This window comes from Rhinolophus sinicus, linkage group LG13 (genome assembly GCF_036562045.2).
Source record: "Rhinolophus sinicus isolate RSC01 linkage group LG13, ASM3656204v1, whole genome shotgun sequence".
Classification (NCBI taxonomy): Eukaryota; Metazoa; Chordata; class Mammalia; order Chiroptera; family Rhinolophidae; genus Rhinolophus; species Rhinolophus sinicus.
In genome coordinates, this window is record NC_133762.1 from 15,841,965 (window position 1) to 15,975,163 (window position 133,199).

Consider the following 133,199-nt stretch of genomic DNA (forward strand, 5'->3'; position numbering starts at 1 on the left):
CGCTTGGCTGCCTGAGCCTCAGCCACCCCCTTCCAGCGTGTGCGCCTACACTGGCCCAGGTCCCACAACTAAATGACAGCTTGCCCACTCCTTCCCATCTCTGACTATAGAATCTGGTTTTCATTCCCCTCATCTTCCAGGGCCTCCGAGCGAGTTCCGGTGCCCTGTTTCTCTCAACAAAGATAACTACTTCCACCTGCCTCTGTAACTCGTTCATGGGACAAGGAAAGCCTCCTGACAGCTGGCTGCCTCGCATGTGTTGGGTGAGCGCTTGAAACACGGACGTCTCCCCTTGCCCCCGTCCCCAGGGGCGGGGCTGGATGCTCCACGTGCTGCTGAATTCCGAATTCCAAGAGGGCTGTGCTGTCACTCTGATGCTCACCCCTCTGGTGAACAGTGAAGGATTGGGGTCTAGACCATGTTGGCCTGTTTCCTGCGCCATCTCCCCTCCCAGGCCATGGAGGTCGGAGACTCCACCCACTCATCACACCGAGGCCTGAGGGGAGGGGTTCACACTGTCCCATAGCGGCCATGGCAGAGCTGGGATGCAAGTCCTGCATGAAAGTCTGACCCCATGTCCCACAAGTGGGAGCAAGGGGTCCAAGGACAATGGGCTGTGGACTCACACCCAGCACTGCCCTGGCTGTGCGTCTCCTCTGCTTCTCGTCCCTGCGATGGGGACAATAACAGTCTTTCCTTCCAACCAGGAAAGACCCAAGTGACCGCTGCCGGGGCTTTGCTGACGGGGGGTGGCGTTCAAGCCCGTGCAGATGGGGACTAGTGTAAGGTCACACACCGAGCGGGCAGGACTCTTTCTACTTGAGGGACCTGAGACTCTTCCCACCCTGACGCACAGGAAGAGGTGGAGCCCCCCTTGTTAAACGGGGTTGTCTGAATCAGAACTGCCCTGGGGGTGACAAGTAAACGATCCCTGACAGTGGTAAAGATCACAAATTCTGCTCACAAATATATGCGACCAATCAAAACTGTATAAATTATTGTAAAAGAAACATCCTGCTACCAGATGGGTGTGGGGCACGTGGGGGCACGTGGGGGCCTCCGGTGCTGCAGCCTCTCAGAGGGTGAGCTGACAAGACTGATCGAAAGGGACAGTTGCACCGTGGTGGCAGCTGTGGGCTGTGGCCTTTGAGAGTCCAGTCAGCTGGGCCGGGAGGGCGGTCCTGCAGGTAAAAGGAGCCTCGCCCACCAGAGGGTGGGGTTCACATAGAATGGATGGGGGTGTGGGTGAGGGGACCTGATGAGTATTCTGAGGGGAAGCAGTTCTGTGTGTGACAATCAAGGAGGGGCTGGGGGAGCAGCTCCTGACCGGCCCCAGCCTCCTCTCTGCTGAGGTTTTGGTTCGGCTCCTGCTCTGGTGCTGGCCTCCTCTTCCTGCCTGTGCAGGCTCCCCCATGACACATCTCTGGAGAGGAGGTGGGAATCCAGACACTCCGCTGGCCATATCAACACCAATGCACTTTTTAAAGAAAAACCTTTTCTTTTAAAATAATTATAGACACTGAAACTTGCAAAACTAATGCAGCTGGGGAGAGGGTCCTTTGGACCCTCCTGTGGTGAAATTTTAAACGTGTGCTTGGTACTTGTAAACAAGTGGGCCAGGGTCTAGTACAAGGAGATTTTGAGGTTCGCTCCATGTCTTTGCAAACCTGCTGCTCCATCCGTCCCTGAACGACCTGGTCTTTCTTCCTCCAGAAGTCTTCGTCAGCCAAGGCCTCGGGTTAGCCCTCGCTACATGGAATTTACTGGAAAGGAAGAGAGCTGCACCCGCATGCGTGTGTGTGTGTGTGTGGGAAGGCTGAGCAGCAGAGCCAGAGCCCAACAAAGACAGCATGTGGAACTCCTGGCCAGGCCCTCAGGGTGCTGCCATGGTAAGGAACCGTGGCTTCTCTGTTTCATTTTTCCTGTCCTTTGTCATCTCCTTGCGAAACTTTTCCACATCGTCCAGCCAGAGTGGCTTTATCTTCTGGCCCACACAGACAGCCCTTCCCAGCTGGGCAATTTGTTTCTTGGGGGGTCAAGTTCTCAGCCTCTGTAGAGTCCATAATATTTACTCAGCATAGGAAACCAAGAAGTACTGTGAATAAATAAATTCTGGCCCAGAGGCAGTTCACTTGCTTTACCAAATTCTTTGACGTTTGTTCATGCATCACCAAAATGAGGGGGAAACTGCCTCTTTCAATCTTTGAGTCCTCTTCTTAGTGGGGGTGTCAGAGCAGTCCATGAGTGCACGAGGCTTTTAAAATCACCAACAAAGCTTTTAAAGGCCGGGGAACTTGCAAACCACAGCTCCAAAAGGTTGTAATTAGCGTGATGTGAAAAAATGTCACTTGACCTCTAGGCCCCCTTCTTTAAAAAGTGGGTCCGTGAGAGTGGCCCCCTGCTGTTCATGAATGAAAACTGGTGGTCAGGGGGCTGGAGCACTTTGGACTTGGACGTGGGGAGCAGTCTCCCCAGCAAGCCCTCCGCAGGGGCCCAGCCCAAGACCGTGTGTATCTGCACTCCCTCTGGGGCCGGTTTCGCAGACCGTGCCCGATCTGCTGTGAATGAGTTTCTTCCTCAGCCTCTCAGAAGCAGAGAGTTGCCCGATGGCCGTGGTTTTGCGTTTGCTATGACACCGTGAACACGTTCTCCTCTCGGTGGGACAGCTGGTTGCCCTGCCCAGTCTCCATCTCTGCCCTCACTCCAGTGCGTGGCTCTCTGCAGCCCTTTTTCAGCGGAGCGCCAGCGTTTTGCTCAGCACCATGTGGGTAACGTCACTGTCACCGTCCTTAGATCCCTGAGGGCAGGGGAAAGGACACAGGAGCCGACTCCTCTAGGCCCCAGTCAGCACAGCTGGGACTGGTCTCAGCACAGGTTTCAGCTCAGCATCCAGGAGCACTTTTCCCTCGTGTGACTGGAGCACGTCACATGGCGTGTCCTGGAGGTCGTGCCGCCCCCGCCGGCCACCAGAGCAGAGCCGGTTGTGGGCAGGGTTGGTTCTCTATGATGTCCGAATGTACCCTGGACATTCAGTGACAGTGGACCCCACCTCCTCCCCGTGCTCCTTCCTCTGCGTCAGCTGGGAAGCGGAAGTCTTTCCCGGACAGGTGCCCTAGTAGCAGGGGTTCAGATAGGCTTGCACAGAGGTGAAGGTGACGGGAGCCACAGCTCTGCTGCCTGTGCTGACTGCCTGGTGGCCCGTGTGGGACCCCAGCATCCAGTCACTGGCCTTGTGAGGACAGGGAGCAGAGTGTGTGGCACCACTGCTGTGGCCTGCAGCGGGCCCCGTGTGACCCTGGAGCTGCGGCTGTGCTGGCTGTGCTGACCATGGAGGTGTCCTGCTGGTGACAGCTGAGAATCACTGAGACCCCTGGGGTGTAGAGCGTGCTGCACAGCTGGAGACACTGGCCGCCTGGTCACACACAGGTAACCCCCTGGGGCCTCTGGCAGTCCTTCCTGCAGCCTCAGCCTGGACACTGTGTGTTCAGGTCTCCCGTTAACTTCCTCGCACCTGTAGAGGCTCATTTTCTGCGAACTGGACTGCCAAGGGTGATAATCGCGAGGCTGTCACCACCCGATCGGTGCCAGCAGATAGATGGCCATGCTCCGCGCCTTTCTCCGCACAGCTCACCTCTGAACCCGGGTCCCACACAAGTGCGTTTCGCCAGCAGAATATAAGCCACACCCCGACCTGCAAGGGGTCTTGGAAGTGTTGTCTTTTGGGGTCCAGCCCCTGCAGGTCAGAAAGGACCAGTGCGCAGTCCTGAGCAGGGGATGGCCGGAACGGGCTTCCATGTCTGATGGAGGAGACCCCTCTAGGTGCTGTGCTGACACCAGCCCCAAAGCTGCTGTAACCAAGTGCTGCATCAGCCCGGGGTCGTGTGTCTTACCTCGGGGAGGAGTGGGACTTTGGAGAAGGCCCGGGGCACCTGTAATGTGGGGAGGGAAGGTCAGATTTCCACATCATGACCTTTAGAAGAACAGCCCCCTTAGCTCATCCTGAAGGCCCTTCTGAGTGCGGGGTGTCTGTGGTGTCCTGAGTGGGGCCACCTCATGGGACAGATGGAGCTGGCAGGATGGCGGCTTTGAAAGGGCCACCTGGGTGTCTTAATCCGTTCTTATTGCTTGTTCGAGGGTACAGTTGGGCACTACATTCCGTTATTGTCCCTCCGTGTTTCATTAACCTCTGGCGCCCAGGCTGCACATTCAGTCCACAGCGACTGTGTCACTGGGAAGGACAATGCCTCGTGCTGCTGCCCCCTAGAGGCGCCTCGCCTGATAGCAGCCCAAGCTGTGCGCCCCAACATCCCTGTGAAAATTCTGGGCACAAACCAGGGGCTCAGCTGCGGAACAGCCTGGAAGAGCTGAGAACGGAGGAGTGGTTCTAAGAGGGTTCCGCTCACACCAACCTGGGGCCGCTGGCCTGTGTTCCCTGAAGGGGCGAGGGACCCCCGGCCGGAATCTGGTTTCCCATTCCTGCTGTGTTGTCATCTCACCTGTAACCCACCACAGAACCTCGGCGAGACCCAGGCCCATCTAGAAAGCCCCTGAACCAGATGACTTCTTGTGTTCCCTCCTTGCTCTGACATTTTAAAGAGTTTATTAAGTGCAATGTGCTTTCAATACCATCCCAAATTCCTTTCAGGTCCCCTGCAACTTTCCCTCTCGCTCTCCCCAGATACCCTTCCTGGCCCCCCGGGCACCTGGTACCTGGGCGCTGTCTTCTGCCATCTGCACAGAGCCCCTCCTGGGCCTACCTTTCCCAGGAGGTAGGTACCTTTCCCTGCCGGTGCCCCGTGTTTTCTGGACCTTTTTGCATCTTTTGCTGTCATCAAAACCAATCTCTGTAGTTCCATTAAGCAGTGAGTGCTAATGAGGGATCACATCTTTCACATCCCTGAACCTCAGTTTTTAAATCTACGCAACACGGCTACTAATAATATTGATCCTCAGTGTTATTATGAAGGTGACAAATAGGTCATGCACCCATCTGGCACCATGTCTGAAGTATTCGATAGGTGGAAGGCATTGTTTCTAAGTGGACTCAACACACACATCGTTTTCTCTAAAACCCTTTGATGCCCGTGTGGGCTTCTGCTCTTCCTCTGTGCTTCAGAGCCCATGGGAGTAATTCACGGAGTCCTGCATATACGTCCACACTGGATAGACTCTGGTGGTCGGCAGGATCGCCCCCGCCATCTGCGGAGATGCCCCCGCCCTGACGCCGGCACCTGCTGTAGGCTCTGTCTCTCGGCAGGAGGGAATGAAGGCTGCAGATCGTGGGACTGTGAGATGGGAGATGAGCCTGCATCACCCACTTGGCCCAGAGTCGTCCCCGCCTCCTTAGATGTGAGACGGGGAGGTGGGAAAGTCAGAAAGAGATGTGATGCCAGCAACAGAGGCCAGACGGTACCGCTGCTGCTCTCACGAGCCAAGGAGTGAGTGAGGGCAGCCTCAAGAAGCTGGAAGAGGCCCGGAACTGGCCCCCCCAACAGCCTTCAGCGCAGTGTGGCCCGCTGGCACCTCATAGCCCAGTGAGACCCATTTCTGGTCTCTGGAACTGTAAGATAATAAAATTGTGTTGTTTTAAGCCACTAGGTTAGCGGTAATTTGTTACAGCCACTTCTGGAGACTGTACAATCTCTCACATACACAGTCATTTAAGTAATCCTTGCCATTTCTGACCACTTTACAACTGAGGAACCTGCAGCTCAGAGAAGTTAAGTAATTTGCCCCAAACTGCACAGCTAGGAAATAGCCATCAGATCTTTTGACGTAAGTTACAAAACACAAACAAACAAAAGTACAAATTGGCTTAAACTGTAAAGGGGGTTATTTGCTCACACAACTAAAAACGTTTCCAGAGGAAGTTCTTGTGGAGAACAGGCAAGGCTTGGTCCACAGCTGCATGATGACACCAGGGACCCATCATTCCTTTCCCTCCAGCCTCTGTTTCCACAGTCTTGGGTTTATTCTCAGGTTGCACACAGTGGACCTTACAGCTCCAAGCTCACCACTGTGGTGGTAAAAATGACTGTAATTCCAGGTGTTACAACCTCACTCTCCACAACTCCTAGAGGGAAAAAGAAGGCCTCCCTTTCTCAGGAGGCCCAGCTAACATCTTACAGTGATTTGTTGCTTCTAATTAAGTTACCCCCAATCCTGAGCCACATGCTGCGTCCAATGCTGGGTTTATGAAGGGGAGCGGGGGACAGTTGAATTGTCAGAAAGAAAATCCAAGTCGTTTGGGCAGGAGAAACAGGAAGTGCCACAAAGCTTCTGGGTTGCAACACTCCTGTCTCCCGATAAGATCGTTTTCTGATTCTTTGGACACGTGGTCGTTGTCTTTTTACCTCTCAGCTCCTACCTCCACCGCCCAACTAAGGGACAAACCTAGACGCATCCTAATCTCTGTGTCCCCAGCCCCTAGCAGGGCCTGGCTGAGGTCAGCTGTCAGAGAAATGAGGTGGCCAATTGGGGGGGGTTCTGGGGGAGGGCACAATAACTCCTGCCAGTACTTGGAAAGTTATGTTCCTCTATCGTTGTATTGATGGCAGTGCTTTTTCCCGTAGGAATGGAAACACGGGCCTGAGGAGGAGGTCTTTTCCATCATACCACATTTCCAAGGATTGTGTTCTGAACTGCAAACCTGCACTGACCTTAACCACCTCCTAGCAACAGACTGGGGTTTCAGTGAGTTTCTAAAAACTTCTAAAGTGTGGTGTATTCTTACCAGCGAAAAGGAAAGACTCTTACCTGCATTCCACTTGACCAGGTGGGCAGAACACGCAGTTACCTGCTTGGAGTGCACAATGGATCCCTTTGACTTCCTGTACCGAGGGCTGGCAGCCAACAGCTCTCACTTCACCTACGCCAGTGGCTTCCATGGAGTGGCAGGTCTCCTTGTTTATCATGGTTCTGATTTTTGAAGATAGGCATTTCTTTGGGAACTATCAATAACCAAATACGCTTGTCTTGTGTCGAATTAAAACTAGACTGGAAGGACAGGGCAGCACTCAGGGCTTAGCTGTTGAGAGGCCACACTGAGATTTAGAAAGGTGAGGGTGCCTCCATCCCACCCCTCGTAACAACTTAGACCACGTCCAACCACAAAGCTGTGGAGGGTAAGAACGTGAACTCTCCAGTCCCACAGACTTGGCTTGAAACCCCGCTCTGATTTTAGATTAAGAGATAGCTCAGTTACCAGAAAGGTAACTTAGTGAAATCTGGGGTTTCTCTAAAAAGGAACACCAATTATGTAGCATTCCTGCCAGGAGTGCACAGTCTAAATGTAACCACGACGGCACAGGTCTGCCCAAATGAAAGGACATGCTTCAAACCAGTGGGTCAGTATTCTTCAAAAATGCCGATGTGAAAGACAACGAAGGGCAGTGCGTTGTTCCAGTTAATAGGAGACGGGAGACGTGACAGCTAAGGCAGTGCTTGCTCCTAGATCCGATTCTGGACTGAGGAAAAAGTTTCCAGAAGGGACAATATTGGGACAATTGACAAAATTTGAATATGGGTTATAAATTAGATAATTGTACTGTAGCAAAGTTAGGTCTCCTGACTTGGATCATCGCAGTGTGATGACGTGAGAGATTTCCCTGTTCTGAGGAGATCATGACGGTGAGTTTAGGGCTGAAGGGGCCTAATCTCTGTAACTGACGCTTAAGTCATTCAAGAAGAAAACTAGAATAAGAAATGATGAGGATTGGTGACTAGACTTGACGATACTGTATTGGTACGTCAAGTCAATCTTAGACGTTCTCTCCACATACACACGAAAAGGTAACTATGTGAATAGATAACTAATTCTATCGTAGTAATCATTTCACAATGTTTATCAAGTCATCACGTTGTCCACCTTAAACTTACACAATGTTATATGTCAATTATATCTCAACTAAGCTGAAAAATATGTGGAAACATGAGGATCTTACTATGTAATAGGTAAATATATAGAGATAAAGCAAGTGTGGCAAAATGTTAATCCTAAATAAACCTAGGTGAAGTATATAAGACAGTTTATTGTAATTTTCTCACAATTTTTCTGAATCCTTGAATTTTTTTTTCCAAAATAAAAAACGTAATCACAAAGGAAGAGATGAACCTGCCTGGACATTGCCCAGGACACGGCTGTAGGGGTGCTGACGTGTCGCTGGGGTGCTGAAACTCTCTCCAGACATGTAACCCGAAAACAAAGTATTGGGAAAACTTCCCTTTGGAGAATACCAATGTGGTTGGAAAAACAATACTCAGACCACTTATGATAGGGAGACGAAGTTCCCAAGGGCAAACTGAAGCATCAGTAGACAGTTCTGTCACTTTTTGGCCTCTTAGGGAAGGTCTTCTTTCTCTGCCCTTCCCCTGTGAAGTTCTCGGTCTCGCTTCTAAAAAAACCTGAATATATATATTTAAAAAACTTTTTAAAAATTTTTTTCAGTCACATGTGCCATACAATATTGTATTCGTTTCAGGTGTACAATAGTGGTTAGATATTTATATACCTTACAAACTGATCACCCACTTAAATCAAGGAATACGTAGTTTTTAAATGTTTAAAAGAGAACCAAATTGTTAGCCCTTCTTTTTAATCTCGTACTGCCAGTTGTACAATCTTGAACAAATCACTTCATTCATTCATGCCACAAATGTTTATTTAGTACCTATTCTGTGCCAGGCACTGTTTTAGATACCGGGGACATAGCAAGGAGTAACAACACACGTATGGCACCTGCCCTCTTGGAGTTTATGGTCTAGTGACACGTGGCAGACATTGGAGATTGCCAGCCTTACAGGAATTAACTCTTCCTTACTAGACCGAATTCTTAATTTTGTCTGAAAAGCAGTGTGTGAGGGGGAGAAAGTAATGTATGCTACAGGCTGGGTGAAAATATTTGCAAAGCACGTATCTGACCAATCCTAGTGTCCAGCTTTGGAGATTTTGAATGTGAGGTGGCCGTGGGATGTGAAGGTGTCCAGTAGGCGTAACACCTCTGGGTTTAGGAGATGGTTCTGGGTTACAGGTGGACTGGGAAGCATCAGCATATGACAGATAACTGAAGCCACAGGAGAGCGTGAGACAGGTCAGGGAAAACGGGGAGAGGCGCGGGGCCAGAGCTGGGGGGTATATTCAGTACCCAGTGCATTTTAGCTGCGCAGAGGAAGAGGCCTGCAGAGGGGACTGAGTGGGGCGCCCTTAAGAGGCAGGTAGGAGAAAAAAGTAGTCTGAGGTCACACACAAAAATACTTAAGACAAATAAATCACTGATGTAAGAGTCACCGATGTAAGAGCACCTCTCCTCTCAACAAGGGAAAGCGCAAGGACTGAGCAGAGTGGCGTGTGGCAGACCTGGAGCGCTGGCATTTCTGGAAGGCGGACTGGACAGGATAAGGATGGGAGGGGAAGGGCGAGCACAGCCGCTCTGCAGAGCGGGCTGCCCGCGGCAGATAAGGCGGTGGGGACGCAGGGGCGAGCGATGGAGACGGAAGCGTCATGACCTCCAAGTGGGGAGGAGCAGCAAACGGGCGACTGAAGTCCAGGAGCACAAGGACGCCGCATTCCGCCCACTGGGGCCGGAGCGCCCCCCGCGCGCCCACCAGCCGGCCGCCCCGCCCGAGCTCGCGCGTGGAGGTCACGCAGCACCGGGACCGAGGGGCATCACCACGGGAAGCGGTTCTCGCGCTGCTCTTCCGACGAGCGCCCCGCCCCACGCACAACTGGACACGCGAGGCCACACTAAGTAACGGACCAGGGACGGTCACGCGCCTGCCGCCCAGCGTGGCGACTGCGCGACGCGCGAGGACGCGCCTCCCCGCTAGCTCCGCCCTGGCTCTTTCTTTGTTTCACGTCCGGAGATTCGCGAGAGCTTGTCGGCAAATATCGCGAGCGCGCTGCGGCTCTCGCGGTGTTTGCGTGCGACTGCGCTCTTCCTTCCTCCCCGGCCCCCCGGCCGCCTTCCTTCCATTCCCGTCCCGGCCTCCCCTCTTTCCCCGTGGTCCCCTCCTCGCGGGCTAATATGGTCTCCAGCGATGGACGCCCCAAGTGCAGGTCAGTTTGCGCCCGTCGCCTGGGGTCTGGAAGCCGCAGACGCGCGCTGTTCGGCGCGGTGTCCCTGCGTCTGTCGCGCGGAGTCGCTCGGCGGGCGCCCGGGCCTTGGGCTCGGGTCGCTTCCCCGGACCTCCGCGCCCGGGCCGCGAGAGCCCCGGGCTCGACCCTCTGCGCAGTCCGCCCACCTCCGCCCGGGGCTCCGCCGGCTCCGTAGCTGCGCTGGGGTCGGGGTGGCCCACCTCCCCGCCCTGCCCCATTCATAAGCGGTCGGGGCGGGGGCAGGGTCTCCACAGCCTGTTGTTTGTTCCGCTGTCCGGCCTCCAGCCGCTGCCTCGCTTTGCTTCTGAAAGCGGGTGGGAAGCGGTCAAGGCCGGACGCTGCTCCGACAGGTCCCGGGCCACGTATTGCAGCGCTGAGCCTCCTCCCCTGTCCCCCGCTCTCTCTTCTCCACAAAGAAGAGAGAAAACTGTAGACGCTGGAAGTGGGCTGTGCTCTTCTCTGCTCTGGTCGGGCCCAAGGCCTGACAGTGGTGAGGGTCCTGCTCACCCACCGCAATGAGTCTGCACAAAAGATGCGAAGGTGTTTTCCCTCGGGGCTGCCTCCCCGCCACTTCCCCGAGAGGTAGGAGCCGGGGCACATTCACATGCGACCCCTAGGTCTTGACTCTGTAGTTTAGCTTCAACCAGAGACATCTCTTTTAGGGAGAATCTGCTCATTTACCCAAACCATTAAGGTTTTTTTTCGTTTGTTTTTTGGGGGAGGGTTGGTTTTGGTTTTGTCTATGTTGTTGAATGCTCTGTCAGAATCTTGTCTTTTGATTTTTTTTTTTCCTGTTTTAAATGCCTCCAACATCACTGGGTCATTCTCAAATTCTTTTGTTTGTACTTATGAAATATCCAGGACAGATCTTCCCCAAACATGCCTACAAAACATTTATATCATTCTTGTTGTTCTTTTCCAGGTATTGTTTATCACATCTCGGTAGTTAATTATGTTACCAGTTTTTAACTTGATAATATCGAGTCATGGTTTAGAGCCGTACTGTCCAATTCAGTGGACACTAGTCATATATGACGACTTAAACTAAAATTATTTAAAATTAAGTAAAATTAAAAATTCAGTCGCTGTAGCCACATTTCAAATGCTCAGTATCCCCATGTGGCTAATGGCTAACTTATTGGACAGTGTAAACAGAGACTATTTTCACCATTGCAGGAAATTCTATTTGAGAAAGCTGATTTCCAGGTATTTTTACTTAAAATAAGATACTTTGTAACTTTTTAAATGAAAATATTTTCTTTTTTCCCCAGGAGACACCTTTGAGTACCTTATTGAAACATTAAATGACAGTTCACATAAGAAGTTCTTCAATGTACCGAAACTTGGAGGCGCCAAGTATGGTAATGTTGCTTAAATTTTCTTGGTTTTTTTTAGTTTTTTTTTTTTTTTTTCAGTTTCTAACAGTAAAAATGCATTGGTGAAACTGAGCAGAAGAAATTTTAAATCTATTCCCACCATGTCGTAACAGGTACACCTACCGGTATCTCTCACATTTTAAAAACTCCTCTTGGGACAACTTGTGTTTGAGAAAGATGTAAGCCCATATCTTAACTTCTCATTTAAAAATCTTAACTAAGCAATGATTTTTTTCCCCCCCAAAAAAACTACTACGATTTGGAAAAAAAACAAAACCAAAAAAGCCTGATGATATTCTACGGCTGTTAAATGTACCTTTTAATTTTTCAAGTGAACAGTGCCCACAGTTCGTTATCTGCCATCCTTTGAACAGGAATCACCAAGAGGGCCTGCTGATTTGATTTCTTCTCCAGCACTGGGCATGGCTGGCTCGGGCCTGTACACCAACACCTTTGGCAGACCTTTGCAGGCACCTGATCAGGGTCCAACTTTCACTGACGTCTCAGAAGAGTGAACTTGGCTGAACCCCTGGGTATTGGGTGGAAGTTTCAACTTTATTGACCAAGTTGAGTGACTTTGTCATGCAGGCCAATGAAGGGAAGACCTGTTTGGAAGAGTGATTTATTATTTTCAGACTTTTTAGTAAAAACTACTTCAAAAGATAAATGCCAAATATATTGGAGTCAGTTTTGGAGGGAGCTTTTCTTTATCTTGGTTTTTTTCCCCTTCTTGCATTATTTAGTTTAATTAAGATTGCTTTTGTGATTTTCCTGAAGATTTTGATGGATTTGAATATTCTGGACTGCCACTACCATGTTTCCCCAAAAATAAGATCTAGCCAGACCATCAGCCCTAATGCGTCTTTTGGAGCAAAAATTAATAAAAGATCCGATCTTATTTTACTATAAGACACTTCTTATATAATATCATATAATACTGGGTCTTTAGAGTATAATATAATGTAATTTAATGTGATATAATACCGGGTCTTATATTAATTTTTGCTCCAAAAGACACATTAGAGCTGATTGTCCGGCTAGGTCTTATTTTCGGGGAAGCAGGGTAGCAGTATTTTCTCATACATGGTGAGGAGGGTTAGGTATTTTGGAGTGTCTCAGACGATCCCCATCTTAGAATTATGTTGCCATTTAAAAACAAACAGCTCCCCAAATGAGAGTAGTTTCCTTTACCTGCCTGTGTAACCGCAGTGATTTGTATTAGTGCTGATGTCCTCGTTCACGTTTATTTTATCCCTTCACTGATGATCAGTTTGTATGAACTTTAAAAGGAGAAAAGCTGAACTGATTTTACACAAGAAGGGTTTTTTATTTCCCCTTGCTTCTCCCAAATATCTAGTGACTGACCTGGAACTTTCTTGACCCACATTCCATAGCTTAATAAAGTAAAAGAGCATATATAAGGTTGATTTCTAAATTGAGTACGAAAGTTCTTTCTGTGGGTAACTTGTGGAAACGTGCCTGCTTGAAGATGGTTTCCCAAGTACAGGAAATCAGTCGGAAACCATCGAAACAACTGAGAAACGCGTTGAAAGAGGACAATAAATAATGTAAAAGCTAAATTATCTCTGGCCAATAACCTGTCATGGGCATCTGAACGTGACTGGCTTCCAGGATACCAGGTCTTTATCACCGTGATGTATACAGTAAAGAGCACCTGTGAGTATCCGTGCCTGCAGAACAGAAATCTGGTTTTTATTTCTGTGGGCTTAAAAGCCTGCTCATTACTGCCTTCTCTCTATTTGTAAATAAAGCTGCTGCGTGTATGTAATATTTAACGTTAGATGCAGGCTTATCATTGCATAGAATTGTTGGATTGAAAGTGTGCCCTCCACCCTTTATAGACGCTTTTCTTTTTATACTTTCATTGTATAGTCTCTGTTCCAGTCCTTACTCTTTAAGTCAGGGGTGTCCAAATTGCGGCCTGCGGGCCAACTGCGGCCCAAGATCCATTGTTAATTGGCCCGCAGCAAATTCCAAAAATATATTTAGTTTACTTAAATAAACCAGGTGAGGCAATACGTACTTCAGCTCGAGTGAGTGGCCCGGCTGTTTGTGTATTTTACCGCATATGGCCCTTTGTGAAAAATGTTGAAAAAAGTTTGGACACCCCTGCTTTAAGTATAAGAAACAAAGACTCACTTAACTCAGCACTCAAGTAGAGAAGATGTCCCAGTTTCCAGACATCCAAAGACAAAGGAAGAAAGCACAATCAAGCCTCATGGGAACCAGAATTTCTGAGCCAAAGGCTGTTCTGTTGTCACTTGAAGGCTGCCTGGTCTCTCTACCCTGTTACTTTTTGAATATCTACTCCAGTCTTCTGTCTCCAGCCCATTTTACTTATTTTGGGTAATGCCCAACGTAGCCACTGCTGGCCATTCTTTTTGTGTTACAATTAGCTTACCAGCCAGTTCAGGCTGTACCTCTAGATGAATCTGTTTGGCTGGGCTTGTCAGGCGTCTCTTGCTGGTCTAGTTATCTTGCTGGAACATGGACACGAGTCCCAGTTTTCTAATCTTATTTCTTCCTTGGACTCTGGAAAGGGCTGTGAGTTGGGCAAGCAGTGAAGCAGTATGCTTGTAATGTTTGCACACAGTACGTCACTTTGTAAGGATTACCTTTCCGTGACGCTATTCCATGTGCTCCATGAGCTCACCACCCTCCACATTTGGTCCAAGGGTCTGTTGGTTTTAACTCTGTTTTTGTTGACAAACTCTGTTCCAGATTAGGGCCTTTGGGTAGCAAAGAACAGACACCCACTAGCTCAAGTGAAGAAAGATTTGTTGTTTGACACAAAGCTTCCAGGCCAATGAAATGTAGCTGTATCTTAAGAAATTGGGCAGTGGACCCAAATAGAGGAAGCTCTTTATTTTCTCTCTCTGGGCTTCAGATTTCTGCCCCCCTCCTCCATTCTTCTCCCTCTACTTCATTGCAGACCAGCCTCCTCTGCCCGCTCACGTCATATGTGACCCCTGATGGCAGCCTCAGCCCCTGGCTTCGCCTGAACACCTCTCTGCTTCGGGCTGTGTCCTGACTGCAGATTCCTAAGTGACGAAGCTAATTGTCCCAGGGTGTTTTTTCTCACCAAGCTGTTGCTCATTGACCTGCCAGGGGACTGAGTGGCTCTTGCTTCAGGGGTATGGCCAGGGGGGTAATGGGACACCGAGGATTGCACAGGCCATGGCCATGGCAGCAAACAGCCGGTCCCAGGCTCACCAGGACTGGACGGGAAAAGGGTTTCTGCAGCTTCATCCACGACAGGTACTCTTCTCCTTTGCTGTGTTTGTCAGTGAGTGGAAAAACATCTCAGCAGGAATCTCTTTTCTCCTCTTCTGCCTTCTTCGACTCTCTCTGTGGCATTTTCAAAAGCAAAGGTCAGAGCTCCTAGCTGGAGATGAGTCCGTCCATCCTGATGCTGGTTGGAGACAGAAGCAGTCGGGTCCGGTGGGTGACAGGGCTTTCTAGGACAGACAGTATCTTGTCTTTTCTCCAGGCTCCTGGCCGTGAGCAGGGTTCTTGGGTTTACAGGGTAGCTGCTGCAGCTGGGGCCGGCCCAGTCCCCCAGTCCCGCCCGTTTCTGAGTCTGGAATAGAAAGGTGCCCTGGGACTTGAGGCCAGTCTGCAGCTCTGAGTGTCCCCTCCTCAGTCTCGTGTGTTTCTGTCCGACTTAGTTCGTCTAAAGACAGTTGTTAATGCCGATTTCACCTGTGGGCCGTTTCTTCATTGACTCTAAACCTGGAATTTCCACTTTTTATCAGTGACAGTTTGTCTTCACTGCATTGCTTTGTGATAAGCAGGGAGATAGTCTTACCCGCCCTTTATAGAGATGAGGAAATGAGTGTAAGAATCTAAGTAATTTGCCAAAAGTCCCATCTCTTCTAAGTGAGGAATTTGGCCTTAGACGCGTATCTTCTGATTTCAGACCAATACTTTTGCCTCCTTAATGCCATTCTGTTTCCCAGCTTAATAATGGCAGTAATAAAACACTAGTGTTTATTGAGTACCTACTGTATCCATTTTGTGAGATAAGTTCTGTTACTGTCCACCTGGCCAAGGTCCCACTACCAAGTCCCATGGCCTGCTGAGTGGTGGAGGAGAAACGCACAGAAATCTGTGCTTGTGAAGCCTCTGCTTGTAAATCCTGCAATACGGGGGGGCTGCAAGCTCATGTGTACAAGGACCATCTGGGCAGCACAGACATGGGAAGGGGCCCTGGTTGGAATTGTGGGAAACACAAAGGAGTACGTGGTGCTCAGTCGAGCAGAAATGGGACCTCGGTGCTGTAAAATTCTCTGATATTTATCTTAAGCCAAACATTTGGATTTTCATGTGAAAATTTCCTGTTTTTCCGATGTTGGCAATTAAATCTTAAAATGTTCAAACTCTCTGCAGAACAAACACAACACATCAGCTGGCCAACCATTCGTGACCTGTGCACCGAGAGGCGCCACGATGCCCAGTCTCGGTGGCAGCCTCAGGCCTGTGATCGGGGCTCGGCCTGCCTCTCACCGGTGCCCCGTGGGAAGTAGCACACCGCAGTGTCTTTCCAGGGCCCGAGCCACGTGTTGTATCTTCCACTGAGTGGTTGACCCAGAGGTTATTACCAGCTCACTTCAGAAGTGTGATAACAAGTGGTCGGACTTTCCAGGTTCAGATTACCAGCCTGCCCTGGTTCCCACGTGGCCTTCTGATTACCTCTCCTTAGAAGATTAGCTTTCCAGACTCATAGAATCCTAGGAATTCCTGGGAGGAGAGGCGGAATGAATCCAGCCCAGTTTCCTGCGTGGTGCATAGGAATCTCTCAGCAATACTCATTCATTTATTCATTCAGTTAACATCTATTCAGTACTCACATGTTTCTGGCAAATGAAGGATGGCTAAGATAGCATCTTGCTGCTAAAGAAAGCATTTTGTTGGGGTGGTGGGTTAGCTCAGTTGGTTGGAGCGCGATGCTCACTCGGATCGCCGGTTCGATCCCCGCGTGGGCCACTGAGCTGCGCCCTCCACAACTAGATTGAAACAACTACTTCACTTGGAGCTGATGGGTCTTGGAAAACCACACTTAAAAATAAATACAATTTTAAAAAACAAAAAACAAACATTGTGTTTAGTAACGGGGACATAAACAGAATATGTAAGGACAGTGTTTTAGTATGTGTAGCAGTCTCAGTTCAGTCAGAAGGTAGAACGGGAAGTTTACTATAAATAAGTGTTGACTGATGCGAGTACAGCAGTTCCCCCTTATACATCGTTTCTCTTTCCACGGTTTCAGTTACCTATGGTCAGTTGCAGCTCAAAAAAATTAAATGGAAAATTCCAGAAATAAGCAATTCATAAATTTTAAGTTGCAAGCCATTCTGAGTAGCGTGATGAAATGTTGTGCCCTCCCGCTCATTCCTTCCGGGACGGGAATCACCCTTTGTCCGATGTCTCCTCGCTGTAGCTGCTCCCTGCCCGTTGGTCACGTGGTAGCCTTCTCGGTCATACCCCGATGTTACAATGGTCTCAGAGCACGAGAGGAGTGATGCTGGCGATTCGGACATGCTGAAGAGAAGCTGTAAAGTGCCTCCTTTATGTGAAAAGCTGAAAGTTTTCAATTTAGTAAGGAAAGGAGAAGATTCATTTGCTGAGGTTGCTAAGATGCAGGATGAAAGTGAATCGTCTATGCATGAAACTGCCTAATTTACAAATTCGGCTTTCTCGTGGAATGTGTCTGTGTGGGAGAACACTATACATAAGGTCCGGTGCTGACCGCAGTTTCAGGCGTCCACACGGCGCCCCGGCACGTCACTGTCACAGATAAGGGGGGTGTGACTAAGACGTACGGGAACCACATGGCGCTGTCGGGCTGCAGGAGGCCGAGAAGCTCCGGCGGAAGGGCCAGACCTCCCTGCAGCAGCTGTGGCTCAGCCCGCCTGCTCACTAGATAGCAGACAAGTTTGCTGCTTTGACCAGATGAGCTGGTCTGCAGTGCAGGCCTGGGGCTGGCGGCCGGCAGTTGGTGAGGCGGGAAGGCCCTGAGAGAACGCATTGGGGCCGGGTGGGGGCCCAGGTGGGCGCTCGCAGCAGGAGCCCTGGGTAATGACTGCAGGTGGTGGAGAAGGGGAGGAAGAGAACTGTCTCGGTTTTCTATCACTGCGTAACAGGTGAAACCAAAGGCTGTGGCTTGCATCCGTAGTACCCCCTGTTCCTGCTCCCAGATCGGGGTCAGGAACTCGAGAAGGGCTGAGTTGAGAAGCTGTGGTGCAGGGTCTCCCGAGGTCATGGCTGGGTGTTGGGCTGCAGTCATCTGAAGGCCTGACCGGGGTGGAGGGCCCGCCTCCATGGCTGCATGGCTGGCAGTGCTTGCTCTCCGCCCAGAGGCCTTCATGACAATAGGCTGCTGGCCTCCCAGAGGGAGGCGTCCAGGGAGGAGGCAGCTGCAAAATGCTTTCATGTCCCGGCCTTGGCAGCCACACACCCCAGTGGCCACAGACAGCTGATCTTCAGGGTAGGAAGTCACGTGAGAGCCAGGAGGTGAGGGTCACTGCCGTCAGCCTGGAAGCTGGCTCCCACAGAGAGAAAGAAGTCAGCTGTTGTGGGGGAGAGGGTATTTGCCTCTTTCCTTGCAGTAGGCCTCTAGTAGTTACCAACTGAGACAAATTTGTAAGTTAGTGCTTCTTAAGGACAAAAGGTTCACACTCTTTTCTTATAGCACTCTTATGTGATAATTGCTTTTTAATTTAACAACTTGCACATGACAGAGTTAAAATTAAAAGCCTGTAAGACCACCAAGATTACACCAATGACAAGCCCCCTGCCCCGACTTCTCTGCAGAGAACGCTGTTCTCAGTTCTCCTGGCCATTTCTTTCGGTCATTTCCTCGATACAGTTAATAGACTTGCTTATACAGCTCTTTCTTGATTTTTCTATTTTAGACTTGACTTTCTTCTATGGAAAATGAGAATTTGGTGCTTTTCTTCTCTCCTACATACATCCCATGTACTTCTTCCTAGTATAGTTAACATAGTTTTTGGTTAAGTCAGAATTCAGTGTTTATGTTGTTATGACTGTAAATGCTCTCAGACAATCTGTGCAGTAGATGGTTGCATCTCATTTCTCTTACAACTTCGTATTGTTTCCTGAAATAAATAATTGTCTTTTTTTGTTGGCTTAGTTTTGTATGCCCTTACCGGTAATTCATCTCCAAACTCTCCTAAAGAACGGAACTCCTCCTGGTATAAGCAGGTAGTCTGTCCATTCCTCCCCCTCTTGGCAGCGCGCCCTGGACTTGGCCCTCTGCCCACCTGACACTGCTCGCGCTGCTGTCGGCGCAGCCCTCGTCCTGCGAGGGCCTCTGCCTCTCCCGGCTGAGGCTTGGCCCAGGTTTCCTCATTTTCTACTCCATTTACCTTCTTGTTTTATAGAACATACCTTCCAGTAGCTTCCTCAGAAAGGGTGCCTGGAAAGTGAATTTTGGGGCCTCGCGTGGTGAATTGCCAGTGTGCCTGTGTCCGGTTTCTAGGTCGGCAGTTATTCTCCCTGGAACTCGGAAGGCACTGTTCCCTTGCTGTCTCACTCCTCTCACCCCTCTGTGAAATCCCAGGCACCCCGATTCCTAGTCTTTGTCTCCGATGGCCTTGCTCTGTGTAGATGCCTAGTGCCACATTCTCTATTCTGCTCAGTCTGTTATTAATTCTCCGTGCACTGTCTTCCAGATTTTTGTTAGTTTTGCTTCTCCCCATCTGTTCCTGTGGGTTTATAACTCAATTTTATTTCTTTGCTATTATCTTAGTGGTTTCAGGAGGAAGTGGAGATAGTTGCTGGTGTTTATATTATCCTGTTTTTCTAGAAATCTGATGAAATGCTTTTTATGAAGATACTCTTAACAAAAATTAATCCTCAGATGGTTTTTCCAGAATAATTAAAATAAAAACTTAATCTCGTATGTTTGCTTCTGTGACATTTTCCTTCTCATTATTTCCAAATGTTCCATTTAAAAATATCCCCTGTAATTCCTCTTAGATTGGGGGACTTCATTATGTTTCTGGTTGAGGTAAGAGTGGAAACTCACATTCCCTGATACCGCCTGTTTGTCATAATGTCTGAGGGTTTTGCATGTAGACAGGTGATGAGGTAAAGTGTGCACACCCCTCCCATAAAACCCAGCCCATATTCACATTTCTCTGGTTGTCTCAAAAATACCTTCCTGCAGTTGGTTTGTTCAAATAGGATCACACGTAGCATTTGCTTGGTGTGTCTCTGAAGTCTCTTGTAAAAATCAGTAATACCCTCTTCTCTCCTTTTTCCATGGCATTCAGGTCGAAGAAACCAGCTTTTTTATTCTGGTTTGGCTGATTGCTTCTTCATGATTTCACTTGACTGTCCCCTGTATTTCCTGTTAACGGGAAGTTAGGCTAGGTGTTTGATTAGATTCAGCTTTACTTACGCTTGTATGTATTTTTGCAAGAACACCTCGTGCTTGGTGCTTATATATCCGGTGCCATCGTGAGGCAAATAATGTCTACACGTCCCACTGTCGGTGATGCTACATGGGTGTAGTTCTCAGCTTGGTCCCTCAGTCAGAAGTTCCCGTTTCCCACATCGCCTAACGATTTCAGCGTCCACTTACGATCATTGTCACCATCCATCATTTCATTACATGTTGGTGATTTTTAAGTATGTTGTTTTTTTCTATATTTATTAGTTGTAATTCTGTTACAATGAGGGACTTTCTCTTAACTATTTCCTTACTTGAAATCAGGAATGACAGGATTAATGATTGACTTCTCTCTTTGTCAGTTTTCAGGGTAATGAGTTGCTCTAGCAACTTCCATTGGTGATCGATGAAGGTTGTTTTTTTTAAGAGTCATTATGAACTGGGGGCTATTTATATCCTCAATATATTTCAGTGAATTACAGTCATTATTCATTTTGATGCTCGGGTTGATCCATTAGTGTCCCTGTTAGTCTTTGATAACTTCTTCGGTTTCTGACACAAGATGGTCCAGGATTTTGTGTGCATACCCTTTCCTAAGCATGGAGCCAGCCATTGCTTCAAGGAGCAGGCTTTCTACAAATGGGGAATAGTATTTAGCGACAGCAGGCTGAGTTGTTAGGGTTATTACTGTTGGACTGTCATTGTCTTGGGCATTTTCACTGAACACAGCAGGAAATATTTTTAAGAAAGAGAAAAATAAATCGTTGGTATGTGTGATTGTAACTGAAATATAAGAGTTTTTTTGTAACTTCACTACTCTGATGTTGTACTCGTACATTGTTCCTGGTGGAAATCTTGGTTCCAGCCCCAGTAACAGAAGTACTTTTTGCTTTTTTCTCATTATATATATGACAGTTTCAAAATTAGAAAATCAGTATTAATGCCTGAATCTTTTGGCCCTTAGTAGACGTCCTGCCAGGGAGGTGCGGCCACAACGCTGTGTGGGGTATAGACTACGATTTTCAGTTTATGCTCTCATTGTTCTTTCTGTGGGGAAAAGTGTGTATCATTCACATATTTGATATTTGAAATATGTGTCATACATTTTTTACTCCCTTCCTCGCTGGATGGGTTGCACTGTAAGCGCTTTGCACTGCTCTTGCTCTCAGGCCTTCTGGAGATCTTCGTCCCCGGGGACAGCTGCGTGGGAGCCAGTGTGTGGGTTCCCATGGTTTGCCCAACCTTCCCTTTAAGTCCCAAGGAAGCACTTTTATGTGGCAATATCTGCTGTGAGAATTTAATATGATGGAAAAATTTAAAATACTCAAGTCTGTTTCTCTGTGGCATTCTAAAAACTAGTCCTCTAGAGTGAATGACAGTTTTCATGAAATGAGTTTTACCCACCGAAGCACCCTGATTTACTTTTAAATTTGAACCATTTTTTGATGGAAATTTTTAAAGTCTATTACAAGCTTTTACATAGTTGAACCATTTTTTGCCACAATAGGGATGTCTTCGTTACTGTATTTAATTCTGACTTGCGGTGCTTTTCAATTTTTCTGTCTTCCTGAATGTTAATTTGTATTTGTCAGTGTCACGTGCCCAGGTCAGCGCAGCTCTTGTGTGAAGGTTTGATCTGCTTTTCCAGGCCTGGCTTGCATGCAGGCACGCCGGATTTGTGGAAGCCCAGTGTCGGCAGGAATGATGTTTTACTCCATGTTTCCTAGATGAAAATGTTCTTAAATGGAGAGAACAGTGCATCTCTGTCTTCATCTAACTTTCTGCTACTGTAATCTTTCCATTGTTACGACTGTTCCTTATTAATAGTGATATTTTCTCTTGATTCAGATTCTCTGCCTTACTCAATACGGGTCCTGTTGGAAGCTGCTGTGCGAAATTGTGATGGCTTTTTCATGAAAAAGGAAGATGTCATGAACATTTTAGACTGGAAAACCAAACAAAGAAATGTCGAAGTGCCCTTTTTCCCTGCCCGTGTTCTTCTTCAAGATTTTACGTGAGTGACAGGTTTCTTTTTCATGAATGAATTTCAGGGTATTCCCTTCTTAAAATTCAGACTCCCCGATAGTTGGCTCCATTGTTTTTTAATTTTGAAGATTAGCTTACGAATTTTTTTAAATTGCCCTTTCTAACTGAAGTAATTCTTTAAAACTTAGGCGCTTGTTTCTCGTGCCATTTATTCAAAAACGACTTTTGCCTGACCTCCTCCTGTGGTCTCCACCTAGCTGACAGTCCTGTCAGACCTCAGAGACCCAGACCTCAATTGCCCTGTTTACCTCACCGTTCCTCCGCGTCTTTCCCGTCCTGGTCAGTGGCACGATAGGCTCCTGTTGGTGCAGGACAACAGCTGGGACTTCACCTGAGCCCTCCCTCCCGCATACAGACGCCAGTGTCTCAGCAGGTACTTTATCACCTGCATCACTGTCGCACTGGTTCAGCCCGTTCTCTTACCTGGACCGCAGCTGTAATCGTGCCCTGACTGACGTCCCTGCTTCCGCACTGGCAACCTATAGTCTTTTCTCAGTAGATAAAAATGGTAATCAGGGTTACACCACTCCCTCAGGCCAGGTGGCTTCCATCATATTGAGAATAAAACCCACAGTCTCTACCACCTGAAAGGCTCTGCCGACCCAGGTGTCCAGGGAGAGGTCACCCAAAAAGTTAACCTGTAGCTGAGTTTTGAAGGAGGCTGAGGAGTTAGCTAGACAAGCGGGAGTGTCCCCTTCAGCCCCATGCGGTCTGGTTTGTGTGCCACTGCTCCATGGGCCCTGTGTGTACTGCTGCCATTGGATTTGCAGTGTCACCCTAATTACTGCTTTGTCCCCTACAAATCCCTGGAGAGCAGGCACTCTCTTATTTGGCCTGTGCCCTTGGTGCTTAGCACACTGAAGGCATTTGGGAAATGCCTGCCCCATGCTTGGCTGGAGACAAATATATACCTACTGTGTTTCCCCGAAAATCAGACCTTTCTGGACCATCAGCTCTAATGCGTCTTTGGGAGTGAAAATGAATATAAGCTCCGGTCTTATTTTACTACAATGTAAGACTGGGTCTTGTATAACATAACATATCATAACCCTGGTCTTATTTTAATATAAGACCTGGTATAATGTAATATAATACCAGGTCTTATATTAATTTTTGTTCCAAAAGACACATTAGAGCTGATGGTCCAGCTAAGTCTGATATTCAGGGAAACACAGTACACTTTAACAGATAACTTTGGAGTAACAGGAAGGCACTGGATGGAAAGGGCTGGAGCTAGGGAAAAGGGAGAGGGGATATCATAAAATTGAAAGCAGGAGAAAGAATTCCATAGACAGTTCCCCTGAAGTTCTCTTATGCCTCTGAAAATTGTGCTGTGTGACTTTTGGCACATCTACCCCTGAGCGCTCAAGTTATCATAATGTTTAATGTAATTCTCATACCAGGATACACCAAACAATGGATAACAAGTACATTATCCAACACCAATGCAAACTCAAAAGGGATACTTTTAAAATCTAAAAATGAAGAAATGCATATTAATCATTTTAGCATAGTAAAAGAACATTTAGAACTATAATTTGATCATGTGCTGTTTTTCAGTGGAATACCGGCAATGGTGGATTTTGCTGCTATGAGGGAGGCAGTGAAAACTCTTGGCGGCGATCCTAAGAAAGTCCATCCTGCCTGTCCGACTGATCTCACGGTTGACCATTCTTTACAGATTGACTTCAATAAATGGTACTTTAATACAGATATTAGTAAAGACAGCCACAAGTTGACAGCTGACAACCAACCCACTGGGAGTGGATGGTAGAGAAAAGGAAGTAGAGCTAATTGATGCCACAGCAAAGTATTCCTCATGTAGTATTAACTAACATGGAAAAAGAAAAACTGCTGGAAAGTTTATGTATTGCAAACTTTTTTTTTTTAATACTTAGTCTGAATTTCATTTCATGTTTGTATATTTCTGCTGGCATTTTCCATAGAAATGTATAAGCCTAGAACCAGCTTTGTGGAGTGACTATCTGAATTCAGTCTTCATTTCCTTTTTATTTATTAACCTCCTTCCCATCCAGAGACTCTAAACATGTGAGCCATGAACGTCTTTAATTAATCGGTGATTGAAAACACTGAGCTCAAAATAAATAAGACAACAAATAACAACAAAAAGAAAACACTGAGCTCACTAAAGCTGTTTTCTTCCCACTGAAGTAAATTTCTTAGATTTAGAAGATCCCTTTGACCAAGATCAAACCAGAGAAGACATGATTCTGTTGTCATGCTCCCACTTTTTTTTATGTTCCCTGGAGTGTTGGGATGAGGCTGCGATTCATCACAACCTTTGAGGGTGTTTACCCTCCAGATTAAAACTATGGCTCTGAGCTTCTTTTAAGTTGTTAGATGAAAAAAATCTGTGTCAGTACTTGCAGCTTCAGTTATTGAAGCGTTTATAGAAGCGTATGATTTCATTGGGCACTTAGAATTATGTTTTCATCTCCATCAATTTAAATTACCTGTTTCTTTTTGTTTTTTTGTAATCTGAGATTTGCTTTTGAAATCTGAGTTAAATGATATATAGTAACATTGAACAACATTCAGTCGCTTCCAGATAGCATTGCTAGTGTGCGTTTTTGGAAGAGCTAAGTCTCTGTCACTTTTAACTGGTCTTGTGTCGTTTTTTGGAATGATAGTGCAATACAGAATGCTCCAAACCCTGGAGGCGGTGACTCGCAGAGAGCAGGAAAGCTCTCTCCACTTAAAGTGCAGCCCAGGAAGCCCCCCTGCAGAGGCCAGACTGCCTGCCGCGGATCCTGTGACTCTGGAGAACTAGGCCGCAGCTCAGGAAGATCGTCCTCACAGATCGAGAACACACCCATTCTGTGTCCTTTTCATCTGCAGCCAGTGCCTGAGTATGAGACTGCTTTTTCTAGTACTAGCCAGGTGGTTTTTCAGTTAGGGAATCACACTGTTCCCCGCCTCCTGCCTCCTGCTGACCCACACTTCCTGTGCTGGAGCACGTGGGGCATGTATTGCCTGCTGTCCTGTCCTGACAGAGCAGTTAATTACAGTGGTGGTCTAAAATACCCACATCGATTTCTGTTCCTCAGCGAGAAAACTTCGATTTTTCTGTCAGTATATTTAATTTTCGTGACTGATGTAGAAAGAAAAATGGTATCGCATCTTAAACTGAATTTCTTTTTTTAGTGAATTTGTACCGTTCATGTAATTATTACTCATTCATATTTCTTTTGTGGATTCCCTATTTATATTTCTAGCTTTTTATCCCTACTAGGTGATTTCTTATATTTTTCTTATTGCATTAAGAATTCTATATTAAGAATATTGTCATTATTGTGTGTTATAACCTTAATGACCCTTGTTAAATAAGTGATTGCCTATGTGGTACCATGGGAAAAATGTAAGCTGCCTAGAAAGAACCCTATTCTTAGGAATTGGTTAAATTTCCGAATAGGTAATTTTTCAAAATAAGAAAAAGAGTTCTATGGCTTCAATTTTTATATATTATAAAGTTTCCAAAGTTTTCTTCTTCAGTTATGTTGTTTATCCCATTGTTAATCGACTGCCCAAAATTTTTTTAATTGAATAAAACGTGATTTAAACTTTTTAAAGTTAGAATTTAACACATTTAAGATTTAGAATAGCTAAGAATAATATCCACACATATTTCATCCTGCGTACCACATAATACATTATTTCATTTGTTCCTAAAGTAGATCTTTCAAGTTCTGTCTAGTTCTACAGTTTTTGGCTCAATATTTCTATAAAGCCTCAGGTTGTAGTGACCTGTGTTCTTCCTTTCTAAGAATGCAATACAATATGTGGGTCTTTTGCCATCAAATAATGACAATTTTATGTAATAACTCCTTATTCCTGATACTTAGTTGCCCTGGTTGTTAGGGGCATATTGACTTTTGAGATTAACATCTCTTATACAGAAACTCATTTCCTGAAAAGGAGGATTTATTGATTAAAAAAATCATTGATTTTCTTGGTTGTCTTTTTATAACTGCCAAAGTAGGAAGTGCTAAGATGATACGATTTTATTTTTAAAAATTCAGTTTGGTGTAACATTTCCCCTCCATTTTGACTTTAAATTATAAAGTAGTAAGAAGGGTTATGTTGTAGTCCTGGCTGTGTAAAAATAATAACTCTCGTGTGTGCTGTTAATGCATCAATGAAGTATCAATTATAGATGCCAACGAGAAATAAGGGGTGGAAAGTTGAGAGCACGCATTTGGCAGTGGAAATCACAGCCCAGTTGGCAGTCAGGTCCTGCGCTCAGATGGTGTGGCTGGCGCTTTACAGCCAGACGTGCTGTGTGGGAGGTGAAGTAACTGGTGGCTCGAGAAAGCCCTGCTCCCGGAGGCCCTGAGAAAAGTCTCACTAAGAGGTGATGCGGCTTCACAGGGTCACTCAGCAATGAATTATTCAAGTAGCCTTTGTTTAAAAAAAAGTTGACAGTTAAGCAACTGTAATTACGTGGACCCCAGAGGATATGTATAATTTAAGTTGTATTGATGTTCTAGTCAACACTTAATCAGCAGCTGGCAGGCAAAATAAACAACTTAAAACTGTTAGTAATCATTTCTAAACTATCCATTAGATAAAAATAGCTTCCTAAAAGTGGATCTATGTTTACTATTTGGAGATTAACTGTTTTTATCTCTTAGTTTAATTCCTGAATATACTTATAATCTATATAAAGTAAATTGCTACTTAATAGATAAAATAGACCCTTCCATTTTGGGTGAGGTGAATACAAGATTTTGGCCAAAAGCTTTTTTTAAACTATAAAATGATGTTGTTGTGCAGTGATAACCAATGTCCTTCTCCCAGTTTAACTGGCACAAGGGCCAAGTGGGTGGAAGGGTATGTGCTTATTTTTGAGTAAGTTACTAACCTCCTTTTTTCTTTGTTGGACGTGGGGACTCCAACAAAACTTACTGTATTATTTTTGATATGCTTTTAGCCAAGTCTCAGAGTAAGGCATGTTAAGTACAGTTTGGGACCCTGGTGTGGATGGGGTTTTACTATATCCAGTGAAATAGTGAAGTCCTTGTAATAGCTTTCTAGTGTGTTAGTCAAAGCAGAACTTCCTTGTTGAAAGAAAACAACGGATTCTGAGAAGTCTGGTAAATTGCTGTTCCAAGAATTAAAAAAATATGTGTGTGTGTGTATGAGAACGAAGACTTGGAAACACGGCAGGTCTTTTCTGCAATATGTACGTTTAATGCCAGCTCTTCTTCCTTTTAGACCTGAAACAGTGTTAAAAAATCAAGAAGTAGAATTTGGCAGAAATCGAGAGAGGCTTCAATTTTTCAAGGTAGAAATGATTTGGGGGGAATTTTTATATTGAAATTTATGAAATATTGATAGGTACGTTTTTTAATATCTTTAGATCAGTAGTTTTTAAACACTTCATAGCAGTAGAGCCGTTTGTTCCTTCACATAAAATGTTACTGGAAACGCCAATGTATAAGGAAAGGTGAAAACAGGCTGTAGTTCAGGTGAGCTGGGGGGCGGGGGGGTTTCCCTTCTTCCCATCCCTGTGACTCCTGGGGACACAGTTGGAAATTATCGTTTCTCTGGACTGTTGGAATATTTTTCTTTGACTTAATTTTGATATAATAATCTACAAAATAAATGTGTTTAGGTTTAGTGTTTGCAAATTTGTTTTTAAGCATGTACTATAAACTTTGACCATATTGAACATTGGTAAAATATTGTTAGTGTCAATATTTATATCTTGATAGCACAAATTCATGTAATGTACTAACACTTGGATTTCTTAAATTTACCCAAAACATAGTGGAGTTCAAGAATGTTTAAGAATGTGGCTGTAATCCCTCCTGGAACTGGAATGGCTCATCAAGTAAACTTGGAGTATTTGTCCAGGGTGGTTTCTGAAGGCAAGGACGTCCTCTTCCCAGACAGTGTCGTGGGCACGGATTCTCACATCACCATGGTGAACGGCCTGGGGATCCTGGGCTGGGGTGAGTAAAGGCCGGAATGCAGGGGAAGGCGGGACATCAGAAAGGAATATCTACAGCCTCTGAGGCTCTTTCATCTCCAACAGCAGTAACAAGTGTTTGCGGACAGTGTGGTGTAAGAGAATTTACGGCGTTTGCACAGTTGCCAGCACAGCACCGCCGTGGGCAGTGGTTAGAGTGAGGCTGATGACATCTGTGAAGGTGACGCAGTTACTCTCCTTTTATAGTCCTCAGTGGCTTCTCCTGGCCTCTGCTATAAACCCAAGTTCACTTGCATTTTAGTGTATAAAGCCCTTCACAGCTGGTGCCTCTTTGGCCTTTGGTCACAGCGTCTTAAAGACTGGTCATTTATGCCGAGTGGGCTGTGCTCTCACGTGTCCGGCTCTGCCCTGGCTGTTCCACTGGCAGAGCCATGCTCTCTTACGCAGTGGTTGTCATGACCATTTCTTTGCCCTTGGACTAAGCTGCGTTCTGTTCATACTGTATCTGGAGCGTAGTCCAGTACTTAGCATAATAAATACTCAGTGTTTACTGAATTTAATGCAGAGGTCAGAATCCAGTTTTTTAACCATGTGAGTGGAGTCGTTCTTGTGAGAAGACTCGGGTGCCATGTCCACAGCTCAGTGTGTGAAACTGTAAAATGAGCTCACGAAACACCCCGAACTTACCAGGATGCCATCATGTTTACGTCTGCTGTGCTGATGTGCCCATTTTTTCCTTCTAGGGGTTGGAGGCATTGAGACAGAAGCAGTTATGCTTGGGCTGCCCGTTTCTCTGACTTTACCAGAGGTGGTTGGATGTGAGTTAACTGGCTCATCAAACGCTTTTGTTACATCCATAGATGTTGTTCTTGGCATTACAAAGGTACGTTGGAGCTGGTGGCTGCGTGTCATAGGGGGCGGGGCTCTGCGAGCCTCCTCAGCAGTCCTCGTTCCCATTCTGGTAGTAATAGCAAACACGTAATACTTACTTGGTGCTGGTAAGTACAAGACAGCTGTCGCCATTGTCCACTGGACATGTTACCCCATCGATTCTTCATTACCAGCTGGGGAGATCAGTGAGCTGTTCTTGTTGTCTAACTTCAGTTCTGAGGAAACAGATTTACCATGTACCCAAGGTAACAGGACTAAACAGTAAGTGGTAGGACAAGCATTCAAACCTAGGCAGTCAGCTCTAGGAAAAGTCTAATCTTTAATACTTAATTGAATCACTTGCCCTTTAGAAACTATTATCCTACTGGCTAATACTTTCAAAAATATGGACTGTGGAAATGTAGTGTCAGATTTTTCTATTGGCTGTTCTGACATTTCTTTGTCATATAAAGTATTTTTCTCTGAGTTTTTAAAATGCTGGCTGCATGAGTTCAGTACAAGGAGTGTAGGTTTCCTAGTGAACACCGTTTGTAACACCCCATCCTAAATGTCTGGTGTCCCCAGCTTCGTTTTACTGATGAAGTCACATGTCCCATGTGTAATCCCAGTTGGATCCCAGGGTCTCAGCATTTTCCGTTAGGTTGTAGTCTGAAGGCTTTTAGGCTACTCCGCAGGGAAAGCAAATGTAGTATTGATCCTTCTTCCTTGATTAGAGAAACATTTGACATCTTACAGAAATAATTGATTCATTGTACGGGTCTAAAAGATCAAGAAGTTAAATTGAGAATTACAGCATTATTCCTAAAGGAAAAGAAACATCCCATTATGTTTTTAGAGAAATCAATTCTTTCCTTCAGGCATCTGAGAAATGAATGCTGCTTTTTAGACTCCTCTGGTTATATTTTTTAAAAAGCGTTACATGTCAATTTTTGACATTTTGATTTATTGATACAAAAATTCAATATATGAATGCGTACCTTTATTGAAGGTTACATTTGAGGTCCTGTTGTATTCGTGATCTTTGTAGGATTAATCATGTATTGTTTTTCAAAATGTATATTGTGATCCCTCGTTAACTTTGGTGAAAGCAGAGCTTGGTCTATCTAATCTGTATTCCTCATCCTCAAAAACATACCTGTGAATATAAGGAGACGCCTTTCTCAGGCTTGAGTTTCTACATCTATAAAAAAGAGTTTGGATTACGTATTGCCGCGCACTCTGTGTACGGGACTTAACATTTACAGTTTGGAGGTCGTTTCATTCTTAGTCACCTCCTTAGGTTCGCTCTCTACACTAATCTGAGACCATTTTACAATTTAGAAAAGTGAGCAACTGTTTTAGTTACTTGGTAATAAGTAAGAAAAATGATTTTAGAAGGAATTAAGTTTGCAGCCACATGTTAAAAATCCTATCAAATGGAATTGACCTGTAATTAATGTTGTTATAAATATTTGGACCATTAGTTGGAATTTGAAGAATTGTACAGCCAGTGTATAATTTTTTATTTAAATGCACAGTTTGATCAGTGTACTAGTATTTCATTAAATGTACGATGCCATCAGTGGTTAGAAGCACCATTATTTTACGTACTGCTAGGAAAGAAAAAGGGCTGCCAGCTAACACACACCGTCAAGTCTAAGCTACACCCCGATTTCAGAAACGTTAAAATGGGAATCTTAGCCACTTTGAGCTTGAATCTGAAGCCCTTTTCTACCCTGCCTGTCAGTGACACTGAGCCTGTCTTCTGTTGACTGTTTATCTTAATACCTGCGAACCTACAGTGCGGGGATGTTTCTTACCTTTACTTTCGCCAGTGTTGGCTGAAACGTTAAGTTGTTTAGCTTTCAGAGAATCCGTGGTAATCTTCCTGCTAATTTGTGTGTGTTTCTGTGCATCCCTTTCTGTAGCACCTCAGGCAAGTAGGAGTGGCTGGAAAGTTTGTGGAGTTTTTTGGAAGTGGAGTTGCACAGTTATCTGTGGTGGATCGAACTACAATCGCAAACATGTGTCCGGAATACGGTGCTGTCCTCAGCTTTTTCCCTGTTGACAATGTGACATTAGAACATTTCGGACATACAGGTAAGAAGACAGACGCTCATTAGGACTTGTGTTATGTTTCCAACGTGTCTGAAGTACTTTATGATAAATCCCTGCCTTGTTCTTTAATAGTCATGAAATTACCTTCTTTTGATACTGCGGCTTTCAAGTAAACTGCATCAGATGACCTTAAGAGTGTCCTGTCCGCAAACCCTAGTCCCCTGTGACCCACTGACAGCAGCTTAAAGGAATCACTCAAACTGCTCACCTTTGCCTCACTCTCCCGATGGTGATGGGGGCCTGGTCTGCGTAGGGGTCAGAGGTGGAGTCAGGCTGGAGCACGTCCACCTCCAGGCAGAAGAGGCCGAAAACCGGTGCTCTAGCTAAAGGACAGGAAACACATAATTCTGGGAAAAGCAGTGTAGGGTTACAGGTTCCAGATCTTTTTGTAGCCTGATTAACTGGAAACTTCGGCCAGCCTTCTGTTTACTGACTATTCAATGTAAAACAGAAAGTACGTGCGAAACCAGAATGTGTGGATTTTTCATAAGGCCCCACTTAAAAAGCAGGAGCTCTTTTTGATTTGATGCACTTCTGTTTTTTTAAGAGATCATTGCTGTAATCAAAGATGTATTTTGGGAACATATTCTAGTATTCTCCAGTTTGGGGCAGAGTGTTGTAATTTAATAAGTCAAATAGCAAAATGGATGCCTGGTCATTTGGAGCCTTCAAGGGACAGTCCTCGCAGAACATAGCTTTCCCTAATCTGGGTATTTGGTTGTAGACCATTCAAGAGAGAAATGGTAGAGGTGCCTCGTTTGCACATTAAGATGAGTTAATGCATTAAGAACCTATCACTGTGTGACAGGTTATCCTAAAACATAATGGCGCAAAACGGCAGTAATCGTTTATTGCTGCATGGCTTCAGTGGGTCAGTAATTCAGGGCACAGCTCGGACTGCTTGTCTCACCTCCTGGTGTCTGGGGTCTCAGCTGTGAGACATGAAAGCCAGGCCTGGAGTCCTGAAGTCTTCTCACTGACACACATGCACATTTGGCAGTGAGTGCTGGCCGTCCCCTGGGCACTCAGCTGGGTCTGTCAGCATGAGCCCCACGGAGCTTTCTCCATGGGACCTGAGAGAGAGAGAGCCCCCGCCGGCCAGAAGTCGCACTGCTCGGGTTCAGGGCAGTGAACATAGGGTCTGCCTCTTGACAGAGGAATGTCACCCACATTGTAACATGGGGTATGTATTGTGCCAATTGTGGGGAAATACAGCCTGCCACCGTCATTTACTTCTCACCAGGCTTATAGATAAGTATCCAGCGTCACATGGGAAATTTTCATTGTTAACATCTAAATTCTTCTAATTTCTGAAGATCTTGTTAGATCTCTTTATCTTTCTGCTCTGTGAAACGATTTTTAACTTTCATTTATTTGAATCTTTCATTCTGACTATATTAATGTTGCTTGTTGTTTAGGGAAAGTAATGAATTTACCCTTCATGGGGGTAATAATTTATTTATGTTCAATTTTATGGTTTTTCTTTTGCAAGCAGTGTTTTTTGTAAGTTTTTTAGAACTGGCTCAGTATTTCTGATCTTGTCTGTGATTGAACAACTTTTAAAGGTGGGGCTCTATGTAGTTTATAGAGTTTTTCATAGTAAAATTTTTACTACTGTTGAAAATACAATCAAGTACCAACTTGTAAAGAAAGTGATTCTGAGTACTTAGTAATTTGCCATGTTTATTTCTTGCCCCCATTGGAATTCAGCAAAGTTCCTCACTGCATTTTAATTGTCGTTCATCTTCTGTTTAGGTTTTGACAAAGCCAAACTCGAGACAATGGAAACATACCTTAAAGCTGTGAAATTGTTTCGAAATGACCAGAATAATTCAGGAGAACCTGAATACTCCCAGGTATATACAGAATAACCCATCTGGTAGTGGGTGTGAATTCTGGAGCCTGAGAACCTGGGTTTGAGTCCCGGCTCTCAGATTTACTAGCTACAGAACCCTGGGCAATTTATTTAGCCTTTCTCCTCAGTTTTCTGCTCTCTAAAATATGAAGATAATCTACCTCATAGTATTCTTAAGAGATTAAATACAAAATTATTAGAACAGTTTCAGGCATATAGTAAGTGCTCAATGAATGATAACTATTATTGGTTAACAAATGTTATTTATGACCCTGCTTTGATTTTATTCATTATTTTTCCATAGACTTCTATTACAGTGAATTTTATGACATTTTATCAGGTCTAAATTTTTAATATTTGAAACATAAAATTAATCATTCTAATTTTTTCCTACTTTATGATAAGAGTACTATAATATCCTCCCAAAATAATAATTTTAAGATCTCTGCATCTGTTTAATGTCTATATATATTTTGTAAAACTCCACTTGTGAAAGGGATAAAGAGATATACGGTTATGTGGTCTTAAATGTTAAAGCTATTTAACAACCAAAGCAAATATTTATCTCTTAGAAATTTATGTTTATATTGAAGTAGGTAGAATTCACATTCAGGAAAGTCTTAATAAAATTCATTTTCTGGGAGTGTGTCAGGGTGTAAAACAATTTGGTGTCATGGTCTTGTTAACTGTTCAGCGATTTTTTTGTTGAGAAATACATTTTCTCAGCCAGCTTTATTTTTTTTATGGCATGTATCCCTACCTGACATTATCTGTTAATTTATATGCTTGTTTGCCTGCCTTTCCCCCATCAGAAAACAAGTGAGCTTGGTGAGGACAGAAACAAAACAAAGTTTTGTTTGGCGTGGTATTCCCAGCTCCTAGAACAGTGCCTGGCACGTAGTAGATATTCAGTAAACATGTTGGGTGAATAAATGAATAGGTATATTGAAGGCCAGTATAGAACCCACAGGAATTGAATTTATGTGATACTTTGGGCAAATCTTTGAACTTCTCTGATCGTTCTCTTGTTGCTTTCAGCTCTGTTTATTGAATCTTGTGTTTTGTCCACATCAAAAATAAGACAAAGGAAATTAAATGGAAACATTTTGGTGATATAATAGAACAGAATAAATTTGCCCACTGAAAACCTGACCAAATTAAAAAATAAAACTGATATCCATCAGGTGTTGATTTCAAGAGAAACTCATTCAATTTATACATAACTGGCCAAGACTAGGACCACCAGGGCCCATGGAATGGAAATAAGAAAAACTGATGCTGCAGTTGTTATACTGTCAGTCAGAATAAATAGGGCTCTTCTTAGACAGTGGTGAAAGTCACAGTGGTGAGAAACTGAATTTGAATGGATCATGCCCAAATAAAATGCAGAGGCAAAATGGTAGGAATGCCAGAGCAATGAGTAGAGGCCCAGTTGGGAGGTGGGGTCTTAACAGGATGATTTTTTAAACCAAGGACTAAGCATGGTCTGCATGAGCCTGGCCTCTAGGTGCTCGGGAACCAGGAATGGATAACCCTTTCCCAGTGTCCCTCCAGCACCCTCTGTTGGCCACATGTCACACATGGAAGCTGAGAAAGGGAAAGGCTTGCGAAGCCACCACCGTGGTCACAGCAGGCACAGAGGCAGTGAATGCAAAGCTGGCACGGGCATCTCCTCCGCTAAGACAGTTTATCGTTGTGGGAAAAGAACAGTTGGGAATAAAACAGTTTATATAGGCTGAACAGTTGGTGTTGGGGTGGTTTGCATACCCATCTGCCAGTCTTACTTTCAACAAATTTTCATGTTCCGTAAGTTAGGTGGGGTTTTGAAATCTTTCCTGGGAGGGTGTATTTCACCATTAAAACAAGTTGCATTCAAACCAGTATAAATACCCCCCATCTGCCTCAGAAAGCCGTGCTTGAATTGCAGTGTGTCCTTAGGAATCCTGATTCCCTTTCTTCTTCCTCCCATTTCCTAGGTGATCCAGATTAACCTGAATTCAATAGTTCCATCTGTCAGTGGTCCAAAAAGACCACAGGATAGAGTTGCTGTGACAGATATGAAGAGTGACTTCCGAGCTTGCTTAAGTGAAAAGGTAGGTTCCCTCCTGCCTTCGTGGTGAACACAGCCCCACCAAGGGGGGAGGGACCAGCAGGTGGCCCAGGAACTCAGCGCACGCTGTCTCTCTTTGGAGTGCACACCAGCCGCCCCTCTTCCTCCTTGCCGAGTGCAGAGTGCAGGTCCTCGGATGAGCTTTTTCCCGGGTCCTCTCTGGGGATCAGAGGTCGATTGTGGCCATTCATATTAAAGTTTAAATTAATTAAACTTAAGCTGAAAATTTTAGTTCTGAAGTCACAGGAGCCTCGTTGCAAGTGCCGAGGGCTCCCTGTGGCTGTGGCTTCGTATAGATTTGAGTGTTCACGTCAGCACAGAGAGTCTGGTGGACGGCCCACTCCAGACCTCGGTGACTTCCCAGACTGCAACTCTCACAGCCTCAGTCCTGCCACTGCCTCTCTTCTGAGATCTAGTAGCTGGCTTTCTTGTCAGAGCTTTTATTTTTATAATTTCTTGACTTTTTTTATTGTGAAAAATACCTGACTTGTACAGAAAGAAAACAGTGTAATGAACTCCCGAGTGTACCTCCCTTCAGCAGTTACCAAGTCTAGCCACGCTTGCTTCATGTATTCTGCACACACACAGAAGCACTTGAGGCAAATCTTCAGGGCCATTTTTAGCCAAAGAAAAGTTTGTCCCATCTCTTGAGAATTGCTAGAGAGCACAGAGCCAAATGAGGTGGGTCCCGCGTGGCTGGCTGGGCTCTCTTAGCAGAGAGCTTACCGACACACCAGACTCCTCTCTCCACTCATGTTCATGCCACGACCTTCCACAGCTCTCATAAATGGCACAGTTTTCAGTGTTAAGTCACCAGACGTCAGGAGTCTGCTGTGTTTTCCACCAGTCGTTTTCCTGTAGTGTCCAGAATTTTAGTTTACATCTCCGTGCGATTTTGTGTAGGTTGGATTCAAAGGCTTCCAAATTGCAGCTGAAAAGCAGAACGATGCCGTCTCTATTCACTATGAAGGACGTGACTACCGGCTGTCCCACGGGTCCGTTGTCATCGCCGCTGTTACCAGCTGCACCAATAACTGCAACCCGTCCGCCATGCTGGCCGCAGGTGGGTGGCGGTGTTGGCCGAACGTGGTGTGGCCTGTCACCTTACCTTCCTGTCACCTTACCTTCCTGTCAGAGTCGCCGCCTGCTTCTCAGATTGTGCACGGGGTACCCCTGTCTGTGTGACACGGGAGACTTCCTGAGATTTCCGTTAGGTCTTAAGGGGCCTACGTTTGATTTACGTTATCAGTTTTGTTTTTATTATATAGGAGGTAAATTATTATAGCTTACATATCTTAGATTTAGGCCACATCTGTTTCTTTAGATAATTTAGAAGGACACTTAATTAGCAAATCTCTCGGTGAGCTACTGGGAGTTTACTGAGTGTGTGAAGTAAAACATTGATGTCAGTGAGATCAACTGTGTGTGTGTGGTGCAATTCACTAATTGTGTGAAGTCATAATGTTAAGTTACTATTGGTTTATTACGATCATGGCATTTAAAATGGTTCCATGAAAATCTAGTATATGTGTGCATGATATTATATATCCTTTTTTTCCATTTGTTTGTATGATACTATGTGATCAGGCTGTACCTTAGTAGTTTACAATGTAAAGCCTAGTACATGTACTGTAGTTTTTTGTTTTAAGTGAAACAAATCAGTAGAATAAAGTGGACAAAATTATGATAGTAAATTCATGGGTTTGGACTTTTACCCTAACATGAACCAGAGGTCGACCTGTTTAATAAACCCTTTCTTGCTTCCCACTATAATATGAGTGCAGGAGGGAGAGACACTGCCGTTATAAATCGCTGTTTGTTTACTCTGCAGGCCTTTTGGCTAAAAAAGCTGTTGAAGCTGGTCTGCACGTTAAACCTTATATAAGAACAAGTTTGTCTCCAGGCAGTGGGATGGTTACACATTACCTCAGTTCAAGCGGAGTGCTGCCGTACCTTAGTCAGCTTGGGTAAGTGGCGCTGTCACCCTATTGATACCGGCGTTGAGCAGTGGCTGAAGCTGCTTGTGAGGGCCTGTCATATGCAGACAGAAATGTGCTTGGGTCCCCTTGTCCCTTTGCCATCACCACACACTTTCAGAGGCCTTATCCCTCAGCAAACATTGGTGGGGCATATGCAGTGTGCCAGGCAGTGCGTTGGCTGCAGAGAAAGAGATGTGCTCTCTAGTTTCAGGCTGGAGAGAGAAGACAAACAAGTAAAACCAAGAGCAGAGACAGACAGTGTGAGGGGTGAGTTGTGTGGATCAGCTTTCCGAAAAGAGTGGAGTCCTCCACATTATATTATTACCTAAGTAAATTGTCTTACTTGAGGTTTTATGAGGTTATTCGGTCTATTAAGCATAGGTTAAGTTGTCCCTAAACTTTGAGGAAAAAACTTCTACATTTCTTACATACTCAAAAAGATAATGGATGCTGGCTGTTTTCAGTGTGTGTTTTGGAACATTACCTTAAATAAATCATCAGTTCCTTTGCAAGCCTGATAAATTTTATGTATTGGATTTAGAAGAGCAGCTGGAAGTAAATTTGAAGATTATGTATGTAACTTTTTAGTCCTGTCATCTTGGAGTTTTTGTCAGGGACTTTTCCTGGCTTAGTTCATTGAGAGGTGAGAGCTGGACTCCTGTCAGGGTCCCCATTGCAGTACCTCTCTGGGCCTTTTGTGCTCTCGATGCCTGACAGTTTAAACTCCTTTGGATGGAATACAGCATCACTTTCTTTGAATGGTCCTGTTACATTCCCAGCATGGAGTGCGTGAGGAATTTCCCCGCAGTGTGATAGCTTCCGTGTCAGGCGCAGTTAAGCGGGAACAGCCTCCGCATCCAGCCCCTTCAGTGTGAGGCCGCAGCACAGCGGCCTCAGTGGCTGAGGAGCTGTGACCTGAGCACACTGACGAAGGCTGATCCGTGTGTAGTGTTCTCTGACATCGTCTGGTGGCAGCGATGGGAATGAGAGCTAGCTCTTGCCCTTTCTTGACACGTGTCGTGATGTTCTGTCAATCACATTCATTCTCTGACATGCAGATTCGAAATAGTGGGCTACGGATGTTCCACGTGCGTGGGGAATACAGCGCCCTTATCGGAAGCAGTTCTGAATGCAGTGAAGCAGGTACAGCATGGGGTGGGGGACGTGCACGTGGGTTTCCGTAATGGTCTTTCGTTACGACGGACAGTAGATGCTGATGTGTATATTTCTGCAGTCCTTGCCCCTCTTGGGAAGAGTAACCTGTCCATCTTAAAGGGATTCAAAGGATCACGTTTAGATTCTTGAAGTGATTCCTTCATAGTGTAAGGAATTATTTAGCTTCTTTACAAGACTGATAGTTCTATACCTAATAATTGGTAATATGCTGTTTGGTTATCTTGCCCTTAGAAATGTAATATTTGAGGTTGCTGTATGTAATTATCCAAATTGGTACCATCTTTTGAATTGAACGTATTTTTTTTTTCAGGGTGATTTGGTTACTTGTGGAGTTTTATCTGGAAACAAAAATTTTGAAGGTCGTCTCTGTGATTGCGTTCGTGCCAATTACCTCGCCTCTCCACCCTTAGTGGTAGCATATGCCATCGCGGGGACAGTGAACATAGATTTCCAGGCAGAGCCTCTAGGTACCTTTTCCTTTGTGTACTCACCTGCACGCGCGTCTTTCCCCAAAAGTTGGTGTGTTTTGAAATGCTTCTTAGACCTTCTGTTCTTTGAATTATTGCAGGAAATTTTAACCCTAATGCACAGTTACTTCTGTAGGTATTCATATGAAAAATAGAAAATATACAAGTAATTAATAGTTCTCCAGGCTGCTTAAGCCTGAAGCAGTGCATTTGGTTTCTATGATACGTCTTTGAAAAGATGTGAACATCTTGCAAGAGTTATTTTTTATACTAAATCTCATATTAAAATTTTTAACCAGGTACTGACCCTACTGGCAAGAGCGTTTACCTGCATGATATTTGGCCTAGTCAAGAAGAAGTTCATCAGATAGAGGAAGAACATGTTATATTATCCATGTTTAAAGCGTTGAAAGAGAAAATGGAGGTCAGAATCTGCCTTGTTTCTTAAATAGTTTGATAGCGTCAGTGTTTCATGCATCTTTCTGAATAGAATAAAAATTACATTATTTTGAACACAGTTCTGAATGAGTGATAGTCATTTTGTATCTGGAATCTAATATCTAAGAGATTAGCTTGGGTATTAGAATTGATTTTATTACTTATTAGAAACATACAGCAAGCATTTATATTTGGCATCCTGAACATGGGGATACTTCGTAGAAACTGCCCATGTTTGTCACATTCAAATGGTTCAAAATTCAAATGAAGTGCAGACAATGAAATCTCCCTCCCTTCCATCCACTTCTCTCCTTTAGAGGCAGCCAATGATGTCAGCTTCTTAAGTGTCTTCCAGAGATGTTTTGTGTTTTGTGCACATGTAACCAAATACATACACTTTTCTTTAAGAACAGAGAGTGTAAAAATGAGGACAGATTGGGTATTTATTCATTTAACAAATATTTATTGAGCACCTGCTATGTGTGTGGTGTGTATTGATGAACAAAACACAGACTTTTCATGGGGAGAGGCCGACAGTGAACAGTACGTAGAATAACTAGGTAAATTATACAGTATGTTAAAAAGTGAGAAGCTCTATGGAAAAAATTAGACCAGGTTAAAGAGAACTGGTTGTGCAAAATTTGGGGAGCAAATTGCAGTTTTATATATGACGGTTGAAAACTCGGCATTTGAGCCAAGTTTTGAAAAAGGTGAACAAGTTAGCCACGTATCTGGACAAAGAGCAGGACTTTCCAGGCGGAGGGAACAGTGTTGAGGCTGTAAGGAGGGGAACTGAACGAGGGCAGTGTGGCTACAGCACCGGAAATAAGGGTGGTGGTAGAAGTGACAGCAGAGAGAAGTGGAGGTCCAGGGTTCCTGTGGGATTTGAGGCCGTTAGGGAAATGCAGTCTTTTACTCTGAATGACGTGGGATGGGGAGCTGCCGAGAGGAGTGTCATAACCAAAAGGATTGCTCTTTGCATTGAAAATATATTGGGGAGCCAAGGTTGGGTAAAAAGGACAGAAGCAGGAAGACCCGTTGTAGTGCATATGACAAGCACCAGTGGGATGGCAGTGGCCAGTGAGCAATGGTGAGGTTTGAATATAGTTTGAAGGCAGGGCTAATTGGCATAGGACAGTTATAACAGATACATTGGAAAAGAGCAGAGGTTTCCCCAGGGTCGTACCCTTACAGATTAAGTGATAGCATACCTGCAACATACTTCATCTCTCTTGAGCAACACGTGTTGATCTTTCTAAATTCTTTAGCTTTTTGTTGGATTCTGTGAAGTCCTTTATGTTCAGTTTACGTTGAAACTTAACTCGTAGCGTGTTCCTGAAAATCTGGTGCCCAGATTTGATGATCAAATCCTTATTCATTCTGTCCAAAAATGTCATGATTTTTTTAGAATGCACTCTCAGCTCTCTTTCCAAATGGATGACTTTTTTTTTTTTCATTCTAACCTAAGGACTATTTTATTCCCTTGATTATTTTCATAAGCCTCTTTTTCTGACTCCAGTTTATTTTTCTTTTGGTTTTCAACCCAAACCATATTCACAGATGGGAAATAAACGGTGGAATTCCTTAGAAGCACCGGACTCAGTTTTGTTTCCATGGGACTTAAAGTCCACTTATATAAGATGTCCTTCATTTTTTGATAAGCTTGTGAGTATGGTTTTACTGTTCAATCTTTAAAGATTGTTAGGAAATAAAAGTTTCTTGAGTTCAGTGTCTTCCGCTTCTCTACTTTTCAGACCAAAGAGCCAGTCGCACTGCGGCCAATTGAAAATGCTCACGTCTTACTACACCTGGGAGACGCTGTCACCACAGACCACATATCACCTGCCGGGAGCATTGCCAGGAGTAGTGCTGCGGCCAAGTACCTGACAAACAGAGGGTGTGTGCGTGGGCTCTCGGGGTCTCTGCATGTTCTCTCGGCTTAGGAGGCTCCCACATCCCGTGACACGTGCTGTCACGTGGTTCTAACCATCCTCCCATTGTTGGAGCACGAGATTTAAATGTGTGCTCTGTGGGCTGAACCATGTACATACTTGAGGCTCGCTTGATCCGTATCAAATCAGAAGACAAACGTTATCCAGCCCTAGATGTGGCATGTGGTTTATAAGAATACAGGGGGCCGGGCAGCGTGGATGCCGCCAGCACAGCCTTGATATAGAAAGGGGTGGAGCACGGGAGGGGCCAGAGACAGAGACCTTGGCTCAGCTGAATGGATTCATGGACCGTGTTTGCATCCTGATTTGAATAAGCCAGCAACAAAAGAAGTCTGCAGAAAATCAGGAACGTTTGAATTTCAGCTGGCTATCTGATATTAAAAAATGGTGATTTCTTTTTGTTTTGTTTTTGCTTTTTAGTTATCAAGGTAGTATTTTTTCAAACCCTGTGTCTTTTTGAGAAATGTGCTAAAACATACATAGTGAAAATATGACATCTGAGTTTGCTTCGTAAGAGTCTAATGGGGGTGATTACAGCAGGAACAGAGTCCATGAGTCACTTAGTATCACTTAGTGACAGGTGCCGGGGCATCCACTGCTCTCTTTGTTCCACTTTTGTACATTTTGAGATTTCACATAATAAAAAAGCGGTTTTAAATAAGCTTTACAATTCAGTAATGTGTGATTATTTTCCATCTGAATTGAAAACTGACTTGCTTAACTCTCGTAGCCTTACCCCTCGTGAATTCAACTCTTACGGAGCCCGAAGAGGTAATGATGCCGTGATGACGCGAGGCACTTTTGCAAATATCAAGCTTTTTAATAAGTTTATTGGAAAACCAGCTCCCAAAACAATTCATTTTCCATCAGGACAGACGGTAAGGATGTATGCAAAGTATATACAAACGCAATTGCTAATTAAATCAAAATTTGTATTAAAGACTTTTGTGTTTCTTTTCATCTACAGCTAGATGTATTTGAGGCTGCAGAGCTGTACCAGAAAGAAGGTATCCCACTGATTATTTTAGCAGGAAAGAAATATGGTTCAGGAAATTCAAGGGACTGGGCTGCCAAAGGACCATATTTGCTGGTATCGATTCTTAAATTTTATTTTCTTAAATGTCAGAGTTTTAAATATTCCCTTTGTCGGTAATATCCTATCAAAGTTTATTTTACTCATTTGGATTTTTTATGCTTTTTTGGATCTCATAATATTTGGGGGCCTTTTTAAGTGATCGTACATACTTTGTAGTAATCTAGTTGCATTAATACTCTTGATTTTGATTTGAAGTACATCAGTCTTTTCTTACTTGAAGAAATCAATATGGTGGAGGGAAAGGAGATTCTGTCTTGAACTATGCTTTATAATAATACTAACTTGTACCCATTGGTGGTTTTTCTTGCCCCCTTTTAATTTTATTTTCTCTGATTTGCTCCATCAGGGGTTAACAGACTCAGAGATAGTGGGCCAAATTTTACCTTTATTTTCCTAGACAGTTGATGGTGGTGTCTGGCTGTCTGCCAGGAAGACATTACTCCTGAGGCTGTTTGTTTGTTAAGAGCAGTAGGGGATCTGCTGGAGAGAACGGTCATGTGACATGTGCCTTCTGCCGTCTCAAAGTCACAAGTGCTTCTCTTTGCATTGTAGTTGTGAAACGGCTGGCCACACACCACCCTCAGAGCTGTCATAATCATACAGACTTCATTCTTTTTGAGTCTTTAATCTCCCCCCCTTAAAATGTAAATACTCTGAGGAGTTGTAGAAATAAGCCGAATTCTCTCGTCTTTCTGAGATAGTAATTCGAAGTGTTGGAATGTTAATTACAGGCATAGGTGTTCTTTTCCCTTTCCTCGTGGCTAGTGAGCCTTGGCTGTGTCCATTCAGTTAGAGATAAAAAATTGGCTGCAAGGTGTGGGTATGGGCTGATTTTGTCAGTGAGTGAGCCTTCCTAGAGATGATTGGCTGATACGCTGCCTTTGTCACTGTGAGAGCCTGTATGTCATCTGTTTCCTCTGAGACTGTTCAGTTTCTCCCAGGGAGGAGACCCTTTCGGAGCACAGGCTTCAACTTACTGCCTCAGTACGTTTCCAAAGTATTCTCACCCCAGCCTTCCCTTATGCCCGGGGTTCCTCGCCCGGAGCACCCATTCTCAACAGGCTGATAGCACTCCCAGGGTGAAAATCAGTGGGTGGGCATTAAGAAAGCTTCCTCTTCTTATGTATAAAGTACAGATATACACACACGTATAGTATATAAACAGGTGTGCAGTATTTATGGCATTAAAATTTCGGGGGTGGGTAACGAGGAGGAAGATGTGATGGGGGAATGTCTAAAGGCTCCCTGGGGGACAATGCTGTTTTAAAAAACAGTTGAAAAACATGGTTCTGCAGGCTCTCTAGCTTATTTTCTCCGGAGAATAAGCCTTTATGTTCTGGAGCTCTTTTGCTGTTCATGGGTTCTAACCAGTACCGTGTTCCAGGAAGCTCAGGCCTCTTGTAGGTTCTGCGCTGCACACGGACTAGGCCTCGGCCTTGCTCTCTAGGTTCAGGCGACCATCCTGCATGTTGTCTGCCAAGTCCGTCACCTGCTCCTCTTCCAAATACTTATGCAGTTCGCTTCTCCTGTTCCCTCGGTAGCTAAGGGGTTGCACCTCCTCTGTCCCTTTATTTTACTGGCATTTCAAGAGGGCGTGTTGATGAACACATGCGTTAGCTCCATGGTGATTCAGCAGAAAGCCTCCTGAGCCCCCACCGATAGAGCCCTTGCTGTGTGGCAGAGGGGCAGCTACAAGACTTCAGGAAACTACTCACATCCAAAAAACTCTAGAAGACGTCTGTAAATTGATACATCATTGACCGTTAGTATGGAGTATTAGGTTAAAAGCTTTTACAGAAAGACCAAAAGTAGAATTTTTTTCCTTTAAAATGCTAAATAAAGCAACTTTCAGAGGTGACTGGAGTAAATAAAATGCATATTTGTTACAGGGTGTGAAAGCTGTTTTGGCTGAAAGTTATGAAAAAATTCATAAAGATCATTTGATCGGAATGGGCATAGCCCCACTTCAGTTCCTTCCGGGAGAAAATGCAGATTCCTTGGGCCTCTCCGGCAGAGAAACATTTTCTTTAACATTTCCTGAAGAACTGTCTCCTGGAGTGACATTAAGTATAAAGGTATCTCTCAAATTCTCAGATACTACGTGGTTGTGTGCTGTGTGTTCCCATGGATGGTTCTAAGTTAAATAAAAGCAATTACTGTAAGTTGCATACTAACGTCAGGTAGTGACATGAAACTGTAGTTTAAGTTGGCTGTTTCCTATGTTAACACAGTTTTCTGAGGAAAAGTAGAACACACTGGACACTAGTCCAGAAAAGGAAAGACACGCACAGTCACATGTGTCAGCTGCCTTTTCCTGCCTGGTTGGCAGCTCTTTCTTTTCTGATGTACTTTTGACCCGGGCATATGCACCGCTCTAAAGAGACGGCAGAGTCAAGCATTCACGGTTAGAATAACACAGACTTACAAAAGAAAAAAAGGAAAAGAATAGCAGATATTAATGCAATGCATATTTAATAAAGTGGACATGAGTAGTGAGTATAACTTCCCTGATTAATAAGTCAGAGTCTAAGTTGCTTGATTTCGTGTTGTAGGTGTTGTTACCATTCAGAATTAGGGATGAAAATACCCATTTCCTACTTAGCTGTGAAGCCCGTGGGTAGGTATCTCAGATGGTTTTCACACAGGAGAAAGGCTTCTCAGAGTATGTGGCCAGTGTAATCACTGAGTATGAGGAGAAATGGTCTTAACCACTTTGAAGATGTTACCACTCACGGGAGATGTTTTTGTTTGTTTAAAGACAAGCACTGGAAAAGTGTTCAGCGTGATCGCTTCATTTGAAAATGATGTGGAAGTAACATTGTTCAAACACGGAGGATTATTAAACTTTGTGGCCCGAAAATTCTCATAGTGTCTGCTCACTGTGGATACTTGCCTAACTGATAACTGCAAACAAAGCCTTTTGTGCTGGACCCAGGAATCGTCCCCAGGAGCTGCAGACAGGCCCAGATGCTCACGCATCTCATCCACGGATGTAAATGACTGTGAATCAACATCGTGACAGAAATGAAATCTTCTTGATTCTACATAATACATGAATGGTGCTATTAACATTGCTAAAATCAGCGTGTGGAGTGTGTTGTGGAAGAGACCTGTAAGTATGGGGGGATATTTTATCAGACCGTTTTGTAAATAAAGGCAGAATTTGAACTTGTGTTGAAGATTCTTATATGAATAACCTCCCTGAAGTTGTCTGTTTAGTTTTGCACCTATAAAACTGTATACTACTGTTTGTTGGTTTAAGTAGGAGATTAAAAGAAGCCAGATTAGGCCCTGAAATTGTGGGCATTGCAATCTGATTGATAAGTGGACTTTGAAATAGATGAATTCCTTTTCAGAACTGTGCTGGATGGAGTCGGCATTCTTAGTTTGTAACATAAGCCAGGGTTCCTCTATGTGTCTGTCTTGACTGCAGGGGATAGGATCTGCCCCAGACACAATCATTCTGTCCGGTTCAGCAAGGTTTCCTCCACTTCTGAAGATGGGCCACCACAGAATACAGCTGATGCTGTAGCACCACATATCAACAGCTGGCCTTCTCTTAGTTGGGTTAGATTCTTTTTCTCACCTGGGTGGTACTGTAATTTCCTGTAACGAGGCATCAGTAACCGAAAGTCCACGTTCATTTCGAGTTGCTAAAGAGAACTTTAATCATTAAACACTAAAATGATTTTCTCTAGACTTTTAAATGGTCCACCCTACATTATGTGGTTGCTCAACCCTAAGCATTTTCAAATGTTGGTTATTTCGTAATTATTTAGGTTGATTTCTTGTCATTTGGAATCATTATTTTACCTGAGGTGCATGATTTTATTAACGGTGTAACGTTTTTGTTTTAACATCAAACGTTGCCTATCAGGATAAAACACTTTGTTGTTGCTGAGCACCATATTTTCTCTAGATGTATGTCTGTTCACCACCGTGCATCTCTGTCAACAAGAAGTTGGGCGACTTCTAAGAAAAAGGTTGGATAATTAAGTCCACAAAGGCCTGTGCCCTTTTTTAATTGAGAAATTAAACTTAGCAGGCAAAAGATTTATTGTAGGGATTTTTTTCACAAGAAGATCTTCATGTGACCAAATTAAGTTGCTGCAATTCAGAATTAGCTCACATTGCACAGAGTAAAGGATGATTTGTTTTAAGCTAAAATGCTGATACTACCAAACCAGTGGGTAAGAACCACTGAGACCCTTGCACATAATCAGTCACACAATCTTTTGAAAATATTCTGCAGATAATATGTTTAGACAATTAGATGGACAAAATGATTTGACAAAAATTAATTTCCCCTTTTTATTTAAATCTTTAATAAATATTTTCTGTGGTACTTTGAAATCATAGTGTGTTCTTGATATTTTATTACGGTGTATCTGTCAGTGCATGTATATTTAATTTACATGAAAACATGAGTTAGGGATGGAGAATTTCTAAGTGGAATGTTAAAAGACCTGTGATATGCTTTGAGGAAACGATAGTTCCAGACTGGGGAGGGGGCATTGATATTATTTTTAAGCATACTACAATACATAGTCTGTACATCACAAACAGCTGACCAGGGATGAAGGTGACAAAGCCAGCTAGCTATGAATTAAGCACTTAAATTTCCAGTCTGCCTAGTCCAGTAGTAGTACAAGCAAACCTTGTATTTCAGGAACAGAATCAAGGTTCTCTTAATCTCATGTTTATATACAATGAACCAAAAAGCTTGGTAAGCATGGTTATCAGTTGGGGAGGAGAGTCGTGGATGTACGTCCCAGCGTATACCTTATAATTCTGCCTCTAGCCAAATAACTGTGTTTGCACAAACGTGGCATCTGTTGGTTGTATTGTTTTATTTATCTTCTTTGTTAACTATATCTGGGTATTTTGTGTTTAAAAAACAAATATTGTGGAAAGGAGTTCAATGGTTACAGAAGAGAAGAAAAGCAATGCTGTAAACTTGGGGTACGTTATACTCCATACAGTTGCCATATTTCATGCCTTTGGATTTTGTTACTCCTGTAAAGTGAAATCAATGGAAATGTCATCCAGCCACCGAATTGCCATTATTACACCTGAAAAGTTTCCAGGATGACAGTTACCATCATTTCCTGTTTTGTCTCCAGATATCCAAGGTGATACTTGAATGAGCAGTATTAGAATCCTTTTAGCCAGTTTGCTCAGTTTTTCACTGGTGATCAGACTTCAGTGGTACCAAAGGGGGAAAGTACAGCTAAGACCTAAATCAGAATCCTCATCATTTGCGTATACTCGTTATGTGGTGTCGTGTGCGTCACCTTCTCAGTGATGCATGCGTGACAGGACAGGGAGAAGTTATGTGACTGACACTTTTCTGTGGTGAAGGAAAAGACACCTTCCTTTCTGCCTTTCGGTTTAGGTGAAGGTACTAAGATTCTGGGTGTTGCCTCTGTCTTAGTTTGATGTGGAGTAATAAGGAGAGGGAAAGAAGAGGGACTTCGGCTTCTTCAGTGGCCTTCACCTAAATTGTGAGTGCCCATGTGTCTATCAATTTTACACGTAACATGTATCTCACTTAACTACAAATCATTGTCAATTATTTAAAGCCAACCAAACAGTGTAACAGTTTTAAGTTCAATGTTAAGTATTGTATAGAAATATATCGGAGGCAAAGTTCAGTTGATGACAATTGTGTATATGTTATTGATGCTGTAAATTATTTTTAATAAAGAAAATTGTATTATCACACATTTGACTTATTAGAAAGTAATTTGTAGTAATTGAAAATAAAATACTGTAACTTAAAAAGAGAGAGGATGACATCCAGAGATTTCCAACATGTTATCTAAATGTCTGGACATGAGTTATTCCCAATATGACCGTCAAAATGTGGACCATGGTCATTCTCATCACTGCAGTCAGCTAGTCCTTTCTGTTGTACGGCCAGTGAGAATGAAAACCAAGGTATAAGTCTGAAAGACAGCCTTGAGGGAACAAGTAAAGTGGAACACAATTCAGGGGTCATCCCAGCAGGTCTTATATTCATGGAGTCACTAACCTTTTACCCAAAGCTGATGGGTCCCTTGTACAAACAGCATGAAACTGGGCGAACACTTCTTGACTGTTCAAGAGATGGGGACTGCTGTGCTGGGCCACCCATCCCGTTGACTGAAGTTGAGTGGTAAGCTAGACTTTCTTTCAAACTGAAGTCTGCCTGCTGCTAGCTAACACCTACTGATTCTGCTGCTCCCTAGTTTGTCTTTGCCTCTTAAGGCACTTTGGTACAACTAAGCATTAAGTGCATATTTAATGAATAAATCGGACCCTCCACAAGTCACACTGCACATAAGCTCCATGCAGTAGACCTTTTATTATGGCAGTAACTTCTGTGAAACTATATGAATTGGTGGTCTCATGCTATAAGTTGTGTATTCAGGAAAAAATGGCCTTTCTTTGGTGATGCAGAGTGGAGGTGCTATTTTCAAGAGCCTGAATGCTTTACGACCAGCTGATGATGCCACCTCCCTCCTTCCATTGGCTTTTCATTGGTGTCCTCATGAAGCGTCACCTGGAGCTAGGAGCCAGGACCCCAGGCCTCCACTGTGAAGTGATGTTTTGTAAATACAGTCAGCCGCCCACTGGTCTAAAAATGTCTGCCCTTTCCTCCACTCTTAATAGCAACCTAAATCAGTGATGAAATTCTATTAAAATTTATTCATAAACCAAAATTGATACATTATTAACTTTTCTAAGGATTCTAAGACGTTTGTCAGCATCACAAAGGCTAATGCCAATAGCCACATGCTGACAGTTTGAATATCCAATTTTCGTGGAAACAGTGCATCATCGGTGCTGCATTTCATCGGCTTTTGTTCACTTGATGCCAGTTTTGCTTTTTAATTATAAGTTGGTTTAGTTTCAGCATATTTGTTTTTGCTTGATGCGAGTTGTGTGGCTGGTAGGTTTTCCGAAATATCAGAGTATAAAGTTTGTGTTGAGTATATTTCAAAAATGGGACATCTATTGCAAAAGCAAATGTATGTATAATCCCCACAAATTCGCCCATACAGTGACAGTGGTGTTGTCTGTAAATTTTGTGTCCATAGGATGTTGGCATTGAACTTGTAACATTTTAAACAATCCGCAATATATAGCTAAAGGAAGTATAAAACCACTGGGCTATTGTTTTATAGGATGTTTTATAATACAAAATCATGTCTATAATCGCACTCTGCAAATTGTTCATTTTGTTTCACTCCAGTTTTTGATGACTGAACTCTGAGAGCCACTACTTAAATGTCCCAGTGGCCAAGTGAGGAAGAAAAAAATTGTTAATGTGTCAACATTCCTTGTCCGTCAAACTGATGGAGCTTTCTCATCATGACATCCTATGCTAGCATTGTTGAGGAAAAACATGATTTAGCAGCAAGTATTAAGAACCTTGGAGATGTTCACTCTTCCATCTAGGACATGACTGAGCATTGTATCTTAAAGACAATTAAAAATGCACAAAAGATGTATATGTGAGGATATTCTTAAAGACAGGAAATGCTTCTTTAACGTGAAAAGGGCAAGTTTCAAAAAGCGTCCTTTCTAAAGAAAATGCAGTTAAGTGGAAATTTCAAGGCATGTGAACGGAGGCAGTAATTTGTAGATCGAGGAGCCCTGTCTCCTCAATTATCACCAGAATTTCCAAATTCAATCTTCATTCTCATTCCCTCATCCCAAGAAGAGTAGGGGGATAAAAACACAATCGGAGGGATAGTGAGGGTGGAGAGGATCGAGGTGCTGCCTGAGGAAACGGCTCGCAGAGGGTCCTAATGGGGCCACAGGAGTCAGATTCGTTACAGAAAATCCAAATCAAAGTTGGTCTTTAACAACCTGAAGGAATGAGACATGTTAAGAATGTTGCCCTGGGGCTGGAAAAGGCAGCCTGCTACTTGGAGGTTAGATAAGAACCAAATCTAAAGGGCGGAAAGAGGCCGTCCCTCAGCAGAGGTATGGGAAACAGCCAACACAAGGTGACTGTAGATAACCGGAGTGTGCTATGTCCTGACTGGGAAAAATCATGCGGGTGGGAATGGTGGGTAATGTGCATCGACAAAAACCGTGGAGACCGTGTTGCAGACGTGAGTGGAAGGTGTCTAGAACTGTCCCAGTAGAGAGAAATCCTGTTGGCTGCAGACGTGCCTCAAGCTGTGTGTCTGCCCAGTGCCCGTGGCAACGAGGGTGACCCACCTAGCCCGGCCGCTGAAAACCGTGTGGTTCTGAACTTCTCCCTCAGGGAGAGAATCCATCCATTGCACCAACTAAATAAGGGCCTGGCCCACTAGCAGTTCTATTGCTCAGTGTAAATGAACCACTCATTACACCAGACCTATACTTCCCCTCTCCCTTAACACCTAATATAGCAAATTCAGTGGCTTGGGAAGGGACTAGAAAACGGTGCTGTGGCGAGAGCGTCAACCAGAGGCTGGGTGAGCAGGTCCGGTGGAGGCTCTGCCCCCTGGGCTTCACTTCCCCATCAGCACTAGGAGCTTGCGGACCTATTCGGTAAGAAAGACCATTTCACGTTCTACCGTCCAGCACTCGGCGAGCTCGGTCTCGTGCAGAACGCAGCCAGCCCGACTCTCCCCGCCCAAGAGTGCCAATCAGAACTCGGCAGTTCCTGGAGCTGGGCCTCGTGGACGCGTGCTGACAGCAGGCGTGGGAGGAGAACCAGGAAAGAGAAAAGGATGCGAATTGTACCCAGACGCCTGAAATCCTGAGAAACGGTCCACCAAGCCGCCCACGTAGACTGGACGGACCGAGAGGTGCCACTCAAGAGCCGGAAGCCTGCTAGACCGGGGCTCACCAAGGGGCGGGGCGGAATCTCGAAGAGCCAATCAGAAACAAGCCCAGTTCTGTGGAAAAACAGCTGGATTCTGACAGGAGTGAACACCCGTTCGCAACCTCTGTAGTCTACGCTGATTGGCGGCGGGGAGTCTGGCTGAGCCAATCAGAAGTCAGGGCTCGCGGGCTCGGAGGAAGGGCGGGCCGAGTATCCTCAGTGGGACGAGACCACTGGGCGCGAGACCTGCCGGCGCGAGCGCGGGACCTGAGCCCGGGTGCGGGAGAGCAGGCGCTACCTCAAGACCGCGCGGGGCGTCGAGGGTGAGCCGGGAGGGGAAGCAGAAGCGAGCCCGGGTCCCCGGGGCCGCCTCGACAGCAGGGAGGCCCGCTGCGAGCCCGGGCGGGTAGTCGGTGCCCACGGCTCCCCTCAGACTCGCTGGTGCATGACGGCCGGTCCCTCGTCCCTCACCCCCCGTGACCCGGAGGGCTGCCCGAGACCCTCCCACCTGGAGCGTGGAGACCGTGCGGGGGGCGGTGCGGCGCCCGGCCCGGGGCCAGGTGTCCGAGGCGCCCCTGCCCCTCACAGGCATCCCGGCGCTGTGAACCGACCCGGTGTGGCGCCTGCCTCATTTTCCTGCCTCTTGGGTCAGCCGCCCGTGGGCAGCCCCTCGCGCACCGCGCTCCCCTCACCCGGCAGGAAGCCCCTCAGAGCGCCCAGCAGCGCGTTGTTGTCGTGTGCGGACCCCCTCTGAGGGTAACTGCCGGGAGCCTCGAGCGAGGGCACCCTTCTTCGTCAGCTCCCCCATACCTAGTAAGCGTCTGGGCCAGGTGCCGGGGTGCGGAGAGCCGGTGTGACCCACGCGCTCCGGCCTTGGAAGGACACCGCACAGGGGATCGCAGGAGCGGAAGGGTAACGGAGCACGTGCTAAGAGGATGTACTGGACTTGATGACACTCGGGGAGTGAGGCAGGGAAAGGGTGTACCTTGCACAGGGTGCAGAGGTTACGGTCCACCCCCTCCTCGTAGGACAAAGGCCTTGAGTTGGTAAACATCGGCTTCCCGAAGGCTCCTCAGGAGCGAAGTGCGGCAATGGGGCAGGACTGCAGGTCGCTCCCTCGCCCCCTCAGCACACAGACGTTTGGTTGGGACGGACACCTCTAACCTCTAACACACACGTTTCTCTCATTGTGTTTATTTACTTTCAGAAACTGACTTGATCGGTGCCATTAGTTCCATAACTAAGGTCCTTGTATACAAAGGAAAAAGGCAAATGTATGCTCAAAAAGAACTTGAGAAGCATAGACTGTTAGAGCCAGAAGGGACTTTTAGGGACGATCTAGTCCAACTAACTCCCTTTAAGAGGAAATGTGAATAGTCTAACGTTTCAGAGGCTAGGTAGCAGAGCTGGGACCAAAATATGTTTTATTTCTCCCAAATACAGCAACTTTTTTCCTTCAGTTTTTTTTATTGTGGTAAAATACAGTTACCCAGCACAGTTTATATTATACCAGGCTGTCTTTTGATGCCTAGAGCTGCTAACGTTGCTTTACACTGATAGAGAAAACCAGACTCTTCAAGCAGAAGTTTAACAAGCCCCATTCAAGGATGTTATAGGAACGTTTTCTGGACTGGAAGGGAGACTGGCTTTCACAATTGCTTCTAAGTTTCCTTCCAACTTTAAGGACTTCTAATTCATACCAAATTCAGCATTAGTCTGACAGCCTTACCATTTTATTATTTAAATTTTATTTTTTCTTTACCACTGTGGGAGTTGAAAAATTACTCCAGGATTTCATCTTGGATTTAAAGCTTTAGTTCACATTACATTCTGAATACCGCCCTTACACCAGTTTATAAATCTCCAGAAGGAATGTTAAAACTCCATGTAGTCTTAAGCCCAAATATAGTGTGACAGGATATATTGGTTCCCAGAAGTTTCAGGTACAGAAATTGTATTGAAACCTTATCAGGCTTTGTCACAATATCTTTAGTGAACAAAATCTGAATGACTTAATTTGCTTCTGAAAGCAAATACTGAGGTCAGAAATTAAACATGAGAAGTGACTGGCAGGAATGCAGTAACTATTACAGGCCGTGGGAACAGACCAGTGGCATAGGGGCTATGCAAATTTAGGGGTGAAGAAATCACTTTGGGTAGGAGGATCAGGGAAGGTGGGAAGGGAGGGGGGTGGCATTTGAGATTTATGCTCTTAATATCACTTGAGTCATCAGGGTTAAGCAGGGAGGGCGTCAGATAGGAGAGCCCTAGTGTATGTACCTCCCTGAAATTCTCCCCTTCCCCTCACTGGAGTAAGGTGGGCTTCGGCTTTCGTAGGTCTGAAGTGACTAGACATTAACAGGCATATGGTCTGGTTTGGGGAGCTCTGACAACGTCCTAAGACCCCACCGCATCCCCTTGTCCAAGCCAGTTTCTCACAGGGCCTTTTTTTTTTTTTTTTTAGGTAAACTTTACATTCAGTGAGATTCATAGATCTTATGGTTATATAAGTTTTAAGCTAAATTTTGACAAACATACACCCACGTAACTAAATCCTAGTCAAGATGTAGAACATTTTCCTTCCAGAAAGTTCCCTCATGTCAGAAACTTCCCTGCTGGAAGCAACAGCTGTTTTGATTCCTATCAACAGGAGTTAACTGTTCATGAGATTCTTTTTACATAACACTGCATCCCTTGAACAGCAATCAAAATTGTACCCTATAATGCAGCTCACCCCAAAGATGTTATTAAGTATTTACCATTTAGTATGAAGGAAGGATGGGGGAAGAAAGCTATTTTGGGAAAAGAGGGAAGTGAGATTGAAAGGACTTTAAATATTTGGTTCCTGAAGTAGCAGCGGGTGGCATTACCAAGGGGGAAAAACAGTCTCCTCTATCCTATCTATCCGAATCATACTCATTTCAAATCCGTCTTTCCTTAGTCTGTGTAGTAAGTGCTCTCACCTCTGAATTTCTATCATAGTTTTGGTACTATTAATTTCGTAGGTCATAAACTCAGATGTAACTTTGTTTTTTGTAACTGACCTTAATTTTTAGTTTATGCCTTTATTCCGTTTAGCAGGATTCTTTACAATTCAGGGTTTTCTTTGGCATTCTATCAGTTTATTCCTTACTGCCTTCTAACTTGTTTTTTTGAACAGCTTTTAAGTTCTTTGTTGCTTAGGATACCTGTGACTGTGAGTTAACTCTCCAGATGTTACAGAGCCCTCTAAGCTCACCTGCATGTCTCCCAGAATACTCACCTGGTGCTTTGCACACCAGTCCCACACTTTAATATTTGAAGGAGGCGTGATAAGCTCGATGATGATTCTTATAATTTAGCAAAACTTGTGGAGAGAAAAGTAAGATCACTTTATTTAAATTTATATTTTAACCCAAAGTAGTGGTAATATAGTCAAAAGGACATAATCATGGGTTAGGATTCTGAAGAGGTGGGTCCTTGCTGTAACTTGGTATGTAATTTTGGGTAAGGCACTTAACCTCTTGGGACCTAAATTTCCCCTGTAAATAAAGTTTATTGGGGTGCGGAGTGTAGGGCAGGAATTAGACTAAGTGACACTAAGGTACTTTCCTGCTCTGTGTTCTGTCCCTGGAAACATATCTTCAGTTTATGAAGTGAGTTGAGAAATAATTTATGGTACAAGGATTTTTATTCCCCTGCCAAAACATCTACTTCTTTATCTCATATGCTGATTGGATTTTTTTAACTTTATGAATGAAAATTAACAATGAGAAGAAGTACAGAATTAACATTACTGGTCTGTCTTAAGGAAAATCACTTAAATAAATGTATTTCTTGTATGTCCCCTTTCTCGTTTGTTTACCCTAGACACAATGTCAAGTGTAGATGAGCAGCCGTCCCAGGCCTTGACCAAACCCACTTTCAGTGAGGCACAAGCCTGTGCACTAGTGGAATCGGTATTTGGGTTAAAAGTTTCCGAGATCCAGCCCCTTCCTAGCTATGACGACCAAAACTTTCATGTATGCATTTCAAGAGCCGAAGACACTACAGATGGCACAGCAGAGTACGTCCTCAAAGTGAGCAACACCGAGTCAAGCAAAACTCCAGACCTGATTGAAGTGCAGACTCACATCATCCTGTTTCTGCGAGCGGCGGGGTTTCCAACAGCCTCTGTGCACCGCACGAAAGCAGACAACCTAACCTCGCTCGTGTCCGTAGGTAAGAGCCCAGCCCTCGCCGGCCATCGCCTATCCAGGTACATGTCTGCATTTTGGCTACAAGCAGAAATACCAAGAACAAGTTTATCCCACGCGGGGACGTAGTTATTTTTTTCAGCCGTTGGGAGAAGCCACAGCCTCACCAAAGGGGCGATGGGGGCTCAGATTCAGAAGTGGGGAGAGCCAGGATCTGGTGTAAGGCTTGTGCTTAGAAAGGACCTGACGGATGGGTAAATAAGAGGACATGTGGAATCAGGAACATTTTTTTGTTGTTTTTTTAAAGCAAAAAAATAATTACATATTTTTATTCATCAGACTGGCTGTATATTTCGGTGCTGTCGTATAATTGAAAAAAAAATGCAGAAGTAGAAATCAGGAATTTTAGGTCCCAGCTGTCATTACTGTATATGTGACCTTGAGCACACGACTTACATCCCTAAGGCTACAAGTCCTCATTTGTGAGACGGGCCCCCTTCACCCCTACATGCTAAAATGCTAAGATGTACCTGATAGAGTGCTCCAAGCAGCAGCCTGAAACCAGTTCCTTGGAATTTTTTAAGGCTTGAAATTTTGACTGTTTCTGTCCTGCTTGTTCACCGTTCTTTCTTAATTTGCATTGCTCCACACAACTGAGGCCCTTTGCAGTTCCTGACGAGTGGTTATTGTCCTGTGTGGCAGACACAGACTGTTCCCTACTTTGCTCCTAAAGAAGCCTGTGGTTCTGAAACAGGCATTTCTTTGTATCACACTTTCCTCAATTGTAAACTTACGAAAAAAGTGTTTTAGGCGTTCATTTACCGGAGCAGGGAATTTCTGTTGCCAGCCGAGGCTGGCAGAGTTGGCGCTGTGATTTTGTTGGGATGTAAATGGCTGATTGTAGGTTTGTGTGTTCTCTTTGCTGGATCCACTCAGGCCTGCCTCACAGAACCCTACCGATGGTTTTAGGTTAGCGCTCTGTTTTCTCTTGTTCTGTAATTTCTGTTATTCTTCGCAATAATAATTACAAAAGCAGAATTGCCTCAAGGCATTTTTTTCCAGACTACCTGACGGGATATGTCCTTCCATCCATCTAGATAGTGGCTCCGAAATCAAAAGCTACTTGGTGAGGCTGATGACTTATCTCCCAGGAAGACCTATAGCCAACATTCCCATCAGCCCCCAGCTCTTATATGAAATTGGGAGGCTAGCTGCCAAGTTGGATAAGACCCTGGAGGTAAGATTTGGGGTTATTTTTTTTATAAGAATTTTTTATTTTTTTATGCTTATGTTATAGGGTCAGACTCTGTTTTCGTGTGTGGTGCCTCCTAAAGTGTCCCAGTGAGGACAGAGAGTGAGGCGAGTAAGTGGATTTGGGTGCATCTTAGACCGCCAGACGTGCTAGGTGCTTAAGAAGGAAAGTTAAGGAGACGATGATTACAGAGTATGGGGCAGAGGGTTCAGAATGCAGACGGGGCGGCCAGGGAGCTCCCCCACAGAAGGTGATGAGCTATCCCAGGAGGAAGACACAGCACATGCCAAAGCTGGAGGTGGGGATGTGCCTGGACGTTCCCTGAACAACAGGGAGGCCGCTGTGAGCAGAGGGACGAGATGGACTCAGGTAACGGGTGGGCAGCCGTGTGAGGGAGAAGAGCTCTGAGCTGCCTCCAGTCCCTTTGGTCTGCAGTGGATAAGGACACCTGACCTCACACAGTGAACAGGGTCAAGTGGCCTGGGCACGCGCTCTCAGCCATGAGGGCTTGTGCAGATTGAAGCCGTTACCATGTGGGTGAATGTGAACAGACATGTCGGTGTCCAGGGGTCTCCCCGGGGCCCCCCAGACCTGCACTGTGAGGGTGCCGTCTCCTAGCATGGCACATCTCTCGGTCCCGGTTGCTCTGACTGCAAGAGCCTAAGAGTTTCTTCCTTTTGATTTAGAAATTCCATCATCCAAAGTTAAGTAGTCTTCATCAGGAGAACTTCATCTGGAACCTGAAAAATGTTCCCCTTCTGGAGAAATACCTGTATGCCCTGGGCCAGAGTCGAAATCGCGAGATTGTCGAACAGGTCATTCAGCTGTTCAAGGATGAAGTAATGACCAAGTTCCATCACTTCCGGGAATGTGAGTATCCCCAGGGCAGATGAGTCTTTCTCTTCATATTTAAATTGTCGAACTGCAGAGCATCAGGAAAAGTGCAGAGGAACAACTTAGCTTTTTCAAATCTTACGATTTTGCCCTATTTGCTCCTGTTGCTTTTTAAAGAATAATACTTTTATTTTTCTTAAAATTGCTACATTTGAAGCCCTCTCTAAACTTGATGATTCCACCTCCCTACTAGATTTACATATGTTTTAACATCATTACTACATATGTATGTATTCATAAATTATATATAGTAGTATTCTGCATATTTTCAATTTTAGATAAATGGCATTACACTATATGTTATTCTGCAACCTGCATTTTTCATTCGACGTCATGTGTTTCAAATTGATCCACTTAATACATGTATTTCTAGTTCATTGAGTTCATTAGTTTTAACTGCTGAATAGTATTCTGTAATATGTACATACCATAATTTATTTGAGCATATTGTAATTTTTTGGGCCTGTTCTATTGTTAATGGAATTTTCAGTTGGTTCCCTCTTTTTTTGCTATGTAAATGGAGGTCCTGTGAGCACGCTAGTGCGTATCTCCTTACGTACATGGACCCTTCAGCCTCTTGACCCCACAGGAAATATTCGTCAAAAGGCCAGGAACTGAGGCGTCCCTTTTGCCCTTTGCTTTCTGTCTTAGTCAGCTCGGGCGGCCATAACAAAATACATACCATAGACATTGATTTCTCACAGTCTAGCGCCTGGTCACGGCTGGGGTCTGTCGCGAGGCCTCCTACTGGCTTACAGATAGCTAGCTACCTCTACGTTCTCTCTGTGTCCTCACTTGGTGGAGAGAGAGAGGCTCTCGAGGGCCTCCTCCCAAAAGGATGCTAATCCCATCATGAGGACCCCACCCTCATGACCTCATCTAAACCTGATTATCTCCAAATACCACACATTGGGGGGTAGGGCTTCAGCATAGGAACTGGGGAGGGAAGCCACGATGCAGTCCTTTGTGTCCACACAGTGTAAGGTGGTGGCATGAAAACAGTTGGTCTTCCCCTCAAACCTGCCTTCCCCTCCCGCAGTCACCTTCATTCATTAAAATTGTGTTCACCACTCACCTCACTGACCTGGTCAAAAACCCAGGAGTCATGAGTCTTGACTTTCTTCTTTCTCTCACACCTCACATCCAACCTCTATCGATTCTAAAGGTATGCTGCTCTCATTTGTCTCCCTACAGAATAATTCACCTGTCTTCCAATTTTCTCCCACTTAATAGTACTTTTGTAAGGTTCTCCCAGTTGTTGCACGTGACTATAGTATATTAACTTTCACTACAGTAGAATATTTCCGTCGTAAATATACTTTAGCTCTTCTCCTCCTAAAAGATATTGCATTGTTTCCAGTTTGGGTCTGTTAAGAACAGTGCTGCTGTAACTGTTCCTGTAGCTCTCGGTGTGCATGCTCATGAGTTCTGGGCAGGATGCTGGGTCAGAGGCTGTGTCCATATTCAGCTTCGCTAGATAAGGCCGGTTTCCCAAAGTGGTGAATGACTTTATACTGCTTCTGCAGAGTGGAAGTGTCATTACCCTGTACCCCTGGTATTAGCAGACTATACAATTTTTGCCACTCTAATGTGTGTGTAATGGTCTCTCATTGTAGTTTTAATATGCATGGCCCTGTTTGTTGGCCATTTGGATAAACTGTTATGTACAGTGCCTATTCAAGTGTTTGGTGGGTTTTCTCTTGGGATTTTTTTCTTGTTTATTTTCCAAGTTCAAAATATTTTCTGGATACAAGTGCTCTGTTGGTTATATGTGTTACAAATATTTGTCCCATTCTGTTGCTTGTCTTTTTACTCTAAAACCCTGAAACCTAAAATCCTACAGGGTGTGAAAACATCCTTCAAGAATGAAGATAAAATAAAAACATTTTCAGACAAATAAAATCAGAGAGTTACCATTAGAAAACCGCATTAAAGGAAACTGCTAAAAGGATGTATTTCAGGCAGGTGAAAAATGACTCCAAATAGAATGTTTGAAGTGCTGGAAGATGTGAAACCAATATATGAGTAATTCTAAACAAACTTGACTATAAAACAAAAATAATAATGTCTTTTGAGGTGTGAAAATGTAGAATTAAAATTTACTAAAACAACAGCATATCAGTTAGGAAAGAAATGCAATTAAAGTATTTTAAAGTCCTTGTATTGTTTTGAATAATATTAGACCTTGGTAAGTTAAAGTCGCACATTAGAATTTCTAGGGTAGCCACTCAAAGAATAGAAAGAATGAATTCATTTTGCCATCTTTATCAGAACTCCTTTTTTTCCTTTAATTCTCAAATTCACCAGCTTTTGTCATTCCAAGCATTAAATTGCTGTATCACTTCTTGATAGGCCATTGGATATGAATAGAAGCAATGAAATGAGAGGTTCCCACATCTACAGATTGCATTCACTAAGTGACATTTTCATCAATTCCAAAACCCCATTTGATTGTATAAGATGTATCATTACTCTACTGACCTTCAAGGAAGACAAAACATTGCTGGTAAAAGTACGACACGGCATCACTTGTATGACGCATCCCAAGTTCTGAAACGTGTAGTTTAGAGTCTATGGCTTACAGTAATGGTCATTGTTTCTGCATGCCACCCACTGTGCGATGTTTCTTCAGTAGGGCTTACACAGCCCCAAGCCACATAGACAAAATCAGCATTATATTTAGAAGTTAGTATCACACACTACACAGTTAGTGTAAGTCCATGACACACTGCTTCCGGGCTCATGGACAGCCCATCTCCACCCAATCCTTAGTCAGTGGTTCAGATCAGAGTTTCTCAGACTATCCATGCTAAAACACAACTCTGGGGTTTCCTCCTGCTCAGCCTGCAGCCTGCTGTGTGGTCCTCACGCTTAGTTCACAGCTTGTACAGCACTGACTTGCTTTCTGAATTTGACCACACCCAAACTGGTCCGAACTCTGTGAGATCACACTCTTAGATGACAAATTGCTATAAAGCTTTCTAAACACTCAGTTTCTGTTTTTATCTCACACGGACTTAGTAACAGTTTATGGGCCAGCGCTGACCATAGACCCCCAGTTTGGGTGGTACTGACCTAAAATATCACCCTCTACTCCAATAATCAAAAGACAGGGAATTCAGCATTACTTTGTCACCAGAATTGTTGCATTGCAAATTCTAGGCTAAAATAAAGACACATCTGGTCCATTCTAGGACACTTTGCTTCTTATAGTAATATGAATATATGTACATTTTTAACGTTTCTGGTTTGATCAGGTCTCCTTTTCCCTTTGCTCTTCTGATAGTCAAAATCAGGCGTTTGCAGTAACTATAGTCTCCATCTTATGGCCTTGAATTGATGAGAAGCAAAAGCAAACATACCACCAAAATGAACTGCTTTTGACCTTTTCAGAGGCAAGAATTTTATTTCAAGGAAAATAAGGTTTGGCTCTTTTATCTGACTGCTCATCAAATTGGTTGAATGGCCATACCTCAGAAAGAGAAATGGAACGAGAATTAACAGGGTTATTAAATAACTCTCTTTACATGCCTTGATTTTTCTCCTTTCAGGTATCAATCATGGAGATCTGAATGACCATAACATTTTGGTAGAGTCCAGCAAGTCAGCCTTGGGAGATACTGTTTATCACGTGTCTGGGATTTTAGACTTCGATGACATGAGCTATGGCTATTATGTGTTTGAAGTGGCAATCACCATCATGTACATGATGATTGAAAGCAAGAACCCTATACAAGTAGGTGGTCATGTCCTTGCAGGATTTGAAAGTGTAATCCCACTGACGCCTATAGAGAGGGGTGTGTTGTTTCTACTTGTGTGCAGTCGTTTTTGTCAGTCACTTGTCATGGCTGCATACTCTTGCCAGCTATACCCAGAGAACAAAGAATATCTTATGATTACTGCAAAAAACGGGTGGAAGCACCTACAGCAAATGCTTGACATGGGCCAGGGTGCTGTAGAAGAAATTTGGTTTGACACGGCCAGGTCCTACGAATCTGGGGTCTCCATGTGACTGGATAAAACTTCACATTAAAAATTAACTCAGTAGGACCAAATCTAATTCTATGAGGGGTCTCCCTGCACAGTTAAAAATGAATTGATGGAACAGATCAATGCATGTGAAGCCACTAAGGTCTTTAATCTCATGACGATTGTTTTATTGTAAGAAAAACTACGAGTCATGTAGTCATGTGTTTCTGTGGGTCTCACTTGCCTTGTGTACAAACACACAGAATGATATTTTGAATCAGATAATCGCTCTAGGTCTGTTCCAGACCTAGTCAACTATGTAGCCCAAAGAATTTTAAACTATGCATAGTAGCTAGTTTACCTAGGGACTGCAGCCGAGGAGGAAAAGGGTGGGAAGGAGGGATGGATCATGAACACATTAAACACGTGAGTTTCAGCAAAGAAGTAAGTGCTGTGTGTGTGGTGATGGTTCGTGTTCTTTAACTAGGGGAACCCTTCCTGACGAGAGAAAAGGCGGAGGAGCCCAAGGTGAAAGTTCTCCCGACGGTGGGAGTCGGCTGTACCGGGGACCAGTCTGAGAACAGGGCAGGAGCAGGAAGGAATTGAGCGGAGTCCACACTGGTGCTGTCCCAGGTGCCGGACTCAGCAGTGCAGAGGGAAAGGAAAAACAGCGCGAAGGCAGGATAGGAGAGCTGGCTATGACGCCATTCTGTCCTTGGCCGGGGTCTTCCTGCCCTCCCCGGACCCTGTGCGCCCCCTCCTTGGGCTGAGAACCCGCCAGCGCTGCTACCCGCCCACATCCGCGCTCGGGGCCACGCCTCCCGGGGACTTCCGCCTTCTCGGCCCCGCCCCCATAGCTCTGCGCACGCGCGGGGGCCATATTGGCAGCGGACCCCGGGCGGCGGCGGTGGTTTCCTCCTGAGGCGTGAAACGCTCCCTGTGTACCTCGACTTCAGGGTCTCCCTCCGGTGAGTCCGCGCTCCCCCCGGCACCACAGAAGCTTGGGCGCGGTCCCCGCGTGCGAGGGTCGTGGGCGCCGAGGCAGAGCGGGCCCCGGCCTGCCGCTGCCGCTGCCGCGCGATGACTGTGCGCCGCTCCTGGGTGACCCGCTGGGCCCTGCCGGCCGCCGTCGGGCTCTGCGCGGAGCCGGCACGAGGAGCTGGGAGCGGGGCCTCCTCCCTGGGGAGACCCCGCGCACGGACGCGAGAGCTGCAGAGGAGCGGGCGAGCCGGGCGCCGGGCGCGGGGCTGAGAAAGAGCCCGGCGGCCGCCTCCACCCGCGGCCTCTCACCTGCCCGTTGCGGCCTCGTCACGGGTCACCGCCTCCAGGCAGTGCCAGCCGGAGGGATCGTCCCAAAATGCCAGGCAGGCCCTGAGGCTCCCCAGCCCACAAGCATCCAGTGGCGCCCTTTTGCTTAATTAAGAGGGAAAACACGGTTTTTATCTGGTCACGCGGGCCCATCACGTTTGATTCCTGACATTACCTGTATTTGGGAAATGGGCTCTGGAGCCCACGGTCTGGCTTTTCCCCTACGTCCCGCGGAGTCCCCGCGTTGTCTGCTGCGGGAACGGTCATGATGGCAGAGATTGCCGCCCGCCCCCTTCCATAGTTCAGGACCCCATCGTTCTCGGAGAAACGCTAACCCTCTACTGAACGTGTCACTCTCTGCTCGACGCGATCCGGGTGCTCGCTTAGCTCGCTAGCGTCTTCATATTCTTTAGCTTCAGCAGTCCCTTGCCCATTTAGCTTTCCTGCCTCAGTGTCCTTTGCTTAAGCTTCCTAAGCGGCCTGGAATCCCCTTCTCTTCTCCTTACCTCTATTCATTCTTCTTACACTGGAGAAGGGGTCTCATCCTTCTTTCTGCCTCTAATCTCTAATTTGGGCTGTTTTCTGTGTTGGTTTCTCAAAGAATAGTTTCTTGATTTTTCTCCCATTTCTCTTCCCACTCCACTCTCCCGTGCCTCCATTTCCACGTGGCTTTGTAATTGCCTGTGTCTGCCTCCCTCACATGCTCACCAGACTGAGTACTTAAGGGGTTGGTCTTCCCACCGACCTCTAGCATAGTACCTGGTGCGCTTTGCAGGTGCTCTGAACATTAGCGGAATGAACGGAGTGAGAAAAACAATTTTTTCTTAAGTCGGGAAATGCTTTTTAAGTTGTAAATGTCATTTTAATAAGGATCCTGTTTTCTTTTTACAGGACCTCTAAAGTTCAGAAAACATGGTGAGTTAATACCCATGTCAATAAGCTATTGCCTGATAAAGTGTATTGCTTATATTCAGCTCACAGACTTGCATGAGAAAATTGGAATGGAAGGAAAAAGATGGAACGGTGTTTTCTTCCTTATCAGTTTCGTACCCCCGCATTGAACTTTGTGTACTAGGATGTGTTTTATGAGGTGATTTGTGGGCTTGCACAAGTTACTTTCAATGGATAGAAATCAATTGTATGTTTTTCCTTTGCAGTCTCGAAGATATGACTCTAGGACCACTATATTTTCTCCAGAAGGTAAGATAGACATTGTTTATAATCAGTCTCCAATAAAAAAAAAAAAAAAAGATTAAAGTGTTTGACTTTCAGAGGGGAATCTAGAAATGTTTTTTATAGTTGCTAAGTTGTTCATTCTTTTTGTACTTGGAAGTAATTGTGGTCACCAGGTTGATTACATGCAACATGGAAGAGTGAAAGTGGGTCTCCCGTTTGTAGCCTGCTAGGGTCTCCGCTGATTTTCTTGGACCAGTGGTGCAAGCGCCCAGTGGAGAGGCTTGGTTTCTCACTGCTTGTATTTTGCAGGTCGCTTGTACCAAGTTGAATATGCAATGGAGGCGATTGGACATGCAGGCACCTGTTTGGGAATCTTAGCAAACGATGGTGTTTTGCTTGCAGCAGAGAGACGCAACATCCACAAGCTTCTGGATGAAGTCTTTTTTTCTGAAAAAATTTATAAGCTCAATGAGTAAGTGAGCTCTTAGGGAGAAGAGTTTAAAGTGTCGCATGTGCTATGCCACATAAGTGGGATCTTACATTTTGGGAGGGCTGTTCCATGTGATATAGTAGAATTGTAGTGAATAGTTTATTATGTTTTTACTGGTCGAAACTTTTGCTTTTAATTTATTTTGCTCGAACCTCCTTGAGGCTTAGGACCATGAGTTGTTTCTTTTAAGTGCAGGGCCCAGCACTTAGTGGAGAAACTGCATTTTGTGGTGATAAGATTATAGGTTTCAAAGTTGCAGATCTGGGTTAAATCCAGGCTGCACTGGTACAAACTGTGACCTTGCACCAATGGTTAACTTCTCTGCGCTTCAGAGTCTACTTGAGTGGCCGTGGCAGTTTAATGAAATAGAATGAATGAAATTAACCAGTGCAGTGTCTGCCATGTAGCAGGTCCTCAGAATGGGTTCTTGGGAGTTTTACTGAATTATGCTGAATCTTACTTCCTGGAGGTCTGGGAACAGTTTAGATGAGCCCTGTTAGTTTCTGAGAGTTGGGTGTGCAGGACTTCGTAGCTAGTAGAGAGCTGGTTTGCCCATTGGAGACTTTCCCTTCAGTGGTGGGCAAGGTGAAGGTTGGTTATGGGGCCTTTCGATGCCCTTGTCCCAGGAAGTCTTATCCTTCCAGAGTCACTGCTGGACCCACTCAGCAGCTTGCAGGCTTGATAAGGCCCAGTGACAGCAGGTGTTGGCTGTAGGGGAGCCAGGGCACGGGGGCAAAGGAAGGAAATGCACCCTTCGTGTGACCCCAGTCCTGGGACCCCCAACCCTCCAGGTCTTAGAAGGTGAGAGTACTTACTACTCAAGAGCACGGGGCAGTCTGTCTTCCTGTCTGCCAAAACCTGCTTTGTTGCTGAGTCTTCTCCGGATTTCCTTTAACTTCTTGGTGTCCATTCTCTCGTCCTGATCACAGTGTGGTGATGATAAATGCATCCATCGAAGAACAAAGGGTGCAGTTGTTTATCTTGCATGTGAAGTGACAGGTTTAAAGTCTCCTCCAAAGATGAACTTGTGTAGTTGTTGTGTGAAGGGTGTAGCAGCTTTGAAGCAAGCACGGTACATTTCTAACAGGTCTTGGTGCTTTGGGAAACTGTAAGGCCCCTGGCAGACATCTGCCCTGCTTACGTGCCAATACATTTCTTTTCCTCCAGGGACATGGCTTGCAGTGTGGCGGGCATAACTTCTGATGCTAACGTGCTGACTAATGAACTGCGGCTCATTGCCCAGAGGTATGCTCTTAAATAGCACCGCTGATGATGTTTCCAGGGAGAACTCATTTTTGCAAAGATTAAAGTCATTAAAAATCTAGTCATTGAAAATTACAGTGTTGTTTTTTTTTTTTTAAACCAAACTTGTAAAGTGTTATTTACAATAAGAATGTTAGGATGTTGACATGCCCTTGCTCCACCACTTTTAAATTACAAGTGACTGTTATGTTGTCCCCATGGCTAGGTTTCTTTGTAGAGGGTATTTTGCTTAGAGTGTGTGTGTTAGAGAGAACTATTTATATGCCTGCCTCTCTCCCCCAGGTACTTACTACAGTATCAGGAGCCAATCCCTTGTGAGCAGTTGGTTACCGCGCTGTGTGATATCAAGCAAGCTTATACACAGTTTGGAGGTACTAGATTGTTTGCAAATTTTATTCCAGAAAGTGAAAACATTTTATGGGTATTGATGTTTTTGAGACGGTAAAAAGAAATTGAAAATTAAATAAGTAAGTGAACACTTTTTGTACATCCCTGCTTCGTGAAGTAACTGGCTCCGTGTAGACTTGAAAGGCCAAAATAACATTTCAAATCTGTAAACACATTGCTTTTTACATAATAATGGAATTCAGCACTGGCCCTCAGTGTCTTTATTCCATCTCCTGGCTGTATCCAAATCTTAGAAACAGAAGAGAGCATTTTGGTAGAGCTTATCTGCAGTGACCAGAACACAAAGCTGTTTATGAAAGCTAAGTTTTATGAAAGCTTAGTAATTCCCTTCACTGAGCACGTGTAACTGCCGCGATACCAAATGTAGATTGTTGATGCATGTGCCTATTTTTCTTTGTTAAAGGGAAACGTCCCTTTGGTGTCTCACTGCTGTATATTGGCTGGGATAAGCACTACGGCTTTCAGCTCTACCAGAGCGACCCTAGTGGAAATTACGGGGGATGGAAAGCCACATGCATTGGCAATAATAGCGCTGTGAGTATTTTGTGTTGTTCTGAGAGCTAATACAACGTCTCATGTCATGACTATCGTAATTTTGAAATAACTGAATGTCACCAATATTTTAACATAGCTGCAACAACTTTAATGTTTGTGATTTCTATTGGTGGCAAAGTCACAACTGCTGCAAATAAATACCCCTGGGGGTTATTGCCTGCATTTATGATGAAAGGAAATGCTGGTTTCCAATTTGAAGTTGTGAGAATAAGGTAATTTTTTTCACATCCTGGTCGCAGACCCTCTGAAAGTCTGTCACGGATCCTTGGAGGTCCGAGGCCCCAGGTTGAAAACTCTTCAGTGTCAGAACCCTCCCCCCACCCCCATCCCACGTCTACCCTCCCTGCCATCACAGTTGTTCGCATTGTTTACGTTCCAGTAATACTCCAGGCATTATTCTGCCCAGTCCAGAGTCCTTAAATATGCAAAAATTTAAAGCGAGTTCTCTCTGTTGATTTTTTTCACATTTCATAGGCAGCTGTGTCAATGTTAAAACAAGACTACAAAGAAGGAGAAATGACTCTGAAGTCAGCACTTGCTTTAGCTGTCAAAGTCCTCAATAAGACCATGGATGTTAGCAAACTCTCTGCTGAAAAAGGTAATTTGTGTCCTTCTTCTAGTTTGTTCGCTTTCACGTGGGAATTGATGGAGCGGCTCCTGTGTTAGGCCTGTAACGTGTTAGCACCGATCATGAAACCACAGCCTTAGGACTTAGATGGCCTTGTACGGCTTCCTAATAGGGTAGGTGACTGGACCATGGTAAGTTGTGGAGCCACAGCCCACACTGCATTCCAGGTTCCAGGGTTTGAGCCCGAGTGTCCTGAATGTCAGGGTTGGCGACCTCAGCCGAGCTGCTTTCATTAATAACTGTCTTACCAACTTGTTGACGGTGGGATCTGTGCTCGTGTGCACATGGTAGAGCGTGTGTGTAGTTTGTCGGGTGTACTTTGTCAGAGGTGTAACGTTTACATGTGTTGTGGTACCTCTGTTCTTCTGAATCTGCTGATGTTGTATGTTAAGCCCATGTTAGCAACTTCAGGTGCTTCATCTAGCCTAAGTTATATCACAGTATAAAACAATTTTTGAAAAACATTATTTAGAAATTGTTTTTGAAAACAATTTCTAAACAATGTTTTTTAAAAATTGTAAGTGAGCATGTTGATTTAGTTTAGGATAACTTCGCTCCTCCTGCTTCTTAGAAAATGCTGTTTACTTGCAAATTGCCGTGGTTGGCTACATTTATGCCTAATTTCAATTTCTACTCAATTTTCTCCACAAAAAATTCCTTCACCTTTTTGATATCAGTCCAGTTTTCTGTCCATAGTCATGGAAGCTGCTTTTCATGCCTTTGCTTTGAAAAGAGATTTGAAAAATCCGTGAAAATAATTGTAATTACTGGTTAAAGATTCTGGCTGAGCCTTTAAAGGCTCCAACAGGGAAATCATGGTTCCTTCTGGTCAGCACAGCTGATAACAGGCCAGCTCGAGCAATTGGCTGATTGGCTTTTTCCAAAGAAAGTGTCAAAACAGCAGCTCAGAAAGTTGGAATGGATAGGGAGAAGGAAGTCAAGTAAAATGTTAATAAAAACATTATGAGATTGAAGGCATTTTATTCCCATGAAACTATGCATGACTCATGTTAAGCATAAATCGTGGAAGAGTGGTGAGCGAAGGCTGAAATGATGTGAAGAGGTCAAACTGATCGCCTTGAAGTGTGTTTGCAAATGTTCCTGCCTGTGATACAGATGTGTGTGTTTGCCCTTAGTGGAAATCGCCACACTGACCAGAGAGAGTGGGAAGACCGTCATCAGAGTTCTCAAACAAAAGGAAGTGGAACAGTTGATCAAAAAACATGAGGAAGAAGAAGCTAAGGCTGAGCGTGAGAAGAAAGAAAAAGAACAAAAAGAAAAGGATAAATAGAAGACAAAATCAGGGATTCTGTAACTCGTTTGGGGCACCATGTCAGTGTAAAAGCAAGCGGTCCTCATCCACATTGAGAAAGCGTTGACTTTTTTTAGCTCGTGTGGTGGGAACATAGGACGGTCCCAACTGAACTGGGTCCTCGATATTTCTGTCCACTTGAGTATTGTCATGATGATTCCGCTTTGTGGACATCTTAGTCCCTTTACCCCCTTTTGGGAATAAAACTTGGAAAAAATGGAAATGGTGAAGGGAAATGTTCTCTGTAGTAATTGTTAAATCACCAGGACTAATAGGTCTGTGATCTTCTTTTGTGCCGGAGTATACTGTGGCTGCCCTTGCAGTTGCTTTTACATAAGATTCAAAGTGACAAAAATATGAGCATCATAAAAGGAGAAAGATGGGAATCGAGCCCTGAAAGTTTCCTTTGCTGTCGCTCCCCTGCCATCTTGGGGAACCGTAGCCCTGGGCCTCTGCGGCAATGTCGGGTGAGGCCCATCCAGTGAAGCCAGTGGCCCATTCCTCCCCTGGGTGTAGCCAGATATTGATGGACAGTCCTACTGGACTTAAAGGCGTGTGTGCGCATGTGTACATACGTGTACATATAAATAACCATTACAACCTGAGAGGCACAACGAAAGTGAGAGCCATGTCTCAGAAACAAATTGATCGGTACTTTTGAAGCCCCTGTGTGTCCCTTTCAGATCTCATCTCTTTTCTCCTCTACCCCCAAGAGATAACCCTTACCGAGTTTGTTTTTCCTCTTAGCTACGGTTTTTACACTCTGGCTTTCCACCCCTCTGCTCCAGGTGGGCACATCCCTCAGGCTGGCCAGGTGACCCATCTCTGTCTCCAGGGGCTGGTTCGAGAAGGAACCTGTGGGCCGAGCCAAGCCAGAATGGTGTGGACCCTGCAGGTAGGACAGGCACGCAGCACGTGGCCAAGTCACACGAAAGTGCTGTGCCTGAGAGATGAAGGCCAGAGAAGTGGAAGCAGAAATGCAAGTAGTTCAGTCCCGGCTGAAGGGTGCTCCACTGCCGAGCTGTGCCCCGCTGGGTTCGCTTAGGGTCCTGGTGGCCAAGCCCAGACCTGCAGCATCACATGGGGATTTGCTAGCAGTGCATTTTCTGGCGTCCCTTCCAGATCTCCTGCATACAGATCTCGGAGTAGAATCCAGTCACCTGTTTTAACAAGCTCTGCATGCATTTCTGATACGCACTGCAGTTTGAGACATGCTTTGCTGTTTGATAACCTCCCTGAGAGCTTTTAATCTCTCCCCCAGACTGCTGCCAATTAAATCGGCCGGTCGAGGAGGGGTAGCAGGGACCCTGCCTGGCATTGGCATTTCTTTAACTGCCCAGGTGACACTGGCAGGGATGCTAGCCGTGCCCTGAACCATAGCTGGTGCTCCCTCAGGTGCTCCGAGGAGAAGTAAGGCCTTGCTGTTTTTTGTACCCCCAGATGCACAGGATGTCCCACTAAGGGATTCCCAAGCCCCTTTGCCAGTGCTTTTGGAATCTGCTGCATTTTTCTCTTACTCTAGTTTGTACTGTTGATTCTGGTTATTTGTGGTGGCTGTGTTCTATAAAGTCACCATGAGCACTGAATTAGCCAATGCTGAAAACCATTGCTCCCGGGGAAATACAGGGTGAGGTTCCTTTGAGCCTCAGGTCACAAAACTTGTCACCAACCGATCAATACAGAACCTTGTGTTTCTGTTGAAAGGCATCTTATTTTATATACAGTGTTTCCCCGAAAATAAGACCTAACTGGAAAATAAGCCCTAGCATGGTTTTTCAGAATGATATCCCCTGAACATAAGCCATAATGCATCTTTTGGAGCAAAAATTAATAGAAGACCCGGTCTTATTTTCGGGAAAACACGGTACATTGGTAATTCATGAATATGGACCCCACGGGCAAAAGCATTCTGCAGCCTAACTGAAGCTTCTCTGACACGTGTTTTCTCTGTAGGGCACATCACAGCCTTCTTGCACTGTGCTTAGGGGGCATTTAAAAAACCGGTATCACCACAAATTATGGAAAACATGTCACAGAATAGACCAAAGAACACTAAAAAGGCAGTAAGTGAACATGATGAAGTGTTCTTAAAGTTTCCTGCTGTCTTGTTTTCTCCAGAGACCAGGGATAGACTAATTGCTGAGGGGGAAGAATGCTGTAAATAACACTGCACGTTGCACAGGGAGTAAAACCATGTCAAACACTTGAAAAATTTCCAGATATTGTTCAGATATATTCTTTTGTGCACTGTCTGTGCATCCTCTTTGCCCAACTTGCTATCAGAGCACATTTTGAAATTCAGTTCTGAGCTCTGCTTCTGTTACAAATGTTTTCCCATTTTAGCATTTGCATTTTTGTCTTTCATGCTGAAATACTGAAGGTTTTGTGTTTATAGACAAGGCTGTTAATCATTTGCAGTTCTCAGTGTGATGCATATAAAGGTCTCCCCTATGCCCAAGTCCACAAACATTATTCTAGTAAATTTGTGGTGTTACCACCTTTATCAGGCACAATTTAAAGAATATAATTGGTATCTTTTTAAAAGGCAATATTTAAATTAATCATGCAACTTTAATGTAATTAAGAATTGTCCATTCTTTAATGAATTCCGAGTTACATGAAATAAGATAGTTATTTACTTTTCTCGGTTTGTTTATTCATTTTTATTTTTGTTAACAGCTTTGTTGAATTTGTACACCATACAATTCACCCATTTAAATTCTTCCCACTTTAGTGACTTTTAGTATATTCAGAGTTGTGCAACCATAAATCAATTTTAGAACATTTTCATCACCCCAAAAAGAAACCTTAAAACACAGCCAAGTCCCACCCCCACCACACCCCCTGCCTCAAGTCTCCTGCATCCCTAGGAAACCACTAATCTTTCTATGCAGATTTGCCTGTTTTGGACTTTTTATGTAAATGAAATCATGTACTACGTGGTCCCTTGTGACTGGCGTCTTGTGTCATGTTTTCAAGCTTCTTCCATGTTGTAGCATGAATTGGTAATTCATTTCTTTGTTTTCTAGATGAGAGAAATAGCACAAATTCATATCTTTTTATTACTGAATAGTCTGTGTGACGGGCAGTCTGTGTGACTGTCACATTGGTTTAATTGTTCAGCAGGTGACGGACGTTAGGGTTTTCGTTTCTCTTGGGTATGTACCGAGAACAGGAATTGCTGGGTAAGACCTTGGTTTATTTTCAATCCATCTTTATATTCTACATTCACATTAGCAGTACAGATTTTAAAAGGAGACTACTTTCCCCTATTTTAGCCCTATACAAATGGAAACTGGATTGACTATTTTAGTAAATGTATCTGAAATCGTTAGTTATCGTTGAAGTAGGTCGCACAGTTGGAAAGGATTTCCAGTTCCTTTCATCTTGGCAGGAAGGACCTGTTCTGAGTTCCTTCGTGCCTAAGTCTGTGGTTCTGTACCTAAGAGCCTTACATAATGTCTGAAAAATTCAGCATCATACCTAATGGGAGGATCCAAGATAAATTGTCTTCTGAGCCCCAAACAGTTTAATAACTTTTTTGTGGTCACAAAAGCAGTACATGCTCACATGGGAAAGCACAGTAAGTTCAATAAAAATTGCTGTACTGTCTTCCTCAGAGTTGGCCCTGTTAACCATCCTTTCTGGCCCAGTTCAGATGCTAAATATATGTACTGGTAGACTTCAGCAAATTACGCGCAAGCTACTTAAAAACAGTGTTAGAATTTAAAATATGATCTGTCCCCCCTGCTTTCTCAAGCATTTTGTAGCCTGAGAAAACCCTGGTTCTCTCGATAGCAGAGCAGAAGCTGCTGTTTGTTGAGTAAACTATGTGTCAGTCATTTTACACTTGTCAGTGCTAATTCTCACAATGTTGTAAAACATTTATTATGATTGCACACAGTTACCCGGGCCCACTATGTGCTTAGGGACTCAGCGGCAGCTGCTCTTACATAGTTGAGAAAACCAAGGCTCAGCCAAGGTGAGTAATTTGTGCCAAGTCACACAGCTCCAGGGCCACCATTCCAGTGCAAACCATCACTGTAACCCCTTGTCTGGGCTTCTACGGTAGCCTCCCACACTGGTCTCCCTCCTGCTCTTGACTGCTATAGTGACCGTAATGCATAACTCAGAGCACATGTCTTAACCTTTTCATCAGTTTCCCATCAGAATGTCCCAAATTTGCTATGAAGTGAATGAAACTTAAGATTTGGGACTCCTCACTTGCACAGTGCCTTCCAAGGCCCTGGGGGGACCCTTACAATGTGCTCGTATGCTCGCGTGCTTTTTGTAATGTTTGCCAGAGTAAGATCTTTTAACTGCAGTTGGTAAGTGCTACTGTCTGTTCCCTTCCTTTTGGACCTGGGGACTGGTCATGGCTGCCATGGGCGTATTTATCCGCAGTCCCTGCCATGAGCAGTGAGGGTATTGTTAATCCCCCCAGTATAATAATGGCTTCCAGAACATTCCCTCTACCCACTGTGCCAACGTGCCCAGTATTGTACCAGGAAGGTGTAGGAACAGAAGGTGTGTCACCACGGGGACAGCGTCTTCTCTGGTACTCAGTCGTGGAAGGGAAATAAGCTTTGAAACGTGCTGAGCCAGAAACTTGTCTGTGGCAACCTTCAGGTGTGCAGTTAAAGCCAAGGATTTCGTTCTCAGAATGCCAGAAACACTGGGGAAAGGACGACAGAGGTGTGTCAGGCGGTTCATCAAAGTAGTTTCTAGGTACTACGATATTTGTCCACTTTTTAGAGATCTGTGATTGGTTGAGTTTTTTTCATTCCAATACCCAACTTCAAACCCAGTTTTGTGTTTGTACTGTTGTATTCTTCCGCTGTAGGAGGACCCCCCCACCCCCCACCCCCAGTATTCTGACCTTCCGTGTAAACCGGAATCAGCCCCGCTCTGCGTGGGCTTCTGGTGCCCCTCACCCCTCCCTGCTGTCTTGGCCATGGTGCTGTCCCGGACCCCGTCCTGCCTTCACTGTCATTCTCTCTCTCTCTCTCTCTCTCTCTCTCTCTCTCATGCTCTTCCCCTGCACTCTACACACTGGCGCTTTGTCTCCTGGTCCTAGCTGAGGCAACCTCCTCAGAGAGGCATTTTCTGACCACTCAACCCAAAGTAGAACCCCCACTCCATTTTCTATGTATTACCTCGAGTACATTTATCATACTCGGAAATTGCCCTGTTTCCTTTCTGCCTTGCTCCCTAGTCAGTAAGTCCATGGAAGCAGGGACATTGTCTAGTTCACTGCAACGTCCTGAGAACTTGTCGTATGGTTGATTCTGAAATATTTGTGAATGAATAGCTCGGAAGTGACAGAGCAGGACTCCAACTCATGTTTATCTGACCTCAGAGGCCAAAGGCTGTGCACTCCCAAAATGCAGAGAACTTCTGGTATTTCCCACAGAGCTGGAGAGCTCAGCTGTCCCGCAGAAGCGCAGCACGTCTACACTGGTTCACCATTCTCTGGGGAGATCAAAGGTAACCAAGGATCAGACTGCCCTTGTCCAGCCAGGTGACTTCATATATTCTTTAGTTTTCAAAATATTGAAAACATCTAAAATTAATCAGGCATGTAGTAGAAAACCAAGGAAAGACTGCTTCTCGAGTGAGAGTTGTGGGACTGGAAACTACCAAATGATTTCCAATTTTGAGAGACTTGGGTCAGGCGGCTTAGAATTAGGTTAAAGATAATCAATTCTCTGCAACAATCAATGCCATACATTACGTTAGCCTTCAGAGGGAGTTTTTGGTATTGCTAAAAGGTTGCTTATCTGTTCTCTGCTTATCCATATGTAAAACTGGACATCAATTAGTGTTCCATCGGAAATGAAGCTCAGGAAAGTGAACACTTGCTAAATAATTTAAAGGCGTGGAAAATCCGCAGATTCCCAAACATACTAGGGAAGCAGCCCTATTTTGGTTTCATTTGATCCTTAGTTGGCTATAAGCATTACGTGGCAGTTTACAAATTACAAGTGGAAGTGAAACTATTTAATTTTGAATTTTCTTGTGTCCTTTTGAGGATCAGAATTTCATAATACTCCTTGATTGAAGTGGGAATGATCTGGGAACAATTAAATTGACAGTGACTTCTGAGATGGCATTTTTCTTGGTGCACAGCTGCAAATTTGTGGAGCATTTGTGGTCTGTCCCTGCAAAGCAATTACATTTTTGGACTTTTGGTATATGTAGCAGTGTCTAAATACCTCTCATTTCCAGAATAGAAAGTGAGACAGGGTGTGTATTTGATGAGAATAAATGGTAGCTTTTGCATGGAATTAAACATTTGCAATTGTGTCTTGTACCCATTAAAATAAAGGCAAAGTTCCTTTTTAAAATTTATAATCATATGTCATCTATGAAGAACAAATCACTTAATGCAATAAATATTTATATATTCCTAATAAGTTGTGTTTAGTTAGTGTACAAACGTTCAGCTTTTGCACGTTAAGTAATTGCAAATCTGAAGGAATTTATCTGCAGAAATTCATATTTTCAAAAACATGATTAAACAACGGATTCAAAAACAATGGATTATTTTTGTTTTTAGCAACTTTGAGGTAGCATTGATATAAAAATTACAAATTTAAGGTGTGCAGCTTGATATTTGATATACGTATAGGTTCTGAAATGATCACCACAGTTGAGCTAATTAACATATCCATTACCTGTACATAGGGACCGTGGAACCATGGGGGGGGGTGTGTATGTGTGTGTGTGTGTGTGTGTACAGATTTGAGATCTATTCTTTTGCAAATTACAAGCACACAATACAGTATTGTTCATATTTGTCTTCAAAGAAAAATTCTTTCATGATGTGCTTCATCACTCCTAGATGTAAAAGCTTTCCTCATTTAGGGGCCTGGAATATTGTACTGCTTTGTCTTTAGGTGGAAAACAAAATCTTCATTTGTAACAGACCTGGTATTTGCCCAGGATACATTATAATTTACTTGGTTCTGTAGTGAATTGTCATTTCCTTGTTCACTTGTGTTTTTCTGTTGGTAATTGGGTCTGTGACATTGTGGTGTACATGCTATTTTTAAACTCTTGAAACAGCTCTTTTATAAATGGTTTATATTTTTGTGGTATGGCTTTATGCACTAGCATATAGTTATCACAATGTAAGAAAAGATGGCCAATTTTATTCTTAAAGGTGTCTACGTTAAAATTATGTCTGCATTTTTACATTTCATTGCGGCCCTTGAAATAGCCCCTGAAAGAGACCTTTTATTTTTATATCATTTCTTTTGAAGGATTGAATTTTAATATCCTACCAATACTCGCGTTTTTCCTTCAATCTGTAAAAATGCATTTAATTTCAGCAGTAAAATTGACAACATCCATTTTTATCTTTAATTAACTTCTCCGTTTGGTTTCATCTTAAAGGCTCACAGCAGAATTTATCACCGAGCCATAATGAAAATGCTGAATGGAAGATTCAGAGCCTCTGCCCAGCTCTGAATTTAGCTCCGTTGACCCCGTTATAAAAAAGAAAAGTCAACAACAACACTGACATGAAAGCCAGCTCGTTAGGTCACCCCACTTGCAGATGACAGTGTTAAGTTTGATTCCTGCTGTGTATTTGACCTCCTGGTTCCCTTCCCATTGTCTTTTAGCTTAGAGCACCAACTGCCCTTTGCTGAGGGGTTTGTAAGTGCGAAGCACGTCAGTGATGGCCACAGACATGCTAACAGCCACCCCTATGGGCCCTGCTCTGAGTGCTTCGCAGCCTTCATCTCCTGCCAGGCAGGTCTTAAGGCACCGGCTTAAAAGTCAGGAATGGGGCCCACAGAGACAGATCGTTTGGCCACCGGGGTTTGTATCCCTGCTCACCAACTCTGAGATCGTGGGCAAGCTGCGTCCCATTCATTTGTCCATCCCACACTCACTTGGAGCGTGTGCCGCACACACCCGGCAAGAGCATGGACACAAGTGCTGGGGCTCATTTTCTATGAGGGAAGCAGACGCACTGAAGGGTATGTCATTGCAGATTGTGACAAGTGTGGGGAAGGGAGGGGAGCGGACTGGGCTGTGCCAGTACCAGGCAGAGGGAGTGGAGGACTCAACTTAGATTGGTTTGTCTCTCAAGAGACACATCGTATCAATCCTGAAGGAGGAGTGGGAATTGGGCAAAGCTGGGGCGGGTGGGGGGGGGGGCGCGTACAGGCAGAGGGAGTGGCTTCTGTGGTCGCCCTTCCTTCGGGCAGGACTGCTGGTGGTTCAGGTCCAGGGGCCAGTGAGGTTGGAAGACTGTGCAATGGGTAGTGAGGGCAGCAGCGGCCACCAAGAGTCCTGGAAAGGACTCAGTTTTGGTTTCTGTTTAAGACAGTCACTCAGGCTGCCACCTGCAGAATGTTCTGGATGTTCTGGAGAGTGCAGGGCAGGCATCTAAGCTGGAGGTGAGTGTGGACTCCAGAAAAGTTCAAGGTAAGTAGCACTTAAGTTTGAGTGGGACTCGGTGGGTGAAGCAGCGGAGGAGCCAAGGCTGACCACAGGTTTGCAGCTTGAGTCGGTTGGATGGTGGTACCATTGATGGAGATGGAAAGACTGTGAGGAAAAATGGCTTGGGAGACACCAAGTGACATGTCCAAGTGACAATGATGTCCTGTACACAGTCGGTATACTGGAGCTCAGAGGTGTGGATTGGTCATTGTCAGCATGCAGAAAGTATTTCTAGCCAGGGTAATGGATAAGGAGCAGAGGGCACCCAGAAGAGACGAGGTCCAGGTCGAGCCCCTGGGATTCCCAGTGGGCAGAGCTGATGGACTTGGGCATGAGACTTAGCTAGTATATTAAACGGTGCTTAGCTTGTTGCCTTCCTCACTACTTTGCAAGATTCAGATGATAATTACTAAATCATGGTGACATACTGACTGGCCAGAGGGTATTACAGAGATGGTAAGACCTACACTCCAGGCCGAGGAGCTCATTATATAGGACAAAACAGTACAAAACGGTGCAAAGTGACATGTGAGAGAAATAAAGTGTTCTGGGAGTTCTCAGAAGGGAGGTGCCAGTGGGCATGTAGCACCTGAAATAGGTCTGACAGAAGGGTAAGTGTGGGTATTCAGGGGAGGGGAGAAGGAGCAGGACATGCAAAGACAGGAAAGTGCAGTAAAAATACTACAGTCTTGGGCCGGCCAGGTGGCTCAGGCGGTTAGAGCTCCATGCTCCTAATTCCGAAGGCTGCCGGTTCGATTCCCACATGGGCCAGTGGGCTCTTCAACCACAAGGTTGCCAGTTCGACTCCTCGAGTCCCGCAAGGGATGGTGGGCTGTGCCCCCTGCAACTAGAAAATGGCAATTGGACCTGGACCTGGAGCTGAGCTGCGCCCTCCACAACTAAGATTGAAAGGACAACAACTTGACTTGGAAAAAAGGCCTGGAAGTACACACTTCCCCAATAAAGTCTTGTTCCCCTTCCCCAATAAAAAAAAATCTAAAAAAAATACTACAGTCTTCATAGGAGAGTGTCTGGGATGTGGGTGCACGGGAAAGACCGTATGACAGTCCTTTGGTCAAACCTCAAGAGGTTGGTGGACAGACGCTGCATTGGGCCTGCAGGTGGTGGCCCCAGCACAGCAGCAGCAGTTCCCACTGACATGTGGTCAGCCAGTGTGTCCTGGCTGTGACCATGGCTGAATCAGTCAGGTGCAGCCACCACATCCAGCAACTGAGTGACTGGTGTATCATAGGAAAAACCATCCAAGTTGCACCCATTGTATTCTGTAATTATTTGCCTGCATTTTAATGTGCTCCACAAATCACACACTCTTCCTCTCACTTAAAAACAGTAACAGCTAGTTGGATTTCTCACAGATTATGTAAATAACCGTGGTTCTCGTGGTTATTGATATAGCACTCTTGGGGAGGTCTAGGCATTCATTCCAGTTACGCTTACTGTGGCTGAGCTGACAACCATTTAATTCTAGTTTTTCCGCGGACAGGTGCTGTGACCTTCAGCGTTACTCAGCTACTCGGTTTCAAGTCCCCTAGCTGTAAAAGCCGAATAACACCCTACTTTGTGCAAACACTGTTAGGGGGGGATTGCATAAGTCTCTGTATGCCCCAGAAAGTCTTCAGAGCAAAATAGAACCTTGTGGTGAAGGGACAGTAAGTACTGTCTTCTCTTCCTGTGCAGAAGTATCATGAATGACTAACCCAGTTGGCCAGTTTCTAACTTCAGTGGATATTGTTTCCATTTTCCTTCTTGTACTTACACCTAGGAAAGGTCAACTAAAACTTATCCTTTATATTCTTAGCAACCAGGCTAGGTTTTAAACAGATTTACCAAGTGAAGCTTGGAATGAAATTTCTGCTCACAAGGAGTCTGTGAAGAATCAGTGACACGCTCTGCCACTATGGCTTCAAGGTAATTCGCCTGAAGCCAAATGAAGCTTCCTGATCAATTATGGACGGAGGGGATCAAATAGAAAGAAGGTCTAGCAGGGTGTGCCACAGCCTGTCTACACCAGATGAAATCACCCGTATTTACAGATGTTGGCAGCACAGAGGTGACTGGACGGGTCTGAGGCCATTGCCTGTCATTTCAGCAGACGCTCGGATGAGGGTCAGTCCTCCCAGTTACCCGACCGAGGAAATTGGCCTAGAGTGAGAGTACTTGCTGGGTGGCCTGGCTGACCTGGGACCAGGCCTCCTGTGGGGTCGCTAGCCAGCCCCCAACCCCATTGCCTCACGAGGCCGCTGGCTGCTGGGAGGGATCGGGGGTGGGGCGAACCTGGGGGCACGGTCTCCCCCAGTGTGCAGTTTTCTCAGCCGCACTGTCACGACTCAGGAGAGTGACTGTTCATGTCTATCTCGGTTTTCTGTCTATCCGTCTGTCCCCTCTTGGTGCTGGCACAGAGCAGACATTAATGAACGGCAGTTATCCTAGGTGTGCAGGGGCCTGCCCAGGGTCACCGGAGGTTACACTGGGACCTGCCAGCGACACCAGCCTCCCGCCCTCCCAGAGGCAGGGCCAGCGTTGGGAGGTGGGGCCAGGGCTGAAAAGGCGGGGCCAGAGGTCGACTGGGCGGGGCTATGTGCATATGGGCGTGGTCACGGGGTGGGCGGGGCTTGGGCGTGGCCAGGCGCCCGCGCTCCTCGCGCGCTGTCGCCTCACCAGTAGAGTGGCGCCTCACGTGCGGCGAGCGGACCGAGCCTTCGAGGCTGAGGTGGCTGCCTGGCGTGGCGGGAGCCGAGGAGCCGAGCGCCTCCCTCAGCGCTGCTCGCCTTCCCCCGGAACCCTCGACGCACGCTCCTGGCTCCGTCCCCGCTCCGCGTTCCCACACGGTCTTAGGCGGCTCCCCCGGTGATGGCAGCACGGGGGTCCCTGCACCCGGGCCTCGGCCTCCTGCTCCTTGTTCCGCTGGTGGCGGGGCGCTGGGGTCCAGCCGGCGCACCCCGAGGTGAGCTTGGGCGGCGGGGGTGGGGGCGCGGGCCGGGGCCCAGGGCTGTGGCACCCGCAAAACCTCGCTGGGAGGCGGCCGTATTCTCCTGGGGCTCGGAGTGAGGTGTCAGTTGAAATGCCCAGATGTTCAATAAATGCGGAGAAAAGGCCACTTTGAGTGTCCCCTGAGCCGCCTCGCTGGGGGCTGCGGGTGAGTGCGAACCCGTCACACAACTTTCTCCCGCAGAGACGCGGGTGTTGTGCGGCGGCGGCGGGCTCCGGGTGGCGCTCGGCTCCGGGTGGCGCTCGGCTCCGGGTGGCGCTCGGCTGGGGCGTGAGGCCCCTGCTGGGCACTGGGGGCTCAGACGGGACCCCCGCGCCCCCCCGCAGCATTAGGAGCCCATCCCTTGGACCCCAAGATGAGGCGGATTTGGGTGTAAGAACCTCCGCTTGTCTTTCCTTCCCGAAGGGTTTTAAGCGGTGGTTTCCGATTCCAGGAAGTAATCATCCTGAGGGGCATTATTTATTGCGGAATGTGTTGCTTAGTGTACACTGAAGAGAAACAACGCGGAGGGCGACTGAAAGACGTGAAGACAGTCCCGTGCGGAGAGAGTCGTAGTTTAACAGGAAAAGAGGAACGTGATTTTGGAGCCACACTAACCTGGGCTCGCATTCTGACTCTCCCGTGTCTTGACCTGGCTTCCTTCTTTGGAAAAACGGGGACGGTATTGCTTACTTCTGAATTTTCAGGAGAAAACAGTATAAACGAAACGCCAGGGGCTGTGCCTGACTTTCTAGCAAAGGGTGGTTCCCTACCGCTGCTCGTGAACGTGGAACTTTCCTCGTGGGTTTTCATATAAAGCGTGGCAGGCGAGCGTTCAGTGGCGGGACTCGCCGTCTGTTCGTGCACGGTGTTCAGCGTTGTACCCAGACCCTCACTTCCTCCTCCTGCGCCCCTGAGTGAGTATCTCTTACAATAACCCTCTCCTCGTAGCAGTTATGTTTTCTCCTTGTCCCGTGCGAGCTCCTTAAGAACTGGAGTCTTACCCTGTTTATCGTTCTGCCTCTGAGACGTCTCTTGTAGTGGTGAGTAAATGTTTCTGAATGAATGAATGAATGAATGAATGAATGAATGAATGAACGGATAGTAGTTTCCTCAGCTGTAGCATGAGGGGTCATCAAAGCGTCCCCCAACCCACTCCCGCTCTAAAACTCCAAGATAGCATGTAGGAAGTGCTCTTAGTAAGTCACCGTTTGAAGAATGGGTGATGGAGGTGCACACTTGCTCCTGACTGCATGGTTTGTATAAAACCGCCTTTGAATGTAGGGTGTCTGGAGCTAGGAGACCTGCCGTTTTCTGCTGTGTTTTCTTGGGCATATGACTTGACCTTTCTGAGCCTTGGTTTCTCCCTCTTTAAAAGGAGAGAGTGGGGCAGGTGCTTTTTAGGTCGTTTCAATCATAATTACTTTTACATTTACATTTTATTTTCATATTTATTTTAGGGTCTTTTTTTAAAAAAACTGTGACTTTTTAAAAAAATTATAAATGCTGTAGCTTTTTATTTTAATTTTGTTGGGGAATATTGGGGAACAGTGTGTTCCTCCAGGGCCCATTGGCTCCAAGTTTTGTCCTTTGATCTAGTTGTGGAGGGTGCAGCCCAGCTCCAAGTCCAGTCTCCGTTTTCAATCTTTAGTTGCAGGGGGCACAGCCCACCATCCCATGCGGGAATTGAACCAGCAATCTTGTTTTGTGTTAGGAGCTCACGCTCTAACCAACTGAGCCATCCGGCCGCCCCTCAGGAAGCTCAGCGGCAGTTAGTTGTGTTCAGTGTAGGTGTGGAGGGCACACTGGCCCATGTGGGAATTGAACCGGCAACGCTGTTGTTCAGAGCTCGCGCTCTAACCTACTGAGCCATCCAGCTGCCCCTTTTAGAATCTTAATAACAACTCTTCCTTATGGTGTTCTGTGGACCAATCTCCAGGAAAAGAAAATGTCTGTCAGCAGCCGTACTTATTTGGCGGCTGGAAGGTCACATGGTTCTGAAAGGTGTCTCAGGAAGCAATTTTGCCTGTATTAAAGGACAGATAATTAATTAGTATGTTAAGATATTTTTAAACTGACCTCACTGTGACTGGGACAGTGATTTATGAAAATTATATAGTCATTAGTTAGTTGTATTTCTTAGCTTTGTAGTTGTGTGACATTTAAAATGGTTGAAACATTATTTTCAGTATATGTAATGGCTGAGTTCCGTTTCATTGAAAGACAAATAAAATAATTATTTGATAGAAATGAGAACTATGAAATATTTTTTTCTTCGCACCTTTAGTCATTTTCATCAACATTTCAGAAGTGAACAGAAATACACACAGAATGGTTGTCATCTCTACTTTTGTTATGATTACATCCAAAAGAGTATCTACTAGGTACCTCATGTAAGGAAATAAAATTTTCACACAATTAAACTTGAAATTAATAGTTATTTTTATTTCCTTGCAGATACTAAGTGTATTCTATGAGTTAGACTGTGAGCACCTGGAAGGTAGGGTTTTATCTACCTGTGTATCTCCTGATACATTTCAGATGTACCGGAGCTTATTAATGTAGTCTGTTGATGGAACTTTGAAAAGGTTTACAGTCACTTGTCAGAACAAGCTGTTTTTGTCAGCCTATAATCTACAAATTAGATTTAGCAGGTAATTTTTTATAATTAGGATATAAGTTTTTAGTACTATAATATCAGTACAGAACATTTTTCTTCTAATAGCATTATTCTTCTCTAAAGGTTGAAATTAAATTCTTTCAGATATAATATTAAGTTTAATATTAAATGAGCATGTCTTCACAATGAGAGTTGGTAAATATTGGAATGTTTTTTGAAAAAAGTTTACAATTTACTTTTTTAGAAATTTACTCTCCAGAATAAGATAGGTATAGTTTTATAATGATAATAGGATAGAAGAGATTATTTATCATGGTCCTTTTCTGCTCTGTGACTAAAATTTTAATTGGGGGAAGCATGATGTTTTTCCTCCTAATTGTGTTTAAATCAGTTGACCTCATGCTCTTTTCTTGTAAAGTAAAATTATAAAATATAACCTTTTACCAGTAAAAATAGGAATGAAATATGAATATTTGAATTCTGACCAAAAAGACAATAGAACTTTTGATATTATTTTTTTGTTTTTATTTTAACTCCTCTTTTATTGTCCCTCATTCTCTACTTCTAGATTTCCATGTTGTTTTTTTGTTTTGAGTAAAAAGTTTATTAGTTTCCTATTGTTACTGTAACAAATTACCGCAAACATATTGGCATAAAACAAAGCAAATGTACTATTTAACATTTCTGAAGGTAAGAAGTTCAAAATGGGTCTCACCAGGCTAAAATTAGTGGTGTTGGCAGCCTGTGTTCCTTTCTGGATACTTTAGGGAAGAATTCACTTTCTTTCCCTTTCCAGCTTCTCAGATGCTTCCCACATACCTAAGCTGTGGCCCCTTCAAACCTCAAAGCCATCATTGTTCAGTAAACTATTTCTCAAGATGCTATTTCTCTGATTTTTTTCTGAACGTCTGTGTTTTTGTTAGTGTTTCCCAAGTTTTTTATATTATTTTTTATTTCTTTTTATTTTACAGTCAACAGTATATATTTATATGGAACTGGGGAAAACTATTTTTCCTCTTGGTCTGGGTTTCTCAACCTCTGACATCTGGGGCTGAACAGTTCTTTGTTATGGGAGATTGTCCTGGGTCTTATAGGTTGTGTGGCAGCCTCCCCGGCCTCTATCCACGAGATGCCAGTAGCACCCACCAAAAAATGTCTCCAGATATTGTCAGATGTGCCTTCGGGAATAAAATTGTTCCCCTAATCTCCCTTGAGAATCACTTCTCTAAGTCTTGGCCACCAGGGCTTCTCAAACTGTCACCTGCACTGGAGTCCCTTGGTGCAGGTTAGGCTACAGGTGGGGCCTGAGGTTCTGCTTTTCTAACAAGTGGCCGGGGGGTGGTCATTGCTGGTCAGAGCACCACACTTTGAATAGCAAGGTCACAGACGAGTTTCCCATTCATATCAATTGGGTAGATTCTCAAGAGGATCTGATGACAGTAATTATGGAAATATAGTATGTACGATGAACTGTAGCCTGAACAGCATAAGACCGATAGAAACTAGTAACAAGCATTATCCCGCCATCCTGTCAAATAGCAGCTGTCCTCACATTTCCACATTTCCTTCCAGTCCCCAGTGTTCACTCACAATTGGACAGTTCTAAGGAGGAACTTTGCAAGAGTCCCCTCAAGGTCATACAGCCTATAGCAACTGAGGCAATTTCATGTACCTTCAGGTATTTTAGTTCGTAATACTGTCAATGTGTGAGCTCATAACATTAGGTTGAACAATTAAGTTTGCGAGCTCATCCTAGAAAAAGTGCTACATACCTCATTGCTGAATATCACTACGGTCACCTTCAAATTACTCCCCTTGGGAAGCTATGCACCGACGCCAAAGCAATTCTGGAACTCTTTTTCTGGAATGGCCATCAGAGCTGTCATCGTATTAACCTTGATGTCCTGAATGTCATCAAAATGTCTTCCTTTCAATATGTCCTTTATCTTCGGGTAAAGAAAGAAGTCACTGGGGGCCAGATCAGGTGAGGAGGGAGGGTGTTCCAATACAGTTATTTGTTTACTGGCTAAAAACTCCCTCACAGACAGTGCCGTGTGAGCTGGTGCATTGTCGTGATGCAAGAGCCATGAATTGTTGGCGAAAAGTTCAGGTCGTCTCACTTTTTCACGCAGCCTTTTCAGCACTTCCAAATAGTAAACTTGGTTAACTGTTTGTCCAGTTGGTACAAATTCATAATGAATAATCCCTCTGATATATATATATATATATATATATATATATATATATATATATATATATAAAGGTTAGCAAGAGCTTTGCAACAAGTTCGTGAACTTAATTGTCAGACCTCAGACATTTATTGCCTGTGGAGAGGTTTATGGTGAACTCTACATTTACTTAATCTGGTGATATTTAAATTTTTTTTTTTTAAGGTTTTATTGGGGAAGGGGAACAGGACTTTATTGGGGGAACAGTGTGTACTTCCAGGACATTTTTTTTCCAAGTCAAGTTATTGTCCTTTCAGTCTTAGTTGTGGAGGGCGCAGCTCAGCTCCAGGTCCAGTTGTTGCTAGTTGCAGGGGGCACAGCCCACCATCCCTTGCAGGAGTCCAACCGGCAACCTTGTGGTTGAGAGGACGCACTCCAACCAACTGAGCCATCGGGGAGGCAGCTCAGCTCAAGGTTCCATGTTCAATCTTAGTTGCAGGGGGCGCTGCCCACCATCCCTTGCGGGACTTGAGGAAATGAACTGGCAACCTTGTGGTTGAGAGCCCACTGGCCCATGTGGGAATCGAACCAGCAGTCTTCGGAGTTAGGAGCACGGAGCTCTAACCGCCTGAGCCACCGGGCCGGCCCTAAATTTTTTTTAAGTGTACAAGTTGTCTTCTCTCCTTGAGAACTATTGACTGGACCTAAATTTAACACTGCCGAAGGTCATTTTCTTACTGCAAGTGTTCTGAGAGTTGGGGCAAGATGTTAAATTAGGTTTATTAAAGCATATCCATTACAGAGAAACTTTATTTTATAGTTCTTTGATAAAAATCAATAGAAAGATAATGAAAATTCCTGAGGTGAAAAAAAACCCTCCTCATTTCATCTGTAATACTTAAAATAATGATTGGTAAGCATACTTACTTGTCACAGTGAAAATGTTGGATATAGTACATATATTTTCTCATTGACAAAATGGTTGATTATGGTCACGGGCTTTGTCTTGCTGTTGCTTAAAATAGCCCTCCTAGGACTGCTGCAAAAGCATTTTTAAGAAAAGGAACACAAGTCACTTTTTCTAACTTAAAAGAAGGTACAAGGATTAACTACACCAGCAATACCTTATGAGTTGGGGATCTATAACATATATCACTCTTACAAACCTTGTTGGATGTAGTGTTCCATTCTTACCGCAGCCTGTGCAGAAGACAGGGAAGGCTATTGGCAATAACGAACAAAATTGAAAATGTGGCTCAGTTCTAAGAGTCGGTGCCATAGAAATTCTTGTGTGAGTGGAAAAGTAGATACACAGGGATGTTAACTACAGCATTTCCCCCATTGTAACATTGTTAGAAATCACCCCAAACTGAGGACTGTATAAATGCCCATCCATGGGGAAAGCGTACAGAAGTTATGATATATCCGTAACACAGACCACTTTGCAACTTACGAAGAAAGGGTGGGGATGGATAGACATATACTGACATAGAGCAGTGAATGGAAAAAACAAGTTGCAGAACTTAAAAAGAAAACATTTGTTCCTCCTCTGAGTGTGTGTGTATTTAAAAATGTCTACCCCAAGCTTAGCGGTGGTTACCCCTGGAGGAGGGGTGGCTCCGCCTCTTGATGTGCTTCTGGTTTGAATCTTGCCGATGATCACGCATTTTGTAGTGGAAGTGCTGTTGTGAGCAAAACAAAAGCAAGTTTGGGTCCTAGTTCCACCTGCTACTTACTAAGTTTGGACTAGGGGTTCTCAATCTTTGCCCCCCGCCCCACCCAGCCCTCGGACATTTGGCAATATCTGGAGCCGTTTCTGGTTGTCACATGGAGCGGGGGCATGTCATGGATAGAAGCCAGGGATGCTGCCAGGCAGACAACCTGCCGTACACACGACAGCCCCTCCACAGCAGGGATCATCTAGCCCAAAGCGTCAGTAGCGCTGAGGTGGGAAATACTGCGTTAGTCTCCAGAGCTGTGGCCATGTCCAAATATGCAGTCGTGCACCGTACAACATCAGGGGGTGCCATTCACATTGTGGGGTGTACTCTGCACCGCCATAACATTTTATAATTATGATACAAAGAAAGTAAATAAATACGCAAATCTGTGCCCAGGAAGGCAGGTGCCAGAGTGTCGTGCTTTCCCGGTGAACTGTGCAGAGCCGGGCACAGTCAGCAGCCACTTAGCAGCAGTTGAATAGATGAATGAACTGAACTGGACATCATGTGTCAGGCTCTTACATACCCAGGCTGTGGCAGATGCTAAAAGCTGAAGAGAATTTATGGAAGAAACTTAAAGTTACAGCAGAAGCTCTCTGTTAATTTATCTTTATCAGAAGATTGGCAAAAGACTGGTCGTATTTAGATTTAGCTGCAGAACACCTTGGTTGACTTTTCCCCACACTTTGTGATAAGATTACGATTCTTCACAGAAGAATGGCACTAGAGTGTCTTATCTTCCTAGAATTGGGTGCAAAAATCCCTAGCTATCCATTTAGTTACATACTGAGTGAAGATGTTAAAAACGTTTTAAACTACCTAGATACGACCTGCCATAGTAAGATAGTGAATTTTATTTCATTTTATCTGCACAGCAGTGAGGCAGCAGAGCACAAGTTATTCCTCTTATTAATATTCTAGAATGGAAAAATCCAAGCATACACAAAACTATTCGAGTACAATGAAGTGAAGAGTCTTGCCATACACTTGCAGCGACTATCGACATTTTGCCAGCAGATATCCTTTGGTATGTAAATTAGAAAATTGTGGCATGTGCAGATTAATAGCTAATCAGTGATACCAGGTATTCAAATTAAGGTTTTCAGCTTCATAGTTCTTTAGTTCTGGGTATACTAAAATTAAGGAGCAAGGTTGCATTTCTTTGAAAATATATGTAGTTTCACTAAATGACTTGAAAGTGAAATTTTTTGATAAATCATTCTCCTAATTCCTCCAACTTGAGACAATACTAGAGTAACGATGTTCCAAGTTAAAATTGAATTTGTAAAACCCAAATTTAAATCTTTCAAAGCATTAATGATGTTATGCATATTTATACTTTTTACATCGTCAATTTAGTTTGTCTCTTATTATTTCTATTTTTATCTACTGTGGAAGAATTGCCCCATGAGTTTTTGTGTGTGTGCGTGTTTTAATCCTATTTTTAGTGTGCTTCACTGCTTGGTTCCCTTTGTTTTTTTTGAAGTATGTGATTTATGTGCTACTAGTAGGTTGATGTTCTAATTATTATTATTAGCTTTAAAGGATATAGACTTGAGGAAAGCTTTTTCTTGAATAGTCATTGTACTGTGCAGAGAGTGCCCACTGCCACAGACAAGTTCTTCCTTTGCATTTTGCAAGGTTCGGTCACCTGAGATAATCTGGGGAGATGACCTCTTTTGGGCTTTGGTGACATTTTTGGTAGCAGTCAGTAGCTCTACAGGCAGTGATGGCTTTTGTTGCAATATTTCTGTGCATTTGCTGTTACCATTGCTTCAGCAGTCATTGTGAAATTCTAATGACCCTGGGCTTGCACTTATATTCAGTTTTATTAAATCCTCACAATACCCTTGTAAGGTAGGTGTTGTTTATACCAATTTTACAGAAGAAAAAACTGGTACTCAAAGAAGTTAAGTAACCTGCCTTCAGGTCAGACAGTAAGTGTTAGAGGCAGGGTGGAACCCAACCTGTCCCCCTGAGAATCCTGAGTTCCTAACCAGCATGCTCTGTATTCAAATCTGGGTGAGACAAGGTCTCCACCTCAAAGACACTGAGTCTGGTGACTCAGAATCCTTAACAGCAAGTTCGTGCAACCTTTGTGACAGTTGTTTCACAACCATTGGGAGATTCTGAATTATTAGACGTAGATGGGAATTGTCAGATGTACTGACCCATTTATTCATTCATACATTCATTAAACACACTGAGCAGCTGCTATGTGCCAGTACGTGGTTAGGTGCTGGGGTTATAATGATAAAGAAGACATAGTATTTCCTGCCATTAGTTTACACCGCAGTAGGGAAGGCAGACTTTATAATCAGATACATCCAAGATTGTATAAGTACACCCAGATAAGGAACAGGGTTCTGTTCCCAGAACCTAGGGGAGACTTTGGGGGCTGGGAAGAGTCCTGAGTGATTCCTGAGCTGGGATCTGAGGGATGCGTGAGAATGAGGCACAGCAACGGGGAGAGCAGCTCAGGGAAGAGCACTCCTGGGAGGGCGTAGTGTGGTCTGTCTGGGAAGCCGAACTGTCAGTGTGGCCCAGCAGAGAGCGAGGGAAAGCTACGCCCAAGAGGCTGGAGGGAACAGATCGGGAGCCTGTGGCCTTCAGGATCCTGGTCTGTCTTTCACAATGGAAAGCTACAGAAGGTTTTTAAGCAAGGGGGTAACATCAGATCTTTGTTTAGAAAAGATCGCTTGGATATCTGCGCAGAGAACCAATTGGAGGGGGGCTGAGAAGCTATGTGAACATTGCTCAGGGTAGCAGGCTTGCTCCAGTCCTGATGAGAGATGCAGACACGTGTTTCCCTGAAAAGAAGACCTCGCCGGGAAATCAGCTCTAAAGTGTCTTTTGGAGCAAAAATTAATGTAAGATCCGGTCTTGTAGTAAAATAAGACTGGGTGTTATGTTATGTTATGTTATGTTATGTTATGTTATGTTATGTTATGTTATGTTATGTTATGTTATGTTATGTTATGTTATGTTATGTAATGTAAGACCTGGTCGAATACTGTAGTAAAATAAGACCAGATCTTATATTAATTTTTGCTCCAAAAGACGCATTAGAACCGATTGTCCGGCTAGGTCTTATTTTCGGGGTAACTCGGTAGCTTGTGCTAGGATGCTGGCAGTGGAGTTGGTAAGAAATGGATGGATTTGAGAAATATTTGGGAGGTGAAAATCAACAGTTTCCTGTTCAAGTGGGTGTACGGGTGGCGTGAAAGATGACCCCTAGGTTTTTAAGTTGTGGAACGAGGCAGATGATGGGGCCGCTCCCGGAGACGGGGATTCTTTCGGGCCCGTTGGTGCGTGTTGAAGACATTCACGAGGCCGTATCCGAAGGGTTATCATTAGGGGGAATGTTGGGACTAATGTATCATTTTATTTATTTATACCCTATCTACTTTCTGTCAAACAAGATTTGAAGTGGCAATTAAAGCTATTATTTTTCCCCTAAGGCAAAGGGTCCTTAGATGCTATTAAAAAATATTTTATTTGTGATTTTTATCTTTTAAAACAACCTTACATTTTTGGTATTTCAGAGGCCATGCAATTTTTAAATAGGAGTAGAAGAGGAGAAATGGTACAGTAATGCCATTTTAACTTGAAGCGATAAAATGAAAGCCTTTTAAACGTTATAAAGAATGACTCTCCAGTGTGTAATATTCTGATTGAATTGGAGTGTCTTCACTGCTGTGCATTTCAGCACCAGGAGACTTCAGTGGGAGGCATGGCGCAAACTCCATGGTGCTTGCAGATTAAATGTAGTGTCTTAAATTGCCCAGGGAAGTAAGACATACCCTCTTGAGGAATAAGCTGCACTATGGATGAAGAAATACGCAGGGAGAGAAACTCAGGGGTAGACTTCCTGCAGCCGGGCTGACCTGGAACCTTTAATAGCTCCATCTATACACCATGGGAACGAAGAGAGAACATTTGTGAAAGTGCAAACTTTCTGTCAGACCATTTGTTAGGTGGAGGACGACCATCACTAGCATGCACGATACGATAAATAAGCCAGGACGTTTTATTTTTTATTTTTTTTTGTTTTAATTTTTTAAATGTACTTTTATTAAATTTATTGGGGTGACATTGGTTAGTAAAGTTAGGTTTTTATTTTATTTTATTTTATTATTATTTTTTAATTTATTTTTTAAATTTATTGGGGTGACAATTGTTAGTAAAATTACATAGATTTCAGGTGTACAATTCTGTATTACATCATCTATAAATCCCATTGTGTGTTCACCACCCAGAGTCAGTTCTCCTTCCATCACCATATATTTGATAGCCAGGACGTTTTAAGTACATGTTCTTTTCTTTGTAAAATTATGAGTCTAGAGTAAATGTCATGAATGTCACACATTTCACATTTTCTTAGTGGAGGCTCCAGTCCACACAGCACCAACAACGCTCATTTCTTCAGAGAGGCTTATTTCAGCTCAGCAGCAGTATAGACGTAACTGTGACCGCAAACACAACCAATCTTTGGCTGTGGCTCTGAAAACTTGTAAAATTTTGTCTTTCTTTTTTTAAGTCTCAGGTGATTGGGTAGTTTTATACAAATGTATAGCAAACAAAGGTATGACAAATCTGAATAATTTATTCAATATTTATATTGATATTAAAATCATGTAAATTAAAGCATGTTTGATTTACTTTTACAGTCGATAAAGGAAAACAAATATATCTGTTTTCTAGGCTTGAAATTTTATAACAAGCAACTCCCCTAACCCTGGTAATTTGAAAGCTTTTGTTACTTAGATTTTAAATTACTGTATTAAGTACTGCTTGCTTCTTAAGGAACTCAGCATATTTCCATGTGAGTAAAATGATTTAACTAAGAAATATATCTGAACCAGAGTGTCCCTTATTGATCATAAATATTTATGTTTCTATTTCCTTTTAAAAGCACCATTAATAACAGCCTAAATAATTGTTTGGTTCATTAGTAACCGAACGTGTTTTAAGGTAGAGGTATTTGGTGGGAGAGAAGCCAATAAACTAACTTTTAAAAATTTGTTATATAGGATTAGCCGAGCCCTCCTTTGTTGCAAAACGTGAAGATAGCTTGTTTAAGGATTTATTTCAAGACTACGAAAGATGGGTTCGTCCTGTGGAACACCTGAATGACAAAATAAAAATAAAGTTTGGCCTTGCGATATCTCAATTAGTCGATGTGGTAGGTGTGCTTGTCATTACATATTCAATTTCACACTCCTGTGTGGTTAAAATGGCTCTTGGGCACCTCAGTGTTAGAGGGGTGGCCCTGCTGCATTCCCCAGGACTCCTTCTGGGGACCTCGCAGCCACCTTTGTCCCTGGGGCTGTGCTTCCTTCCGGCCTCCTGCTTCCTTCTGGGTCACTCACTTGTTGTTGGGATGGGTGCCCTCCCGTTCCCTAAGCTACTCACACCCCTGTGCTCTCCCCAACCGCAGGGACCGCTCGTACTTCCGTGGGTCTCCGTGCTCAGGGTCAGATCCTGCACATAGTGGGTTGTGCTTGGTGATCGTGATGACCTTTCACTGCTTCTCTGGGCTCCATGACATTTCAGTAACATTTAATGGAAGAGAGGTCATTTTCATTAGGCCTTGAAAACAGAGACAGACTGGCGTAAGCAGACAGATGACAGTGGGAAGGCATAAGTGGCAAGCACCAGGGACCCTGGTTCTCTAGAAACGCAGGATGTAGATGCCGATGCAGCTCCATTCGAGGCTGTGACCTCACAAAGACTCAAATCTGTGCCTCCAGAGGCACAATAACTACAAAGACCTGCACAGAAAAGCTGTGTCTCCCTGACACTGTGATGCACGTTTGCTTCATTTAGCGCTTCCGACGTCGATGTGTCTTCTAATCGGCGGCAGCTTACAAGCATTGTCAGCCTTGTTCGTTCTTTCTTAGTGCTAAGTGCATTACGTAATGCTGTGCCTATTTCTTAGATTGTAGCTTCGATTTGAGGGGAGATAGTGGTGAAGACTATGAATATTAGGTCTAATGGTGAACTTTAGGGCACTTTACCTGAAACACAGAATACGTCGAAAGGAATAATGAATGTGAAATTAGGTTGGAAGCCAGATCCTGCTTTTCCAGAGAACTGAACTGAAGAACAGAATATAGGTACTGTATGGAGAGGAGTTTTGTATAAAAATGTGAACATTTTTGTTTAAAAATGGTTCTGTAATAGAAATAATCAGACTTATTTAAATTTTTTGTTTTATAGGATGAGAAAAATCAGTTAATGACAACAAATGTCTGGTTGAAACAGGTATGTATACAATTCAAAAGGCCACCCAGCTGGTGACTGGCACCACTGTTGTTTCGGGTTCGGTGTTGATGGGTTGGCGGGATGCAGGAAGGCCGGGTAGATGGAGTTGTTGTGTTCCCTCAGTTGGTGTTACGTGAGTGACTAGTACTGCTGGGCACTGGGGACGCAGCAGTGAACAGGACAGACAGAAGTCCTGGCCTCAGAGAACTGCGTTCTAGTGCGGGTAATAAACAAGGAGCTCAGTTTGGAGAAAAATACACTGGGAAGAGGATAGGAGGTGTTGGGCGCTGTACTTTTAAGTAGGATGGTCTGGGAAAGCATCACGGAGAAGGTGCTGTCTGAACAGAGAAGAAGGAGAAGGAGCAAGCCAGGAGGGTATGGCGGGCGGGGAAAGGGTGTTCCAGGCACAGGGACCCGTGAGTGCCAAGGTCCTGAGTCCGGAGCGCAGTGTAAGGAGCAGCGAGGAGGCTGGAGGTGAGTGAGCGCGGGGCGGGGTAGGAGACCAGGTCAGAGAAGCAGTGGGGCCCTGGGGGGCAGCAGCTTATTGACCTGCTAGGCTTGTGGCTTTCACTCTGAGTGAGACGGGGATGGGCAATGAGTTATTTTTATGTACATAGTCCCTTTTGTATAAAGGACTTCTTTTTCTTCTGGGCCAGCATACCTATGTCCTCAGCCACTGTTGAATGCTTCCCTCTGTTCTTTCTTTATTATCCTGAACTTTTAATATCTACAACCAGTTCCTGAACCCTAATTCCTAAGAGGCATGTATGCTTTTCTGGGGGTGCATGTCTTAACTTGACATGCCCACAGAATCGTGACCATGTGGAGGTTGGACAAGGTGTGTAAATAAGGGGAATGTGTAATAAATCCAGTTGCTCTTTGTATGGACCAGTCCAGCCAATCAGTGACAATACAGCTGGAAAAAAGAATGTTCCCCTTAAAACTAGACCTTAGATGCCCATTGCTGCAACTCCCGAGAACAGTCAGTGGTTGGGGACGGGTGCTGGGCACAGCCATGGGTGGCTACACTCAGCCTGTCCTCACCGTGTCTCACCAGGACCTTAGCTAGAGCTCCGCCCAAGGGGATGGGCTACTCCAGGCCCCACAAGAAAGACGGGGAGGTGATTTCATGCCTAAGATTTCTGGCTTTGATAAAAAGCGTGCAGTTGTCACTACTTTTGATTATTAATTTTGTTTAAATCAAGGCAGTTTTTCTTTGTTTTAAAGGAATGGAGAGATGTAAAATTAAGATGGAACCCTGATGATTACGGTGGAATAAAAGTTATACGTGTCCCTTCAGACTCTCTCTGGACCCCAGACATCGTTTTGTTTGATAAGTAAGTTGTATTCAAAATACCATTTTATGCCTTCAAAAGATAACACTTGTATTTCTATTAGACACTAGTAATTTTTCTTCTTTTAAAACATTGTTTAGCTGTAAAATCATGTGACTGGATCTTACGTTCTTTGGCTCCATGAACCTACTAACAGGTCCTGTGGATCCTCTTCCTCTCCTCTCCTTTTTCTTTTTTCCTTTTTTGGTACATTGTTTTCTGATCATAAAGATGTTCTTTGATTTCTAAAATTTGTGAAACATTTGTTAAGTCCAGAAAGGTGTAAGGAAGTAGGGAAGACCCCCTGTAATGGCTCCCTGTATCCAGCACTTACGGGACTCGCGCACAGTAAACAAACGCCCTCTGCCTGGCAGTGTGTGTGCTCAGTGCCTTGTGTGCTGTATTCGTTCGCGTCTCAGTAACCTCCTCAGCGAGGCCCGAGTACAGCCACTGGACGGATGAGGAAACGGAGGCAGAGGGCGGTCACACCTTGTCCAAGGTCACACAGCCCACGTGTGGCAGGGTGTGCTTCACTCCCAGTGGCCTGCCAGCCCCACTCACCCTCTTGTTTACTAGACTCCTTATTTGGCAGTAAGGTCACATGATGCAGCTTGCCAGAGCGTCCTGGTACTCTAAGAAACAGGTTTACATCAAATGTGGAGAAGTGCGCAGAGTCACAGGGGTTTTAGGTACAGAACAGGTCAGAGAACGCCGATGCTGGTGGGCCGCTTCCTGCTGTTTTCTCCGGCACGTGGGCTCGCTTTCCGGGAGTTTGGAGGCCCCAGTCCATCAGGGCTGTGCCCAGAGTGCTGCTCGCATTGTTTTGTCCATGTACCAGTATCACTGTTGGTGATGCAGGAAAGAGCGCAGTGGGGAGTCCAGGACCAGGTTCGGGCTCTGTGCACGGCCACTGTCTAAGTGGCCTAATTGTATTTTGTGTGTAAAGTGAAATCTTTTTGAAAACCACTAGAATCTCAGGACTCTGTGAAATGTAGATGTGTTCGTCCTGGTTTGGGTGTGGGGGAAAGCGTCCAGCTCTAGTAGTCAGGTACTTGCCCTGTTTCCCCGAAAATCAGACCGAGCCAGACCATCAGCTCTAATGCGTCTTTGGGAGCAAAAATTAATATAAGACCTGGTCTTTTTTTTTTTTAAGGGGAACAGGACTTTATTGGGGAACAGTGTGTACTTCAGGACTTTTTTTTTTTTCCCTCCAAGTCAAGTTGTTGTCCTTTCAATCTTAGTTGTGGAGGGTTCTGTTCAGCTTCAAGTTGTTGTCCTTTCAGTCTTAGTCGTGGAGGGCGCAGCTTAGCTCCAGGTCCAGTTGCCGTTGCTAGTTGCAGGGGGCACAGCCCACCATCCCTGGCGGGACTCGAGGAATTGAACTGGCAACCTTGTGTAAGACCCGGCCTTATATTAAATTTTATTATATTATACAATAAAGACCCAGTATTATATGATTACATTATATTATATTACATTATGTTATATTAAAGACCTGGTCTTATATTATAGTAAAATAAGACCGGTATTATATTAATTTTTACTCCCAAAGACGCCTGAGAGCTGCCGGTCTGGCGAGGTCTGATTTCCGGGGAAACACGCCATGTAGGCCATGTCCTTGAAGCAGAGTCCCCGTGTGAGCAGGCACATCCCAGGTAATCATGTGAAGGGCAGTTCATGCTACAGTGTAGGCTTGCTTTCCTGTGAGGCTTGTAACATGCATTGTTTTGTGTGTGTGTGTGTGTGTGTGTGTGTGTGTATTTCAGCGCAGATGGACGCTTTGAAGGGGCCAGCACGAAAACAGTTGTCCGGTACGATGGCACTGTTACCTGGACTCCTCCAGCAAATTACAAAAGTTCCTGTACCATAGATGTCACGTTTTTCCCATTTGATCTCCAAAACTGTTCTATGAAATTTGGTTCTTGGACCTACGACGGATCACAGGTGGACATCGTTTTAGAGGACCGAGATGTAGACAAGAGAGACTTTTTTGATAATGGAGAATGGGAAATTGTGAGTGCGACAGGAAGCAAAGGAAACAGGACTGACAGCTGTTGCTGGTACCCGCATATCACTTACTCGTTTGTAATTAAGCGTCTGCCTCTCTTTTATACCTTGTTCCTTATTATCCCCTGTATCGGGCTCTCGTTTTTAACCGTACTCGTCTTCTATCTTCCTTCAAATGAAGGTGAAAAGATTTGTCTCTGCACTTCAGTACTTGTCTCTTTGACAGTCTTCCTTCTGGTTATTGAGGAGATCATACCCTCATCCTCCAAAGTCATCCCTCTGATTGGGGAGTATCTGGTGTTTACCATGATTTTTGTGACACTGTCTATTATGGTGACTGTTTTTGCTATCAATATTCATCATCGTTCTCCCTCAACACATAACGCTATGGCTCCGTGGGTCCGCAAGCTCTTTCTTCACAAGCTTCCCAAGCTGCTTTGCATGAGAAGTCACGCAGATAGGTACTTCACCCAGGAAGAGGAAACTGAGAGAAGCAGTGGAGCGAATTCTTCTAGAAACACACTGGAAGCTGCACTTGATTCTATTCGCTACATTACAAGGCACGTCATGAAGGAGAACGATGTCCGTGAGGTCTGTGACAGTTGTATTTACAAACGCAGGTCTGCTTCGATTCAGTTTGGCAGAGTAAACAGCATGGCCCTCTGGAGTAAGCATAGATGGAGGGCCAGAAATGTTGACCAACAGCTCTTCTCTAACAGATCTTTACTAAAATCTGTTCCTGTTCAGACATCCACAGAATGGTGCTCAGGGACTGGTCTCATCCTGCCCTTCCTTCAGGTCACGCAGACCTGCGGAGCCAGCTCCCTGCTTAGGCTATAAAAGGGGGAGGCACTGAGCTCCCTGCAGCAGGTCAGTCCTCGTGGGCTCAGATAAAAGTGGCCCCTGGGAAATCCAAACTAAATAAAGCCAGTGATGGCTGTCCAGTAGGTATTCTGAGGCAACTTTTAATTTGGCATGAAGTTAACCACAGGCTGGATTCTCTTTCAAAATTAAAATAAGTAAACACTGCTGGGCAGGCCTTTGTAGCAGAAATAACTATGTATTAAGAATAAAAGAGTTTTTTTGTTTATTACAAAATATCCAAATAGTCTAAATATTCTAGTTTTCACTAAAAATTATCAAAATAAGCTGCATGTAATATAATGTGATGTGTAGTCTCTTTGAGGCCCTGTTAGAACAGTCAGGGTAGGCTCTATCCCTGAACTCTAAGCTCAGGGTCACTTACTATTTCACAGCAGCAGGGGGAGACAGAAACTGATTTGGCTTCTCGTTCAGTGTGTTGTATCTTAAAATAGTTATACAGTGTTAAATTATATACTTAATGTTTTTTCTTTTTTCTTTTTCTTTTTGGCAACAGGTTGTTGAAGATTGGAAGTTCATAGCCCAGGTTCTTGATCGGCTGTTTCTGTGGACTTTTCTTCTGGTTTCAATTGTTGGTTCTCTTGGGCTTTTTGTGCCTGTTATTTATAAATGGGCAAATATAATAGTTCCAGTTCATATTGGAAATGCAAATAAGTGATGCTTCCCAAGGGGTCATAGTAGGAATTTAATTAGCAAAAGGCACATAACCTTATGGACACCTATAAAATTATGAAAATGTCAATTGTATTTAAAATCGGATGCAAACTTTAACAGACTAACAGTTGCTAACATTGGTTTATCTTATTAGATTGCCCATTAGGACATCTAGCTGCAAGACTGAAGTAATAACTGACTGAATAACATTTGATCGTCTAAAAGTAACAAAATATTTCTGATCTGTACTAGTAATAATCTAATGCTTGTATCCTGGCTAATAATGCTAATTTGTAACCAACAGTGAATTTCATCTTTTGATGTGCTGGAAAATTCCTGTGGTATTTGAAGATGGACTTCAAAACTTTTTCTGCGTTTGGTAAAGGTACACAATTTAAAATCCTTTCTATCCTGTATTCACTGGGTAACAGCCAGTCTGTAGTGTAATATACTGCTATGTTAAATAGGCTGACTGCTGGGTATGGTCATGAGTGAATCTGATGCTGATTTTCTATAGCCAACATTTTTAAAAAATGAAAAATTGGAATCAGGAACTCCTTTAAGGATTTCTTTATTCTGTAGATGCTTAAACTGAACAATTATAATATTATTTTTATAGCTTACATTCCATTGTGAAATCATACAACAGACAACGCCTGCGGACATGCAGTAGCATCTCATTAACATTAATTTCAATCCCCATCCGCATTTTCCACAGTTCATAGAACCATCTTCTATGTAAATTGTGGTAGCATCTCTTTATCTTTGATCTTAGAGGAGTCCATGACAATGAAGTGAATCCCATTTTAAAATCATGTCAGTGGATACTACTGAACGTTCTGTGAGAACACCATCTTCCAAGATTAAAGAGGGTATTTAAATTGGGTATAAGCACATCGTTTTACATACTTGTCATGTTTCAATGTTATCACTTTCATTCCGACCATTTGTCTTAGCCTAACATGGCTTATTCAGCACCCTATCGTGTATCACAAGTAAACGAGTTACATTTCTTCTCTAAGTGTCCTGATTCAGCTATGACTGGGAAGGAAACGCTGATAGAACTGCGTTCCGTTTAGAACTCTGCTCCTGACAGGACAAAAGCCTTACTTATTTACAGTACGCAAGCCGTCTGAGTTCAAGTCAATACTCTTTGGAAGGCAGAGGGCATCCTGTCTCCTTTGCATGTTACTGTAGGCTGGTGTTTAATGCCATTTAATGAATGAAAGTCTGATTTGATTAATTTAAATTGCTTGTTAGCTATCTTAGCATGTATACATCCCTGATCCCTCTTACGTCTCCTTTACTGTTACTTAAAATTTGTATAAGAAAAGAAGTCTTATAGAAATCTTCCCTTTTACTTAACATGAGTCACTATGGGCTGCAGTTTTGTCCGTTCTGTTTTGGCTTGGGAAAAACATTGTAGTGAAGAGTGAGAAGGTGAAAACAGTCTCTGTGAGGCATCATCTCTTGCCGTGGTTATTCAGATTCACAACTGTCATGTGGGCTACTCGCTTCTTAATAATTTGTTTAAAGCAGTGGTTCTCAAGCAGGGGCGATTGTGCCCCCAAGGGGACATTTAACAAATTTTTGAGACATTTTTGTTTGTCACAACTGGCAAGCAATGGGGTATGTTATTGGCATCTAGTGGGTAGAGGCTAGGGTGCTGCTGAAGACCCTACAATGTACAGGACAGATCCCCCAACACAATCATTCAGCTGAAAATGTCGCCGTTCTAAAGGTGCATTGACAGCAGCTGTGTGAGCGGGCAGTTTCCCATGTATAGTGACTTAGAATTGGCGAGATGAGTCGTTGAGGCCCTTGGCCACGGGGACACAGCCCTCAGACTCTTGGAGAACAATAAAGAACAAGAAGTGTGTGGTAAGAAACAGCACTGGGGCACTGCGACTGGTATAAAACTCCAAGGAGGCTATGGGCTAAGTAAGAAAATGCACGGGGAAGCCTGTTGTGACACTGAACCAAACGCTGTTCACATTTCTGAACAGCAGCCAGGTTTTCTATCCAGTTGTGTTTCAACCACTGAAAAAAAAGGGGGTCAGTTTTCCTGTTTAGCCCATTTTTACGTGTTGCCTAGCACAGCATACCACTTGTCACTCTAGAGGATTACATTCTAACATTGCTTTACTTTACCAGAAAGGCTGGAGAATGTCCATTTATCCATACTAAATGCTCTTGACATTTTTCTTGCATGAATCTTTGTTGACAAAAATCAAGACAACTGGATACTAAGTATACCTTGAAATGCCAAAAAAAACAAAGCCAGTAGCTTAATCAAAATGTGTTACTATTAAGAAAGAACCTAAAACAATAAAACTCTTAGAAGAAAAAAGGATAAATGCTTTGTGACATTGGATTTAGCAGTGATTTCTTGTATATGACACAACAGGCACAGATTTAAAAACATAGACAAATTGGACTTTATGAAAATTTAAGAATTTTGTGCATCAAAAGATACTATCAACAGAGTAAAAAGACCACCCACAGAATGGAAGAAAGTATTTGCAAATCACATATCTGATAAGGGATTAATATCCAGAATATATAGCATGTATACATATTAACAAAAGAAAAAATTCAAGAACGTGCAAAGGACTTGAACAGACATCTCTCCAGAAAGATACACAAATGGCCACTAAGCACATGAAAAGATGCTCAACATCACTGATCATTAGAGAAACGCAAATCAAAATTACAGTGAGACACCGCCTCACACCCATGAGGACGGCTACTACCCAAAAAACACAAAATGTTGACAAGACTGTGAAGAAATCGGAACTCTTGTGCATTATGGGTGGGACTGTAAAATGGTGCAGCCATGGCTGAAAACAATATGATGCTTCCTCAAAAAGTTACAAACAGCATTACTATATGATCCAGCAATTCCACTTCTGGGTATATGTCCAAAAGAATTGAAGGCAGAGTCTCCAAGAGATATTTATAGAGCCATGTTCACAGCAGCATTATTCGCAATAGCTAAAATTTGGGAACAACTCAGGTGTCCATCAGTAGATGAATGGATAGCAAAACATTCTGACATCTGCTGCGACGTGGATGGACCTGGAGGACGTTGTGCTGAGTGAAACAAGCCAGTCACAACAAGATGAACACTGATTCCACGTAGATGAGGTGCCTGGAGTAGTCAGACTCAGAGACAGACCATGGAATGGTGGTTGTGAGGGGCTGAGGGAGGGGAGGATGGGAGTTATTGTTTAACTGATATACATATAATTTCAGTTTTACAAGATGCAAAGAGTTCTGGGGATAGAGGTGATGGCAGCACAGCAGAGTGAATGTATTTAATACCACTGAGCTGTGCTTGTAAAATGGTTAAGATGCTAAATTTTATGTTAATTGTGTTTTAGCGCAATTTAAAAACAGAGCCTCCCCCCCCCCCCATTCGCCTCAGGCAGATGCACAGTGTTTACAAGTCATCTCGGGCCATCAAGGGCTGCAGAAACAGCCCGGCTGTCCCTAAAATGCACACCAGGATGAATACCCACAGAAAAATGCGATCGATCACCATGGCAACATACTTCCAGTCGTCTTGAATCTGAAACGCAAAAGGAAGAATTATGAAAGAGGGAAAAATAAAGCACGGAGAAGACAGTGTGAACACATTTTCAATCCTGAACGTTTAATAAATATATTGCAGCAGCAGCAGCCACCATTCCCTCCAAAATGCAAGCAACCTATTTTTTCAGTGATGCAGTCTGCAGAAATGTTCCATTCTCAAGTTTCTCTTCAGGCCCTAGAGAAACAGTATCAAACATGTCATGTTATATCCGCTTTAAATCAGCAATTCTTAATGTATACATTACCTATTTTTTCTAAGTTGAATTCCAATTTATAAAGCTTGTAAAGCTAGTTAGTTGACCTCCACCTCTGTAGAGGAATTTGGGCCTTTGTTAGAATAGCGAATACATCATTTCCCTTTGTTTCAAAGTACTAGTTCTTACCCTGTTTTAGACCCTAATTTCCTCTTAACATCTGTTCCAGGAATGACCCATCATCACTCCTGCTCTCCCTGCCCCCGCCTCCCCGCCCCACAACTAACCAAGTGTCATCTTCAGTTATAAGGCCAAAGAATCATGGAATTCTGTACGGTTATAGAACAGGCTAAAAATCAGAAATAATTGCTGATAAAAAGTACAAGACGGAAAAAAGAGCAAGACTAATTGTATATAATAGGACTTCAATTGAGGCTGGAAGTAGGAAGGGGATTGTATGTTAATTATACTCCTAGACAACTCAGAAAGCAAGGAAACCATAATTGAATTGAGAAAGAGAGAGCCGATGAATCAACTGATTTGGAAGAAATAATCACATAACAAAGAGCCAGCATGTGAGGCAGTAATTTAATTAAGTGACATTGAAATCGTGTGGGAGAAAGGATTTATTTCACTGTGAAGAGCTGGAGTAAATGTGTCCTCTCGGTGACACCAAGGAGTCTAGGTACAATTGCAATCATAATGCTGTCTTTGCCATAAGGTACTTTATTTGAATTCCTAAGATTCTGGTGTGCAAGTGCTTCAAATACACAACAGACCCCGTGTTCTCTCCCCACCTCTGTGGCTAAAGGTCAGGCCTGTGAGGCGGGGTAGAAAGCAGAGGTTTGGAGACAGACTGGTTGTGATCCCAGTTCAGCTGCTTTCTAGTCGTGAACATCTGGGTGTATTATGTGACCTCTCTTCGTCTCAATTTCCACATCTGTAAAATGGGGATAAGAACAGTACCTACCGCAGAGGGTTTTTATGAGGTTTAAATGAAATGATATGCCCGACACAGGGTCCTTATGAATGATACGTATTGATGTTAATGCTGATTTTAAAATGACCATTATCCAAGTATAAATCTTCCTCTGACAGCAATTCACAGGGTTTAGCCTGCTGAAGAGAGATGGGACTTCGGTCTCACACAGGGATAAAAGAGTGCTACAGAAAGAGCTGGGGGAAAATTAATGTTATGTCTGACTCTTAGTCTTTAAGGGGTTATGATATTGGCCATTCTCTGGAAACACTGGACTAATGAGGACTAACAGGTACACAAGTTTAGGCAAAATGCTGAACGAACATGAGTTCCTGGCTGCCTCCCCCAGCCCAGCCCTGGAGGTGCCCCACAAGACTGTTAGGACCTGGGAAGGTGCGGCCTGGTGAGTGTGAGCTGGGTTGTCCTGGGGGGTGGGTCTGGGCAGGGGAGGGCTGGGGAGAGCCTGGAGCTCTGCTCTTTTCTCCTGTCCACTCCCAGCCGGGTGGGCGGGGCTGGGGTGGGGTGCGATGGGGTGTCAATTGGTTCAAACACTTTGGAAACCTTACAGTATCCACTAAAGTTAGAAACGCAGCTCTCCAGTGATCCAGCGGTTCCACTCGTACATATTCAAGAGAAATGATTATATGTGTTCATCAAAAGACACAAATAAGAATGTTTGTAGCAGCGTCATTCAAAATAGCCCCAAACTAGAAATAACCAAATGTCCAGCAACTGTAGAATAACAAAGCAGAGGGCAGCACAGTTATATTGTGGAATAGTACACACCAATGAAAAAGACACAACCGAAAGGATAAACCTCGAAGACATTTTGTTGAATGAAGGGAGCCCGACATGAAGGCGTTCATACTATGTGATCCATTCGTATGAAGTTCAAGGACCAGTGGTTACGGAGGAGGGAGGAGGTGCTGAGTGGGGAGAGGCGAGAAGCTCTGAAAATGTCCTGTATCTTTACTTGCCTCATGGTTACATGGGTGTACACAGAATGCAAAAAGTCATCGAGCTGTGCACCTAAGAGGTGCGTACTTTATGTAAATTATACCTACGTGGGGGAAAACACACAATTAGAAAGTAAAATTAAAAATCGAAGCTGAGCTGACCAACACTAATTGGAGATCACTCCAGCCTGTCTCCTGATCGACCTCTTGGCCCGGGCTGCTGGCACCATATACTCACAAGCTCTGTTACCCCATTTTAGAAGATAGGCTCAGAGAGGGGAGGTGACATGTCCCAGGACATGGAACTGGCAATGGAAGAGCTGCCTTGAACACAGGCCACTGACTCCAGAGCCTAATTTCTTAACCCAGCCCTAACCTGTACCCATGGGAGCCAATGCATGTTTGTTGAGTGAATGAAAGACAGACGTAATGACATGTCCTTACCTCTTTGGCTTCATTTTGTGCTTTCATATTTTCAGCAATATACTTGACACTTTGGATGGCTTCTTTGATTTCCGGTGACAAAGCAGAGACGGACAGCATGGCATTGACAGAGTCAGAGCTGGAGCTTCTTGGGAGGTTGGCACTGAAATTGGAGACTTTCACCCTGCGGTGGTGGCAGTAGCTGCACATCTTGTCCTGGCAGGGGTGGCCTTCCTTGCAGCCTCTGGACTCCGTGCGGCTGAAGCAGTTCAGGTTGGAGAGCTCAGCACTGTAGACGGGTCGCGGCCTCTGAGTGGTGCCCTCGTTGCCCACCGGCCTCGTCATGAACATGACCCTGGGAAGCACGTTCAGGAATATGGTCTTCACCCACGCGGGCATCGTGTGCGTGCTCGGGGTTCTGTAGTGCACGTTGAGCACAAAGACGGTGATGACGATGGACAAGGTGACGAAAATCATGGTGAACAGGAGGTACTCGCCGATCAGGGGGATGACCAGCGAGGTGGACGGGATGGTCTCGGTGATCACCAGCAGGAAGACGGTCAAGGAGAGCAGCACGGAGATGCACAGCGTCACCTTCTCGCCGCAGTCGGACGGCAGGTAGAAGACGAGCACGGTGAGGCAGGAGATGAGCAGGCAGGGGATGATGAGGTTGACCGTGTAGAAGAGCGGCAGGCGCCGGATGTACAGCGAGTACGTGATGTCCGTGTAGATCTCCTCGCAGCAGTTGTACTTGATGTCGTGCTTGTAGCCGGGGGCCCGGATGACGGCCCACTCGCCGCTCTCCCAGTAGTCCTTGAGGTTCATGGAGGAGCCGATGAGCACCAGGTCGATCTTGGCCTTGTCGTAGGACCAGGACCCGAACTTCATGGTGCAGTTCTGGGAATCAAACGGGAAGTAGGTCACGTCGATTTTGCACGAGCTCTTAAAGATGGCCGGAGGGATCCACGTCACTTCCCCCGTGTACTTGAGCAAGGCTTTGGTCTTGTCGTCCACCTGGAAATCCCCGACGGCACTGCAGAGACGAAGGGGAGGGTGACGACACATGGTCATTGCCACGTGGCCGCCCCACACCAGCAGGTGAGTGAGTGGCGGCGAGACTGTGGGATGTGAGAGCTCAAAGTGCCGTGAAAGGTCTCCTCATTCGCCAGCACGTTTACCAATGGGGACACTGAGGCCCAGGAGCCTTCCCAGTGGGGGTGTCACTGGTTCATCCACAACGTACAGCACCCGACTTGATAGTTACTGAGATACCCCAATGCCAAGAAGGGAAATTTTTCCCTTTAAATAAAGAAATGGCCTGAAAGTTGTCACTGTGGATGCAGGTGGCCTTTGGGGATATTTGCCACCCTCCGTCCCTGTGGTTTGGACCTCAGTCATGCCTTCTCCTTCAGCTTCCATTGGGCGCCCGATATGTGGTCTCGTACGTGTGTGCGAGGCCACTGTGGGAGCCCACTCCCTTTAAACTGAACCTGACAGGTGGGTTTATGACCACACCCCATCTCAACCACTCCCCACACTCCCCACCCCTCCCAGCATTGTTTTAGAACGAACAGTCGTGTTCTGATTCCTCGTCTGTCAAATCCAGTATAACGCGTTTCTTTACACCTGCTGTTTCCCTATCTCGCCACATTCTTCCCGTGTTTCTTCTTCCTTCCTTTTAGCTATGTGTACCCTGACTTTATTTTCACACAGAGATACATAGCTTTTTTAGATCTGTCTTGTTGGTATTTATAAGCTGGGTTGTTGAACAGAAGAGTTGCTGATGTCCAACTCAACCCCTTGTCGGTCTTATGTCTGTGTGGGCCAGCCGTCCTTCCAGCAGCAGCCTTGCCCAGGGAGAGCTCGTTCCCCTGGATCGGCCCTGTGGATTTCTTAGAGTTCTGCATTTGAAGGCATTTAGGTCCCTCAAAAGGGAACAATCACCAAACCCATTGCCCAAAGAGCTGAGAAAACGAACAAAGCTAAGCATTTAGGGATATTTTTGTGCTCCTGTTACTGGATGGGGCCACGTGAAAACAGAAGGGGTGTGCCCAGGGCGTGGCTCCCCGCTAGTCTTTGGCCTCCCGCCCCACGTGCCTCTGTTGCACGTGGAGACTTGATGCCAAAGCTGGAAATAAGCTTACCTTGGTGCTGGAGCCCATGTCTGCTTTTCCTAGGGGTGCTGGTCACTGTGCTGAGGCCCACAGAACCTGGCTGGGTCTGCCTGGACCAGAAGCCTGTTTGCTGCCGGGGCAATGTCAGCAGCCCGTCTCTGCCACCGGACGACAGAGACGATGAAGACCTAGCTGGGACTGACACAGCACCAGCCACACAGAGGGCACTCGGTAAGTGCTTTTGACTGAATGAATGACCAGAAAATAAAGCTCTCACCTGCACAGGGCACCCAAGAGATGGCGGCAGCACACACAGCAGAGGTGGGAGGGTCTGAGCCAGTGTGTTGCTGAACAAGAAAAGGCAGGGTGGCTGGTGCCAGGGACTAGCTGAGGTATCACTTTAACAGAAGGAAAGGTTAAGAGTGTGAGTGGGGAGAGGGTGCTGAGTGGTGGGAGAAGGAGCAGGAGGGCATCAGTTTTTTCTGATCCCTCCAAATTCCCTTAGAAAAATAGGGCAGCCGGGATAGCAACTGACAAAACCTACTAACCACATGGTCACCAGAGGTTCCATGGAACCCGTGGACCTCAGAATATGGGCATGTGGGGTCGAAGCCCCAGCACCAGCAGAGCCTGCGCAGGAACATGTGGGATTAGCTACGGGCTGAGGAAGAGAAGGGGGAGATCTCATGTCCTAAGAGCCCCAGACGGAAATCACCAGGAAGTATCTGCCCCTCAGAAAAGAAGACCCCACTCTGCGTTGAATCTTCAGCAGGGGAAACAGTGAATCAAAGGGCCCCACAGCTTCTGGTTTATGGGAGGGAACAAAGAGAGGTGGTGGGATCCACTGAAGGTCTGCAGAGGAGTCAGTCAGCCCAGTGTGGGCTCTCGAGGAGCTCGGAAATACCTCCCAAAACTCCCTTCCAGCTGGAGAGACCCACCCTGAAAAAGACTGCTTAGGGTAGGATCCAGACCGAGTGGGGCAGGGTGAGAAGAGAAAGTTCAGAAACTAAAGAAGCTGCTGCTCTCAGACCAGAGGCGGCTGCATGAGAGGCCTGCCCTCTAATGCTCCGGGGTAACTAGGTGAGGGGGGCTGTCAAGCAGGAGAAACAAGAAGCCCGTCCTGAGCCACTGCCGCCCGCTCTGGGAACTTGTCTTAAAAGTTCAGAATAGGCCGCCTATTTAAACAAGAGCAACAGAAAAGGATCGGATTGAACTCCACATCAACAGACAATAAGGAAAAGATAAAAATGAATAACAATAACACCAGCCTTAAGTGCACGCCGGCAGAAATACAGCCACAGAGCAGATGAAACTGATAACCTGATATTACCAATCGATCTAAAAGAAAGTAAGAAACCTTCAGAAACTCTGAAAGAGCAGCGTGAATCAGAACTAGAAAAGTTAACAAATAATTTGGCTAAGCAATAGGAGGACATATAAAGAACTGACAGAACCTAGGAAAGAATTAGGAGAAAAGAAAGAAAAATCATTTTAGAAGCAAAGACTAAACTAGAAAAAAGCAGAACAAGCAGACACCGTGGAAAGCATAGTAATGGAAATAAAATACAGAAAGGAGAAAAATTCTTTTAAATCAAAGACAAAGAAAGAATTTGAGTGAAAATAACATAGGGAGAATATAGGTAAATAAGTTCCAATATATGTATAAAGGACTTTCTGGAGAGAGAATCAGAGCCATGGAACAGAACAAGTGTGAAAAACAGTAATTCAAAAAAAGTGGAGTAAAAGGCTTATGTACGTGGGACAGAGCAAAACCAGTGGACTGTAGAGACAAAGGAATAGTATCCCTCGGTCACCCACGCAGAAGAGCAGCCCACCTGTGCGTAAGCTGGCTCCGCATTGCAGTGTGCCCAGAACAGTCCTGGCCTACATCTGTGCTGCTGCCACCTTACTAACAGTGTCCCCTTTTTCTCCCCAAACTCACATGATTTGACAAGAACAAGAAAATCAGACTGGCATCAGATTTTCACAGCAACACTTCGTACCAGAACACGAGCCAGCGTTTTAAAGATTTTCAGGGAAGGAAGGACTGAGCCAAGGATTTTCTCTCCAGGTAAGTGACCGAAAAATATCCCCTAAAGAGGCCGCTGCGGGTTTTGAGCTTGTGAGAACTTAGGGTATCTTGCGAGCACTTTCTGCGCATTCTGTTAAGAGTGCACTTCAGAAAACAAAAGCTCATAGAAGAAACTTTGGCGTAAGAAGGTAAAAGGTGTTTTTTGTGTTGAAATGAAGAGAAAGAGTTGGATGATTTTCTCTACGTGTTATTATGTTCAGCGTCAGATTCTAAGGACATTCCTTAGGATATTTGCTTGTCCCGAGTCCAATTTGAAGCACTTCACCATGTCTCTCAGTGTTGTTGCCAGCATACATCCTAGAGCACTGCAGCAGTTCAGCCAGGATTTCCAGCAAGCAAACAGCTCTGCTATTTAAATCGTAAGATTAAGAATTTTGCCCACTTTCTCAGTTCTAGCTCAGCAGAAGTTCTGAACACACTGTCTGCTCCCCAACAGCCTTTGCACAGGGGACTTCTAGGGCGCTTCACATTGTAAAACCAGCTGAGTTTATCTTGTGTCCCAGTTCTCTAAGGACCGATTTACAAATACAAATTGCATGAAAGAATCTTATTTATGATTGCTGTATTTTCTTGGGAAAACAGTCAGTAAAACACAGACCATCTCTGAGTGGTTAAAGATCCCCCTTCTTTAAGCTACTGACCAGAAAGTGGGGTTCAGCCCAAAACATAGCTTCTCCAGTCATCATACTAATAGTAAAACATGTTAATTTGTACTAATACGGCATAAAAACCTAAACGCAGAATTGTCTTATTCATTAAAACCCGATTAGACTAATTCTGTATGAAATGTTGTGCTGAAAAATGCTTAATGGTTGAAACATTATAACTAGAGCTAAAGCACAGCTGTGAAAATGATGTGTTTTAATACCCGAGAACAAGCTAGCACATACTGTAAAATACCGGTTGAAATTCTCGTATGTTTGCCTAATAACAGAGCTTATGTGTGGAAAGTGTCAGCTCTGTGTGGCCTTAGGAGAGCGGTGCCATGATGGGCAGGCTCAGAGCGGCAGAGGAGGGAACTGAGGCTGCCTGCAGCGGGTGGGAGCTGCGATGGGGGCGGGCTGGGCAGGCAGGGGGGCAGAAGAACAAGCCTCCGTGAGGCCTGAGCTCATGGCGCCCGCTGGGACCCGACGCACAGGAAGGCCAGTCCTAGGCAGGGCCTGGAGGCCGATGCCCCTCCGTGTGCCCCCTTCCTGCCCTCGCTCTAGTCTGTCACTGCTCATTTGGCTGTTAAAACTCAGGCCTGTCTCCCCTGCTGCACAGCTGGCTCCCAGAGGCAGGGAGCTGTCTGCTCTATGCACACTGTTTCTCCAGCCACTGGTACATAGTAGGTGCTCAGTGGATACCCGTGGATGAGCCAGTGAATGAAGTTCTATAGGAAAAGTCTGGGGAGGGCCAGGCTGTGAGGGCAGCAGGCCAAGGCCCCAGGGGTGGGGGCCGCCCGCCCTTACTTGTTGTACAGCACGATGTCTGGCTTCCAGATCTTCTGTGCAGGGACGCGCATGAACTCCGCCCCGTCATAGTCGGCAGGGTTCCACTTCAGCTTGTAGTCGTTCCAGATCTGGGGGGCAGGCAGCAGAAGGGCCACGCGGGTTACTTGTCCTGACACCACCCACCTCGGTGAAGTCCTTAGCCCTCCCCATCACGGAGCCGCCTCCATGCTGCAGACCGCACAGCCTAACCTCCCATGTGGGTGCTGGGGGGGGCAGCACTGGGCCTGTGCAGGCCGCCTCCTGGCTCTCCCGGAGCCACTGCCACCGTGACTGGGCAAGGCTGTTTCTCCTGTCACACAAGCACCACTGGTGCTTGCTCTGGTCACTTCTAGTGCCACGTCCAGGCCCATGCTGTAAGCTTATATGTGTCCGTCTCCAGGAGCTTCTCAGGCATGTTCCCACCAAGCCCCAGTGACGGGGTGCCACACAGAACAAGCCCCAATAACATGGTACCAGTCACACACAGAACAAGCCCCAGTAATGGGGTGCCAATCACACAGAACAAGCCCCAATAACATGGTACCAGTCACACACAGAACAAGCCCCAATAACGGGGTGCCAATTATACAGAACAAGCCCCAATAACATGGTACCAGTCACACACAGAACAAGCCCCAGTAATGGGGTGCCAATCACACAGAACAAGCCCCAATAACATGGTACCAGTCACACACAGAACAAGCCCCAGTAATGGGGTGCCAATCACACAGAACAAGCCCCAATAACATGGTACCAGTCACACACAGAACAAGCCCCAGTAATGGGGTGCCAATCACACAGAACAAGCCCCAATAACATGGTACCAGTCACACACAGAACAAGCCCCAGTAATGGGGTGCCAATCACACAGAACAAGCCCCAATAACGGGGTGCCAATCACACAGAACAAGCCCCAATAACATGGTACCAGTCACACACAGAACAAGCCCCAGTAATGGGGTGCCAATCACACAGAACAAGCCCCAATAACGGGGTGCCAATCACACAGAGAACCCTCTTCTACCTCCAGGTTGGGCAGGGTTGGCCTCTGAAGGGTTCTGGGGCCCTCTGGGCCTTGGGTGCAGAGGCTGGGAGACCAGAGCCTTGAGCCCTGAGAGGAGAGGTGAGGCTGCGGCCTGAGGGGACGTGAGCACCGAGTGGCCCACCTGGCTTTCCAGCCTCCTGGGGGAAAGGGAGGCTGCACGGGCTGAGCGCTCAGTTGGCTGGGCCGGTGGAAGGTCATTGTTAGGCCAGGTCTGGGCACAGCCTCCCTGGGGAGGACGCATGGAAGACGATTTCGTTGGCCTCAGTCGGAACAGGAAGTCCAGAGCGCCTGCTCCCACACTACCAACAGCGACCACACATCTGGTTCTGATTTAAGGGTGCGTTTCGGGAGCCAGGGCTCCAGGCCCAGATCTGTCCCATTTTGTTGTGTGACCATGGAGGAGCCTTCTCCCTCCAAGCTGTTATCTGTGGCTTGAGGGGCCGGGCCCTGCGGTCCTTCCGGAGGGGAACCATGGGACCCAAGCCCAGGAAGAGACAGCCCAGCCGGTCAGTAGACCCCAGCTTTGGGCCCTGGTTGGTTCACGGATAGCAAATAAAGTGACTACCACGAGGGGCCGCAGTGCTCAGGGCTGGTCACTTACTTGCTTGAGCCACAGGTTGGTCTCCATGATCTGGTTCACCTCATCCTAGAACGACAGGTAAAAGCAGATGCGTGAAGCACAGAAGCAGGCTGGCTCTGGGAAGCCTCTTCCCGAAGCCCCGTACCCCACGGCTGTGGCTCCCGCACTCACCACCTTCACCAGCTGGGACATGGACACCTCAAACTGGATGATGACGGGGTCAGACACGTTGGCCACAGGCCGGATGATCTCGTTGTAGCCTTCGAACAGCCTCTCAAACAGACGGTGCTCGGCCTCGGAGCCACTGGCCACTGAGGGAAGCAGCCCTGTCAGACCCTTCTCCTCACCAGGGATACCTGCCCACTACCGCTGCCTCTCTACCTGCTGGGGTCCTCTGGGACCTCTAGCCTGTCAGGCTGGTTTCTCTCCTTCGAGTTACAGATTGGCAAACTGAGGCCCAAGAGGGGTAGGGAGTCCATGAGCTCACACACGCTCAATGAGAAGCACAGTGGCTGCAGGCCTGGACCCTGAATGACAAAAACCCTGTGAGCTGTGTGAGTTTAGGCAAGTGGCTTAACCTCTCTGAACCTCAGTTTCTTTATCTGTAGAAACAGATTATAAACGTGTCTACCCCGTAGTGTTGTTACGAGCGAGGTGCTCAGCTCAGTGCTGGCATATGGTCACAGCTCAGGAACTCTGCTTATCTTCGTTGTTGCAGTGGGGCCGGTGTGTGTTGGCCTAGCTATGGCCACTAGCTGCTTCCGTGATGGAGATGACCAGTCCACTCCCAGGGGCAGGGCCACCTAGGGCCATCCAGGGCAAGTGTTCTGCCTCCCAGCCTCCCAGTGGGAGACTGCAGGCAGGTCTGGGACTCTCCTTTATTCCAATCTGCACCCTGTCGTGGTTTGGCCACCAACTGTCTGTAGCCCTTCACGGCTCCCATGGTCTCCGAGTGTGACCCAGGGTTCTTGCTGATGCTGTCTTTACGTCCTGATCAGAGACCGGCACCTCTCTGAAACCCTTGGGGACCCCTGTGTTCATAAGCCACACCCCAAGCATCTCAAGTCAGCTGTCTGTGGCTGCCCACTTACAGATCTGGGGACAATGGGGAGTGGAAGTGGGGGATCCTTGGTGAAGTACCACCCAGCTCATGGAGGTCTTGAAATGGGATCTTGCCTGCTCCTTTGCCACCACCCCAATAAAGGAGGGGCCACAGGCATGAGCTCCGTGGGGAATGCAAGGTGCTCTGAGTAGTGGGGCCCTGGGCACTAGGGGCGCATACATGGCGTTCTGAGGGCACAGCCACAGAGCCTTACCCTAACAGGGCCCCCTGCAGCCCTGCCAGACCCGCAGTCCTTTTGTACAACCAGCCCTCCCAGGCCAACCGAACAGCCCTCGGCGGCAGGTCAGGGCCACTTCTCCCTACCGGGCTCATGGTGGACGCTGAGCAGAGGCAGGAGGCGCCCTCGCTGCAGGGAGCGAGGAGAGACTCAGACCCGAGGGGAGGCGGGTGCGCTCTCCACCCTGCCAGGGGTGCCTTGGTCAAGTCTTTACCTTGCTCTGGCCTCAGTTTCCCCACCTATGCTGCAAACGAGGAGGCGGGCGGGATTAGGCAGTGGAGCCGACGCCCGGGTCGTACCAGTCGGCACCCAGCGCACCAAGCAGGTCTCTGGAGGCGGTGCACCGAAGGGAAACGGGCGTTCCCACCCAGCTCGCCACCGGCAGAGGGAATCCGCGTGTGTCGGGTCCCCAGCCCCAAGCCGCCACTTCTGAGTCCCTCACGGTGCGCTCCCAGCGTGACGGCTCGGATCTCGCGTCCGCTCTCGGGCCACCGGTCCCTTCGGTCCCCACCCGCGCTTACCTGGTAGCAGCAGCAGCAGCAGAAGTGGGGGCGCCCGGAGCGAGTAAGCTCCCATGGCGGGTCCGCCCGGCTGCCGGGAGACCCGGCGCGAACAGGAGCGGACCGGGTGTAGCGGAGACAGACTCGCCGGTGGGCTCCCTGCGCAGCGCCCACTCTGAGTCAGACGGGGCGGAGCTCCGGGCTCCCCGCAACCCCGCCTGCTGCGGGCTCCAGGGTCTGGGCTGGGCCCTGTGTCAGGGTGTGTGTGCGGCGGCCAATCAGAGCATGGCTGCCGGCCCCCCCCCCCAGGGGGTACCACGTGGGATTCTCTGCTCTGGGTGTCCCACGTGTGTGCCAGCACCCGGTGGCTCTTCGCTGGGGTCCTGGGATCGCTGAGAGCCTCTCACACAGCTCAGATTTTGTTTGACGTGATTAAGTAGGTGTTAAATCTTTTTGGTGTGATAATGGTATCTGTGGTTTTGAGAGTCCTGCAGGGTAGGGGGCAGGGTGGGAGCCAGCTGAGACAGTATGAGCGGGGAGTTGGTCCTTGTTGAGGCTCAGGGAGGAGTTCTTGGAGGTTTTTAGAATGCTTGAACTGCTCCTTAATAAAAAGTGAAACAGAAGTGGGGGGGAATGAGGTGCTGGAGATGGGGCCATCAGAAAGGGCACTGCCCTCCCAGCCTCTGGCCCCCACCCCATCTGCACCTCTGGAGGCATCAGGAACCTGCAGTGACCAGGCCACTGTGGGCCCTTTGGCCTCTCTGACCACTGCGGGGGGGGGGGCGCACCTGCAGGCTTCCTTGGGGTCCCTTCATCACAGGACAGGTGAGTCGCCTTTATTATTTCAAGAATAGGCCTTTACCTACATTAAAACCAGACGCAGGAGACATGTTGCAGGACCCAGAAAATGTGTGTAAGAATTGGGGCCTACCTCTCAGCCCGCAGTTAGTGCAGCCTCATTCTGGCCAAAAGCCCTTCATTTGGAAAAGACCGCAAACTTTACATGCCCTATGGAGGACTCATGTGTAGAAGATACAAAGAATGCTCAAAACTCAAAAGTAAGAAGAACTAGGTGTGAGGGGCCTTACTGGGGTGATGCAAATATTCCAAAATTGGATTAGGGTGATAAACTTACCCAAACTGTGGAATTGCACACTTAAAATGGGTGAATTTTATGATATGTAAGTTATATCTTATTATAGTCGTTTTTAACTCTTACTCAACAGTAAGAAAACTAAAACCCAATTTTAAAAATAAGCAAAAGAATTAAAACAGATACTTCATCAAAGAGGATATACAGAAAGTAAAAACAAAACAAAACAAAAAACCACAAAAAGATGTTCAACATCACTAACCATTAGGGAAAAGCAAGTTCAAAGCCGGAGGTACCCTCACATCCACTGAGGCAGCTGCAGTAAGAGTCCGGTGCACCACGAGCGGCCACCGAGCAGCTGGGCGCCTCCTGCTTTGCTTGTGGGAGTGCACGACAGCATGGCCGCCCAGGAAACACTCTGAGAGTCTCATGTGGGTTAAACATCCAGTCCCGATAACCCAGCAGTCACACTTCTGAGTATTTGTCTAGAGGAATGAAAACTTGTCACATAGGAATACATGGGTGTTTATAGCCGCTCAATTCATAATTGGCCCCAACTGCTAACCCCCTGAGTGTGACATCCACATGACAGAACACAGCTCAGGGAGACAAAGGAACAAACTGTTGGCACCCTCAACGACCTGGATGAGTCTCGAAGGCGTCAGTGTCAAGGTGGCACGCTATGTGTTTCATGTAAGTGGCGTCGTTGAGAAGACAAAACCCCAGTGACATAGGAGGACGAGTGGCTGCAGGGACAGGCCCCGTGAGGCAGCGCGTAGATTCTGATTACACGAACCTATGCATGTGTTAAAACCCATTCTCCTGGCAGAAAGGCAGTTTTGTATCAAATTGTATACTTTTTAAAAAGTACTACTCAGTTCCACAAATACGCTGAGTGCCTACTAGGCGCCGGTCACTGTGGGGGGCAATCAGAGCATCTGAGGGGTGCACACGTGGGCCGTGGGCTGCTGTGAGCTAAAGCAGGGGGGGACCTGGCTGTGGCGCACGGAGGGGCTGCCCGCCCTTGCTGTCATGTGGGGAACCAGGGCTGGCTCAGAGGAGGGGCACGAGCTGGAAGGAGGAATTGGAGCCATTCATTCACTCAGCAAACATGTATTGAGCACCTGCTGTGTGCCGGGCTCTGTGCTGGGCCCCGGGGATGGTGCAGTGAACGTGACGGACCGGGTCCCTGCCCTCACGGAGCTCACATGCTAGTGGGTGAGTGTGGACCATACACATGCCAGCAAGTGAGAACCTCAGCTACTGAGGAGCTCGAGAGAGGTGGCGGGGCCGTGGCCGTGGGGGAGGATGCTTTGCAGTGGGTGACTGGGGAGACCTCTGAGAAGTGGCGTCGGGACACTGGTGGGTTGCAGTGGAGCCCTGGTGATGCAGCCACAGGAAGAGCCTGGGAGGTACTGGGGGAGGCAGGTTTGGGTAGAAGTTACTGCAGACGCACAGCTGTCTGCTGGGGAGGGTCCTGAAGTGCGTGAGCGACACACGAGGGGGTGGGGGGAGACGGTGCGAGGTAACATGCCCTGCACATAGTAGGTGCTGCTGTTAAGCTTGTCCTTATCCTGGTGCAGGGAGAACGACTGGTCAGAACTAAACTGTCCAAAGCCCCTTCCTGTCGGGGTTTCCTGGCTTCCAGAGGCCTTCAGAGGGGACAGTTAGGCCCCCAATCCTTGCCCCTCCCGTGCTGTGGCTGTTTGATGGGTTGATGGCCGATGGTATCATATTTCATTTAGGGCCTCAGCAGCTGCGACCCAGAAGAAAACAGCAAACTGTCCACATCACCTCACCCCACAACTGGGGTCCTGGGACAGACGGGGCAGCCTAGGGCCCCTCGGAGGGCGTGTGGTTCTGGAAGAAGGGGGGCAGGAAGAGCCCCACAGTGCCCAGCACACACACAACCACGAACACCCACAGGAACAGCCGGTCGATCACCATGGCGACGTACTTCCAGTCCTCCACGACCTGTGGGCAGACAAGCCGATCACACGGGTGAGTGCTGGGTCCTCCCTGCTCTCCCCCAGTCCCCTGAGTTGGGCTGGGGCCCCACAGGCTACTTGGGGTAGCAGGTTCTGAGAGTGAGTCGTGCCCCAGCTGGGTGCCTCTATGACTCTCAGTCCCCCTCCACCTGCCCCTGCAGCCAAGCCCCTGGGAACTCAGGTTGCATAGAAAGGTTAGAATGTGGTTTGAATGTGATTCAAACCAAACCTGATTATAAAAAGGACAAGGCCTGAGGAGCACAGGCCCTTCTCTTATTGTCACCCCAAGCCTGAGTTGGCTGCAGGGAAGGAAGATTTGGGGCCCACCTTGCTGAGCAGGGGTGGGGCACTGCAGACTGCAGGATGCGGGAAATCCTGCTGTTTCATTTGCTCGATTTGTTAGTGGCTGCTAGTCTGTAATTGAGGCCCAGCTTCTCCCCCCCCCACCCCCCCCACCCCCCTCAGGCCCCCTCCCTCCTTCCCCACACCATCTGGGTCTCTCGCAGCGCCACCGGGTGTGGAGCTGACAGAAACCTGACTCGCCTGCAGAGGGCCACCACAGAGGCGCCTGCCTCCTGCCTCCTCTGCCTGGGGAGACCCCCAGAGACCCAGCATCCCGGCCTCCCGCCCCCAGGCCTGTGTGCACACGGCCCATCTGCATCCCTCTGACATTGTCCGAGGTGGGGGCGGCCCCATCAGAAGTCAGCAAGGCTCTGGAAATGCGGCAAGCTGATGCCAGGGCCCCGGCAGTGGTGTGTGTCTCCTCTGCAGGGTAACCCCAAATCCATCCTGCGCTCAGCGCAGGGCAAGAAAGATTAGGGACGTCACGAAGATCTGGGTACAGAGCTTGGCTGTGCTTTGTGCCAGCCTTGTGACCCTGGGCAAGTCACCGAGCCTCTCTGAGACTAGCTTTCGCGTTGTAAAATGGGCGTTTGAGCAAACACCACTTCACAGGGTTTGGTGCGGGTGGCGGGTAGCAGTAATGTGTGTTGGGTCCTGGCAGAGCGCCGGAGTGCGGTTGGAGCTCAGTGAACACTGGCGGTTACAATAACGGGGTTCTGGCTGGGCCTTCCCTCAAGAGGCTTTTAATTATTTGGCTTGGACACAGCAGGCCTCTGAGTGCCAAGGGGCATGAGCCCTTCGGGAGTGAGAGCTCAGGGTGGTGCCCACTCAGCCAGGCTGCAGGAGACCAGAGCTCAGCCTGCCTGTACACAGGAGACGCCAGGATCTGGTTAGAAGTGTGGCTTCTGGACGTCCCCCAGGGCCCCGGGCTCTGACCTGGTGGCCCCAAGGCTGTGTTTCCAACAGTTGCCCAAGTGGTTCCCACTTAGCCAGCAGGCCCAGGTGGCACAGTGACATGTGGGAGTTACTGAATGGTTTTAAACAAAAGACAGCACAAAGGAATTTTTCAAAAAGTGACATCCGAGGCCCCTGAAGAGCTGTGCTTCTCACGGGAGGGTACCTGGGAATGCCCTGGGGACCTGGCCAAGCAGAGTGTGCACCAGCCGCATGGGCGGGGCCTGAGAGGCTGTGTGCCCACCCGGCTCCCAGGTGCCAGCACCCCACTCGGAAGCAGAGCTCGCGTCTGACACTCCATTTGTTACCAGTTCTCTCCTTCCTTTGCACAGTGTGATTTTGGAGCTTTCCCGGCCTGCTCTTTTCTCTGCCTGCTACTGACGCACTCCCAGTGCCTTCCCTTGAGGACGGGGCTAGTGGCAAGAAACCGCAGAAAGGTAAGAATGAGGAAAACACTGTTCAAGGATCTGGTCTGACAAGGTATTGGGATGAGAACATTCACAAGACTGTGACACCTGCTCTGCCTGGCACGGCAACGTGGTGACCGTTTCTAGCTCTTACCACCATGTTTTGTGTCCAGTTAAGAATTGTCCTTTGTGCTGTTATTTGTTCAGAGGAGTTGGTTGGGACACCTGAGTTTGCCCTGTGAGAGTGCACATGACCTCTTTTTAAACATCTGTAATTGCCGTCACCCTACTCGATGATTTCTTACCGTGGTAGCAATACGACTTTCATGGATGGGTCTGTACTCCTAAGAGCTGTAAGTGTTCGTATGCCTGGCAAGCCTGCCGAGGGGGAAGCAGACGCCCGCGGTGCCCCTGCCACCTGTGTCCCTAACGGCTGCAGACGTCATTTCCAGCCCGCGGCCAGCCGCCCGCTAGCCTCCCACTCAGCCTGTGTCCCTCTGCTCCACCCGGGCTTGCTGCTTAGCAGCTGGCGTAATGGGGAAGTGGAACCCACAGGAAGCAGGAGCGGAGGGGCCAATGCCCCTGCCTCCCGGGGAGGTTTTGTGGCTCATGGCTCAGTGCGGTGTGTCCTCAGGGGGTCTCTGATGGGCTGAGCTCCCAGAGCCCACAGCAGGGGCTCGTCAGTCCCCGGGTTGCTCCCCGGCCACTGTCCCTGCTGCCTTACTGTGCGTCCTGAGATCACTTCTCACACAAACCACCTTGGCCCAGGCCCTCACTTCAGGGGCTGCATCCGGGAACCCAAAACAAACACAAAGGATCACTGGCGCTTCCCTCCCCCATGCATGAAGCGGTAACGGCTCGTTTCCCTTTTGGATTCCTTATTCCAGCAAAGAGTTTGCGAGCCCTCCTCTCATGTGAATGAGCTACGGGAAATGGGAAACTGGTGGCATTGTCTGAGCCTGGCTGGGCAGGCGGGTGGTGGGGGCCGGCGACTTACGCTCTGGTCCTGATCGTCACTCTTCATATGCTGCGCGATGAAGCAGACGCCCTCCAAAGCCTCGTGCACGTCCTGCTGGAACCTCCCAGAAGATGGAAGCCGGGCATCCCTGGGGATCCTGCCGGTGGGAGACTTGGGAGCCGCAGAGGAGGGACTCATAAAGTAGGCTGAGCCCCTATAGAGGTTGGAGGAGCTGGCAGGGTGTGTGGCCGAGGCCTCAGACGGGGTCAGGTGACACTGGCTGGGCCCGGGGGTCCTGGCGGAGCTGCTGTCAGGGCGCTTCATGAAGAGGAAGGTGGGCAGCTGCCGCAGGAAGCAGCGCCTGACCCAGGGCGCCATGGTGTGCGTGCTGGGCGAGCGGTGATGCACGTTGAGCACGCACACGCTGGTGACGATGGAGAAGGTGACCAGCACCATGGTGAACATGAGGTACTTGCCGATGAGCGGCACGTCCAGGGACGTGGGCGGCACGATCTTGGAGATGAGCAGCAGGAAGACGGTGAGCGCCAGCAGCACGGAGATGCACAGCGTCATCTTCTCACCGCAGTCGGACGGCAGGTAGAAGACCAGGATGGCCAGCGACGTGATGAGCAGGCAGGGGACGATGAGGTTGATGGTGTAGAAGAGCGGCTTGCGCTTGATGATGAAGTCATACGTCACGTCCACGTAGCTGGGGTCCTGCGGGTCCACGGTCCTCCGGCCCGGGAGGGCCAGGATGTCCCACTCGCCGCTGGGGGTGAAGTCATCCACGCTGGCCGTGGGCGTCTTGAGGACCATGTCCATCTCCGTGTGGTCATAGGTCCAGGAGCGGAACTTGAGGGAGCAGTTCTGCTGGTCGAAGGGGAAGTGCTTCACCTGGATCTTGCAGGCGCTCTTGTAGATGGCGGGGGGCAGCCACAGAATGCTGCCGTTGGCGCGCACCACCACGTTGGTGTAGAGAGACACCTCGTAGGTCCCGTCGGCGCTGGGGCGGACAGGGTGCGGAGAGGAACAGCATGAAAGCACAGACATGGCCGCGCCAACGGGCCTGCAGGTCAGGGCCCACTGGCCACCTCCCCACTGTGCGCCTGCACTGGGAGGCCTGCGCTACTGGGCGTCTGCACGTGGGTCAGCCCTGCTCACTGAGGCCTCACAGCAGTCCAGCGAGGCAGGCTTTGTGATTACCCCCATTTCACAGATGGGAGAAATGGGGCTCAGAGAAGTTAAGTGACTTCCTCAAGGTCAGAAAACTAGTAAGCAGAACAGCTGAGACCACACACTCGTAATTATTCACACTTGTGCTGGTATCACTATGTTGGGGAGAGTCCCTTAGCTCTCTCACCTACCTAAGGGATCTACACACAGCAAGTGCTCCCGGCACCCTACACGGACCAAGCAGCGCACAGTCAGAGAGACAATACGCAGGACACACAGCACCGGACCCGGCGGCGGGATGCTGCTCGTCCTGTCCCAGCTGTGCCTGAGTGAGTCTCCGGGCCGCCGCCGCCCCATCTGTAACTGGGGGCTCTGGCTTTGCTCATCTCTAGTGCCTCTTGCAGCCTGATGGCTGGGAAGTCGGGAAGCACCAGCGGGGCCCAGGGCTGCACTCAGGTCTGGAGGACCCGGGGCTGGGCCTGCCGTCCTGGCCAGCCCACTGCCTCAGCAACCCCCCACTCACTTGTTGTAAAGCACGATGTCAGGCAGCCACACTCGCTTGGAGGGGATCCGCAGGATGTCCACGCCCTCGTAGCAGGAGCTGTTCCAGGCCAGGCGGTGGTCAGTCCACTCCTGAGCACACAGCGAAGCCCAGTCACCGGCAGGTCCATCGCCACCCACAAACGGGCGAAAGGCCTCCTGTGCTGGGGACCCACGGGGACTTACCTGTTTCAGCCAGACATTGGTGGTCATGATCTGTTCTCGCTCATTCTGGGGAGAGAGAGGGGCTGTCAGTTCATGGGTAGGAGGAGCCAACACACAGACCGGGTTACCACGGTTACCAGTGGGCTCCCAACATCCTGCGTGTGGCTCACCAGTGTTTCCCACCCAGCTTGTCTGAGACAGAGCTCCTGGCCGTCACCCAACCCTGGTCCTCCATGGCGTGGCCTTCTCAGGGAACCGCACATCTCCTTGTCTGCATTTTCCATCCTTCTCTGTCGTCTGTCCAGGTATTTTCTACTGACCCCTCTTCCAGTTCCTTACCCTCCTCTTCTGCTTTGACCAATCTGCTGTTAAACCCATTCCGTGATGGGCTTTAAATGCTCCATCATTATGATTTTCTAGAGGATATTAGTGGCTATTTTCTTTTCAGAAAAGTTATTATTTGTTTATTTTTAATAGTGGTAAAATTCACGTAACATAAAATTTACTATCTTCATGGTAGTTTTTTAACAGACTATGTCTGACTAAATCATTTGTATGTCTTTTTCCTCTTGGTCTTGCCTTATTTTGCCCTGTTTCATCGGGTGCCTAGCAAATTTTCATCTGACTTCCCAGTCATGTGTCGCATACCGACATGTGTGTTCAGAGAAATGCATCGTTAGTGATTGTGTGGTTTTGCGAGCATCACAGACCGACGTGGGCTGCCAGCCTGGACGGCATGTGACTGAGGACTGCAGGTGGCTAATAGGTGGTGCTAGGGCATTGTGCCGGCCACGATGTGCTAGGTGACAGGGAGTTTTCAGCTCCATTGTGACCCTGGGGGCGGGGGAGGGGGCGCTGTCATTATTCGGTGTGTGGCTGTGCACGCCTGCAGGCAGTGCGGGTGGGCTCTGAAGCAGGCAGTTGGAGGAGGGGCCCCTCGTCGCCTTAATTTAGTCTGTGCCTGAGCTGCTTCTAAGCAGTTGGTTCTGCAACGGCTGCTTTAATTTTGATTGTCTTTACTCTTGAGGTCGTCCGTTTCAAGGTTTCCGCCAACACCCATCTCCTCAGTGAGGCTCAAACTCCAGTGCGTGCCTCCCCAGCCCATGAGAGCCAAGTGCTCGCCCAGGCCTCCTGCCTGTAGCCACACTGTGTGCTCAGCCCTTCAGCCCGTCCCTGTTTGCCAGCCATTAAACACAGACATGAGGGTCACCGCCTGGAAGTGGGGCCTCCAGTCTTGGCTGAGCTCTTCAAGGCCTTCGAACAGGATTGGGGGAAGGCGCGTTTTTGTCCAGCTGTTCTAATCGTTCTTGTGGGAAGGCGACTCTCAACAAGCTACTCAGCCCTTGTTGAAAGCTGAAAACCTTCACCCGTCTCTAAAACATCTTTCAAAGTTGAAGTATAACTTACATGCAGTGAAATGCACAGATCCTAAGCGTACAGTTTGGTCAGTTTTAGCAAATGTATTGCCCGTGCAACCCACCTCCTTTCAGGATATAAGACCCAGGGAGTCCTCTCGCGCCCCAGTGCTGTCCCCTCAGCAGTCCCCTGTACCCTTAATGTGTGCACAGGGAGAAGGTCAGACGGACCGTCTGAGACCTTGTCCACAAGTCTGGGCAGCGCCTCCCAGCTCCCAGCCCTGCTGCCGAATGGCCTCCCCTTTCCCAAGACGTGCCCCCTCCCTGCACCCACCACGCTGATGAGCTGGGCCAGCGACAGCTGCAGCTGGATGGAGATGAGCTGCGAGGAGCTGGTGGCCGGCCGGATCAGGTTGTTGTAGCGGGTTTTGTTCAGAAGGTCATCCATGAGCTTCTCCTCCGCGTTGGCCATGCCGCAGTCCCCTGGGAGAGCACACAGTCAGACCTGCTGGCTGTCCAAGTGACGCCCACTGCAGCCGATGGCCGTGAAGGGGACAGCTGTGAGGGCTGGGGAACACGGGACCAAGTGCGGGCAGCCGTGCCTGTCCTGGGGACTTCTGGGACAGCTCAGCGGTCCTCCCACGGCCCCCTCTTCCTCCCCCCGTTCCCTCTCACCCCGTCGTCCAAAACCCGTGTCTTCCAGCTTGGTCTGGTCCACCTCCAGTCTCCCCGTCCCTGCTCCCATCTCCACCCCTCAGCCCTGGTCCTCACCACCCTACATGGGCTCCTCAGGACAGCGTGTCAGGGTAGGGGCCTTGGAAAGAGGGACACTCAGCGGACAACCCTGGAGCAGGAAAGAGAAGAGCTGTGCAGAAAAACTACTGAGTGGCCGGAGAGGATAAGGGACTAGTGAGATGGGTCCCAGTGAGGGCTGCCGGCTCACCAGGCCCAGGACTTGACCGTCCTCCCCTGCAGGGCCAGCTCACTGGTCTCCCCAAACCGCTGCCAGGGGGCCCAGAGCCTCAACTGCTCCCACTGAGCAAGTGGGAGGCAGACTCCTGGGTGGGTGCTGGGTGAGCAGCTGCCTGCTCCCTGCATCTCCAACCGGCTGCCTAACTGGGGCAGATGCGATATTTAGTGCCCTGTGAAAGAGGCTCCCCACGCACCTGCAGCCTTCTGCCCCACCCCCGACTGCCCCCGCTGTCCCGAGGGGCCCTCTGATGCTTGCCCTAGATTCAGAGCCCCCTCCCAGAGGCCAGCTCCATGGATGCCCGGGAAGCCAGTATGCAGCCTCGGGTTACAGCTGGGTCCCTCCCACAGCCCCTCTGTAGTATATATATTTGGCCTGAGAAGTCATTTCATAAAGAGGGTTGTGACTTGCCCAGGCCTATCTGGCATGTCTGGGGCAGCTTTTGGACCAGAATCCATAGCTCCTGGCCCCCAGCCCGTTTTGGGGGGCGGTCCTACATCTGCAGCTCCTGAGGGCTGCTCGTCAGGCTTCCAGCTCAGCCCACCTGGGAGGCTCAGCTTGCCCACCTCTGGGCCTGTCCTGCCTCTCAGGCGTTCAGCTGGCCCCGAGGGACCCTCCCCCATCTTGAGGACCGGCTATGGGCTGCTGAGTTAGAGGCTCCGAAAACCTTAGACCATTTAGCCCAACCCTCTGTTTCTCAGATGCGGAAACTGAGACCAAAGAGGGGAGTCACTTACTCTGGTAGCCCCAGCAAGTCAGAGGCAGAGCTAGGTCCAGGAGCCCCTGTCAGACAGCGGCCCTCCCGGCCCTGGGCCTTCCTTCCTGCCCTGCTAACTTCCTGTAAGGAGGCTGCCCCTGCACAGGCCTGTGGTGTCCAGAGCCAGTGTTTGGATTTGTGAGTGTGGGGGGCGGGGTGGGATGACCAGCAGGGCTACTGAGGGCTGCAATGCACTCCACCCCCCAAAAGGAGCCCAGAACAACACACGTTTGGACTTCCCAACCTGCTCCTTTGCTCCTGTGAGGCTTGCTGGGTCCAAAGGCAGGGGACAGGTCCCCTTGTCCTAAGATGACAGGGTGGCCCAGAATGGGTGGAAGCGTCTGTGGCATACTCTGTCACATCCCAGCCCTGGGGCTGACACTATGAAACAAAGAGCCCGCCACTAGGGGTCAGTCCTGACCCAATGATTCTGATGGGGAGTGGGCCAACAGGTGCCTGTCCTGGGCCTTCCTTTGGAAACCCAGCACAGGGTGAACAACCGGAGAGGACTGGCTGCAGCTGGAATTCTAAATGGTGTGAGCGTGTGTGCAGCTTGAAAAGCATAGCTGGTCTGGAAAGCCGTGTTGGAAAAATGGGAAGATAACCCCTATTTTGAAATCAGACTACAGAAGGTAACGATCACAGAATCTTCTTCGCAAGGGAGCCCTAGAAAGGCCAAGTGATTTTCAGTTGGCTGTGTGTGTCCTGACCTGAGGACAGAAACAGGACATTTGTATTTGTTAGAAGGTGGCTATGGATTTGGAGAAGGCTGGGGCTTTTACCTTTCACAGAAAGCCCACTGTGATTGCTTGTCAGGAGCTTCTCCAGGCATGTGTAAGGGTCCCCTGAATGCTCTGTGATGCATGTCCCCAGGATCCACTTCCAGAGTCTGCTCTGTGAGCCCAGGGTGGGGCCAAGACGCTGTACGGGTGACTCTGACACAGGTGGCCCGGGCATCGCCCAAGAAACTCTGCGACTGACTCACACAGCTGAGCCCCCATGTCAGTAGGCGGGGCATAGCATCCCCATAGAACAGATGGGGAAACTGAGGTCCAGAGAGGGGAAAGGAATGGCATGGGGTCAGCAGCAGTAGTGACAGAGCCAGGACACACACTGAGTGTGGTCACTGTCTTTTGGTGAGAGCTGCTCTGTAGGAACCATGTGTGTCCCCCCACTCCTGCCTCCAACACCCCTATGGTGTCTCTGTCCCCGGAGGATGTGGCCCTGGTCCTCTGGGCTGACCAGGCCTCAGAGGACAAGCTGGGGCCAGCGGGTAGGAGCTAAAAGGGTCCTTCGTGCCCAGGTGGGGAAACTGAGGCCCGGAGAAGGCAGTCCTCAGCACATCTGGACTATGCCGAGAGGGACTGACTGGGTGACCCTGCTGGTGTCAGCCTGCAGGTTCCTGAGTGGCCCTCAGCCCAGCTGGCTGTCCAGGCCCGCCCCGGGTGGGTGACCAGAAGTGGTGGGATGTCCCAGGAGATCCGCCCCGAACTGCATACACTCGGGGCTGGGGGCCGGGCAAGCCCCCTCCCTCCAGCACCGCGTGGCTGGCTCGCTCCCGGTGTCCACGCTCGCGGGGAGGAACTTGCGGGCTCCCATCGCGCTGGGCTGAGCGGAGCTGCCACCCGAGGGCACTGGCCACATGGAGAAGAGCGACCCCCACCTCATCTTCACAGATTAATTCACCCCACAAACACTCTCCATCCTGCCGGGACAACCTCGGCCACTCCCCTCCCACCTGTGGCCGGTCCAGTGACTCTGCTGGACCTGGGCGCCCTCCCTCCTTCCCCGAAGGAAACTCACCTCTGCCGCAAAAGGCAACCAGGAAGAAAAGGACCAGGGAGTGCGCGCCCCTCATGGCTGTCGGGGCCGGGGAGCGGCGCGGCGAGCTCGTGTGGGACCACCAGACACCGGTGGCAGCGAGCGGGCGAGAGCGCAGGTCCAGCCTGGGAGGCTGCGTGCGGGCGGGCGCTAGGACCGGGTCAGGAGCCCGCCCCCGCCGCTGTGACTCCGCCCACTGGGGCCTTGGGCGGGGCCAGCTCTTCAGGACCCGCGCCGGGCGGGCCCGAGGATCGTAACCCAGTGATGGCCTTGGGTTCTCCTGACCTACTGGGGCCGCCCTACCTTACTCGCAGGGAGGCCACAGGACAGAGCCTGCGCCCATTATACAATTGGGGAGACTGAGGCAGATGCCTGCGCAGAACCCCGTTGGGGAAGTGGTTGTACTCTAGTCCGGAGGTCCCTGCTGTTTGCCTGCTGTCTTTCAGAAAATGATCTCAAGTCTGGGTCCATTGGGTTTGCAGAAAGAAAGAAGCACTATGAGGCGGGGGGAGTAGCCAGCTGGAGTGGGCGCAGCTGGCTGCAGACACGGGGGCCACAGAAGTGCTGAGGAAACGTGTGTGGCATCCAGGAGGGTGCAATTCAAGGGGGAAAGGCTTTGGGCTGAAAATGTAAATAAACCTTTTAAGAGTGCCAGTTTGAAGCTCCTTGGGAATACAGAGGCTTAGCGGTTCAGGGATAATAGACACTTTTTTCAAAAGAAGAATATAAACACACTTAAGGCCACCTGTATTTTACCGCTACTTTAAAATGTTGTGCTTCTTGGAACTTGCTGCTTAACGGGGATGCAGTTTAAAAATGTTCCGGAACTAGGTAGAGGTGGCGGTTACACAGCATTGTGAACCTACTGAACACCGCTGGCGTGTGCACTTTAAAACGGTTCATTTTATGTTATGTGAATTTCACCTCGATAAAAACAGAAAGTTTTATTATTTTAAACAACGTGGTTTCTGGCTCTGAGGCCGTCTGGTTGAGGCGCTGCAGTGACGGGACTGCTGCATTCTAAGAAATCACAGAGGAGAGAGACTGATTGCAGGAGGAGTCAGGGAGGGCTTCCTGGAAAAGGTGACCCTCGAGCTGAGTCTTAAAGAAAAGGCTGTCGCTGTCAAGTTTGGTGAGGGCTCCAGGTAGTGGAAACAAGGTTGACAAGAGGCAGGGTGTTGGCTTGGAGAAAATGACACAGTGAGGGAACCCCCAAGGAATTCACTGTGATTTGACCTGGAGCATGAGGGGGCAGTGGTGAGAGCCTGAGGCTGAAGAGAAGCTGTGGGTGAGGCATAGTTGGCTGGATAGGTTGCTTGACTCTGAAGCAATGGGGAGCCACAGAAGGTCTGGGGGTGATGTAACTATGCTCAGATTTGCACTTTGCACTTTTGAAATGCAGTTTTGGAGACTGCAGGCATGGAGTGGAGTGGCCAGGCCAGGCTGGGGTGGGGGCTGTGACAGCGATCCAGGGGAGCAGAAGGAGGGGGCAAGAGAGGGCTGTGGGGATGGGAGGAGCCCCCTTTCCCAGATGCCTCCCTGAGCTTCTGTCGGACCCCCCCCCCCAAGCCTTCCCGCTCCCTCTCTGCATCTCCAGTGAGACTTGCTTCATTGGCCTCTTGGCAGAATTGTTTGTTAAGGGAGTCGAGTCCGCCCCATACTAACTAACCTGAGAGAACTCCCTCCAGGACAGGGCGCCGTCTTGAGCCCCATTTCTCAGGGCAGGTGGAGAAAACACCCGTGTACCAGACCCTACTCGGTGCTGGGTACTTCGTGATCAATGCTCTCTCCTTTTGTCCTCCCAAGAGCTTATTAGCCGCTTCACGGTAGAGAAAACTGAAGGAGAGGGAGGTGGGGGAGCTGGGGTTTGAACCCAGGGCTATCAGGTGGCAGAGCCCACAGCACAGCGGGGCGGAGGAGGAAGCACTATTTCAGACCTGTCCCTCCTGGCTGGCCTCTGTTGTCTCCTGGCCCTTGCTCTCTGCCTCTTCTCCTCCAGCTGCTCACTCTGCTGTGGGCACAGCTCGCTCACCAAGTGCTCATCACTGGGCACGGACCAGCTGAGGCCACCAAGCCAGCAACGCTGTGGCTCTGCAGCTGGTTGGAGCTCAGGGAAGTGACTCAGACCCGAGCCCTTGTGAGTGCAGACCTGCGGGGCCTGAGACAAAGAACAGCTGGTCCCCTCCGCTCCAGCCAGCCGCACCCCAGGCATTTCTGGGGCCTCACCATCTGGCTTGGTGCCAACTCACGGCCTGCTGCTAGCCTGTCACCTCGCTCAGACTCAAAGAGGCCGTCCTCTGTGGCCCAGCAGGTGGGAGGGAGTTTTCTCCATGACCCTTCCATCCTTGGACCGTGTGGCTTTCAAAGGGTAGGTGGCAGTTGAGGCTGCGCAGCCCACAGACACGGGTGCCCATCCTGCTGTGACCCTCGGGTCAGGTGGCTGTGGACAATCCTTTCTCCTTTTCCTCTTTGTGGGGCTGATGTTCAGTGAGCTTCTGTGGGTGAAAGTGCAGCAGCGACCGGGCACCTGGTGTGGCAGCCACATGTGGGGGTGCGGGGTGGGGTGTGGCACAGAGTGGGGGAGAGATGCAAGCGTTTTGGGTCAGATTGACTGGGGTTCAAATCCCACTTGGGCCACTTTATGGCTGTGGTGGGTAAGGTACCGCCTTCCGGAGTCTTGGTTTTTCCCTGTGAAAAATAGGGCAATGGTTGCACCCCCTTCCCAGAGGGTGGGTCTGAGGATTAAATGGGAGAATGAATGTGAAAGGCTTGGAAGATGGCACTGTGCCCTTCTCCTTTCTCAGTGTTGAATGATCTTTCCACAAGGTAACCCTGACTTTTGCTTCTTCAGTCATCAGAATCATAACTAATGATGTGGGTTTGTGTCTTAGGTTCTGAGGCAGGCAGTGAATGAAGCTTTTCCACCCCCTGGTTTAAGTCCAAAGTGTCTGCCTTATTCTGTCCTGAATTACCTCTTCCATCCTTCCTGCTTGTCAGAAGCATCTGGGCATTTAGGGTTCCAGTGCCACCTCCAGGAAGCCCGCCCTGACTTCTCCCAGTCATTATGGTCTCAGCTCTTGAAGGACTTCCTTAGTCAGTATTTGATTCTTTATATCTGGTCCTACCTGGCCCCCAGGAGTCCCTTGGCACCCAGGCAATGGCTGTGGTTCTGGTGGAAAAGCTGATTGGGTGTTTCTGGGACCCAGATGCCAGCAGGTCCCGTTTCTCCAGCTGTGCTGTGAGCAGGGCTGCAGGGCAGGTGGTGCTGGGTGGCTTTCTGCTGGATCCTGCTTCTTCTGGGCTCTTCTTCCACAGCCATCACCCCTCCTTCACCCCCTGGTCACCACCATTTACCCTCTGTGTTTACACTTCTTTACATCCCACACATCCATGATCTCATGCGTTCTCGTCTCTATGGCTGAGCTCATTATAACCTACAAACAGTCCTAAGTGCTTTCTGTGTCCCAAGCCTTGATAACCGGATAAATCAAGATAGGATGAGATACTAATGTCTGCTTGAGAGCACACACAATTAGCACAAGATTTGTTTTTTTTTTAAAAAAGCCTTTCTCTCGGGCCCTGCCCTGAATCAGTTCTTGCTCATCTCTAAAGCAATGGTCTCCAAATAGAGATTCCAGGGCCCTCCTGGAAACTTGAACCATCCTATAGTCACATGTACGTTCCAACACTGCTCTGGGCTGGGCTAGTGCACAGTCTTGGGAAGAGACTCGGGAAGCTCCAGACAGAAGCCTCTTGAAGGCAGCGAGTGAGCCTGTCGCCATCCTTTTGTTTGCAGACATTCACTGAGCTTTCGCTTCTCTGGTCAGTGTTCTAACGTGGAGGCACAGTCGTGAACAAACGGCCCTTCTCACGGGGGGTGGGGTGGGGAGCAGACAATGAATGAATAGAAATCAACGTGGGGCACCTCTGAGGCTGGTGGTGAGCGCTGTGAAGGAGACAGGGGCACGATTGATACTGAGTGGCAGGGGCGGGCACTCCTGTCCTCTGAGCCAGACGTGGGAGCTGAGACACCGCCACCAGGAGGAGCCAGGCCAGTGATGTGGAGCTCTGGGGGAGCAGCTTTCCAGCAGAGGAACAGGGGGCGAGGGGCACGGACAGACGTGTGTGGCCTGCGTGTCGGGAAAACGTGCTTAGACAGGGCAGCAGGAAGCACGTCATTTAAGGCTCCCCCTCCATCACAGACACACCTCGCCTCTGCTCAGCCCCCTCCCTACCCTCATTCTCCTTTTAAAGTGCCAGTCGCCTCTGAGAAGTCAGAGTTGAGCTTATGGACCCTTTTCCCATTGCAACGGTCGTTACTGAACAAAGTGTACCCTTAGCGCTTTAACTTCTGTCTGCCTTAAGTTCCGTACCACCCAAACCTGTGAAAGTGACCTGTTTGGAACATGGGACCTTTGTGGATGTGAGATGACGCCGTACAGTATGAGAGTGGACCCTGATTCACTGACTGCTATCCTTCCAAGAGAGGGAAATAGAGGTACAGAGACAGACACAAGGAGAACGCCATGTGGTGACAGGCAGAGACTGGCATGAAGCGGCCACCGCCAACCATGGAGGCGAGGGAAGAGGCCTGGTACCTCTGGAAGGAACCCGTGCTCCCCACAGCTTGACGTTGGACTTCTAGCCTCCAGAACTGAGAGAGTATCCTTTCTTCACCTTTCCGCGCCCAGGCTGTGGGACTTTGTCGGGAGGAGGGTGTGTTAGCACCCAGCACGGTCACACACATAGCGACGCGCAGCGAATACTGGGGAAGCGAATGAATGAGTGACTTCTCATCCGGGACTGAAGCAGACACGCTCTCCTCCTGGCTTGGAAGACATTTGTTGGCGGGACTGTACAAGTTCATGCTAGTATCCCTGCTCATAAGCACTTACCCGGGGACAGTGCTGTCCCAGGCATGTGACAGACGTTACCTCTGTCTTCCTGTCAGGTCTGTGAGGTGGCTTAGTTCTTGTCATCTTACAGGTGAAGCAGTCGAGACTCAGAGAGGGGCCCACGTCACAGCCCTGGAAGGGGAAGCCCTACTGATGGAACCCCCGTGTGTCACACTGACCTCATGCTTGTCCCTCACCCCACACACCTGTCACTCAGAAAACGGGCTGGTTTCTGATGAAACGGGGGTCTCAGAGAGGCTTTGTTTCTTTTGTTTCTCAGCTTTGGCCCTGAGGTGGGGTGCGGCCCAGGAGAGACCGAGCGGTGCCGGGTGGTTCTTTTCTCCGCTGTTACGAGGGCGCCGTCCAGCTCAGGCAAGTGTCAGGGTCCCGGTGGGTCTCAGACTTCAACAAACGAGTCACTGGGGATTCTGTGGAAATGCAGACTCGGGCTCAGCAGCTCCCACTGGGTCCCAGTTTGTAATGTCCAGCAAGCTCCCAAGTGACGTGGATGCGGCTGGTCCCTGCCACACTGTGTAAGGGCTGTGGAGATGGGAGTGGGTGGCAGAGAGGAGGGAAATGGGGGCCGAGGTCTGGGTGGCCGTCGCGTGGCGTCTTTGAGGGGAAGCGGCTCATCCTCACTTTATTCCAGGCTCTCTCTGTCTTTCTCCTCTACTCTCGTGAGTCGTCATTAGAAACCCTCCTAACTGCTGTCCCATCAGTAGTGTAATGAGAGCTAGCTGAGCATTAGGGCATGTCATTCTCATCCTGCCCAGGGGAGTCCCCCAGCAGTCAGGACCCCAGGGAGATGGCCGGTGGGCTCCCTCCCTCCTCCCGCAGCCCCATGACTAACTCCAGGGGCTGTGCTGGGGGGTGTGTGGAGACTCTGCAGCGGCACCAACATGCCCATTGCTGGGGGGAGGAGGCAGGTGGCCTGTGGGGACAGCGGACGAGCAGCCCTTCCTACTTCCTAGAACTTCTGGCCTGGCCCACGGGGTGCAGGGGTTAGTGAAGGCAGAGGGACGGCCTCCTCCTGATGGGCCTTTCACAGGCCTGGGCACAGGCAGGGAGAAGCTGGGCCTCCCGGCCCCAGGCACTGCCAGGCCATGGCCTTTGGCCTTGGTTCATTGTCATTGTGCCCTGATGTGGGCGCCAGAGTCAGAAAGGGATCGGCATCCCTGCCTGAGTGGGACGTAGGGGGAACCCTCCAAACTCTCCCTCTGTTTGCGTCGGAAATTCCATTTTTAGAAAGTGATCCTAAAGAAACGATCACATGTGAAACGAATGCATGGCTTTGTGAGCGTCGCCGTGGCACTCCCAAAGGGAGACAGAAACTGCCTAAACGTGTGCCCGCCCGCGAGGGTAACACCTGCAGCTCACCCTCCGTCGCCCACCCGCCAAAGTCCTGGGCAGCCTTTCAGGACCGGAGCCCCCGTTGCACCACCCAAAGGGCCAGTTGCCGCCTTTTCTGGTCGGAGCCTCACAGCACCCCCTTGTGGCGCGCAGGGTACATGTGCCACCAAAAGCCAGAGAGGGGACCAGGTGAGGGTTTAACTCGCACCTGCTTCTTGGCCCAGGTGTCCAGAGCACTGGAAAGCATCTCCTGTGTCCCTGGGCCCCGCTTTTGTTTCTGAGACCTGCTGCTTATTGCTCTTGGGCCCTAAAGCCCCGCGTGGTCTGTGCCACCCCTCATACTCCCACACGCACGCACGCGCCCTGCAGCTGTGTGGCTGGCAGCTTCTCCAGGGTTCTTTACACCCTGTCGAGGTCCTCACCCCCGCCTCTTGCATCTCACCGGGGGCTCCACCTCTGTTCAAGTTCACCCCAGCCCCTCCTCCCAAGCGCGCTGCCACAGCCAGAGTGACCTTCCAGAAGCACAGATCTGAGCGAGGCGCTCCCTGCTTGATCTCTTCAGTTGTCCTTCAGGCCAGCGGGACCCACTCTGTCATCCTGAGCATGACATTCAAGGCCTGTTGTGAGCTGGGCTCCGCCTGTGTCTCCAGCCTGGTCTCTGTAGTTTCGTAGTGAGCCAGGCCCTGCCGGTCACCCCCCAGCCTTCCTCCATGTGGCCCCTCTGTTCCAGATGGTTTGAGCCCATCTGTTGGGGGAGGGGCAGTTATGTCCCCCTTGGCGCGTCCCTCCCTGTGGAGGGACAGCCACTGGCGGAGCAGTCCTGGACCCCATGCCCCCACTACCCACCTCATCCAGGGCCTCCACGTCAGAGCCTTTGGTGACTGCAGGCTGAGTCATATTCCCGTCTGTCCTCCAGTCTTCTGCACCCCGAGCTCCCTCCCAGCCACACAGCTCACCCCTCTGTTCACCACCCAGCCACCAGTGCCTGTCCCGTCAGCTGGCAGCCCTGCTCCCTCCTGGCATTCTGCCTCCATCCCCCACCCCTCCCAGCGAGGAGGGCTGGTCAGCACCTCCCCTCGTCCCAGCCTCCTTCTTGGGTGGGACTTGGTCGATAGGGCTGCAGATGCCTTCAGTCACATCAACAGAGGATGGGTGTCCCCCTGAGTGACCCCGTTCTGGAAGCTGTATGGATTGTTCCCCATGGCCTCGGGCCTCCGTGTGGGTTCCTCCTCCAATCCACGTCTTTTCCAGACAATGGCCTTTGTGATCTCCAGACGCGCACACACCTCGTAGGAAGGTGCAGAGAACTCATTTGTGGGGAAATATAACAAGACAGCAACCTAAGAACACACCAAAGCACATACTGGGGCAGCATCTCCCGACGTCCCGGTGACTGTGTCTGAGAGAGGTCTGCCCCAGGGTGGGTGGGGGCCCATGGGACACTGGCATCAGAAGTAGGGGTGCGAGTGTGGTGTGAGGCCGCCCCTCACAGCATCTCCACACCGTGTGCCCTGCCCGCCCGCCCGCCCATCGTCACTTAGTCGCCGGCTCAGTATTGCAGAGCCTGTGCTCAGATCACTTTATTTTTCTTCATAGCGGCCTGAAGCACAGGAGTCGTGATGCTGGCGATCTTACGTGTTCACCAAAGAGAAGCCATCAAGCTGCTTGCGTTAAGTGACAAGGTGAGCACAGTAGTGTTTTGAGAGAGCGACCACATTCACGCAACTTCTATTACAGTGTATGGTTACAATTGTTCTATATTGTTATGGGTGTTGTTGATCTCTTACTGTGCCTGGCTTACAAATTACACTTCCCAGAGGCGTGGACACATAGGAAACACATAG

At 47.0% G+C, this 133,199-nt stretch overlaps 6 protein-coding genes and 3 long non-coding RNA genes across 12 annotated transcripts in view; 7 read left to right on the forward strand and 2 right to left on the reverse strand.

Annotated features, from left to right (window-relative positions):
• LOC141568306 (uncharacterized) overlaps window positions 1–2,017 on the forward strand; it is a 6,493-nt gene extending 4,476 nt beyond the window's left edge. The window contains exons 4-5 of the long non-coding RNA XR_012491430.1: window positions 141–263; window positions 1,714–2,017. This is a non-coding gene — a long non-coding RNA (uncharacterized LOC141568306). The remainder of the gene's footprint in view (window positions 1–140; window positions 264–1,713) is intronic.
• Window positions 2,018–9,900: 7,883 nt separating this feature from the next.
• Window positions 9,901–47,690, forward strand: IREB2 (iron responsive element binding protein 2). The gene is made up of 22 exons (XM_019751230.2): window positions 9,901–10,054; window positions 11,365–11,454; window positions 21,755–21,920; window positions 23,513–23,650; window positions 24,604–24,822; window positions 27,188–27,257; window positions 27,744–27,927; window positions 28,649–28,788; window positions 30,704–30,875; window positions 32,649–32,749; window positions 34,725–34,841; window positions 35,762–35,921; window positions 36,690–36,825; window positions 37,896–37,980; window positions 38,324–38,480; window positions 38,780–38,904; window positions 40,479–40,583; window positions 40,673–40,815; window positions 41,601–41,748; window positions 41,838–41,960; window positions 43,856–44,041; window positions 44,725–47,690. Exons 1-22 carry the CDS (start codon window positions 10,036–10,038, stop codon window positions 44,833–44,835), a joined length of 2,895 nt encoding a protein of 964 aa, XP_019606789.2. The 5' UTR covers window positions 9,901–10,035; the 3' UTR covers window positions 44,836–47,690.
• Window positions 47,691–50,956: 3,266 nt separating this feature from the next.
• Window positions 50,957–61,688, forward strand: HYKK (hydroxylysine kinase). Of its 2 annotated transcripts, XM_019751239.2 has the most exons (6): window positions 50,957–51,095; window positions 54,622–54,972; window positions 56,045–56,184; window positions 56,886–57,069; window positions 60,645–60,829; window positions 61,550–61,688. In XM_019751239.2, the coding sequence occupies exons 2-6, from the start codon at window positions 54,627–54,629 to the stop codon at window positions 61,562–61,564; spliced, it is 870 nt and encodes a 289-aa protein (XP_019606798.2). In that variant the 5' UTR covers window positions 50,957–51,095; window positions 54,622–54,626; the 3' UTR covers window positions 61,565–61,688. The 2 variants fall into 2 exon arrangements, with proteins under 2 accessions (XP_019606798.2, XP_019606797.2); XM_019751238.2 differs by lacking the exon at window positions 61,550–61,688 and having other exon boundaries at window positions 60,645–61,506.
• A 205-nt stretch (window positions 61,689–61,893) lies between these two features.
• Window positions 61,894–68,425, forward strand: PSMA4 (proteasome 20S subunit alpha 4). The gene is made up of 9 exons (XM_019751241.2): window positions 61,894–62,030; window positions 63,262–63,285; window positions 63,528–63,570; window positions 63,856–64,018; window positions 65,204–65,281; window positions 65,582–65,670; window positions 66,111–66,241; window positions 66,737–66,860; window positions 68,027–68,425. The coding sequence occupies exons 2-9, from the start codon at window positions 63,283–63,285 to the stop codon at window positions 68,179–68,181; spliced, it is 786 nt and encodes a 261-aa protein (XP_019606800.1). The 5' UTR covers window positions 61,894–62,030; window positions 63,262–63,282; the 3' UTR covers window positions 68,182–68,425.
• Window positions 68,426–79,359: 10,934 nt separating this feature from the next.
• CHRNA5 (cholinergic receptor nicotinic alpha 5 subunit) lies at window positions 79,360–99,479 on the forward strand. 2 transcript variants are annotated; one of them, XM_019751248.2, is made up of 6 exons: window positions 79,360–79,621; window positions 91,188–91,339; window positions 92,377–92,421; window positions 93,649–93,758; window positions 95,522–96,353; window positions 97,141–99,479. In XM_019751248.2, exons 1-6 carry the CDS (start codon window positions 79,528–79,530, stop codon window positions 97,300–97,302), a joined length of 1,395 nt encoding a protein of 464 aa, XP_019606807.2. In that variant the 5' UTR covers window positions 79,360–79,527; the 3' UTR covers window positions 97,303–99,479. The 2 variants fall into 2 exon arrangements, with proteins under 2 accessions (XP_019606807.2, XP_074173660.1); XM_074317559.1 differs by lacking the exon at window positions 91,188–91,339 and having other exon boundaries at window positions 79,531–79,621.
• Window positions 99,480–99,667: 188 nt separating this feature from the next.
• Window positions 99,668–112,844, reverse strand: CHRNA3 (cholinergic receptor nicotinic alpha 3 subunit). Of its 2 annotated transcripts, XM_019751245.2 has the most exons (6): window positions 112,609–112,843; window positions 110,919–111,058; window positions 110,769–110,813; window positions 109,102–109,211; window positions 103,466–104,477; window positions 99,668–100,869 (listed from the first exon to the last, which is right to left on the reverse strand). In XM_019751245.2, the coding sequence occupies exons 1-6, from the start codon at window positions 112,661–112,663 to the stop codon at window positions 100,741–100,743; spliced, it is 1,491 nt and encodes a 496-aa protein (XP_019606804.2). In that variant the 5' UTR covers window positions 112,664–112,843; the 3' UTR covers window positions 99,668–100,740. The 2 variants fall into 2 exon arrangements, with proteins under 2 accessions (XP_019606804.2, XP_074173659.1); XM_074317558.1 differs by lacking the exon at window positions 110,919–111,058 and having other exon boundaries at window positions 112,609–112,844.
• Window positions 104,411–115,523, forward strand: LOC109457956 (uncharacterized). The gene is made up of 4 exons (XR_002139125.2): window positions 104,411–104,542; window positions 105,622–105,789; window positions 107,514–107,629; window positions 115,426–115,523. It is a non-coding gene; the product is annotated as an uncharacterized LOC109457956 (long non-coding RNA).
• CHRNB4 (cholinergic receptor nicotinic beta 4 subunit) lies at window positions 114,778–125,241 on the reverse strand. The gene is made up of 6 exons (XM_019751247.2): window positions 125,093–125,241; window positions 121,897–122,045; window positions 120,229–120,273; window positions 120,026–120,135; window positions 118,369–119,332; window positions 114,778–115,654 (listed from the first exon to the last, which is right to left on the reverse strand). Exons 1-6 carry the CDS (start codon window positions 125,145–125,147, stop codon window positions 115,514–115,516), a joined length of 1,464 nt encoding a protein of 487 aa, XP_019606806.2. The 5' UTR covers window positions 125,148–125,241; the 3' UTR covers window positions 114,778–115,513.
• Window positions 115,559–130,377, forward strand: LOC141568144 (uncharacterized). The gene is made up of 3 exons (XR_012491168.1): window positions 115,559–115,681; window positions 117,297–117,401; window positions 130,286–130,377. It is a non-coding gene; the product is annotated as an uncharacterized LOC141568144 (long non-coding RNA).
• Window positions 130,378–133,199: the final 2,822 nt, after the last annotated feature.

What these genes read in the sequence shown, in the direction of transcription:
- IREB2 (XM_019751230.2), top strand. An exon ending in AGAGGCTTCAATTTTTCAAG is followed by an intron (nt 27,258 to 27,743) that starts GTAGAAATGATT and finishes CCCAAAACATAG; the next exon opens with TGGAGTTCAAGAATGTTTAA. An exon ending in AAGTACCTGACAAACAGAGG is followed by an intron (nt 40,816 to 41,600) that starts GTGTGTGCGTGG and finishes TAACTCTCGTAG; the next exon opens with CCTTACCCCTCGTGAATTCA.
- HYKK (XM_019751238.2), top strand. Translation starts at nt 54,627, where the DNA reads ATGTCAAGTGTAGATGAGCAGCCGTCCCAGGCCTTGACCAAACCCACT. An exon ending in AACCTCGCTCGTGTCCGTAG is followed by an intron (nt 54,973 to 56,044) that starts GTAAGAGCCCAG and finishes CCATCCATCTAG; the next exon opens with ATAGTGGCTCCGAAATCAAA. An exon ending in GTTCCATCACTTCCGGGAAT is followed by an intron (nt 57,070 to 60,644) that starts GTGAGTATCCCC and finishes TTCTCCTTTCAG; the next exon opens with GTATCAATCATGGAGATCTG.
- PSMA4 (XM_019751241.2), top strand. An exon ending in CACTATATTTTCTCCAGAAG is followed by an intron (nt 63,571 to 63,855) that starts GTAAGATAGACA and finishes TGTATTTTGCAG; the next exon opens with GTCGCTTGTACCAAGTTGAA. An exon ending in AGCTTATACACAGTTTGGAG is followed by an intron (nt 65,671 to 66,110) that starts GTACTAGATTGT and finishes TCTTTGTTAAAG; the next exon opens with GGAAACGTCCCTTTGGTGTC.
- CHRNA5 (XM_019751248.2), top strand. Translation starts at nt 79,528, where the DNA reads ATGGCAGCACGGGGGTCCCTGCACCCGGGCCTCGGCCTCCTGCTCCTT. An exon ending in TATCTCAATTAGTCGATGTG is followed by an intron (nt 91,340 to 92,376) that starts GTAGGTGTGCTT and finishes TTTGTTTTATAG; the next exon opens with GATGAGAAAAATCAGTTAAT. An exon ending in AGGAGAACGATGTCCGTGAG is followed by an intron (nt 96,354 to 97,140) that starts GTCTGTGACAGT and finishes TTTTGGCAACAG; the next exon opens with GTTGTTGAAGATTGGAAGTT.
- CHRNA3 (XM_019751245.2), bottom strand. Translation starts at nt 112,663, where the DNA reads ATGGGAGCTTACTCGCTCCGGGCGCCCCCACTTCTGCTGCTGCTGCTG. An exon ending in GCTGCTGCTGCTGCTACCAG is followed by an intron (nt 111,059 to 112,608) that starts GTAAGCGCGGGT and finishes TGCTTCCCTCAG; the next exon opens with TGGCCAGTGGCTCCGAGGCC. An exon ending in CCAACCTGTGGCTCAAGCAA is followed by an intron (nt 109,212 to 110,768) that starts GTAAGTGACCAG and finishes CCTGCCCCCCAG; the next exon opens with ATCTGGAACGACTACAAGCT.
- CHRNB4 (XM_019751247.2), bottom strand. Translation starts at nt 125,147, where the DNA reads ATGAGGGGCGCGCACTCCCTGGTCCTTTTCTTCCTGGTTGCCTTTTGC. An exon ending in GGTTGCCTTTTGCGGCAGAG is followed by an intron (nt 122,046 to 125,092) that starts GTGAGTTTCCTT and finishes GTGCTCTCCCAG; the next exon opens with GGGACTGCGGCATGGCCAAC. An exon ending in CCAATGTCTGGCTGAAACAG is followed by an intron (nt 120,136 to 120,228) that starts GTAAGTCCCCGT and finishes CTGTGTGCTCAG; the next exon opens with GAGTGGACTGACCACCGCCT.